Source organism: Gopherus evgoodei, chromosome 7 (assembly GCF_007399415.2).
Source record: "Gopherus evgoodei ecotype Sinaloan lineage chromosome 7, rGopEvg1_v1.p, whole genome shotgun sequence".
NCBI lineage: Eukaryota > Metazoa > Chordata > Testudines > Testudinidae > Gopherus > Gopherus evgoodei.
In genome coordinates this window covers 97,799,856-97,912,124 of record NC_044328.1, presented here as the reverse complement: position 1 = coordinate 97,912,124, position 112,269 = coordinate 97,799,856, and the positions used below count along the sequence as shown (strand labels likewise).

Sequence of the window (112,269 nt, the reverse complement as noted above, 5' to 3'; positions counted from 1 at the left end):
AGGATTACAACACGACACTGGCAGCCCAGCGTGTACTTGGCACCCATGATTGCACACTTAAATGACTGAAAACTCAAGAGTCCACCTGTACTCCCATTCCTGATCCAGCCAGGGCCCTGCCTTGGGCCTGCAACAGAGCCAGCGACCTATATAAAGGAAAGACCCCATACCCCATTCCCTGCCCCCCCAATGAACCAATCACTATCTACCTTGGGGCCATATGGGAATCAGCAGCCCCTAGTAGGAAAAGGCCCCATATCCGATTTCCCCTCTCCCCTCACCCCAAGCCAGCCAGTCCCCCCCCCCCCGCCCAGGGTCTGGATTAGAACCATTGCCCAAGAGTTGAAAGGGCCCAGATCCCCTTCTCTGTGTGCCCCTCCCCTTATGAATAATCAATTGAGCAAAACCCCTCCCCTGAAGAGCAGAGTTATGAAAAGAGCAGTGTGCTAACCTTGTGCTATTTTTTCCCCTCACCTCTAAGAAAGGATCAGGCAAGGGAAGATTGCCCTGTCATATTCATTTCTATTTCTGGCATGCAGTTCAGGGGCCTCAACTCTCAAATCCTTATTGTGTGTGCACACAAAGCTGTGCGCAAGTGTGAGTATTGTGTGTTTGTGCATCCATGAGTGTGTATGTGCATGCATGAGTGTGAGGATGTGTGTGTCAGTGTACACGCACACATTCGTAAGGAGTGTGTGTGAGCTTCCAACACCATATTACTGGGGAGCTGGGTTTTTTTGAACAGATGGTATTGCAATCCTGTCCCCCCTGCACTGAGAAGGGGAGGACGGGAGATCAAGGTCTTTCTTTACTACTGATCCCCCTTTTTATATTCCCCTTTTCCAAGGTTACCAGTATTTTTCTCAGCCAGAACCAAATTCTTCCTTCATAATAATGCAGTATGGCTGAGACTTCACTTCAAAGCATTATGGCAAAAGCTAAGGAGAGGGAGGTGTATATTATATATATGTAAACCAGTATAGCCATCACAGCAAACCTTCCTAGTGGAGATGTAGCTTCTACCAGCAAACGAGTGCTTTGGTGGATTGAGCTGAGGCAAAATAAGGCTCTACCAGCACAGGCGCTCTTTTACCAGTGTCGCTGCTTCTACACTAGGGCTTTTGCCAATATAGCAATGTCACTTAGAAAACAAAAAAATCACCCTTGTCTGAACCATTGCTAGCGTAGCCCGGGCCTCAGTATCAGCCCCACAGGTTCAATGCAGGCACAAGAAGGAAGCAGCTAGGCCCACCATGTCGCTCCACTGAAGCCAGGCATGTCACCTGACCATCACCCATTCACCCAGCCCCACTCTAGCTACTACATACCATTACCTGTCAGGCTCCTAATAGAACCCAGGAGTCCTGAATCTCAGCCCCTCCCTACTCTAACCAACTAGACCCCCCCCTCCCCGAGCCAGGGATCAAAGCCAGGCCCAGGGGACATTTGTAAGCAGCTCTCAGCACCTTGGCATTAGAGTTGCTGAATGACAATATTTCCTCAACCTCCTTCCCAGCTGACACCTCCCCATGTGCCTCCCACAGGTCTTCTCCCAGTCCTTGCACAGAGCTACGCTGCAGCTCCACAGCTGGGCTAGCTGAGCACGCAAAGGCGGGTGAATGATTATGAATGGCACCTGCCATTCATAGCTTGGCACAGACGGGGTGGGGCGGGCAGGCAACCAGAATGTGTGTATGGGAGCAGGGAGAGAGAGGGAGCCGTGCAAATCTCGGTCCCAGCAGGCTAGGCAAGGACTACAACTCCCAGCATGCCCTGCACTGGGCAGGCCCATGCCGGCGCGAGCGAGCGCCTGCGGGGAACATGCCGCAGTGCGCGTGTGGCGCTGCAGCCGCTGGTCGGTAACTTGACCCGTGTCAAGGTCATGGCAGTAAAGTCCTTGATGGGCAGTCACAGGCGGACAGCGGAGCGTGTCACGTGCTTATGTGAGCTACTCACCCCCCCACACCCTATCAGCTAATGTACCCCCTCGCCCCCCTTCACCTCATCAGCTAATGTACCTCCACACTCTCCACCCACGCTACCCCCATCAGCTAATATACCCCCTCATTCCCCCTTCACCCCCCACCCACATACCCCATCAGCTAATGTACCCCCTCATTCCCCCTTCACCCCCCACCCACATACCCCATCAGCTAATGTAGCCCCTCGCCCCCCTTCACCTCATCAGCTAATGTACCTCCACACTCTTCACCCACGCTACCCCCATCAGCTAATGTACCCCCTCATTCCCCCTTCACCCCCCACCCACATACCCCATCAGCTAATATACCCCTTCGCCCCCCTTCACCTCATCAGCTAACGTACCTCCACACTCTCCACCCACGCTACCCCCATCAGCTAATGTACCTCCACACTCTCCACCCACGCTACCCCCATCAGCTAATGTACCCCCTCATTCCCCCTTCACCCCCCACCCACATACCCCATCAGCTAATATACCCCTTCGCCCCTCTTCACCTCATCAGCTAACGTACCTCCACACTCTCCACCCACGCTACCCCCATCAGCTAATGTACCCCCTCATTCCCCCTTCACCCCCCACCCACATACCCCATCAGCTAATATACCCCTTCGCCCCCCTTCACCTCATCAGCTAACGTACCTCCACACTCTCCACCCACGCTACCCCCATCAGCTAATGTACCTCCACACTCTCCACCCACGCTACCCCCATCAGCTAATGTACCCCCTCATTCCCCCTTCACCCCCCACCCACATACCCCATCAGCTAATATACCCCTTCGCCCCTCTTCACCTCATCAGCTAACGTACCTCCACACTCTCCACCCACGCTACCCCCATCAGCTAATGTACCCCCTCATTCCCCCTTCACCCTCCACCCACATACCCCATCAGCTAATGTACCTCCTCACCCCCTTCACCTCATCAGCTAATGTACCTCCACACTCTCCACCCACGCTACCCCATCAGCTAATGTACCCCCTCAGCCCCCTTCACCCCCACCCACATTCCCCATCAGCTAATGTACCCCCTCACTTTCCACCCACACACCCCATCAGCTAATGTACCTCCTCACCCCCACCCTCAAACCCCCTTCACCTCATCAGCTAATGTACCCCCTCACCCTCCACCCCATCAGCTAATGTACCCACCCTCCACACCCATTCACCCCCACATCCCATCAGCTAATCTACCCATCCTCACCCACAACCCCTCATCAGCTAATGTACCCTCCACCGACACTCACCCACAAATCCCATCACCAAATGTAACCCCTCATACTCCCCCACACCCCATCAGCTAATGCACTCACCCCCACCCACACACCACCATCAGCTAATCTACCCATCCCCACACACCCCATTATTTTATCTGTTCCTCAGAAAAACTGAGGAACCATCTCCTGCACCTTACATACTGCAGAGAAGACCAGCTCAGACAAGAAATCATCACATGCTCCCATGAACTGGAAGAAAACAATCAGGAAACCTACCTGGAGATAATGCAGGAAACCAAAAGCATCTGTCTAAAAAAAATTGATGAGAGCCATCCAGCAACACAAACAAAAAGTGAAACCTACTGCAACAACCAACAGACAACCACCTGTAAGCGAAACCATGACACCAGCACCCAGCACATGGACACAACATCGCAATATAATCAACTTATCAAGACTACTTCCACCTGAACTGAAATACAGTATCTGTACTCTCCAAGGGACTGAACTTCTGCCCACCATCGAACCTGATACCGTACTAACTATAAGAATTTTGATGACTCTACCTCAAGGAATTCTTTCACAAAGATTAGATCATCCACAACTATCACATCCCCACCAATAGTCATAAGAAAAAAGAACCATCTGACTGACCATAACCTATCAGACGAAACCACACACTGTATCATTATATCAATTGCTTCAGGAAAACAATCAACAGTGAAATCTTTAACAAACATCACACCCACAACAATCTCTCTGCCACTGAGAGGACAGCTATACAGTCCCTGAAATCCAACCGCCAGATAGTGATCAAACACGCCGATAAATGGGGCATCATCTTGGTCCTCAACTGCGATGACTACGTCAAGAAGACCAGCTGACAACATTCCGATACCATCTAGCATAAATAATTCAAAGAAGACCCCAAACCACATTTCACCCAAGTATTTAAGGAGATCATAAAATTCTTTCCCGAAAACTCATCCCCCACAAACCCTCCCCAAAGACCTTCTACATGTTTCCCAAGATACACAAACAAGGGAACCCAGCCAGACCCATCATAACTGCCATGGCATTCTTTCTTAAGGAATATCAGGACTCATAGAAACCATCCACAAACCACTCACCACACAAAAGGCCTCCTCCAAGAGGCTACCGATTTCCTCCAGAAACTCTTCAGCTTTAACCAGCAACCTCAGAACACCATCCTCACCACCATGGACATCACCTCCCTAGACACCAACATCCCTCACCATGACAGCATCACTGCCTGCCTCACCTACCTACAGGATAATGTACAGTGCTCAGAAATCCACCCCAAACTCATACATTTTATCCTCACCCATAACAATTTACGTTTAACAAACACACACTTAGTCCAAATCATGGGACCAGCCATGTGTACTAGGATGGCTCCTCGATATGCCAACCTCTACATGGGCCACCACAAGGAAGAATTGCTGAAAACAAAAACAAAAATGTGCCATGAACCCAACAAGATACCTGAGGGACATTATATTTTTGGAGCACCCACGGAAAAAAATTAGTGGTGCTTGGCAGCCAAACTCCCCTCTTCCCCACCCTCCTTCCGTCCGGCACCCCATCAATCAACTCCTCCCCCTCCCTCCCAGCGCCGCCTGCACACTGCAGAACAGCTGTTCCATGGGATACAGGAGGCACTGGGAGGGAGGGAGAGGAGTGAGGATGGGGCATGATCTGGGGAGGGGACAGGAAGAGACTGAGCTAGAGAAGAGGGGAGGTAGGAAGAGACCGGGCAGGGGTGGGGCCTTGGGTAAAGGGATGGAGTGGGGGTGGGCTGGGGGCAGAGTTGAGGATCCCCCAGGCAGAGAGGAAGTTGGTGTCTCTGACTTCAACAACCAGTCCCTATCTATGAAACTCTCTAACACTCCCACACCCACATCAGCTTCCTGGACTCTAATTAGCTTCAGCAACAGAACCCTATAAATGACTATGTACAAGAAACCCACAGATCACCACACTCACCTCCACAGATCCAGCAACCACCCCACACCCCAAAAAATCTGTTCTCTACAGCCAGGCACTCAGATGCCAGAGAATATGCTGAGGAGAAAGTCTGGGATACACCCCTTAACAAACTTAAAACCACCTTAACCAAACAAGGACACTCCACCACAGAAGTAGATCACATCATTGAATGGGCCTCCGAATACCCCAAGAGAACCTGCTTCAATACGGGGGGGGGAGGGGGAATCCATCAGCCGCACACCCCTAGCTGTCACTTACCATCCCACACTGGAACCCACATGGGTGATCCTCAAACAATTTCAAGCCATACTCCATCAGGATCACATCCTGGAAAAAAAGTCTTTCCTGAACCCCCTTTCTGGCCTTCAAACAACCCCCAATCTTGCCAAGCTCATGGTCAGAAGCAAACTCCTCACAGACAAGGACTCACCAACTCAAAGCAGCACCAGCCTATACTCTTGAATGAACTCAAAGAGAAAAATGATAAAAGACAAAAACACCCTGTCACCCAGGGGCAAACACTTTTCACCAAATGCTCACTCTGTATCAGACCTCTCCAGACTCATCCTCAAATTAAACCTGCATAACACCTGGGAGCATAAATCCATAGCACCACTAGACACTAAAACCCATGGACTTAGTGGGAGACTGGTTTCATGGCTCCTTACAGGAATCTATAAACACACACCTGCCTGCTAACCCTTAATGGTGCATTTCAAACACCTTTTACATCACAATCTCACCCTGGTGGGCCACTCCATCTCAAATGGCTTCCTGCAATGTGACCCCTTATGCTTATCTGTCCTGGCTTGTATTTAGCTCAGACACTCAGATTTCTTACCCCAGGCCTGAAGGTTACCTCTGTGTAGTTCAAAAGCTTGCACCTCCCACCAACAAAAGTTGGTCTAATGTTAGATATCTTACTTATCTTGCCTGTCTCTATCCTCATACCTATCCATCCATCCCCATACACCTCCCCATTTACTGATCCATCCTTGTATGTAACCATCCCCATACACACCCCTTCATCTCCGGACACAGCAGGCCATCTATTCCTCCCCCGACAGTTCAGCCCCACCCCCCTCCAATCTCTCTATCTACCTGTCTAATCTCTCTCTTTCCCGCTAAACTCTCTGTTGATCTCCCTAATTTCACTCTCTAGCTCCCCAGTCTCATTATTGGTCTAATCCCTCTATCCCCTAATCCCTGCCCCTGGGTGACAGTCACCCCCTGTGCGTGCTGTAAATCCCTATTGCCAGGATTAAGATGGGATTTAAGTGATTCGTAGAGCCTGCCCCAGGATCCATTCCTGCTTGCACCTCCTCATTGGCTTGGTTTCCCAGTGGGCTTTGAGAAAAGGCTTTGTTTTTTTAATGCTGCCAGGGCTCTACTGAATCCCAAGGGTCCTGTGTGTCTGACAGGAGAATCCTGCAGCACCCTGGGTCTCTGGCAGCAGCTCCCATGCTCTGGTCCCAGGATGCTGCCTTGCTTGTAATGGGTGGAATTCCCATTGCAATAGCTGTGGCAATGTGACTCAGACCCCCTCAGAGGGGCAGTCTCTCCCACATATGCCCTCACAGAGGAGTGGTGAGGACAAGGGCTCAGACCTCCACAGGCAGCCAGAGGCCCCAAATGCTGGCTCACACATTGGGGTAGAGGGTCAGATTCCTCCCAGAGGACCAGAACAGCCCCAGACCTCAGCTCCTGTGGGACCAGGGAGAGAAAGTCATACCATTCCAGAGGGGCAGGGTCCCCTAGCCAGATCCCAGTTCACACATGGGGAGCCAGGAGAGAGGGTTAGACTCCCCCTGAGGGGCAGCCCCAGCACACAGCCAGGGTGGTACATAGGTAAGCTCACCTTGAGGGGCACCCCCTCATGCCTGGGCATGGCGTTGCAGGGGTCCTCATCACCAGTGCCCCTGACTCCTTCCCAGGCCCTGGGAGGGCTTTGTCTGGGGCTTCCACTGCCTGGCCTCCAGCCCTGCGGGGTAACAGAAGGGCCAACTCCCGATATCCATCTAACTAACCATTCTAACAACCCACCCTGGGCTTGCTATGTGATCCCTCCCCTTAGCATCTCTTCTGAGCCACAGCTGTCACTCAGTCCCCGGCACTTCTACCGCCAGGCTGCTGATGGCCCCCATGGCTAGCAGACCCTGGTGCAGCCCCGTGGACATAATCCACTGCTCTCAGGGCTGAAATGATCCCTTAAGGTGCACACATCCCTCTTGCCACAGCACAGTGCCAGGCTGCCCCAGCTAGTCCCTCCCAGTTCAGCACAACTACACCCACCGCAGAGTCTGCTGTTGCAGGGCAGGCAGGGAACTGCTGGAATTTGAGTCCACATAATACCACACAACACAAACAATGGCACCTCCTCCGATGCCTTCCTCAGTGCTCCTGAGTGGGGAGCTGGAAGGCCAGGAGGACAGATAGATCACCTACTCCGCCCCCCAGCCCAGAGCATGTCACCTTGCTCCCTCTGCACTGAGCCCCCTCACTTGCATATGATCAAAGGGCCTTCCAGGAAGGCAGCCAGGGCTGATCTGAAGGGCGACAGCTGGAGAACCCACCCCCTATGGCAGTAGCAAGTTAACCCTTGCAATACCCTTCCTGAACCATCAAACTACTGGCTAGTGCCAGCACAGGGGGCAGAGTTAAGGTTCTTTCTGGTTATCAGAGGTTTAAGTTCAGCTGCTCACCATATTGTGGATGGATCCAAGGCACAGTGGGCAACCTTAACTCTGCATTCATTAAGTTTAGGGGCATTTAATATGCCAAGACTTCTCACCCTCTTTGTACCTCTCATCTGCAATGTGGCACCTTCCAGCTGCACAGCGCCCCCTACTGCTGCACAGGGGCATTAGGGCCAGCACTGACCGAGGGGAGAGTGCCCCCTACTGATGCCCTAGCCTGCTCCCTGCAGCACAGCACCCTCTAGCATGGGACCAGCATTAGCACCAACTAATGGGACTGCATCCTTTAACATCCCCCCACCCCCGACTCTGCTAGCGACCCCCTGCACCAGTCTGGGGCACTGGGCCCACATCACTCCCAGCAGAGGCTCCAGCCTTCCAGCCCAGAGAAGCTCCCAAGGCAGGTGCAAAGGCCACATCTCTCCATGCTCATCGCTTTCCCTGGACTCCTGGGGTGTGAGACTGATCCCAGCGAGCCAGGAGATTAACCGATCTGGCTGCGGAGATTAAGGCAGCAGGATTAGTGCACCTGGCAGCACGCGGGGGATAGGGCTTGGCCTGTTCTTGAATCACCTTTAAGAAGATAATGGCCTGAATTTGATTGAGGTAGAAATACAGTTGAGCAACCTGCCCAGGCCTCAAGTGGGACGTGGCAGAGCACGTCCCCCAAAGCTCAACCGGGATACTGGCTCTGGCTCCTAGTGCTTCTGACCACAGGATTTAACTGAAAAGAGCAATCCAGGCCCTACTGCTTACAGTGATAAGGACAGTCCTCAAAATGCCAAGAGAGGGTCAGCTAAAGGCTGAGGTCTGCAGCTCTGAGGACAGCATGAACTGCTCCACCTCATGTAAATGGATTGTTCACACTGGTACCTCCTGGCAACAATTCAAGATGCAATTGGCGGGGGTCACTCTGGCAGCAGTGCAAATACCAGTCACGTGTTCACTCTGGAATCTAATGTGAAATTAAACAGGAGGGGGTTGCTCATGCTGACACCCATGGATTTAAAGGGCAGCTAGGCCTTCAACTGAAACCTAGTGGTGGTATTTTTAAGTGACACCATTAGCCAGTTCACCCGATGAGAGAGGAGGGAAAAAAGAGCGCAGTGGGGAGATGGCAGGTGTGGGGCCTAGTGCATACCACCCACGCCTGGGGCCATGCCCATTTTCATGCCTGCTAGTGAGTAGGCACAGGGGGTAACAAGCAGGCAACTACAGAAGCAGCTAAAGGCCCACAACCATCATTCCTGGTCTACTTGGGCCAATGTGCAGGGTCCTATAACCCAGGGGTTTGCAAACTGGGGGTTGGGACCCCTCAAGGGGTTGCAAGGTTATTATATGGGGGGTGGTCATGAGCTGTCAGCCTCCACCCCCATACCCCACTTTGCCTCCAGCATTATAATGGTGTTCAATTAAAAAAAAAAAGGTGTTTTTAATGGATAAGTGGGGGTCACACTCATGGGTTTGCTGTGTGAAAGGGTCACCAATACAAAAGTTTGAGAAACACTGCTATAGACAATCGCTGTGTTTTGGAGCCCTCGGAGGCAGAGCCCACAGTGGACCTGCTGGGAGAGCCAGAACACTTAGAATTTTCTATGGGGCTCTTTGGCTGCAGCTTGGCAACTGTAGCTTTCAGAGCAAGCATTACCATCTTGTGTCACAAAGGGGGAAACTTCAGCACAGACAAGGGAAACAGTCCTGTGCCCCAGTTCCCTGCTCTAACCTACTAGATCTCACTCCTTTTCCAGCACCAGACAGCCTAAGAGTCTGCTTGCTTCTCAGCTGCTTCACCGTACCCCTTTCAAGCCAGGAAAAGAAGCCAGAGGTCCTACCCCCCATCCCCAGGTTCTATACCCCCTCCCTCTTCCCAGGGCTGGGAGCAGAACCTAGCAGTTCTGACTGGCAGGGTCACCTCACCTCTGCTCTTTGTATAGCGGGCATAAAATTGGAAGCACTGTCCCTACAAGACCTTATTAGTCCATTGTTTCTGTTAATAGCCAGGCTCATTAGAGCTTGATTAGGGACACAGGCTCTACCAAACACAGTTTACTGGCATAGGGAGGGTCCTAGTCTCTTCCAAGTCTCCCACCCCCTGAGGCCAGTTAAAGTTTCCCCGTAAGGAACTGCCCGGGTGATTTCAGATTAGGGCATGATGCTGGGCAGAATGTGGAGGCAGGAGAAAGATAACCCGAGTGCTAGGAATCCAAAACCTCTGGTTATGGGGCCAGAAACCCAATCCAGCAGCAATCCAGAGCAAGCCTTAAAGGCCACAGAGCCTTAAGGCCACTTGCAGCCCCACCTCCTGATCAGGGAGAGGCAGAGGTAGAGGGAAGGACGGACCAACCCCAGCAGTTATCTGAGACTGTTTTTTCTTAATCAGTTACATCTTTTACTTTTGGCTTGACTCAGATTTAGATGTAGAGGCCCTCAGTGAGGACAATCATCTTCTCTTGGCTATCTGCTCCTGGTGTTTTTTCCTTGGCCTCCTTCATTCTCTGGGCCAAAAGCTTAGCATATTCTGCCATTTGCTCCTTGTTGGCAGGTAGAAAACCTTGCTAGTTTGATATTGACAAGAGTCTAAAGAAAGACTAGAGGACTGGAAGCTGGTGCAATTTCTGCAGAAAATCAGGATGGTCTCTAGGATGTGAGGAGGGGTAGATGATTTGTAGTGGGGTAGCACCTAAGAGCTCTACTCGTGCACCAGGTTCCCATTGCACTAGGTGCTGTACAGAGAGACCAAAAGACTTACAGCCTAACACTAAGACAAGAGAATACAGAAAGCCAGGGGAGTACAAGGAAACAATATTGGTCAGCACCCAACGCCGTGATCTCTACACACCAGCAGCTCAGCCCTAGTCAATTTTGTTGTAGGACTATCAGCAAAGAATTTTGAGGAGAGAGGAGGAGAACCAGGTGGTTTTGCAGGTGTTTATGGGGATCTCCTCCCAAGCACAAGGGACAGCATGGGAGAAAGCACTAAAGGGCTCATTTGAAAATGGAACAAGTGGTGGTTGATATCACAGGCTGAGCAGAGGCAGGAACTGACAGCTCACTAGCGAATGAAAGATGGTGCAGGGATAGGCAGTGAAGAGCTTTGATGATGAGGAGCAGCAGCTTGTGTTTGACAGGATGGAGAAGGGGGAGCCAGTAGAGGGATGTAAAAAGGAGCAGGGAAGATCAATTAACAACAGGAACAACTTACTTTGAGATGTGGTGGATTCTCCAACACAGAGAGTTGTTCTGGCAGCCCCAGTCTAGCTCAACTACCAGATACGGGCAGGCAGCAGAACCACTGGGAGGGATTTTGCATAGGAAGATGGACTTGATGATCTGAACAGTCCCTTCAACCCTATGAAATACCAACCAAGCCCTTGAGGGGAAGGTATCCCCATGCTAAAGCAAAGCAGCCTCTGTCCAGCTCTCCCCACAGTTATTTGGATGGCAAAGAGCCCCGGCAAAGGCCAGGACCCCACTGCACTGGGTGCTGTTCACACACAGAAGACAGGCCATGCCCCAAAGAGTTTCCAGTCAATGTGGCCATTGCTTTTATCGTCAGCAATAGCAATTAAGGGTGGTTTGGTGGCTTCTCCCAGACATTAGGGGAGGAAGCACCAAGGTGCTTGTGGGGAAACACAAGAAGCAGGCCCTGGGAGTCAGCACTGTCAGGAGCTGGGGTGGGTGTCAACAGCTCAACAATCAAGTGCGTCACTCCCCGCTGCAAATGTGCCTTTCTTTGCTGGGACTGGAGACTTCTGGGGCCCATTCTCAACTCTGCCATAAGCTTCCTGCGTCGCATTCCAAGAGTCGAATTCCTGGCTGGGTGCAAATTCCCCATCTGTAAAGTAGGGGGAGCCCCTTCCTTTGCCTGCCTTGTCCATTTAGATTAACAGCCCGATCCAAGCTCAGGGGTCCTCAGCAGGGTGGGTACCACCAGACCCCCCGCGTTATCTGTCATGCTAGGTGCTGGACAGACAGGACAAGAGAGTCCCAGCCCCCATGGAGCTGCCATCTAGAGAAAGCAGAAGAGAATGGGAAAAAGGAACGAGCATTATCCGCATTTTACATATAGGAGCTGAGGCCCAGAATAATAAAGCAACTTGGCCAAGGCCCCAAGAGAGGCTGTGGCAGAGCCAGGAAAGGCAAGAGACTCACCCCCAGGACAACTCTCAGGCACACTAACATCTACAAGGCTCAGGTGAGAGTGGTACCAGGGGATTTGCACACTTCATTTCCATTAAAACAAGGGTTCTCAAACTGGAGGTTGGGACCCCTCAGGGGGTCACAAGCTGTCAGCCTGCACCCCAAACCCTGCTTTGCATCCAGCATTTAAATATATTTAACACCATTATAAAAGTGTTTTTAACTTATGGGGGTGGGGTCGCGCTAAAAGGCTAACTATGTGAAAGTGGTCACCAGGACAAAAGTTTGAGAATGACAGCATTAAAATCAACCCACCTTTGGAAGCTAAAGCCCTTTTGGGAGCTTGGATGATACCAGACCTGACATCCAGGAGAATGGGTTGCTCCTCAGACTGCACTAGCTCAAACTCTGTCCTGCAGCACCAAGGGAGAAAGGAACCTTAAACACTCTCTCCAGCTGTCCACCCTCCTTAAGGTCACATCAAGTGACGGGAGACAGCTGGCTCCCAGGGATTACATGCCTCAAACCTGGGGGTCTACAGGAAGCCAGGATCATCCTGCTTTTAACAAAGCTGGGGAGGGGCCACTTCAAGTTCTGAATCCCAATAGGAAGAGTTGTTTTGTTGATCAAATAGCCTGTTTTCTCTGCAGCGCTTTGGCAGCCCTCTGGAGTGGAACTCATCTCCATGGCTGCCTCCAGAACCACCTCTGCTGGCTTCATTTATATTCCAAGCATGGCCGTACTCACGAAAGGGCTCCTTCGCCAAAGCTTCTCACACATCAATAGGTCACAGATCAGGGACAACGGGAAGGGGACATTTCAGCCACACTCAGAGGAACTTCCAGTGCATAGGTAGATTGCACGGTCTTTTTTGTTTCCTGGTCTGCACAGCTCTACTTCACCAGCCTCCCACATTTTGGCAGAAACAAGGGGCTGTGGAAAGGAGTCAATGCTGGCACAGCAGTGGCTTCAGGGTCAAACATGGGGCTGCTCGCAGCACCCCATCATTCAGCCATGTCATGACAATCCCAACCTTCCCCCATGACCATGGGGAATTGAGGTATTGCCTCAGCCCGTCCCAAACTCCACCACTGTTCACTGTCTCTGAAGCAGCTGAACTGCAGGAGCAGACAAGCTGTCACTCTTCCGCACTTAAGCCAAGCTATGTGGAGTTGACAAAGGTCCGCTAGAGCAATAGACTTCAGATTCAGGTAGGCCTACAGGCCCTGACCAATACGGCGCACCTCTACCCCCCATCACACAAGCTGCAGCCCAGGCCCGACTGAAAGAGGGAGAGTTGTCATGCCAGGGACAGTGCACATGTGGTGAGAGTCCCCGGTTCAAGTTTACAGCCGAGACCCAAGCAGGATCACCATTTCCAGTCACAAGAGGAATCTGTAGCTTCCTGAGCCCCCGACAGAAAGGAGACAGGCACAAAGAAGTGTCTTACCCACAGTCACGTAGTGGATTATTGGCAGAGCCAGGAATCAAACCCAGGTGTTCAGAGTCCCAATACTTGGTAGCATGGGCCACACTACCTCTCCCCACAGATCACCTTCCTCTTGTAAAGCAGGAAGAAGGGATGTGTTTGGGCACCTGTCACAGATTGGGTTTTGCTTCAAAAATTTTCCTGTTTCAAGGGTCTTGGAAGCTCAAGGATGATGATCAGCAACTGGTGGATACCCCTTCTGACTGGGATCTGTATGGCTGACAGATTTAGGAGCCAGGACCCCTGGCTCTGTGGGGTCTGGAAAGAGTGCCCTCCCCCCCCCCACAGTCCTTGGAGCTTAGAGCAGGGGACACATGGAGTCAGGACTCCTGTGTTCAATTCCCAGCTCTAGGAGGGGAGGAGGGACTAGGAGTCATTGACAACTGCCTTTTATTTTACCAAAAAAAAAACAACACCCCCACAGTAAGGCCAATAGCTGAATAAGGATTAAAACCAAGTTGAGACTCTGATAACAAGAGCATATAGTTACAGCAGGCTGTGAAGAAACTACACCAGCAGGTTATTTCATAGTGGCCCTGAGACAGCATGCAAGAATAGATGGGCCCAGTGACAAGAGTCTGACAATTACCAAGCTCCTGTATCTTGGCCAATTTCACTAAAGACAGAGCAAGGAACTGGGCACCAATGGGCCAGGTCCCAACCCAACCCTGCCATTCATGCATGTGATCTTGTGGATAGGCATTCCAAACATGGGAGGGGACACAGGGGTGGGGGGGGGGGGAGAGGGGGGGAAACGGGACCTAACTCTTGAGCATTAAAGTGCACTGAGATTAAAGTGCTATCCATGTGATCAGAGCAGGCGACCTAGTTGCTGTTTGGAAACTGCAACCATTGCCAACACCAAATTTCTTTTAAAGGAGTCAAAGATGGAAGGAGAGGCTGATGTTCAGCACCACACAGCAGAGATTCAGCCAATAAATAGATCTGAGCTGATGTCATTTTGTCCAGTCACACTTGACAGGTTTTACACGAGAGGGAATCCATCTCCATTTTACTACACCTCTAAGTCAGCTGTGCCCATAGTACCACTGAAATGCTGTTATCAGAGCTAGATGATCAACTGAAGTATGTATATGCAGCCACTGCATACTTTCCCTGGCCCAAATCCACTAGGGAAACTGGCACCATGCAGGAATATGCTGCTGGTCATACCCAAACAAATGATGTGCAATGCTTGGAGGAACAGCACGCTGCAGTGAAGTGGAAGAAATGCTCCTTAGGGGACTAGTTTGAGAGGTTCAGTCTCTGCTCACATCTGCCAAGGGCATGGGGACTGTGGTAGCAATGACTGGATGAACCACGCCACCCAGTATTGCCATATAAGACTTGTTAGTGTTTTAGCTAGCCCTTGGCTTAAAGGAGTGGGGAGCACTACAGAGCATGAAGTGTTAATTGAGCCAGTGACCCTTTAATGGGTCAATGAGACAGCAGATCACGCAGCTCCCAACCCTGTCCCAGCAACAGGGGTGTCAGAAATATCCTGCAGTTGGATTGCTGCTGTGACACTGACTTCCCAGAGCAGCAAGGACACTGTCTGTAAGGCTGAAGGCCTCAAGAAAAGCTGAGCTTTCAGGAGTGCACACTTTCCATACAAATGTGCAAGGGATCATACCCCCAAACTCTGCCTTTAAGAAATATAGCCCAACTCTTGCAGTGGAGCACAGCACTACTTGTTGGGAGATGGTAATGGGTTCCCCCATTCAAGTCCACAGAGAATTAATTAGGCCTTTATAAAAAACTGCTTTTATTCATTGGAACCTCCCCTCTAATGCAGTTTTATTCATACACAAAAAAGCAGTAAGAAATGGCTGCGGGTGACTGAACAGAAGAGCGTTTTACACATTATCATCAACAGAAATCGCTCCAATTTGGGGGGCAAGGGGATCCCAGACCACAAAACATTCAGATGTTAGAAAGATTCTAGGCACATGGCAAGTGAAAAGCAAATGGACCTTGAGTGTATGCAGTAGCAGGGCCTTCTCAGTGCCTACTGAAACCTCTTAACTACCCAATTAACCACTAACAACTCGCTACTGCCCCCATGGGGCATTACAATACACACAGTTAAGAGGACAATGGACCCCCATCCCTCCAGCATGCTTACCACTATTGTCTGGTATAGTAGCCCCTTGACAGAAACAATCCTCCCCAAGCCAAAGCCCTGACTTGGGGTGTATTACTGCTGGGGTTCACAGGGCCTAAAGACCAGCTATGGTACTTTCCTGCCTCTTTCCTCTGGTATGAAGTCATGTCCAAGGAGATCTCTAAAATCCATTTGCTTGCCCCTTGCCCGCATTCCAACCTACAGGCACTAGCAGTGCTGGAAAGAAAGACTCAGAGAGCATTGCTCTCCTCAGATGGATTTAAAATCAGAGAGAGAGAGAGGGGGGGGGGGAGAAATAAAGTAACAAACAGGTTCACAATATGGAGCCAGCGTTCTGACCACGTTCTTCAAAAGTTCGTCGCTTCACAGAACTGTCCATTCTCCCAACATGGCCACCAGCCAGCTACAGGCAGGTTCCTTCTGAGGGAGTGTCCTCACTGCATTCCCAGAGTCCTCCAATCTCACTGTGGGAGCCCCGGCAGCCCCTGCTTCAGAAGAGAGACTCCGTGCTACGGTGCCTTGAGAGCTAGTGTGGATTCTGCTACCGAAACACCAGTCGGATAGGAATCAGACATGACAAAGCCCCGAGCCTTCATTCTGAATAGAGTAAGGAGGAGGGTGTGAGATGTAATCTCTGGCACGTTCCCAGCAGCCCGGCTTTACGTGCCTCTCCCCTCTGATTCCTGGCTCCATAAGGTGAGATTCAGCATTTTATGAGACAATTGAATAGAAAAAAAATCCATCCTTCAGTTCTGTGGTGGGGGTGGCGGAGGTGCGGGGGGCATGCCGAATGGTGGCAAGGCTGGCACCCCCATCCCCATCATGGTGACGAAATTAGAAGGGTCCATGGGGGGCGGGGGAGGGGCGTACATCATGCCCGCGGAGCCAGGCGGCGGCGGCGGCGGAGGAGGCGGGGCCCCGGGCGGCAGCGGAGGCTGGACCCCTGGAGGCAAAGGGACCATGGAGGGGTTGCCTTGCATCTGCGGGGCCCCCGTAGAAGCCGCCACCGCAGCCCCCTGCTGCTGCCATGGCGGGATGGACCCGGTGCCAGCGCTCGTGGTGGTGGTGGTCGTCGTATCTGGGATTTAAAGAAGAAAAGGGTCACTTGAAAGGATCAGGGGTGAAACTTGGAGTAACTGCAGGTAAGGGAAGTGTCAGCCTCGCTAAAGGGACTGGACTGTCATGGGATGCAGGCTCACCACATGCACAGAGGGCACTACTGGTCCTGGGAGCGTAGGGAGCATTTTCTGGTGTCAGTCAGGGCAAGGGAGTCATATGGAGAACTCTACATGCAGAGAGCTATTTCCATCTTTGCTTTGGCACAGCTGACAGCTAGGCAAGTGGGGTGCAGGAGTGTAGCTCCCAAAAGCAGCAGGAGGAACTAACTGCTATAACAGTGTTTCCTGGCCAATGGGCAGCGGACAGCAGCAATGGGGATGGGGAAATTGTACCACCCCAGCCTCTGCAAACATGCTGCCGTGCTCCCACCTCCCCTACCCCTCCTTCTACACCCATGTAACCATATGGGTGAGTGGGGTAGTGTCCCTTTCTCGCACGCATGCGGGATGGGGATGAAGGTAAGAGAATTGCTCTTACTCACTTTGCTGCCATGGCAAGGGAGTACTGGACGCCATACTGCTGCTGGGAGGTGGCGGCGGAGGCTGCTGCTGCTGCTGCCATGGGGGGAGAGGACCAGAGGGAGGCGGGGGAGGCTGACCACTGGGCGGAGGGGGCGGCGGGGCCATCATACCCATCGGCGGCGGCATCATACCTGCAAGGGAGAGGGGCGGCCGATTAGGGGCTGGGCATCGAGGCGACACTGAATTGTGACTTGGTTATGGGCTTGTGACACAAGACACTCACCTTTTCCTTGATGCAGGCGATAGACCCCAGAGCCCACAGGCGTATTTCCCAGGTACTGATCTTGAGGGAATGAAAGACGGCAGCCTTAGTGCCAGTTAATGAGACTAGGAGATTCTCCCCCTCCTCCCCCAACAAGTCTACTCATTAGCTAATGGTCCTGTCCATGCAGACACTGCAGCACAGTGAAACTGTGGCTCTCCAGCCTCAAGTGGCTCTTTAACGTGTCTTTTGCGGCTCATGATATTAAAACACTGATTTAATTAACAACCAATCAGGATACTTTTACCAATTATCAACTTGCACTAATTTATTAACGTACTTGCTGTGAGTGTGCGCGTGCATGTGTGTGTTAAAACACTACATATTTCTCCTGTCATTCACATTGCTGTGGCTCTTTTGGGTAATGCTGATCATGAACTTGGCCCCTGAATCACTGAGGTCCGAGTATCTGCTGTAGCCTAAACCCTGAGGCTGTAGGATAAACCTTTCTGCTTTGAGATGAAGCATGCTGATTAGTGGAGTGCATCTTAACTATAGAGCACTCCCCCATGGCCAAACCCCAACACCAGTCCCTGCCCACACCAACCCCCATGTATCCGCAATGCCTTGGAATGTACTTACCCATGTGGTGGGGGCCCGGGTGACCTGGAGGATGTGGCCCCTGGTTCATGGGTGGATGATGTGGCTGCATCCAGGGTGGTGGGCCATTGGGATTGTGCTGCATTGGATGGCCACCATGTCCACCCATGTTGGGCATGGGGTGGTGGAAGTTGTGAGGCCCACCTGGACCCCCAGGTCCTCCATGCATCCCATGGTAGGGCCGGTTATCAGAGGGGCCAGAGTTCATCCACGGAGGACGGTTCTACAGTGGGGGAGAAAAAGGAGCTATTCAGACATCCCTTTAAATACAATCAAAGCCATCTTATGTAATTCAGAGAGGAAAGGTGGAACCAGACTGCTAACTATTAACTGTCGTATTACGGGAACTACAGGGCAGGACCAGACTTGGAGGGTCCATCTAGTATCATATCCTGCCTGACAGCAGCCAGAGACTTCAGAGGAAGATGCAAGAAACCACACCCTGCATCAGGCAGATGTGGGATAACTTGCTTGACATTAGGTCTCACCCTGTTCCTTACCAGTTACAGACTGGTGTAAGCTCTGGAGCAGGTGGTGTAACATCCCTGCCAAACCTTGTTAACATTGACTATTGTAACTCTGGATATTCTTGACATCTGTAGAAGTGTCCAATCCTTTTTGAATCTAGCTCACTTTATGGCCTCAATATTATGGCAATGAGTTCCATGGGGCAATTATCTGTAGTGTGGAAAAGTATTTCCGTGTCTCCTTCTGAAATCGACACCTTTCAATTTCAGTGTTCCCTTGTCCTTGTACTGTGAGCCAGGGAGAACAAAAGCTCCTGATCTCCATTCTCTAGGTCATTCATTTATAGATCTATGTTCTCTCAACAATCCCAACGTTTTCATTCTCTCTACATGAGAATTTCCAACCCTCTCAACATAGTTTGGAGCACCCAAAAATAGGACAAAATCCAGAACTGACTGCACAGTTGTTTCTCTCCCTATGAGCCATTAAAAAAAGGGAGACTGATTCCTGTCACTACCACTGGGATGGACACTGCAATGCATAGGGATGGAGAAAAGGGGCTTATTGGAAGGTGTTTCCTTTCAAGCAAATACTAGCAAGTGAAAAGGCCCAATCACTCACGGGAGGAGGTGGGTTGTTTCCTGGTCCCGAGGGTCTGGGCCCACTTGACAGAGGTGTATTGGTGGGGCCAGAGGAAGATCCCACAGATGCTGGGACTGGAGCTTCTCCCAACTCAGCCATCAGGGACAGGTATTCTTTGTCCATGCGGGCTTTGTCCTGAGCAGACTGAGGGTCACCAGGTCTGGAAGCAAAAAGTAACATGCCACTAAGCCAGTGGTTTTCAAGCTTTTGTTTGTGGACACCAAAAAATTTTCAAATGGAGGTGCAGACCCCTTTGGAAATTCAACCTGTGGTCTGCAGACCCCTACCACAGTAGTTTTTAGTCTAACTGAACAGTTGCACGTGCTTGACATGACATTTGATGCAGCATGAGAAAGGGTGTTAAACTGTGGGCTTCTATGGTAATTTCAACAATTTGGGGGTTTGACCTATAGGTGGGGGCATTCATATACTTTTGATTGATTGGAAAACCAGAATGCCTTTTCTAGGATCTAGATTTTTTTATTATTATAGTCACCTTTCACAGAACCCTTAGTCTGTGGACCGGATGTTGAAAACCACTGCTCTAAGCCACACACACCAGATATCAGTGCTATGGGAGGGGAGCAGAGTCCACTGTGAAGGACAGTTGGATCCAAAGCTACATTACTCATCTCCTAGGCTTCATATGGAGTAAGCTGTCAAGCTAAATGAATACAGAAAACTGCTACCATGGATTGGGTGAGTGCCTCCATCTAGCCCACTATCCCACCTCCAGCATCAGCCACTAGCCGCTGCTTCAAAACGTAGGTACCAGAAACCCTACAGTTAAGAAATAACCTATCCCAGGAAAAGTTCCTTCATCTCAATCAGAGGCTGGTTTGGATCCCCATTTCTAATCACCATTAGGTATTGTATAGGATTCATTTCCAAGCCAAGTATTTGCTAACTCCTACCCCTTCCCTGGATATTGTGCTAAGAGGAAGACTGATTTGTCGAGTGCTTCTGTGTTGGATAGCACATAATTTCCTAGGACTAGCAGGATGGTCTGCTGCAATTAGCTGCCAAGGCACCCTTCTGAAAAGCTATAGTATTCCAGCCACAGAGCCCATCTGCTACACAAATGATGAGCAGGCACAGCTGACAGAAGATTGCTTAAACAAGCTGGCTTGGGAGATTATTACCTAGAGAACTTGCAGTCAGAGGCAATGTGTCCAGCTCCTCCGCATTTGGTACACACAGTGGTGTTGGTGATGCTGCGGGTCTCTGCACTCTGCCATGGCCGCAGGATCCTAAGGGATATCAGCATAATTAGATCAGCTTGACACTCAAGCAGCAGTAAACATATGCAGCTGCACAGACTTTGCTACTTCCAGCAGGCAGGTACTTACCTGTTATCATCTTCCCGCAGCGTCCCATTAAGCCGGGCCAGCTCACGCAGCTGCATCTTCCGCAAGTCATTCTGGTCTTCTGGTGTTTCAATGCCTTGCTTCAGAATATTTCGGATCTGGAAAAAACATGTTGCTTAGTGGTATCAAGCTCAAACCCTCAACTGCCTTGGAAAAATTCAGCTCCCAAACTCAGGTCTACACCACTGTTAGAATTCCAGCTTCCCTACAGGCCAGTGATAAAGCCAACCCCCTCATTCCAATTCCTTTACTACGTCCTGCCATATCGCTCCTATGAGTGGAGTGCTGAGATTGAATCTTCCTCCAAAGTGCCCAGACAGGTCTTATTTATTTCACCACCTTGCCTCTTTAAAAGAATAAAGCAAGTATGAAGAGCAAGAGGCTGGCAATGGATTACAATGCAGGAGGCAAGCTTGAGTTGTGTTTCCATGATGTGATATTTTACCACAGCTGAGACTGACTCCCCCAGATGTTTTCGGTTTGACCATCCCTAGCTTTGCATTTATACCTGTTCCACAGCCTTCTTCACATTCTCCATGGTGTTGGCAGTGACCAGAGCATGAAGAGGCTCATCTTCTCCAGGCAGCATCTGGCCATCTTTTCGGCCCACTTTCCCTTCCTTCACTGACCCCTTCCCTCGGATCATGATCTTGGCATTGCATTCCTTCTCAATATTCTTCAGTGTATTACCTCTGTAGAACAAATGGTTGTGTTATTCCCATGCCAACTGGGGGATTTCTCCACTCTCCCCCCCCCCCCCGATGCTACTTCACTCCCAATGTGACTGTGTCACTGCCCCAAGTACTCCTCTTCACGTGAGGTCAGTTTTATCCCAATAAACACCGTTTAGAACTCTTCTAGGGGTATGTCTACACTTAAACTGTTAATGCAGCACAACTGCAGCTGTAGCACTTCAGTATAAACACTACTTATACCAACAGAAGGCAGTCTCCTGTTGGCATAGGTAAGACACATTCCCAAAAGGCGTTAGCTACATCACTGGAAGAATTTTTCCATTGACCCAGTGCTGTCTACAATAAGGGTTAGGTAGGCATAAGCACATCTCTCAGGGGTATTGATTTTTCACACTCCTGAAAGATGGATCTATGCTGATATAAATTCCCAGCACATATCCAGCACTAGGTCAATGCCAAGCATACACTCCTCAAACACAAGGAATATTTCTGCATTCCCAGAGAAGGCATAAACACACTATGTCAGACTCTGGAGGATGTCCTGTCAGAAGATAACATGACAGGTTGTCTGTTTCAGTGCCATGAAGTTGTACATTAAGATATGGGGGCTTGCACGGTGGAGACTAGAACTGGAATAGCTTCCAAGCACCCAGTGGGACGCAAGGCGATAAAGTTACTTGGAGTGTTTTGCCTTTAAAATCCCCACAGTACAGTCAGCCTGGCTCCTGAATAGACATGCTTTGAACCATTTTAAAGGCTGCCAGTTCTGCTCTGGTCTTGATGTCACACCATCTATCTGCTAGAGTCTTGATGTGCTTTTACCAGCACCATCTCTCAAGCATAAGCAAATAAGCCAGCACTGTCAAACTCTTGGACTCCAAATTTGATCAACTCTGAACTGCTCTCATTTCAGAGAGAGTAGCAACAGCTCACCTGGGTCCAATCAGAAGCCCCACAAAGTTAATCTCAGGATATTCATCCTGTGGGATCATCACCTTATCACTCACTCGGGTCGCTGGAGGCCTGAAACAAATCAAAAAGAGATCGAGACCTGCATATAGCTAGTCAACAGACACCTCCATAAGGAACCTGAGCCAACTGAGATCAGAACTCTTTCCCCAGTTCAGAATGCATTGGTAGTCCAGGGAAACAGTGGCTATACACTTTATAGCAGTGGTCTCCAACCTTTTTCAGCCCCAAATCACTTTTTTAATTTAAGGGCAACCCAGGATCTCCCTGCCCCTTCCCCCAAAGCCCCACCTTGCTCACTCCATCTCCCCCGATTGCTTGCTCTCCCCCACCCTTACTCACTTTCACCTGGCTGGGGCAGGGGTTTGGGAGAGGGTGTGGTTTCTGACGGGTTTGCAGTGTGGGAGGGGGCTCCAGGCTAAGCCTAGGGCCAGGGTGCAGGTGGTGAGGGGTGCAAGCTCTGCTCTGGGAGGGGGCTCAGGGCTGTAGGAGGGGGTTCTGGGTGCAGGAGGGTGTTAGGGCTGTGGTTTGGGGTGCTGACTCTGGGAGGGGGCTAGGGTGTGGCCTCCCACCAGGCAGCACTTACCACAGGCAGCTCCTGGTTGGCAGGGCAGCAAGGTGAAGGCAGATTTCTTGCCTGTCCCGGCCCCACGCCACTCATGGAAAGGGCCAACGTGCCCACATGGGGGGCATGGGGCACGTAGCTCCACATGCTGCCCCTCTCTGCCAGCATCACCCCCTCAGCTGCCAGTGAGAGCTGCAGGGGCAGTGCTGGCAGACAGGAGCAGTGCACCAAGACCCCCACCCCACCACCTCCCTCAGGACCATGCTGGCTGCCTTCGGGAGCAACGTGGGGCCAGGACAGAGAGGGAGGAAGCCTAGTGGCAACCTCACTATACCACCGGAGATCACAATCAACTGGTTGATGAACACTGCTTTATAGGCAGATCCCAAAGAGCTATTTACACAGCAGCACTTGTGCAGAGGAAGCTGTGACCATCTGTAATAGGATAATATTCAAAACTTGGATTTTGGGACAGGATGAAATCATCCAGGAATGACAGTGCAAAAGCCTACCCATAAGATCTGGCAGGATCTTCTCACTCCACTTACTTGTAATCAGCTGGTGGCTTGAAGTCTGGGTTGAGGGCCACCATCTCTGTGATGAGGTTATGCCTCTCCTCCTCCAGCTTCTTGCGGGTGCGGAACTCACGGGTATTCAGGCGCTTCCCCTCACTATTGTAAATGGGCTCGGGGGAAGGGGACCTGCAGAAAACACCCATGGTTATTCTTCCTGTGGTCAAACCCAAGTGGCCACTTACAAGTACAGCTTCCCCTGAACCCTAGCATAATTTAGGCAAATCAGAGCTAAATGTGCTATTAAGACCACAGGAAAGGAAGGTGTAAGTTCATTCATGCCTGTCTTATTGCTACATGGATAAGGAGGTTGCAGCAAAACACTGTATGCCACGAGGAGGGGGGAAATAAGGTGCTTTATGGGGGTAGCAAGGCTGTAAACAGCTACAATGACAGCAACTCTGCCATGAGTGTGCTCATGTATTTTAAAGGGGAAGGTGGAGAGAGTTAATTCACACGGAGAACAATCTTTCCAGCTTCACCACGCAATGCAGCCATGAGTTTAGAGAGACTTCTAACGCAGGAGATAATGCAGGTTAAACGTGGACTTTTAACACCATAACAGAGTAACAAAAGAGATTAGTCTTTAATCAAAAGGTGACTAATCCTGCTGGCAACACCCATTAAATCTAGTTCACTGCCCCAGTGTAGAGAGACGGTCATGGCTTCTGTCCTGGCTTTTCCATCATTGTGCTGGCAGCTTCAGGGCCGACTCTAAACCTGTTTTCTGCATTAGGCTTAGAGGTTGGGTCAAACCGCCTTTTCTTGGTTCACAGTCTGGACCTGTAAACCTCTATGGAGAGCCCTGTTTTCTCCACAGGGTTTAGATGACCAGAAAGCAGAATTTTTTTTTTTGTTTGTTTTAACAGCAAAATGTTGTAAAGCTAAAATAAAAGAGTCAGTTTGATTTACCACAGCTGTGTTTGCGGTAAGAAAAAAAAATCACACTCCTAGAAATTTGATTAAATTATGGACCTTTTTTAAAACATGAAGGAAAATTTAGGATTAGCTGCAAGAAGGGAAGAGATTATGTGGATCAGGTTATTAAAAAAATACATCCCAGAAGTAATCAGAAACCTACACCCTTGTTTTAGGTTAAGAGAAACTTTTTCTAACGGGTTAGAGCAAGGATTAAAATCAGTTGATCCCACTGTCTTCTGAGCCTAAAGTGAACCATCAACACAAGGAATAAAAGGTCAGGTTTGATCAGGACTAATCATGTCTAAATTACACCTCCATTTCTAGGATTTGAATAAATGTAACACAGTCCAATAGCAGAGAAAGCAACACAAAAATACAAGATATCACCCTCCCAGCTTGCTTTTACTAAGCATTTTAAACTCATGTTAGCTAGTAGATGGTTTAGAAACACATTTTAAAGAATTCAAGTAACAATGAATTATTAAATGGCTTAACTTTGATATTACATCTTCAGAAATTAATGCTAAGACAGTCATTTCATGCATTTGATTCTGTTGAACTGCTGAGGAGCAATTAAGAGTTAGACTCTTCTGTAACTGAATCAGAAACTCCAATAATTTTTTTAACCCACTAACAAGTTTGATATTTGACAGATCAGACAACTTTGACTTTGGGCTCTTTTGCTGAACTGATCATTAAAAATGTTAAAGACTGTTACAACAATGCCTCACCTTCACAGGAAAAAATAAAGACACCAATAACTCTCCCCTCATCAGTCTGGGTTATTGTTCACATAACAAATGCCAATCTGTCAGTCAAGTTAGGACAATTGCCCCAGCTCAATCTTAAAAACCAAGAGCAAGGGAAAAAGGATAAACTTTACATCTATTCCCTCCTGACAATAAAAGGATAAAAAATCTTTCAAAGTTTACTAGTAACTTGTAATAATGGTTAAAGTTAACAGTCAAAAAGACACTATGCAGTGGCGCCCTGTAATGTAAAAAGTGCAATGGGAGTGCAAAATTTGTGTGCTAAAGAAAACTAGTTATTGCAAGGAAATAAGGCATAATAATTTGACTCCTAGCAAGGCTAAACAAAGATGCAGAAGTGAATGGCGTTAACATTCAAGACACCATCTTACTGATCTAATACACCTTCAGCTGGGTAGAATTCAAGCCAAAGAAGGTTTCACTCCCATTTTAAAAGCAAAACTACTTCAGTTGTGCTAAATGCTATAACACAACAAATTCAGCTGGAAGACTGGGGGGGGAAGAGGGGTTTACTCCCTTCCGGTAAACAAACCAGACTCTGCTGTGCCATGCTAACAACCCAATTACAAAAATAAAGTGGTTAAACGCTGTTACTTTTCAGAATGTCACTGAAGCCCAACATAGTCACAGCTGTCCAAAAACCTACTGCAACATTTTCACTTCAAAAAGAGTAAATGAGGTTGGAATTACCCCACCACCTTGAGTCCCCAGAATTTCCCGATGTTGGCCAATGCTGTACAATAGCTGGCAGCAAAGAAATTGGTTAGAAAACTCATCTGGCTTTTAAAAAAATCATCCTCAACCACCAAGAAGAAAGCTCTGCCATATAAGCTGATCAGAGTATGTTTCCAGGCTGCTCAAACTCAATGATGCAAAAACAAAAAAATAAAATTAAAATAAAATAAAATAGTGCTTAAAAGTTTGCAAGGTGAACCTGTGAGAAAGACCTCTAGATACTGGGCATGTGCACAAGTCAGACCCTGAAAAAGTAGATTAATTGCCTACCTTAATTTCCCTTAAAACAAGTCAGGTTAATTAAACCTACAAGCTTAGAAAATCAGAAACAATGATATACCCTTATTACCCTTTTCCCTGTGGTTTTTGTAGGGCTAGAATTGGTTCCATTCCATCTTCCCTAACAGAAAAACCCCAGCTCTCCTTCACAAAGAGCACTGCAGTCATCTGACTAGAGCAGGATTGTATTGAACTGACACATTATGATGCCACCAAAAAAGTGTATTAAAAAAGGTAAAAGTGTTACTGTCAGCTGGTTAAAACTGTTTCCCAACCTGTCCTCTGGGTTAGGGGGGATGCCCAGGTCTCCTGTGCGCAGTTTACGAGTCAGGTCTTCAATCTGCAGTTGCACTGGAAGAAACCAGGTTAGGAAAGAAAAAAGGATGGAAAAAAGACATTGTTACCAAAAAACATCTCAAATCTTAACATCAAAGCATGAAGAACGGGAGACTTTGCAATGGACGACTGATATTGTGTACAAATCGAAGGAAACCCGCACAATGTTATGTCAGCCAGCTAAGTTCAGCAGGAATCCAGAAAGGCCCACATTGATCTTATTTACATCTAGCTAGCCTTCTTCAAAGAGGATTATTAATTAGAAAGCAAAGTGCTCAACTGAAATGGGGTTAGCAGAAAGAACTGTATGATCTCTGAGACTACAACCAGCAAGTCACTGGAAGCCAAAACTCTTTCTGACCTGCTAAAACTGGTATTAGATCCAGCAGACCTAATGGAAGATGCCTTTGCAAGCAATTCCACTGTCCTACTGGACTTCTTCCTATAGCAGAGTAACAATTTCTGTAAATATCAAAATAATTTTACTGATGATTTCAGAGCCAATTAAAAATGTGACTTGAATTAATGTTGCTGAAGTCAGACATACCAGTTCAGAAAAGGTCACATTTCTTTTTCTAAGGCAAAAGCACATGGGCCATGCACCTGTGCATGTTTTTATTCTTAACAGAACTCCTTAAGGTAAAGCAAAAACAACATACAGAAATTGCATGCAGTGTACCATGCTAACTAACCCATATGATGTACAGACTTCAAAAGTCCTGCTGCGGTTATAGATAATGGACAAGGTAAGTCAAAGATTCAGGGTTGGATTTTCATATGGTAAATTACTAAAATGTACAAGCCGTTTAAGCTTGACTCAGTTCTGGGTGCCTGATGCTGTACAAAAGAAAAAAGATCAGGATCTCTGAACCCTAAGTAATGGGATTTGGTTAATTTCTGGAGAAGCTGAATAGCACATGGTGGAGAGGGGTGCTAATCTGGTCCACACTATTTTTTCCTCAACATCTCTCCCCCATATTTTTAAATAAAAGTGCTGGTGTTATACTTGCTTCTTACCTTAGCATAGACTGAGAATTCTGAGCTGCAGTTATTTTATCCAGTTGGCAGTAGTTTTAAGCTGATTCCAATTTAAGATGTTTGAGATTGCCTCATTGGCACAGAAACCGTGCTTTCCTTGTGTGTGCCCTATGTCTTGCACTTCTAACTCCCTTCAAATGATATTTAGAGCTTCTAAGAAACTGGGACACTCACTGTCCTTACATACCAATCATTTCTCTTCTTCAAACTTTCTTCAAGCAATCCTGGTTCTGCCCATCCCCCAAACCTCACCTCTCCCCTCTTCAACCCCTCATGTCTCCCTCTTCCAAACTTGTATCCCATGTTTTAAGTTATGCACATCTTATAAGCTCTTTGGGGTATGATACATGTCTTAGCTTTGTTGCTGAAATAGCATGTACATACAGGGCTCTACACAAGTAACAAAACTGCAACTTCAGAAAATCCAGTAGAACAGTAGTTGTCCATGCAGCTAACACCTGGCTGTTCCTTTAAATATCAGATATTTGTTTTACGATATTGGATCAAAACTGCTTTCTATTTCTGCCTAGAGAAGATACTCTGGTACAGAAACTGACAGAATCAAGGGCAAAACCCACACTGTCTAGAAATTGACCTAGCAACCTTGACAGTGAACTATTAAAGTAAACCATAACCAGCTCTCAGCACTGCTGTGGGTGAACAAGATGACTAGTTACAAAGCAAGTCAAAATTCTCAGTGGTTATGCAGAAGAAAGAAACCAAGAATTATTTTCAACCCCAGGGAGATGAACTGGATCACACTGTCTTGTGAAGAAGAGCTTGCTTTATGTAAAATGCAAGGACTAGAACTATATGTGACAATGCAGAGTCTCAGATACATTAGGACTTTCTTGCCCTTTTTCACCCTCCTGGCTTATATTTGGTAGCTCATGAAATTTAGCACCACTGTTTGCAATTGAAGGCAAAGTTAATGTTAAACCTTGTATTTGTAAACCATGTCACAAACATTCTTATTCTCATATAGGAATGGTGTAGTCCCAAGGACAAATCTTAACCTTTGAAATTTCCTGTTTTCACAATTAACATTTCAAAACCCTTCATTCCCATAGGTCTAAGCAATATCCCTTTCCCAGAAGTTTGTGTGCATGTGAATACAGAGCTCATTTAGCAGAGCTCTAAACTAGAAGAGATGCTGAAGGTATAGATTTCTTGCCACAAAGAACGGAAGCAACATTTCTCAATTTCCCTCTGAGAGCAAAACCAATATGACCAATACCACCTTGAACACAAAAACTGAACTTCTACAGAGATCATTTTTTAAAAAATTAAGCAGCCCAAAAGGAAGTTAGACTAGGTTTGAGGGGATTTCTGGTGCAAGGCTGTGCTGTGAAAGAGGTACCCGCTTCCCACATAATACATTCAGTTTGAAGAGAGACTCTGAGGCAGTGTTCTCCACTGGAGAGGTAATCCTAGAGGCCTCACTGACTGTAATGAGATTACTAAATAGATGTTGAGAAGAGAGGCTAATATGCTTAGAGAAAGGACCATTTTCACCTTGCCTGCGGAGAACACTACTCTTGTCACAAGCACAACAGGGGAGCTGCAACAGTGCACAACTGAGCAAAAATGTGTGAATTACTGATCTGAAGTTATGGAACAAGGCCACAATAACCTGAAGTCTAGAAAAAAAACAGTTAACTTTCCAAACACTCAGCAACCAGAAATAGTCTCAGGATCACCACTGATAGCAGATCAGATGAAAAAAGGGAAGAACGTGTATTTACCTATATAAGCTCTCTCTTGCTCACGAGTGAGTCCAGGAGGGATAACAGTGGGCATTCCTGGGATGACAGTCTTCTGCTCCATGGCATCTTGGTTCCATCTGCTTCTCTTCCGCTTCTTATTAGGAAAATCTAAGGGCAAGCACCCTTCTTTAGACACACTTTGCAGAAACACCTTCATGCATACAATTTGACTTAATACATACATCTTACATAAGCAATAATTGCTGCAACACTGAGCACACAGAATTCCCTTAAGTCAGAAATACTGTCAAGCCTACCTATTCCTTTCAATAGGAACTCTCTGATTGGGATGAAGAGCACTGCACACAAAAGGCAGTTAGGTCCAGAGGGTAGCACACTGAACCAAAATTATATTCCAGTCTAATCGTGGACCTGCCACGTGACTTTGGGCAAATCACTTCACCTCTCTGTGCCTGTTTCCCCTCTCACCCCTTGTCTATTTAGCTTTTTAGATCCTACTGTCACCATGTTTACACAGCACCTAGCAGAGTGGGAGTACTTCTCTGTTGAGGCCAGAGGGTGCTACCATAATATAGATAATAGCAACACAGGCAGAAAATTATCAGCAAATGTTGCCACATTAAAACTTGTTTATAATCTGCAAATCAGCAAGGGGTACAACCAGCAGTGAGATTGAAATTAAAAAAAAAAAGTGGTATCAACTACAAAGTTATGCCCCTCCATAATGCAAGACAAATGAAAAACAGGTAGATGCTTCAAGATCACCTTTCTAAAGCAAAAGAACTGCTGCTCTCCAATTCAACTAACATTTTCTAGTTACTTCAGCCACCATTTTTAAAGGGAACGCTGCAGTTCTGATCTTCATCAGCAAAGCAACATGGCTGCCTCCCACAGCACGATTTCACATTCAGCCTCTCTGCATACATTACAAGATCCCTTAAGGTAACAGTAAATGTTCTAGGGATATTTACATTGGATGATGTGATTGGAAACTATTAAAACCCCACAGCAGTTTTCCTTGAACAGTAGTGCAGGAAACTGTTACTCCTCCCTTTTTTTAATGATGCTGATCTATGACGTGCGTTCAAATCATACGACAAAATGCATGCTCTTCTGGCTGTGCCTGTGTGAAAGCATTTCCAAAATGTGCTCTTCTAGAAAACATTAGAAGCATAACAGGATTAACTATCCCTAATAATCTAGCTACAGAGGGAGACTAATAAAAACAGGAAGTTAAAGAGACCAGGGCAGCCTTATCCTCCATTTCTTCCCAATCTTACAGAGACCTCCATTTTGGTTGTATGAGTATTTGCTAACTCTTACAGATAACACCAAGCCTTGTCTCTTCCAAGAATACCCATCTCAGGCTGTTCAATGCCTTAGGGACTGCAGTTATTTTGTGTCCAAAGTTCCCCTGACTAGCACATGCCCACATGTTAAGTTATCAACTCCCAGATCTGTTTACATTCCCTTCTTACCCAAAACCCGGTCTCCCGGTCTCTCCAACCAACTAAGAAAATGTTCTCTTCTTCATTCCCTCCCTCAAAAGGGCACAGTCACCACCTCAATCCCATCCTGGCCCCCAGCCCCATTTCCCTACATTTGGCAGGATTCAGATCCTTTTCTCCTACGGTGACTCATTTCCCCCCTTTCCCAATCTACTCTCTACCTACTCCTACTATATACCCCCATCCCACCCAACCCTTTATTTGCCCCCAAATTCTTTTCTCTTCCAGAACACCCAACATCACCTCTTCTTCCCATTCTCAAATCTACCTCACCCCCCTCAAATACACCTACAACATAGTCTCATAGCCACCTCCCACCCCATAAGCCCTTAAACCCCAAACTTACCCCATTACAGTTTGTACCCCACCCCACAATTGCCAAAATTATAACCATCCCTAAATTTCAGCCCCTTCAACTCCCATGGACCATCTCAAGCGCCCCCTCATCCCTTTGCTTTTCGGTGCAACGTCCTCCAAACTTGTCCCCTCAGCCTATGCTACCAACTAATCTCAAAAGGCCCCAAGCCTACCCCTTAGCACTACCCCATCAGTGCATCCCCCACCACTCCAGCCCCTTAACTTCCACATCTCTTCCCTACTGAGCTTAACTCTATATATCCCCATTGCGCGCTACATCCCTGCCTCGACACGACCCATATCACTGACCCCCAACCAACCCAGTTCTCCCTCCCCCTCCATTTCGTTCTGCCCCTCACCGTGATTACTGCCCCCTCCCGGGCCGTTCTCATCCTGCTGCTGTTGTTGCGGCGGCGCCGGCTGCTGCTGCTCGTGGCCCTGCGGGGGCGGCGGCGGGGACGGATACCGGTATTGCCCGTACTGAGGAGGGGGCTGAGGCCCCGCAGCCTGAGGCGGCGGCTGTTGCTGCTGCGGGGGAGGAGGCGGGGGTGGGGGCGGCGGGGGCTGCGGCTGCTGCGGTGGGGGCTGCGGCTGGGGCGGCGGAGGGGGCGGGGGTGGCGGAGGAGGCGGCGGCGGCAGCGCGGCGAAGGGGTAGGCAGCAGCCGCCATGGGGCCTAGCAGCGCGGCTTGAGCCTGGCCCGGGCCTGGGGGCGGTGGCGGGGGCGGCCCTGGAAGGACCAGCCCTGGGGGACCTGGCGGAGGCATCGGGTAGCCCGGCTTCCCCGGCGGTGGGGGTGGATGGAGCTTCCCTAGCGGCGTGGCGTTGGCTCCAGTCGCCGCCATTAGAGTCTCCTCAGCTCGAGGCGTTCGCGTTTCGCGAACCTTCCAGCCTTTACACCTCATAAAGCTGCTCGAAAGCCATTGGCCGCGGAGATGTCAGTCACAGTAGCACGTCCTTCCATTGGCAGACTCTTACGTCCATTGGCCTTCCGCGGCGGCCCATTGGCCTAGCTGCTCCAGTGAAGGAAAGCGATTGGAGGAGAGCAGTCCAGGGTGGAGGCAACGCGCATAGGTCATCTGAGATGTCACTCTGCAGCGAACTGCGGTGGGAATGGTTGAGAGGCAGGACGGGTGAGCAGCATTGAGGAAAGACAAGTTATAATTGGTTGACTGGGAACGTAAGCCGCGGTACTAGGTGTATGGCACGGTGGGCGGGAGCCTATTTGAGTGCCCGTGTTAGTACTGGATGAAGAGACGGAGGGCGGGCACTCGAGGTGGCGAGCCGCATCGGGATTGGTTGGGGGGGGGGTTGCCTTGCCACACGCGCGGTGCGCCTTAGAGATTTTGGAAAGGTCGTTGGAAGACCCCGTACTGTGCGGGGGTGGTTGGCAGTGACGTTAGCGCGGAGGTCAAGTATCGGGGGCAGCCCTGTTAGTCCGGAGCTGTAAAAGCAGCAGAGCCCTGGGACACCTGCTAGACTAACACGTGGTTCAATAGCCGCTTCCTCGGATGCCAGTCACCCAGGCGGGCGCCTGCTCCAATGCGTCTGTTAGTCTGTAAGGTGCCACAAGACTCTCTGCTGCTTTTAATGCGGAGGGTCGCGCTCATTGGGCAGTACGCAGCGCGGGCGGTCATGAGGGGGAATGGGGCCTATCAACTAACGGGGCGTTCGTTCTCTGATTGGTGAGTGACCGGGCAGGAGCGCGGCAGGGTGCTGAGTGCTGACCTGAGCCCCAGTCAGGGCTGGGAGTGGGGCAGACACCCCTCCCCCCACTGCTATGGGCTCATGGGAACCACCGTCTGTCACGCTGCTGGAAGCCCCAGGGGCTCATGGGAACCCCCCTCGCCCGTCACCCTGCTGGGAGCCCATGAGGCTCATGGGAGTTAGGCTGGGGGAAGGCTGCTCGGCTGTGGGGAGTGTGTTAGCTCCCCGCACGCAGCAAGGGCGGGGGGCAGGGGCCACACCTTGCAGGCACTACTGAGCATGCTCAGGCTCAATCACACGCTCCCCTTGCACCTGGCAGGGCCTTCGGAGGAGCAGGTGAGGAGCCAAGATAAATACCACGGTAATAGGACCTGGGGACACCTATGGGAGTCCTTCACCACCACCCCTGCCCGCTGCAGCTAGGGCATAGGAGTCACTGAGCAGTAGGCTAGGGGCTGATCTAGTGCACTGTGCTCGTTTCTGGCTCCCTGCTCAGCAGCTATTTCTCCTTCTCCACAAAACTCCTCTGTTTCCAGCCACTTCCTGCTGTGCGGCTGCTTTTCACTTGCAAGGAGAGCATAGTCCCAGTCCCAAAACAAACATCAGTTCTGGTGTTTTCCTTAGCCCTGCCCAGGTCCCAGTAATATTGGGTGGAGCTCTGTGCCCCAATTCTCACAGAGGGCAGGAGGAGGGTTCAGGCAGGACTGAAGACTAGTCCTTACCAAGAGGGGTGACAGTATTAAAGTTTAGGGAGGAAAACTAGAATAGCAGTGGGGCTGAACAGGCAAAGAGGCCCCAGTGGCTCTCCCCTTGGAGTGACTCAGGCCTTGGCTACACTCACACTTTACAGCGCTGCAACTGGGGTGTGAAAAAACACCCCCGAGCGCTGCAAGATACAGCGCTGTAAAGCGTTAGTGTAATCAGGGCAGCAGCGCTGGAGCACGGCTCCCAGCGCTGCACGCTGCACCCGTAAGGGATGTGGTTTACATGCAGCGCTGGGAGAGCGCTGGGAGAGTGCTGGGGCAGCACTTTGAAATTCCAAATGTAGCCATACCCTCACCCAATTAACACCAAACAAATGAAAGACAGGTTTAATATCAATGTCTCTTTATCTTTTAAATAGCATATTTTTTCAAGTTTGGTTTCTTTTATCCATAAATTCCAGCTTTCAGTTAAAAAACACAGAGAAATTAGCAAAATGGAAAGGGAAGCTTCCACTGCCTGAGTTGTTAGAGTCGTTGGCCCCAGCATCCTGGTCTCTGTCACACTGGCATTTGGGGTTGGCACTGGTTTCCAAGGTAGCAAAAGAACAAGGCTTCCCAGCAGCCAGCCAATGCAACATACTGCCTGCCAGTATGAAAAACACTGCTTCATTTCAAAACAGTCATCCACCCACCCATCTTTTCACACTCAAAATAGCAGTCATGCCTTCCATGTACCCAGCCCCTCCATAGCAGACACACTCAAATCTTTTACCCCAATCAGCCACCCACTCTACCAAGCGATTGGCCTGCTCAGTAACCAAGTCCCTCACCTAGCCACTGTACCTGCCCCATCAACCAAACCAATCCTAATAATCACCACACCCAACCAACAAGCACTCAAACTCTCTCTGCCACCAAGCCACCAGCCAGCTGCTCAAACCAGCCAATCTGGATGCCCAGCTAGCCATCCCACTCATCCCCCATCAGAACACATCAAGCCAAGCAATTGGCCCAACCATTACCAATATAGTCAAACCGGTATCCCAGCCACTGATTAAATTCAATAGGTTTGTCCCACCTCAAGCATTGCTTGTTGCTCACACCTTGAATGACGAGACACAGAATTGCTTTCCCACTCCTTTTGCAGCTGAAGGCGTGTGCCAGATTTCTGGACTTTAAATGCTACATAGGAAACACAATGCACCCACTGGAAAACTGATTGTCTTCATGTTGAAGCTGAAGGAGGACACTTTCACACCCTGTGTCTCCAGAAGACATCTTCTTAGGGTTAAGAACCAGGGGAGGGGGGCAGAAAGCATTCCACAGGCACAGGTATCTGTCAAGACAGACTGCAGAGGTGTCTTTGGACTGGCTGTAGTCAATTATTGCAGACATAAGGGTCGCAGGAGATGCTGGCCCTAAAAGAGGAGAGGAAATCTCTCCATACACTCCTGAAAAGCAGGGGTATCTCAGGAAGACTTTGGACAATAGGACAAGTGGACTGTAGAGTTTATAGAGTAGAACTCATCTGACATGGATTCCCGCAGCAGAAGACAGGCCCCACTCACAGTTCCCCGAGGCTCCCACTACCTGTGCGTCTCCACTGAGCTTCTCAGCTATCAGCAGTTTAGACATCACAGCAGGATTTCCCCATCCACACGGGATATTGGAAAGGCAGTTCCACACACTCAGTAGCTGCTCTCGTGTCCCGTCAGGATGTAGAGGTTGCTGTGAGCCAAGGGATTCTCTGTGGGCGTGCTCTCCAGGATGATATCTCTGGGAGGACGGGAAGAGGCAAGAGCAATGAGTGCTTGTGGAGAGACAAATGCTCACAGCACGTTTTGAGCAGAACAGGAGGACTGGTAACCCAGACCTGATTTGAGAGGTGCCACACCCAAGCACGAAATGCAACTCAGCAAAGCCAGCCCCAGCCATGATTGTACCCCACTGCCCAACCCAGACCCCATTGCAGTCCTACAGCCATGAATGCAACCCACCTACCACACAAAACCAAACCCACCATGCAGCTCCAGCCCTGACCACCATGCAAAACCAACCTCTCCAACCCAACCATGCAAAATCCACTCTTGGTTCAAGTGCTGGGCACATTTCTCTGACCTCACCATTTATAATATAAACTTAGCAGCATGTTATTATATAAACCCCAACCAAACCAAGCATGTTCCAGTCTCTGCACATGCTTCTCCCCTGGCAAAACAATGAGAGAACCACCACCACTATGCCTAGTGCTCTGATACTGCAGTGGTAAGCACAGTATAATATTCTATATAGAATAGAATAACTTCATCCCAGCCATGCAATGCCCACCTTAACCCAGCCATGCAAACCCAGCCCCCAATGTGGCACATCCACCACGCAACCTCTAGCTACTCCAGAATGCAGCCCAAACCCTGACACAGCACCATGCATCCTCAAAACAGGCCTACAAATCCACCCTGTCACGTAACATCCAGCCGGAACAGGGGCACAGGATGGACGCAATAGAGAGTCAGGGTGGTGACTGGCTACTGAAATGACGCAGCCCATGCAAAAGGAAGGAAAAGAAGTTCACAGCTCCTGGTCTCCCAGTCCCCAGGTAATTTTCCCACTGTCCCAGCCTTGCAGCCTGGCAACAAGTTCCTACCAATGGCACAGCCAGACAGGGGTAGCCAGCCGGAGCAGGCAGCCACACCACTTGATCAGAGAGTGGAGGGAGCAGAACAAGAATTCTCTGTTGGTGGTGCAGTCCCTGCTGCAACCCGCCCTGACCACATCCTCACTTTGCGGCCTCACCTGTTGGCCCCTAGCACCCGGAACACCCTGGATTTATCTGTGATTTCTTGGGTCACCTGTCAAGGAGAAGGGTCAGATCAGCACACAGTTCTCCTGGCCCAGCTCCTTGCTGGGTCAGTGCATTTCTATGCTCCTCCCAAACCAGGGTGATGGGAGAGAAGGGGACAGATCCTATACCATGTGGTCTCCATCAGGAGAAATGCCAACTCCATACATCATCTTCAAGTTAATCCCCCTCTTCGGGGAAGATAGGGAGACATGTCCACCCAAGCCCCGACCTGCACTCACCTCATTGCCCTCCAGGCTGCGGCCCTGCATGCCATGTTTCCAGAAGGCCAGCACGCTGTCTTGAAGGCACACTGCAGTGGGAGGGACAGAAAGAAGGGAGTGAGAGCGGGTGGTATGGACAACCCCCACCTTGGGGAAGCTGGCAGATGGAGGACACTGCTACCAGGGCAGGGAGAAGGGTGCTGGAACGGAAGGCTGGACAGCTCCTGAGGTCACCAGGCCAGGCAAGAGTGTGGGCCAGGAGATGAGCAGGCCAGTGGCAGTTCTCTCCTCAAGAGACTTCCCTCCACTCACCAATTGTCTCAATGGGGAAGTTGAAGGTCAGCTCTGGGGCCAGGGCTCTCTTGGGGACCCCACGCAGGTTCACTGTCCTTACGTAGTCTGCAGGGGAGAAAGAGTGAGGCAGTCAGCACCAGCTGTGGCCAAGGCTGAGCCAGTGAGAGGGCTCTGCTGGGGGAGAGACTTACGCTCAAAGCAAACGAGGACTGTGTCTCTGTCCATCTGAGTCATGTGGCAGGCCACACTGTAGGCCACATCTGCAATGACAGCCGGAGAGACACACTGAGACCCTAGCAGAGCTGGTGCCCTCTAGTGGAGAAAGGCCTCATTCCCCCCCTTGGAGCCCAATTCCTCCAAAGGGGAAAGGCCCTGAGTTCCATTCCCCACCCTGGGGCCAGATCGAAGTTGTCACCCCCCGGAGGGGAAAGGCTCTGAGTCCCATTTCCTGCCTTCCCTAAGCCAGCCATTCATCTGCCCGCCTCCCTGGGGCCCATGTGTGCTGATATCCCTTGGAGGGGAAAGGCCCCATGTCCCATTCCCCGCTTGGGCGTCTCTTACCTGCAGAGGGCTCGGTGCTGAGGCTGGAGCTGGTGCTGAGCGAGAGGACGTTAAACTCCAGCTCCTGGCCTGGCCGGTCTCTGTCCACAACACGCACGCACACCTGGGGGTACTCTTCCGTCTCCACCACAAGCAGCTCAAACAGGCTCAGGGGCATGGGCAGGGTCGCAGGAAAGTGCTGGGGTGAGGGAGGGGAGGCTGAGATCTCAGCAGCGATGGGTTCTCCCACGCGGCGAGCTTCCCTAGAGCAGTGCCGTCAGTGAAAGGGACCTGGCAAGTTTTCCCCACCAGAGCAGCCTCCAATCTAGGGCAAGTGTTGCAAGCATCCCTCCAGAGCAGTGCCCTGCAGATTTTAGCTCCATGCAGGCCTACATCAGAGTCAATGAGACTCTTGGGTTCACCAGTGGCTCCAGCACCCCATTTTCCCCCCACATCCCGGATCTACCTTCAGCAGCATGAACTTCTGCAAGGGCTCGTACCACTGCAACAGCACCAGGCTCGAGGGAAGAGCGGCACACAAGAAGGTGTTGCCGGAATAGGGGTTCCGAACTGAAAGGCAACCAAGGCAGGTGAATGGCTTCCCCCAGAGGGAGAGCAATCAGCTGAGGGGCTCCCCTGTCCCCAGGTAGACAGCGATCCGGCCCACAGGAGGCACCCCGGTGGCGTGTCAGGATCACACTCACCCACTCGGCACTTGAGACAGCCCTTGGTATCCGCTATCTTGGAGGAGAGTGCAAACTTCCTGCAGGGCGGAGGAACAGAACAGAAGGAAGGAATGAGCTGCCACCAGAGGACAAATGGGGGCAGGATGAGGGGCTGAGTGGAGAGGAGATTCTACAGCCAGGCATGATGCAAATCCACCCTTAGTTACCCTGACGGGAGAACTGTCAGCCAGTTAACCGATAGAACTCTCCGCTACAAAATAGTGGAGAAACAAAGAACTGGAGGAGGATTGACGGAAGGATGGGGAAGTTTTCAGAGAGAAGATTGCGGCTGCTGGTAGGATTGTAAGATGTATCCATGCACCCATCATGGTAAGACTGACGGTTATTCTGGACTCTTAGGAACACATGAGCCACCAGACTAGATCAGACAGGGGCCCTCTAGCCCACTGTCCCGTCCCTGACAATGGCTTCAGAGGAAGCCCCACATCAGGCCAATTGGGATAATCTGCCCTCACGAAGGTCTCATCCTAATCTCTAACAGGGGTCTTCTTAAACCTTCAAGCAGAAGGATTTAGCTCCCTTGCAAATTCATTGCCATGAGCTAGTCTAAATCTGGTTGTTCTCATTCTCCACTAAGCACCTGTCCCTCTGGGAAACTCACTACACTTTTTGCCTCAGCGCCAGCCAGTGGCAGAGCGTACCACAGGCTAATTGTACACTGCCCGAAGGTCAGGTTTCAGGGCTTGAGTACAAGCAGGAATGTCAGGAAGGAACTTCCCCCACTCAAGGTAGCATTGGAAAATGAGGCATCCAGCAGATGCTGCAAATGAAGACAGGAGACCAGCGTAGATGGACCCATTGGTCTGGTTCAGGATGGCAGGCATGAGATGGGGGATACTAGTCTGGATGGACCCAGGGTGGCAGTGGGGAAGAGGGGTCCATTGATCTAATCCAAGGGGATACTGGGCCCTAAGGGAACATGAGGGACTCTCAGCCTGAAGTGGCCAATTACAGGGCTATGAGGACACCCGGCCCCATCTGGGGATTGATCCTCGCTCCCTCCCAGCTAGGTGGAATTTCAGATGCAGAGCCAGGCACAGCACCTGGGGATGATGCGCTCAGTCAGCCGGTTGGTGGCAATGGAGAGGGGGACCTGCCGCTTCTGCAGCTGCCTCCGCTGCTCAAAGAGGCCCAGGAGGTTGTGAGAGGAGATCTGGGAGGATTTCCCTGCAGAGAGAGAGCTGCATTGGATACTGGGATGGTGGATCCTAATGTGCTATCCTCAGGAAACCGTACCTAGATCTGCTGGTGCCCCTCACCTCCACCCACAGCCCTGGCCAGCCCAGCCCTGACGGTGCCCCTCACCCCCACCGCAACCTGAGCTCCACACCCAGCCCTGCTGGTGCACCTCAGCCACAGCTGCTGGCCATTCCAGCCTGGGCTCCACACCCAGCCCTGCCCCTCACCCCCAGCCACAGCCCTGGCCATATTGGCCTGGGTTCCACACCCAGCCCTACTGGTGGCCCCTCAGTCCTGACCAGCAGTTCTCATAAACTCATAGACTTTAAGGTCAGAAGGGACCATTATGATCATCTAGTCTGACCTCCTGCACAACGCAGGCCACAGACTCTCACCCACCCACTCCTGTATCAAACCCCTAACCTATGTCTGAGCTACTGAAGTCCTCAAATCATGGTATAAAGACTTCAAGGTGCAGAGAATCCTCCAGCACGTGACCAGTGCCCCATGCTGCAGAGGAAGGCAAACCCCCCCCCCAGTGCCTCTGCCAATCTGTCCTGGAGGAAAATTCTTTCCCGACCCCAAATATGGCAATCAGATAAACCCTGAGCATGTGGACAAGACTCACCAGCCAGACACCCAGGAAAGAATTCTCTGTAGTAACTCAGATCCCACCCTATCTAGTGTTCCATCACAGGCCACTGGGCATATTTACTGCTAATAGTCAAAGATCAATTAATTGCCAAAATTAGGCTATCCCATCATACCATCCCCTCCATAAACTTATCAAGCTTAGTCTTGAAGCCAGTTATGTCTTTTGCCTCCACTGCTCCCCTTGGAAGGCTATTCCAGAACTTCACTCCTCTGATGGTTAGAAATCTTCATCTAATTTCAAGTCTAAACTTCCTGATGGCCAGTTTATATCCATTTGCTCTTGTGTCCACATTGGTACTGAGCTTAAATAATTCCTCTCCCTCCCTGGTATTTATCCCTCTGATATATTTATAGAGAGCAATCATATCTCCTCCCAGCCTTCTTTTGGTTAGGCTAAACAAGCCAAGCTCTTTGAGTCTCCTTTCATATGACAGGTTTTCCATTCCTCGGATCATCCTAGAAGCCCTTCTCTGTACGTGTTCCAGTTTGAATTCATCCTACTTAAACATGGGAGACCAGAACCGGACACAAGATTCCAGATGAGGTCTCACCAGTGCCTTGTATAACGGTACTAACACTCCTTATCTCTACTGGAAATACCTCGCCTGATGCATCCCAAGACTGCATTAGCTTTTTTCATAGCCATATCACACTGGCGGCTCATAATCATCCTGTGATCAACTAATACTCTGAGGTCCTTCTCCTCCTGTTATTTCCAAGTGATGCATCCCCAGTTTATAACAAAATTCTTGTTATTAATCCCTAAATGCATGACCTTGCACTTTTCACTATTAAATTTCATCCCATTTCTGTTACTCCAGTTTACAAGATCATCCAGATCTTCCTGTAGGATATCCCAGTCCCTCTCTGCAATACCTCCCAGCTTCCTGTCATCCGCAAACTTTATTAGCATACTCCCACCTTTTGTGCCAAGGTCAGTAATAAAAAGATTAAATAAGAATGGTCCCAAAACCAGTCCCTGAGGAACTCCACTAGTAACCTCCTTCCAGCCTGACAGTTCACCTTTCAGTACGACCCATTGTAGTCTCCCCTTTAACCAGTTCCTTATCCACCTTTCAATTTTCATGTTAATCCCCATCTTTTCCAATTTAACTAATAATTCTCCATGTGGAACCATATTAAATGCCTTACTGAAATCCAGGTAAATTAGATCCACTGCCATCCCAGCCTGGATTGCCTCAGCCCTTTCCACCCCCCGGCTGATGCCCCTTGATAACTCGTATGACATTCTGTGCATCTCACATTAGCTGTAGCCAAAGGAATCTACAGTTTCCAGACTGGGAGAAAGCCCAGATCCGGTGCTGCTCCTAGTCACTCACCTGCTAAGGAGAGCAGCACGTTGTTCATACAGTACAGCCAGGAGCACCTGTGGGGCAGGAGCTGAGGAGGACAGACAGACACGTCACCGGTTAGCTCTTCAGTCAACTTAATCAGGAAACTCCATGCAGCACTGCCATTATCACTGCCCATATTGCCCATCATTTAGTTCGTTAATTACTAACCGCTCCACACAGCGGGGGCTTGCTGGGAGAGACCAGGGCTGGAGTACCCAGGAGCTCCTCCCACAGCCAGCGCTCCTGCCTCACTCCCCACATCGCCCCTTGCTGGGAGAGATCAAGGCTGGCGTAGCCTGGAGCTCCCCCCACAGCCAGTGCTCCTGTCCCACTCCCTACAGTGTCCCCTCTCTGGGATAGGTCAGGAGCTCCCAGAGCATTAAGCTGTACCTCTATCTCACCTTCTCCATGGTGTCCTCATGGAGTTCATGCAGGTTGAGTGTGTATATCCCCTCCTCAGCACCTACCAGCAGGTACTGATCTGAAACAAGGCCAGCCAGAGTTAGGTTTGGCGGAGCCGAATTCCCAGCACCCACTTAGAAGCCAGCAGTGTGCCTGCTCCCCTCCTACCCACATGCCCCTCTTCAGCCCAACAGCTGGGAGCTCAGAGGTGGTACCCAGGGGCTGGAGAGGGGGAAATCAAGTCCCCAGATCGGCTCAGCTATGACAAAGGCTGGAGGGTGCAGCAAGGGTGGTGGGAAACAGGAGGGCATAGGGTGAAACTGAACCAGTGCATTGGTGAATTGAATGTGGGAGGAGAATCAGTGTTCTCCCCACAGCCCCGAATGGAGCAGTCGGGGGGAGATGGGTTAATACAGATATTGTGGGGGGCAGAGAGTTGTGTCGGAGGCAGCCGGGGGGCCTACCTCGTGTCTCCGAGTGGATCCATGTCACAGCTGAGTTGATCTTTAGAGGGCAGCCATTAAAGACTTTGGAAAAGCAAGCACCCATCTATGAAGGAAAGACCAGAGGAGAGGCTGGGCCTGAGTAGCTGGGAGCTCCCCACATTGCCAGCACTCCCGCCCTGCTCCCTTCAGCACACCCTGCTGGGAGAGACCAGGCCTGGAGTAGCCAAGAGCAACCCCAACAGGCAGCGCTCCCTGCACGGAGATGCTGAGGAATGGCACTTACATGGACCTTGGGGGTGGGGGGCAGCCCATGGCAGCTGGATCTCTGAAAGAGAGAGAAAGTCAGTCAACACCACACACCACCAAAAGAAGTATGCCGAGCTTTCCCCCCCATCTGAGAGGCAACAAGAGCACTGGGGCACCAGCCAACACCCAGACATCAAGCTGGAACCCAGGATTCCTAACTCCCATTCCCCTGCTCTAACCACTGCATCCCACTCCTCTCCCAGAGCAAAAGAGAGAACCCAGGAGTCCTGCTGCATTGTTGCCTATGCACCATGACCGCCAGGCCTCCCCATAATCTCTTACCCGACTTTTTCTACCCAGCCCTGCTCCCCCAGTGGTTCACACCTACCTCTGTCTCCTCCCTCCTCTTCATGGTGGCCCATTCGGTGGAAAGCAGGGAGGCTCCAGGCTCTGGGGAGCCGGTGTGCAGGGGGGGTTGGATGTCACCTGACTCTGGGCTGCCTGGAGGTGGGGGACACACACAGCACCCGCCAATCAGAGACAGCTGTGCCCTGGCTGCCCCACCTTCCCACCCATGTGCCCCATCCATTCACAGTTCTCAGCCCCACTGGAGATCCCTACTCCTTGCCTGGATTAGACTGTGGTGCTTAAACAGCCTTGTTATCCCCTGCAACCGTCATGGCAGGGGATCCTCTGGGCACCTCCACGGAGTGTCACACACACACTGGCCCCAGTCCCCCATCACTCTGCCCGCCGATCTAAGGTCATGGTGTGAGGGAAGCAGAATCCCCAATAGCCTGTTCAGCCCCTGGCCTCTCTGCCAGTAAGGAGATCAGTGTGATGGGAGGCCCCATCCTGCTAGGAACCAATGGGCTGAGATCCAGCCAACTCATCTCACTTTCATTCACTACAGACCTGGGGCCTGAACGCAGCTGACGCCCCATAGAGAGGAAAGGCCCTGTGTCCCACTCCCAACCTCAGAGCCAGCCAGTCCCCCACACTGGAGCTGGCATCCCCTAGAGGGAAAGGCCCCGTATCCCATTCCCTGCCCCTCTAAGCCAGCCAGTCCCCCCATCTTGTGTCAAACCCCGGTACCTGCTGGGGCCTGTCTCCTCATGGTCTCTGAGCCACCCCCAGGCTCCGTGCCCCCCAGCTCCCAATTCATCAGGTCCCATAGTGACCCTCTCTTGATTGTTCCCGTCTCGTTCTCAGGGATGCAGTGGGAGTCCACAGGCTGATCCTCTGGGGTGGGGACCTGGGCAGAGAGACAGTCACAGAATGGGAGGGGACTTGTGCCAGGGCAGGCAGCTGCCTGGGGAGATGTGTGTAGAAGAACTTACCCATCCAGACGCTGGGCGAATGGTCAAACTCCTGTAAGGGAAAGACAGAGAGAAGGGTCAGGGGTGGGGCTCAGAGAAGGCAGCTCCTTATGTGAGCTAAAATGGGGGCTCTGGGATGGGGGACTCCCTGCCCTGGGGAGTCTCCAAAGTGACATCAGGGATCTCCAACATTCATCCCTGCCATGTTCCAGACCCGGGATTGAGGAGGGGGAAATACAAAGCAGCTGCAGAGAGCAGGGTCAGCAGAGTTCACACCATTGCCCCTGTCCCCAAAAACAGCCTGCGTGTCAACCCCCGCCACACATGCACCAGGTGCGTCTCCGTGAGGGGGAGTGGCAAGGATGCTTGTGAAACTCATTGTGTGGGGGCAGGGGCTCTGCATTACTGCCCCCCCCAATTACCCTATCTCTACAGATTGGTGGGAGGTGAAGGCCCCCCCCCACAGCCCTTGCCTGCCCCAACTCCACCCTGAGTCTCAGCTTTACCTTTCCTCCAATGCCTCCTCCACAGACTGCAGAAGACTCCTAAAGACAAGGAGAGGGGGTAGGGATACGGGTCACACGTTACCTGCCCCTCAACCCACTAGACCCCACTCCCCTCCCAGGAGTGGGATAGAACCCAGGAGTCCAGGCTCCTAACTTCCCCTGCTGTAACCCACTAGAGCCCAGTGCTCAACACTGGAAGCCCAGGATCACAGCCACCCCCATCCTTAGAGCTGACTAAAGTGCCTATTTACCTGCACTTGGAGCCATCAACCCCCCTGATCCCAGATTATCCAGTAGGAGGCACTGCTCAGTTCCCCATACCCTCCACCCCATGATGTGACACTTCCAGGCAGGACAGGGGAGGCTGAACTTTGAACTCAAGACTCCCTTGGTTCCCCCCTGCCCGAAAGACACTTACTCTTCAGCTCCTAGCAACGTCCAATCATCCTCCTCTTCCCTCTGGGGAAGGACAAGACTTGTTACCCATATGGAGTTACCTGCTCCCCACAATGTCCCCTCCGGGGCAAGTCCGGGGCTGGAGTAGCTGGGAGCTCCCCCCCACAGCCAGCTCCTGTCCTGCTCCCCACAGCACCCCCTGTTGGGAGAGACCAGGGCTGCAGTAGCCGGGAGCTCCCTCCGCAGCCAGAGCTCCTGCCCTGCTCCCTACAGCATCCCTGCTGGGAGAGGCAAAGAATTCATGGTGTTTCCACTCACCAGACCACAATATGGTTCTGTTTCTTTTCTCAGTGGGGGCCCAAATTTAACTTGATTGACTGAAAATCAAATTATACAAATTGGTTCATTTGCTGATTGAGACACACTCTATTCCCCCTCCTCCCTCCTCCACCTCCCTCCCAGCTCCAGAGCAGCTAAGACTAGCAGGAGGCATCAGCTGTAATTCAGGGGTGAGGCAAACAGCCCTGCTGCTAACCACTCCTGCTTTTGGAAGATCCTGTGAACCCAGGCATCCAGGCCAAATCCCAGCTCTGGGAGGTTCCATTCTTTTTGCCCGTCATTCCAGTTGGATTCAGGATTCATCTTCTCTTCCCTAAGCTGTTGTGTAGCCTTGCTGTGTGACTGTTCAACTGCCCCTGCACTCCACCCCAGAGGCAGCTGCATCTCAGCACCATGTGATGGATCCCTGAATAAACAGCATGCAGTGGGGAGTGGTGTCTGTGCTAGGGTGCCTGGATCTGGGTACACCAGGCCAGGGGCAGCAAGGGTGACTTACACTGGATTTCAGAGAGAGTCCGTTCTGCCTGGCCATGTGCCCCACAGGAGTGGATTTTGTCTGGGAAGATGTCGTAAACCTTATAGGAAACAAGGGGGAGGGGAAGGGGGCAAGGAGATTTGGGAGGCACACATACAGACAGGATGGGGGAGGGGGCAGGGAGATGAGGAACAGTTACTTATAGTCCATTTCAAGTCCCACTTCACCATGGCCCCTCTTCCCAGCCAGTTCACAGAACCGGGTTCAGCTGGTTTCGTGGTGTGGGGCTGGATTGTAACAGTGTAACAGTGGAGGGGGCCGGTCGGGGTAAGAGTCAGCTCGGCAGCCCCCAGAATTCGAACACACACAGTCCTATGCATCCCCAGAGCAGGGCAGCATCATTGGGAGCTGCATGGTGCACAGGACTGCCTGGTTGCTGGTCAAATTCCACCCCAGGACAGGGCCATTTCTATCAACACAAACAGCCCCCCCCCCCATCATCTTGGGGCAACAGGCTTCAGCTTCAGGGTGGGGAGCTGGGCACTGGGACAGGGTAGTCATCGGAGCCAGGCTGCCCCTGCCACTGGCCGTTTGTCATGGTAACCGGGCCTAGCGACTGAGCTGAGCCGACTATGGGGCGGTGGGTCAGTGCCCAGGGAGTCGGCAGGGGCACAATGGGTGGGCCTGAAGTCTCCCCCAGGGCAGGTACCTCAAAGTCTCCATCGTCCAGGGATGGGGCAGCCAGGTCAGGGCTGTTGACCTTGTCGAGTAGCTCGATGGCCAGGGTGCGGGCAAGGGGCTGGCTGGTGAACAGGTGCTGGGGGCACAGGGGTCATGGTGCTGAAACTGGGAGACAAATGGTCCCCCCAGACAGCCCCCCACTGTCCAATGCAGCATGCCCCATTTTCCCACCCCCAAACCCTCCCCAGACCACACACTGCCCCCATCTCTCCCATGCCCCAATTTCTCCCCCCCGACACTTCACAGCCCCACTGCCCCCATCTCCTCCACCCTCAAGCCTACACCCTGCACTGTCCCCACCTGCCCCCCCCCTCACCACGTCCCAACCCTGCCACACTGAACACATATTTCCCTGACACACACTCTGCCCCCTACTTCAGTACAGTCCCCCCAGCTTCTCCCACACCACCCCCAGTGGCTCCCACACTCCTCACTCCAGTTACCTTCCTGCTCAGCCACCACCCCCTTCAGCCAGTTCACCTGTAACAGCTTTTCCGCTGTGGGTCGCTTTTTGGGGTTCTTGGTCAGGGCCAGTTTGAGGAACTGGTGGAATTCTGGGGACCTGGGGTCAGGGAAGATAGGGATAATCATTAAATTCCCCTAGGTCCCTCAGGAGACCCCCCCCCAGCCCTGCCAAGCCCCCCAAATTCTCCATCACTTTTAAAATAGAATCCTCACCCTCTAAACCCAGCATTCCTGTTCCACTCCCAATAGCACCCCCTGCTGGGAGAGGCTGGGGCTGGAGTAGCTGGGAGCTCCCCAATAGCCAGCTCCTGCCCTGTTCCCTGCAGCGGCTGCTGCTGGGAGAGGCCAGCAGCAAAACTCACCAATGAGCTTTGTCTTTCAGTTTAGGGGGTTGGAAGCTGCTCTTGGACATGAGCATCAGGGCCCTGCAGAGAGAGAGAGAGAGAGATCAGAGGGCAGGGGAACCAGACAGACAGAACCAGCATGTGGATGGTTGGGAGGGAGACAGACAGAGCCAGGAGGGGGGTTCGATCCCAGATCTTCCCTCACATCCAACTCTGCCTCCAGCAGCTCGACCCAATTCTCCTCCCCCTCATTGCACTCACGTCACCACCTCCCCCATGCCAAGGGGGCGCTCTGCTCTTTGGCCTCTTACCTCATGGGGTGAAGATCGAAGAGTGGGGGCTGCAGCTCAGCCAGCTCGATGGCCGTGATGCCGATGGCCCAGATGTCACAAAGCTGGTTGTAGCCGCCCTTCTTCTCCACTGCGGCCACCTCAGGGGCCATCCTAGATGGGAGAGGGGTCGCAGACCAATCAGACAACACTGGGCCATACGAATGGGACTCTGGCATCCAGCTTCCCAGCCCTCAAGGGGACCCAGGTATCCAGCTATATCCATGACCCCCCCAACACACACACACACCTGCCAAGCCACCCCTGGGACCCACGAATCAGGCTCAGCTCACCAGACTCATCACAAGCCATTCCCAGCCTCCCAGCCCAATTCCCCAGCTGCTGGGCTCCCCAAAGCACCCCCCTCAGGCTCCACACCTTGCTCCATCCCTCACTCCAAACATCAAGATGCTGCCTCCCTCTGCCCCACCAAACCCCCTCCCGCCAGACACCACCCAGACTCCAAGACAGCCCCAGATGGGGTGTCTGAACGGTGAGATAGGCTGGGGTGGCCAGTTCACTCCACTACCCCAACCATGTTCCCCTGGTGCGTAGTGTGGACGAGGGTGGGGGTGTGAGGTACCAGTAGGGGGTCCCAATGAAGGACTTCCGCTTCGCCACTGATGCTGTCAGTTCAGCTGAGACTCCGAAATCCGCTGCAAGATGGGTGGAAGGGAGAAGCGGGGAATGACAGGAACCCTTGTTAGGGGGCACTATGGGGAAGGGACCCCATATGCGTATTGTGGGTCTGTACAGCACCTGTCATGATGGGTCATTAGTCACCACCATGGATGGAAGACAGGTAGGCGCACACAGCTCCACTGGTGCCCCTCAGTTCTGACCCACAGTTTCCTACTATCCCAGCCCTGGGCTCTCCCCACCCCTCATTGGAGCCCCTCAATCCTAACCCACAGTCACTCGCTATCCTACCCCTGGACTTTCTCCCTGACCCCCAACTCTGCCAGTGCCCCTCTGTCCTGACACACACACCCCTCTGGTGTCCCAGCCCTGGGCTCCCCTCAACCCACACAGGGATCCAGGTTTTCTATGGGGAAGGAGGAAGAGCAAGTAAACTCACCCAGTTTTCACATCTCCAAAGAGGTGAGTAGGATATTGGCTCCCTGCACCAAAAAGGGGAAAGTCAGTGAAGGAAGAACCACTGCTCCACTGGAGTGACCTCCCCTGCTAAAGCAGCCTGCTCTGGAGATGAACCCAAGGGACTGGTGAAGGAGGGAGGGGAACATCACTCTCTGATCCTTCCCTTCCCCAAGCCCAATGGGATTCTCCCACTACCTTTGTTAACCCTGGGAACAACATGCGGCAGGATGTTACCACAGTGAAGGGCCAGTGTGGGTGGCGAATAGAGTCAGCTGCCTGGGTCCTATTGGTGTATCTTGGGAAAGGGGATTAATAAGCAAAGGTGATCCCCAGCATAGGCTCATGGGTCTGATCTGGGGGGCATAAGGGAAAATCTGGGGCTGGATGGGCTCATGGGTCTGATCCAGGAGGGTAAGGAGGGATCTGGGGCTAGATGGGCCCATGGGTCTGATCCGGGAGGACCTGAGGCTGGATGGGCCCATGAGTCTGATCTTGGGGGGTAAGAGGGGGATCTGGGGCTGGATGGACCCCTGAGTCTGATCTGGGGAGGTAAGAGGGGGATCTGGGGCTAGATGGGCCCATGGGTCTGATCCGGGAGGATCTGAGGCTGGATGGGCCCATGAGTCTGATCTCGAGGGGTAAGAGGGGGATCTGGGGCTGGATGGATCCCTGAGTCTGATCTGGGGAGGTAAGAGGGGGATCTGGGACTGGATGGGCCCATGGGTCTGATCTGGGAGGATCTGAGGCTGGATGGGCCCATGAGTCTGATCTCGAGGGGTAAGAGGGGGATCTGGGGCTGGATGGATCCCTGAGTCTGATCTGGGGAGGTAAGAGGGGGATCTGGGACTGGATGGGCCCATGAGTCTGATCTCGAGGGGTAAGAGGGGGATCTGGGGCTGGATGGATCCCTGAGTCTGATCTGGGGAGGTAAGAGGGGGATCTGGGACTGGATGGGCCCATGAGTCTGATCTCGAGGGGTAAGAGGGGGATCTGGGGCTGGATGGCCCAGGGGTCTGATCTGGCAGAATAGTGGAGGATCTGGTGCTGGATGGGTCCAGGGGGTCTCACCTTTATGTCCCGGTGCATCTTGCCTTTGGCATGTAGGTGGCTCAGGCCCTGGAGGGGGAAGAATGACCTTCTGAGTGCCCTCCTGTCCACGCATGTTGCCACGCACCCCCCAGCCTGACCTCCCAGACCCTGAGGAGGATGCTGGTCCACTCAGGGAGGGGGCATCAGCCACCTGTGCTCCCCCTGCCCCTCCATGGTGACGAGACAGCTCTTCCTGCCGCCAGGGACATAGGAAGCTGCAGGGCAATCAACGGGAAACAAGGACTTCCTGCCTGGCCCAGGCCCCATCAGACACAGCCCCAGGCAGAGAACCCAGGTGTCCAGGCTCCCAGCCCACCTCCCCATCATCCTCAAACCCCACTCCCATCCCAGAGCTGGGGACAGGCACTCATCCCCAATCTTATGTGCCCCCAAATGGGGAGTGCCCAACAGAGGCTTTGAAGCCTCCAATCTGACCCCTGGCACCCTGTTTACTCACCTGCAGCGTTTCTCTGCACACGTAGGCAATCTGCTTCTCAGAGAGGGGGCCTGTGGCTGGAAGAGATGTACAGACGTAGACAGATACACACCTGGGGGGGTCACTATTCTCCTGCCACAATCCAACCACTCCCCAAATACACCCCCCATAATCTCTTCCAATGCCCAGCTACAAATACCCCAATTAACCCACTCCCACAGCCCCCGAATATCCCCCCCACACAATCCTTCTCCATGTTGTAACACTGCCCCCCACTTCCTCCTATCCACCCCAACCCCCACATGACCGGGAACCAGAGGCATTTTGCAAACAGGAAGGGACACTGACCAGAAAGTGAAACAGATGCCTCTTTTTACAACATCCTGATGAGAGAACATTCTGTCCCCCAATGTCAGAGCACATGGGAACCAGGATTCCAGCTCCAGGAGCAAAGTGGGATCTTCAGGGTTAGAACAGTGGGGCTAGGAGTCAGGAGTGGTCCTGGTTTTCTGTCCCTGGAAGAGGACTGGGGAAAAGAACCCAGGAATCCTGATTCCCAGCCGCCACCCTCCCTCCCTGCTTCTAGTTACACCAGGGCAGGGACTCACTGTGGTAGATTTCCTGCAGGGATCCTCCTCCACAGAACTCCATGCAGATCCAGAGACGGTCATTCCTGAGGAAGCAAGGGAGGAGATGTCAGCAGAGCGCTGAGATGCAGCCATCTCTGGGGTGGAGCTGTTGATACCAAGTTTTGCACAGGAAGTGAAGGAAACTCATGTAAAATCTGGAGTGGGGGGAGGATGTTGAATGGAGTTATCTGAGGTGATCTGTTCCTAAAGCTGCACTGACTGTGAAGGGAGAGCGCCCCCACCCAGCTCCCTGCAGCACAGCACCCCTGGTGTGTCTCACCTGAGGTAGCTGCCGAAATACGCCACCACGTTGGGGTGCCCGCAGTCCCTGAGCGTTGTGATCTCCTGCTGGATGGAGCTGATGTCATCCCCTGGGAATGAGAGGAGTTGGGGGAACGTCAGGGAGGGGGCCAGGGGCATCATCCCAATGGAGCTGTGTCAGGGACATAGCCAGCTCCACAAGACCTAGCCCCTGCAAACTGGCCGCAGTACTCCCCATTCACCCACAGAACCCTCTGCCACAGGGGGCCCAGGCAGCATCAGGGGCTAAAGAGGCTAAGGGAGGGGTCACAGATTGTTCCTTATGGACCAAAGGTAAGCACTGCAATGGGGGTGGGGGGAGCACTGGGGGACCGATACTGGGGGCAATTTGGGGGTGCACCAGGGTGAGTCTCAGGGCCAATTTGGGGACAAACTGGAGCAATTTCGGGGTCATTTAGAGACACACTAGACCAGTGATTCTAGGTGAGTCCTGGCGGTGATGTGGAGACCACTGGAGCAGTGATTCTGGGGGTGTGGGGGGTTGGATTTTTACCTGGGTCCAGTTTGATGATCTTTATGGCAGCCAGCTCTGCTGTCTGGGTGTCCCGGGCCTAGGAACAGGGAAGGGGCCATCACTCGCAGGGGTCTCAGCAATAGCTGTCTATGCGCCTATTGGGGGGTGGGGGAAGGGGCTCCGGATCCAGCTCATCTCAGATCAGTGCCCCCCACTCTCCTCTGGGCTGCAGCGGGAGGGTTGTCTCCCAGATGTAGCCATTACACACACACTCACCCTAGGCTGGTATTCCACCATTACCAGCCCAGACCCTCCTCCCCCAACACACCCTGCTGTGCCTGGAAGGCTCAGTTCTCAGGGCCCAGTGCTGCCCCCAGCCTCCTAGCACAGAAAGATTCCCCACTCCCCAAATGGTCCTGGGTCAAGATACACCCCCCAAGGAGCTCACCCGAACCCCATTTCTGAGCCTGAGGCTCAGGAGCCTGGGATCCACTTTGCTCCCCGCCCTGAACCCCAGAATTTTGGATCCCCCACAGCCCAGGCCCCACCTCTCCTCCAACCAACCTGAGGGCCCGTCTCTCCCAGCTCAGTACTCCACCTTCCCCCTGAGGAGAGGGTACCTCTCCTCACCCACCTCACCCTCCGATCTGGAGACTCTGTTGTCCTCCCTCCCCCCCCCATTCTCCCCCTCCTCCCAATCTCAGGGTCTCTCCCCTGTTCACACTCGTGGTTTCTAACACCAAAACAGCCTTGCTCCGGGTTTCCGGTGCCGATTCCCCCCGCTGCCCCACCCAGCACTTCCTGCCTCCAACTCTACCCCATCAGGGGCCTAGCTGCAGATGGTGGGCGGGTGGGGAGAGACAGATACCTCCCCATCCCAGCTGAGCTCTCCAACACCCAGGCCTGCGGCAGGTAGGGCATGTTGCAAAGTGCCCTTGTGCTGATGCCCAGACAGACAGACAGGATGTGAACTCCCTGTACCAGCAGCCCAGGGCTGGGGTGGGGGCAGGGGGCTCTGATGTCCCCTCCCCAGGACACAGGCATGACAGGGCCAGGTGCCACCCAGCCCACAGACACAAGTTAAGCCACGCCACTGCACAGATGCCATCTGACGTTAAGCAATTTCCTTTTCACCCTCCCCATGTCTCCGGCTTGTTCTATAGCTCTGAGCCCTGCACTTGCCTGAAGTGTGTGGGGGAGGGAGAGAAGAATTAATGATTTCAGCTTTATAAAGAGCATTGAAAAGGGAAACGCTCTAACCACTAGACCCTACCCTGCTTCCAGAGCTGGGATAGAACCCAGGAGTTCTGACATCCACCCCCTGTCCCACCCCCACCGCTAAACCACTAGACCCCACAGGCAGCCAGAGAGAGAACCCAGGTGTCCTGACTTCCAGTAACACCCCCCGCCTCCTAATCTCAGGGACCTGTAGGGTATAATACACCCCTAAGATCTACCTGTCTATGCCCTGCACAGCCCCCCTGACCGAGATCAGGCCAGGCACTGCACAGACAGTGAGCACCAGTTCCTGCCACAAAGAGCTCACAATTTAATTAGACACAGGATGGGAAGGGAAACAGAGGCACCAAGAGCGGAATTGACATGCCTAAGTTAAGTTACAAAGTCAGGAATAAAACCCAGGAGTCCTGGCCCCCACCCCTTCTAACCCAGTGACTCTCAACCTTTCCAGCCTGCTGTACCCCTTTCAGGAGTCTGATTACTCTAGTGTACCCCAAGTTTCACTTCACCAAAAAACTACTTGCTTATAAAATAAGACCTAAAAATACAAAAGTGTCACAGCACAGTTACTGAGAAACTGCTGACTTTCACATTTTTACCATATCATTATAAAATAAATCCAATGGAATATAAATATTGTACTTACATTTCAGTGGATAGTATACAGAGCAGTATAAACAATTCATTGTCTGTATGAATTGTTTAGTTTGTACTGACTTCGCTAGTGCTTTTTATGTAGCCTGTTGTAAAACTAGGCAGATATCTAGATGAGTTGATGTACCCCCTGGAAGACCTCAGCGTACCCTTAGGGGTACACGTACCCTGGGTTGAGAACTATTGGTCTAAACTGCTGGACCCCAACCCCCTACCAGAGCTGGGGATAGAACCCAGGAGTCCTGGCTCCCAGCCATATGCACCACAATGCGATGAACTCACCAGCGCTTGGCCTCTATGGGCCCAGCCTGGGCATCTCTCTCTCAAAGCTCTGCTCCCACCTGGCTCACCAACCTGTGCTGGGGCAGCCATCGCAGGGGGAGTCTGCTCCTTCCAGCCTCACACTGCTCCCTGGGGCCACCCTCCCAGCCCCTCCATCGCAGGTGGGAGTCTGCACCCAGGCTGTGTAGGAGGCTGAGCAAGATGTTGGGACCTTGTGGTTCTCAAAACTAGAGAGCACAAGGGGGCGCAGGCTTCACAGTGACTAGGCCCAGCTCCTTGCCTCCCTCTAGCCCCACACTGCTCCCTGGGGCCACCCTCCCAGCCCCTCCATCGCAGGGACTCCCTGCAGCTTCCCCTCCCTCACGCCAGGGGTTCTGTGCCCACATGCCAGGTACCCAGTGCCCCCTGCATGTCAGGGGCTCTGTACCTCCCCTTCCCCCCAGTACTAGGTTCCACATTCTCCCCCTTTCCCATTCCAGGGACTCTGTGTCCCCATTTCCTCCATCAAAGAAAAACAATTTCCAAGTCTGAGCATGAAACGGCTGCCTCTTGGCCCTGCTCATTCACTCCTGACTCTGGCAGATCTCAGTCCTGGAGCTAACCTCATGGGCCAAGCTCTGGGGGGAGGAGGGGTGTTATGAGTGGCCCAGCAGGCAAGGGGCACAGAGCCTGTCTACCCCACACAACCCCGGCTGCATGACACCTTTGAGTCGGCACAATGGTGGCACAGAAACAGCTGGCAGCACGGGGGTTCTGGCCGCCCTAGTGCCTGGGAAGGGCGAGCATTAGATCACCCCCAAATGGCCTGAAATTGGTTCAGATCTGGCCAGCCACAGCCATGGTGCCTCGGGTGCTGGGGACAAAGGAAGCCTCGGGAATGAACCCTAATTAGCTGATGCAAATGCCAGCTCATCCTTCGCAATGCTCAGTGTTGCGGAGCTATTCCCCAAGCGTAGGTAGGGCTAAGCCTGCACCACCGGCAGGGATAGAACCACTCCCCTCCCAGAGTCTGGGGTAGAACCCAAGAGTCCTGGCTCCCAGCCCCTCTGCTCAACCCAGGACAGGTCACCCCATGCACTGGACCCCTCTCGAGGGGGCCTTCCCTGTCTTCTCAGTTCCCCTTCCATCCCTTCACACCTTCCTGGTCTGGCAATGAAGTGCCAGTTGCAGAGGTTTGAGTTTCTGACAGTGCCCCAGGGACCCCTCAAGGGGCTCCCCCACACATTTCTGCCCGGGCACAATGCCTTGCCACCCGCACCCCATGCCTGTAACCTTCCTCCACATACACCATGCACCCCTCAGACCTGAACATCAGCCCCTTCCTCAGAATACCCTGTGCACTTCCCCCATCCACCCCCAGGGCAATCCCCCACCACTTGCCCCAAAGACAGGCCTCACCCAGGGCACCCCACAGGAACCCCACTGCAGGCATCTGGGTCATGCCCCCCATGCATCGAGCTAGTCTTGCCAGCCACTGCTATCCTGCTCTACCGCCCAGGACAAAAATCCTGCCAGGCGCCCCCAGATTTCCCTGTGTACCCATCCCTGCCCTTAGCACAACCTCACATAACCCTGCCCCCCATGCACCCCCAGCTTCCCTGCCCCCATATATCCCCTAGCTCCCCCTGAATCTCCCAGGGATCCTCTGACCCCAATTCCCTAGGAGCCCCCCAAATACTCCAAGATCCTTCAGCCACCCTAGTCTCCCCTGATTCCTAGGCTGGCCAGGCCCACCCCTGAGCACCTCCGCCTGGGCCCTCCTTTCCCCCATTCATACACCTCACTGTATCCCAGCTCCTAAACCCCCAGACTACTCCTCATCCCCAGGCCACAAGATTCACCCCCCTGCCCTGCAGCACCCACCCTCCAGTGTCCCCAAGACCCATTGACTCACATACCTCCCAAAGGCCAGGAAATCACCTAGCTCCCTGCAACCCCCAGTCCAGCTTCACAGGCCCCAGTGTTCCCTCTTATCTTCCTGGTCCACCATGCACCCCACCTCATCTTTCCAGCCCCACATACCTGCTCTTTTGCTCCATGAGACCACTGCTCCAGCTCCCCATGGCCCAGGACCCCCTCTGTGCTCTGCCATGCCCCCACCCCAGTTCCCCTCAGCCATTGGCTCCCTGCCATGCCCCCCAATTCTCCCTCGGCTTCCCACTATGCCCCCCACACCCACCCCAGCTCCCCAAAACCCTCTATGCTCTCTGCCATGCCCCTACCCCCACCCCAGCTCCCAAGCCCTAGGGTCCCCTCTATACACGGCACGCGCCTCCGCCTCAAGCCCCTCCCCTCCGGCCCGTACACCCCCCTGCGCTCCCCCCCATCCGGCCTGGGAGCCCCGCGCCCCCCGCGAACCACCCCCCCCCCCGGCCCGGGCGCCCGACACCCCTCACCTTGTAGACATCGCCGTAGGTGCCCGCCCCGATGCGCTGGATCAGCTCGTAGCGGAGCCGGGGGTCCAGCAAGGAGACGTCCCGCAAGAGGCTCATGGTCCCCGGGGAGCAGCAGGGAACGGCGCGGCGCGGCCCGGCCGGCCAGGGAACCAGCGGGGAGGGAAGCGGAGCCAGCCCTGCCCCCCTGGGGCGGGGAGAACGAAGGGGGTCACACCCCCAAACAGGTGGAGGGACAGGCCCTGCTGATGGGACGGGTGAGGGGATGGCGGGGGTCACATCCCCTAAAGAGAGAGGGGAGAGAAAAAATCAGCCTTGCTGGTGGGGAGAGCAGCCAGGGCAAGGGCACAGGGTTACACGCGCTGCTCCTGCTAGAGACCCCTCCCCCAAAACAGGAGCCTGCAAAGAGCACGCCACCCCCCATGGCATTAGGCCAGCTTGGGGAGAAGGGCCTAGTAGGGGGTGAGGGCTGGGAGCCAGGACTCCTGGGTTCTGTCTCAGCTCTGGGAGGGAGTGGGGTGAGGGGCAGGGAGTCCAGACTCCTGGGTTCTGTACCCAATCTCAGAAGCCCATTTGCACAGGGCTAGCCCGAGGCCACGCACCAGCACTAGTCTTGTGGCACCATAACCCACCTATACATGGCAGGAAAATACATCCCTGCTCTGAGCTGAGCAGGCATCTCCCAACCCCCTTTCCCACCTAGGGCCAGCACCAAATTATCCTTCTCTGCTGCAAACATCACTGATCACTTGTGACAGCCTGAACCGAGGGCCCTGCCACAAAGCCCTGCGCAGGGCTGGCTCAGGAACCCCCTCCCCTTTGGCACTGCAGGGAGCCCCACCGCAGGCTAGAACTAGACACAGGCGTAGGCAGCAAGTTATTTAGGCCCCTGGTGCTCATGCTCCACTCAATATTCAGGAATGTGGGCCCACTATTTGGACATGCTTTGAGGGGCCTCACACTTCAGGGGGACATGGGTCCAGGGCAGCCTGAGGGGATAACAGGGCCTGGCCCCAGCGAGCAGCCGTCCCCACCTCACCCCCTTCACCCAAGACCCACACCACCCCCCATTCCACCCCTTCCCCCAAGCCTTTGCCCCATCTCCTTCCAGCTTTCGCCCCCTCCTTCAAGCAATGCCAGGAGCTAGCAGGGGGGCACAGGTTGAGGCCAGGTCACTTGCTGCTGCTGGCACCAGAATGCTCTGGACCCACATCTCCCTGAAGTGTAGGGCCTGGGGCAGTAGCCCCAATCTGTCCTATGGATGGGGCTTTGCTTGACCCATTCTGGGCACCACCAACAATTATACAAAAACTGGTGCCCATGGACACAGGCCACACCGCCAGCCAAGCCCTGAGCAAAGGCAGCAGGGAAACTAGCTTGTCTGGGCCGAGGTCTATGAGATTGGCAGGGAGTGTATTGCAGTCCTATTCCCTACAGTGCCCCTGCTGGGAGAGGCCAGGGATGGAGTAGCTGGGAGCTCCCCCCAACTTAGCTCCTGCCCTGCTCCCAAGGAGGAACCAGCACCGGCAAGAAAGAAACCAGCCACTAGGAGCAGACTATTTTAAAACCAACTTTTTTATTAACTCTTCATGCTACTAAAAAATACACATTTAGTAACGTGTCGTCCCCCCCCCCCGCCCTTTGTGGGAACTCTCAGGCTGTTTATCGCAGTCCTGCCAAAGCTGTCCCACCCCAGCACCTCCACCCGCCTTCTAACTGTACAAAGCCCTGGCTGCTCTGACCCCAGCTCTGTCCCCATGGCCCTTCAATGCAAACCCCATGTCAGCCACTAGAGGGAGACAGTGGGGCCCAGCAGGACATGCTGCTTAGAAGTCCCTTGGCTTCCCCATTTAGCGCAGCCTCAGGAGCTCTCTGCCTAAGCTGCACCGGGAAGGCAGTGCTCACTACAAATGTATTTGCTACGGCCCTGCTGGGGCTTGTTTAGCGGGATCTGTCACAGCCCAGCGGAAAGCCCACTAAGTTCCCAGTGGTTGGTCATACCTCATTATTCCCCTGTGCCTGGTGGCATGCTCAGATCCCCCCCCCCCACCCCGCAACCCCTGCTGTCTGCACCTACCCCTCCAGCAGATCCAGCGCTCTCAAGGGAAAGGCCTCAGTTGAGAACAGAAGGGGGGGGGGACATGTCCGGAGAGGAGGAAGTTTACATTACAAACTCCAGGGGAGGAAGAGGTACAAAGCCCCGCATCCGCCACGCTGAACAGTTGTGGCTCTACCCAGGGCTTTGTGCAGGGCCGGAAGATGCCTTGGAAGCTCAGGACACAGCAGCTGGACTCTGGAAAGATCAAATAGAGCTGCTAACCCACCCACCCCCAGCCTAAAGAGAAAGAGCTCCGCTCCCCCACATGGCTGACTGGGAGGCACAGAATGGGATGTGGCTTCCTTCTCCTCTAGATGGTGTGGGCACAAACCTGGCCCCTGGGCAGGGCATGGGCTGGCTCAGGTGGGTCTGTATTTTGGAGAGACCTCACCCAGAAACAGCCTACAGTGTGTCAGAGGGGACAGGGCCATAGCTCCTCAACAGAAGGGGTCCAAGATAGAGAGAACCTCCACCCAAATTCCTGCAGCTCTCCCGGATATGTGGAGAACACACAGAACTCATCACCCTGAACCCAGAGCTCAGGGGGCTCAGGCCATGACAGCTTCTGTACTCTTGGGGGGGGGGATATTAGAGCTGGGGCGCCGGCGCTCGGAGGCCTTCTTGGGCAGGGGGGGAGGGGGGAGCTCCTCAGGCTTGGACTCGCGGCGGGGTCTGCAGCGGTGCCCCTCGCAGGGGTCCTCGCTGCCCTGCTCATCAAACCCACAGAGCCCCCTCCATCATGCCATGGGGAGTCCAGGAAAGCTACAGCAGGGGTGAGGCAGCCCCTGCATCTGGGAGCGACAGGGCCAGGGCACTTCCCCATGCCCTATTTAAAGGGCCCTATGAAGCTGAGCCTGGCAGAGCTTGGCAGGGGACAGCACTGCACCCCAGCACCCCCCACAGGGCTCAGAGGGACTTGCGGGGGCGCTTGAGGAAGGCCAGGGTATAGTCTCTCGGGGCTGACACCTTCTGCTTCTTCATCTGCACCTGGGACTGGGCCGTGAGCTGCAGCTTGATGGCGCTTGAGTTGATCTTGGCGGCCACCAGCAGCTCCTTCATGCCCTTCATCTTCTCGCTCTGGAAGGTGAGGACAGGCCCTTCAGGAGGGGCAGCTGGGGGGATCCCTGGGGCGGGGGGCCCCCCCTCCTCCTTCTCTGCTGCAGAGGGCTTGTCTGGCCGCGGGCCTGAGCTGGGGCGCCGACGCTCGGAGATCTTCTGGGCAGAGGGGGCTCCTCAGGCTGGACTCGCTGCGGGGTCCGCGCGGTGCCCCTCGCAGGGGTCCTCGCTGCCCTGTTCATCGTCCTCATTGGCCTCCGCCTCCCGCGCCACGATCGTCACCTTCTGGCGCACCTGGGGGAGGGAAGAAGTCAAGGGAGGGGCCAGCACCCCACAGTCACTGCAACCCCCCCCAGAGTCCCAGCCCCCAAATCCAGCAGGGACCCCCCCAAATCCCAACCCTAAACCCCATGCCCTGCTGACAACTCGCCCTGAACCCCTAAATCCAGCAGGGACCCCCCCAGCCCCACACGCTCAAACCCCAGCCCTGAGCCCCCCAGCACTGAGCCCCTTGTCCCCCAAAACTCCAACCCTAAGCCCCCAAATACAACAGGCACCCCCCATCCCCACATGCTCAAACCCCAACCTTGATCCCCTTTTCCCCCAAAACTCCAACCCTTGAGCCCCAAATCCAGCAGGGACCCCCCAAGTCCCCCAAACTCAGCACAAAGCTCTCCATCCCCCCCAATACCACCTGAGCCCCCCAGCTCAGATGATTCACCACCCAATACATGCTGCTTCCCAGATGCACCTCTGCCACGGCCCCCTCTCACCTGCCCATCAAAGCGTCCCAGCGACTGCACCAGGAAGGTGGCCCAGCCCACGTGCAGCACAGGCGTGGGGCTGCCCTCCTCCCACTTGCAGATGCCATCATAGAAGCGCAGCAGGTGGGCAAAGCACTCAGGGTCCTGCAAGGCCGAGCCCCCAGCCTGCACCGGGGACCCCTGAACGGGGAGAGAGGGGTTAGTGCCTTCCAGGGGCCCAACACGCCAGGAGCTAAACAGCCCCTCCAGCCTGGTGCCCTCCTCTCCCCCACACATCAGCCCCATGGCCTCTCCAGCCTGATACTCCCTCCCCCGATCAGCTCCAGAGCCCCTCCCAGGGCCACCCGGGGGGGGGGGGCGGGGCAAGTGGGGCAATTTGCCCCAGGCCCCGCAGGGGCCCCCACGAGAGTCTTTCGGGGCCCCTGGAGCGGGGTCCTTCACTCGCTCTGGGGGCCCCGGAAAACTCCCACGGGGCCCGGGCCCCCGGAAACTCCCACGGGGCCCGGGCCCCCGGAGCTTCTTCCGCCACCAAAGACCCCAGGCCCCCTTAATCCTCTGGGCGGCCCTGTCCCCTCCAGCCTGGTGTGTTCCCCCACCTCCCCAAATCAGCTCCAGAGCCCTTCCAGGCTGGTGTCTTCCCCCGCCTCCCCGTTCAGCTCCAGAGCCCTTCCAGGCTGGTGTCTTCCCCCGCCCTCCCCGTTCAGCTCCAGAGCCCTTCCAGCCTGATGTTCTCCCCCGCCCCAGATCAGCTCCAAAGCCCCTCCAGCCTGGTGTCCCTCTTCCGCCCCCGCCCCCCCCAAATCCCAGAGGCCCATCCAACTCAGTACCCCACTCACCTCTCCTCTCTCCCCAGCACCTTTCTCCTCCAGTGGCTCTGCCAGGTTGGCCACCTCCTTGAGCAGGTTGGGAACCACATCGTTGGCCACATCAAAGAATTCCTTATAGATCTCCTCATCCTCCCGGCAGTAGTTATAGCTGGGGGAGGACAGGAACAAGGGAGGCTGTGAGCAGCTGGGGCCCGCGCCCCAGACTGGGGAGAGGTCCTATGTCCCATTCCCCACTGCCATCCAGCCCCTAGACCTGGGGCCAGCCCCTGTGTCCCATTCCCCCAAATTCCAGGCTTGGGGCCAGATCAGAGCCAGCGCCCCTTAAAGGGGAAGGCACTGTGTCCTTCCAGACATGAATCACTCCAGTCTCCTTTTCAGGCAAGCAGTTCCATGGGCTGGTGGCCAGCCAGGCCCTAACGAAGGGAAAGGTTTGGGGCCATAGGGCGGGCCCCTGGGGCACTCACTCCTGGATGACAGTGGCCGTGTCAGCCCAGGCCTCCAGCGCCTCCTTGACATTCTTGTTCCGACAGTGGTAGCCAGCCAGGTACATGTAGGGGTAGATGTGCTCATTGTTGTAGTACTTCCTGGCTGAGCTGATGCCCTGGCGGGGGCGGGGGGGTAGAGAAACAGAATAAAAGGACATTCTCAAACTTCTCAGGAACATTTATCTTTTACAAATTACATTCCAACCACAAACCCCCTGCAATCCCCGCCCTGGGCTTCCCCCAGCTCTGCTGGTGCCCCCCAGTCCCAACCCGCAGTCCCCTGCGATCCCAGCCCCGGGCTCCCCGCAGTCCCGACCCGCAGTCCCCTGCGATCCCAGCCCCGGGCTCCCCCCAGTCCCGACCCCCAGTCTCCAGCAATCCCAGCCCCGGGCTCCCCCCAGCTCTGCCAGTGCCCTTCAGTCCTGACCCACCACCCCCGTGATCCCAGCTTGTACCCCTTCACCTTATGGTAGATGGAGAGGGGGTCTGGTCTGCCTGGTGTCGGCTCCAGCTCCTCCAGGTCGGCCAGGTTGCCCAGTGCCATCGGGTACCTGCCAGGGCAGCAGAGCAGACAGGCAGCTGGAATGGGGCGAGGGACCCTGTATCCTGACTTCTGTCCTCAACAGGCGGCACTGGGACAGCACTGCAATGCCTGGCACTTAGGGGCGGGGCACCCCAAGGCAGCAGATGGTAAAAGACCCATTGATTTCAATGGGTGCTGGGAAAGACCCACCCACTGGCTCCTGCCAGTGCCATCTCCTGTTGCACCGCATGCTCTGCACCACGACTCCTTGGCGCGCACATCCCAGCGGCCAGCAGAACATGTTCACGGGCCAGCCCCACAGGCAGGAGAAGAGCCGACCTAGCCCAGAGCTGGGCTCTGCTAGAGAACATCTCCATTCCCACCAACCCTGCCTAGCCCTGGAGCTCCACATGCTCTACAAAGGGAGCCAAGGTGGCCAGCCCTAGGCTGGGAGGGATTCTGCCACGCACAGACCAGTGAAAATACACTTCCGTCGCTAAAAGCCAATGTTCACAGCTAGGCAAAGTCAGCAGAGCATGGCCGATGCGGCTGGCTGAAGGACGTCTCCTTGGTGGACTTGGACAGGGGACGGGGACAGTTTGTGCTACCGGTTACAAAGCTGCAAACTTCTGCCATCTCAACCGCTCCCATCACTAAACAACGGGCTGACCCCGAGAACGTCCCCCAGAAGTGAACATTTAAAATAAAAACAAACAGGAAAAACGCTTACAAATAAACATCAGTGTTAGCTGTCAAAACTATACAAAATAAAAACCTGCGTCTGCCAGGCTTAATGAGCCCCACCCTGCAGATGGAGAAACTAATGATCAGAGGTGAAAACTCAAGTCCATGGGGTGCCCCCACTGCCCTCCAGAACTGGGATAGAACCCAGGAGTCTGGGCTCCCAGCTCTCCCCAGCTCTAACCACTAGACCTCCCTCCCCAAGCTGTGGTTTCAAAAGTCCAGCTGTACTGACCTCTCCAGGTGCCCCATGTCGTAGAGAACCCACAGGAGCCGCTGCAAGGAAAGGGAAGGGTGGGTTACTGAGGACACAGAGCCATGGGAGTGGGGTGGGGGATGAGACCCGAGTCCCCTGTGGATAAGATCCCAATGGAAGTGAGGGCCATGCGTGGCGGAGGGACAAACAGTTGGATGAACATGGAACAGTGTGCGGTGCGCACAGCACTGGAGGGACGTGGGGTAGAGGAGACTAGAACAACTTGGAGGGGGCCATGCGGGGAGGGAGGGAGTAGATGGGCTTGTGGATAGGGCAGGCATGGGGGTGTGCCCAGGGGGAAGGGGACTGGACGCGCACACATGGAGAGGGGGCATGTCCCACCTGCTGCAGCTGCAGCAGCTCCAGGCTGTCAGTGTGCAGGTCAATGGAGGGGTTGATGGCGCACACCATGAAGGCCACCTCCATGTGCCGGTCACAGCGCAGATATGAGCCCTTCAGGTACAGCCAGCTCTGCGGAGGACAGCGGCAGGTGAGTGAGGGAGCTGGGCCAGGCTACCCTGAGCCCAGAGCAGGGGGATAGGGCTGAGAGCCAGGACTCCTGGGTTCTATCCCCAGCTCTGCCTCTGATGCTGGGCAAGTCCCTTCCCCTCTTGGTGCCTCTATTCTGACTGTGAGCTCTTCAGGGCAAGGACCATCTCATTGGGTCTGAGCAGCCCCAGCCCCGATCTCAGCTGGGGTCTAAGCAACACCTGGTCCAATGCGGGGGAGCTGATTTCAGCCGGGGTCTCAGTGGCACCTCGTCCGATGGGGGCCAGTGACTGAATGCACCCTTGTATTCACATCCTGCACACAACTGTAATAATATATTTGTACCAAATATGTCCTGTGAGGTATCATTTGAAAAGTAACAACTCCCTACTCAGTAATATCCTGGTAGGATGTGTGGAGCAGCCCTATATGGGGGGTAACAAACATAAGCAGACATTACGACTGAAATGTGTTTACCAGACATGGCAGAGGGGCGGAAGGGACTGTTCCTCAAAGGACAAGCTGGCACCTCTAGCCAGGTATCACCAGAGTTAATTGCATTTTAGCAAACAGCATGGAACCGCTTTCATCCCGAGACCCCATGGTTCCATCCTCACCGCAGGAAAGAACTTGATCTAGGGGTAATCTCAGGACAGCGCATGTCAAAGGGGACAGGACTAGGAAAATGAGGGGCAAACACACTGGGGGGGAGGGGACTCTCACTCTCTTTCTCTTGCCTGAGAAGACAAAGGAAACAGCCTTTGTAAGGGGTTCTGACCAGAGAACTGGGGCTGTCCTGCTTCTGGGAGCACATGCTAAGGATTTTACCTTGAACCAAGTCCAGTTTGTTGCATTTAGTTGCTAGAATGCGCTTTATCGGGATTCCCCTTGTAACTGTTTCTGATTTTACACCACATACTTGTTCTCACTCACGTCCTCTCTGTAATTCAACTGGTTTTATTCTTTTTAAAACAAGTCCAATCCTGTGCTGTGTTTCAACTGAACTGTCCGGGTAACTCCAGTTAAAATAGCAAACTGCTGCATATTGACCTCTAATATCTGAACCACCCAGGGATGGACTGGACAGTGCAGAAAATTCAGGACCGGGAGCATGCTGGGGTTGCCCTGCGGGTGGTAATTAAGGCTGCTGGAAGCCAGAGCATGGCTGGTGTTTGCTGACAGGCTGCTGGGGTCAGAGCTGCTGGACCAGGACTGTGGCTATCCACAGACACTCAGGGTGGGACCTGCATGCTGCTATGCTGTTTGTAGGAAGCCCAGGTGGGAGCTACAGCAGCAAAACATTGTGCAGCACCCAGGGGAGGTGGTGACACACCCCTCCCTGGTCTGCATTGCACCCCAGAATGTGACAGAGCCCCCCAGATCTTGCTCATGGTCTGAACAGCACCTGGCCCCATGGGTGGGGCCCTGATCTCAGTCTGGCAGATACCTCAGTGACAGCAATTCATGTGGATCAGTTATTAATTACAAACTGCACCATCTACTAAGATTAAAGCTCAGGGGATCTTGCACAGCAGCTTTTTGATCCAAGCAGGCAGCCCCAGCCCTGCACAGACCCCAAGCCCCATTCCACCCCCCCCCTGCCCTACCTCCTGCTAACAGAGTATGTCTCACCGCAACCCCCCAACGCTAATGGCCTCCCCTCACTTACCCGCTCAGCCACACCGGCATTCACGGTCTGCCCACGCCGGTCCTCATTGCCTTTGCCGTGCCAGGTCACCTCAGCCGTCTGCTCACCATCCCGACCAAACACCACCCAGGCATGGTCCTCAGAGAGCGCCAGGTGTACATCCGGCAGCCCCAGCACCTGGCAGGCCCCCACCACAGCAAAGGCCACCCCTGAGCTGTCCAGCTTAGTGCCTGCAAGGAACACATGGCACTAGGGGGTGCTGTGCTGCTGGGAGCAGCGTGGGGCTCATTAGGGGGCACTCTCCCCTTGCAGCCAGCGCTGACCCCTGCACCAGTGTGGTGCGAGGGGTGCTATGCTGCAAAGAGCAGGGTGGAGCTCAGTCGGGGGTGCTCTGCTCTCAGTCAGTCCCAACTCCAATGAGCCATCACTAGGGGGTGCTGAGCTGCAGGGAGTAGGCAAGAGGAAAAACAGAGCTGAGTATTTTCAGGCTGCCCCAGTGCAGCGCCCCACACTGGGCCAGGGACGTACTGTCTCCATCCCCATGCTAGTGGGCCCCTACCTGTGATGAAGCTGAAGAGGGACTGGATGTGGGCCCGGTCTTTGAAGTAGGAGCGGCTGAGGCTGTTCCAGATGACATCCGACACCTTCTTGACCAGCTCGCGGGAGGAGAAGCCCTCGGGCCGGGGGTAGAGGGACAGGTCAACAGCGCCACGGATCTGGGCGGTGAAGCGGGCGTACAGCGCAGCCACGATGGACAGCTCAGCCACAGGGAAGTAGGTGAGGCTGTCGGGCTCCGGTCCCGGGCATGGCTCGAAGCTGATGCCCGGCACGTTGGTGGGTATGACGCGGTTCACAGCCAGGAAATGCTCCACAAAACCCAGCACCAGCGACAGCAGCACCAGATCGGGCTGCTCCTGCTGCAGCTCGGCCATGAATAGCCGCACCACGTCCTCCACCGAGCGCAGCGGGAACAGGGCCTTCTGCCATGGCTTCAGCCCCATGGCGGGCACGCAAGGCAGCTGGGGAGAGGAGAGGAGAGGAGAGAGCATCAGGGGTGGCTGAGGGGAGGGCCAGGGCCTCCCCAGAGCCAGGTCAGCCCGCCGGAGCTGGGGCTGTGTCTCTGCCTCTCTCCCCACCTGTCCCCTTCAGGGGTGAGAGACGGGGTGGGGGTCCCTGAAGGGGACCCTGAAGGGGACCCTCATCTGTCTCTCTCTCGCCCCCCCCCCCCGTGAACAGCTATTAGGGGCTTTGTCCTACACAGACAACTATCCCTCCCCACCCGAACAGGAGGTGTCCCTATTTTCCACACTTGCTCTCTGGTCGCCCTCCCCCAGGCCCCTTTTACCAGAGGCGGCAGTCCCTCCGCCCCCCTCCAGCTTCACTCCCTCAGCACAGGCAAAATAGCAGCCATGCTAGGCCCGCAAGGCGCTATGGGAGCCGCAGGGCGCGATGGGAATTGTAGTGTGCTTGGTCAGCCAATCACACCATGTCCACCAAGGCATGCTGGGAGTTGTGGCTTATAATTAGCCCCAGTGCCTTATGGGAAATGTAGTCTGATGCCTGAGGAGGGCAGCCATTGTGTCCCACAGCACAATGGGAGTAGTGGTCCCGTTAACTAGCTGCCCACGGCCTCCTGGGAAATGAAGTTTGGTGCCCCAGGGGAAGGGCCCACCTGCCATTGTACATGCTGGGAGATGTAGTTTTTCTGGCAGTACATGCACAGACTTAGTTGGTATGGGTACTTCCACCTTTTCATGTTCTCTGTATATATAAATATCTCCTGTCTGTGTGTTCCATTCTATGCATCTGAAGAAGTGAGCTGTAGCCCAGGAAAGCTTATGCTGAAATACATTTTTGTCTCTAAGGTGCCACAAGTACTGCTGCTGTTTATTCAGAGACATGTACTTCCTCAAGGAATTATGGGCACTGTAGTCACACGGCCTACTCCAGCCGTAGGTGTTCCAGGGCTGTCTGCATCCAGCGCCCGGCTGGGCCTTTACTTTTTTTTAAACCTTGAGGCCATTTGAGCCCTCCAAGGGATAGTGGGAATTTTAATGATGTCATTGACCCTCCCCTGCAGTCCTGGCTCAACAGCGGACCGTAGTGCTGTAAGCTTCCTCGCAGCAGTGCCCGAGCCAGCCTTGCATGGCAGGAGTTACAGTCTAGGGGAGCATGGCTGATGACATCATGGGTGTACTGCATGATGTCAGAGCTGTGTCCAGGCTTTCTACAGGGGGGCCATTCGGAGGGCAGAGTTGGGTGGGGTTGCAAGGATGCAGGCTGCCCTGCCTCCTTTGTCACAGCACCCACTGTTGAGGGGCAGCAGCTGCAGAGTCTGCCCTCCCCCACCCATGCAGACAGCACAGCATATAAACACCTAGTCCAGGATCCACTCCCACAATTTAATTAATTGATTAGCTTCCTTCTCATTATTTACAGGGTTGTTGGCTTTTGTATACCTGGTTCCTACAGAAATGAGTGCAAATAATGCAGCCCTAAAATAATGCTAATAAAAAAATCTTGCAGAGGGAGGAAAACCCAATAAAATGCCCCATTTTTAGCAATTAAAAAATATTACGTTCCCCCTCAAACAGGATGTGAACCCTTAGCGACAGAGTCTCTCTCTTGTGTCAGCTGGCAGTGCCCCCGGTGGGTGACAGGGGGCTATCGGCGACGCTGGGGGATGCACATGCCCCCATGGTGGCGGGATCGGACAAAGCCTGGCTTGCAGGCACAGCGGTACGAGCCATTGGTATTGATGCAGCGCTCATTCTTGCACAGCAGGCCTCGCTGGTTCAGCTCCCGGCACTCGTCGATGTCTGTGGGTGGGGAGAGGGAGGGAAAGGGTTAATGGAGTGGCTGTGCTCTAGAGCCTGAGTATGGTTCTTCAACCTGCATCCCCCAACAGACCAGGCACAGATAGACAGCTAGCAGCACTGTTTGTGACAGGTGAAGAGGGAAGAGAACCCAGGAGTCCTGGCTCCCAAGCCCACTCCTGCTCTAATCCACTAGACCAGACTCCCGTCCCAGGATAGTACTCAGGAGCCCTGGTGGTGTGGAGAGCACATCTCTTTGCAGTGCATGTAACTCGCAGGGGGCTTGGCACTCTTACCCAGGCAGCGGATGCGGGTGGCGTCTAGTTGGAAGCCTGCAGGGCACTCGCAAACTGCACCGTGGTAAGTCCGGACGCAGCGGCCGTTCAGGCAGTGACATTCATCTGAATCCTCCTCTGAGGTATCATCCTCTGAGAAGGGGGTGAGGTACAAAGGTGGGGGGGGGGACACAGATGAGACCACAGGAATGGCAGGGAGCCCATTTCCATGCAGCTGAAACTGTGGGAGGGGGCATGTGATCCCTTGTCTGGCGCAGAGATGCAGCTGACTCTGGGGTGGGGCACAGGGGGCTGTTCATACAGGAACCCTCTGGCCTGCAATGAGATGCAGCAACCTCTGGGATGGGCATGGGGGCTGTATATAGAAGGATCACTAACCTTTGCGAGACTTGCCCAGGAACAAGGGGCTGAGGTCCCAGAAGGAGTTGCTCTCGCTCTGAGATGGCTGACACTGCTGCCCTGCAAGAGACCACAACAACCAGCCTGGGACACATAGCAGTGTATCATATCCCATCAGAGCCAGAGCCCCCTGAGGGGAAAGACCTGAACCCCACTCCCTGCCCCCCTGAGCCAGCCAGTCCCCTCCACTGTGGGGCGAGACAGGAGCCAGCAACCTCCAGAGGGGAAAGGACCCACATCCCACTCTCCATCCCCTGAGCCAGCCAGAGCCCCCAGAGGGGAAAGGCCCCGTACGCCACTCCTCATCCCCTGAGACAGCCAGTCCCCCCACCCTGGGACCAGACTGAAGGCAGCAGCCCCAGAGGGCAGGCTGGTCATGAGTGCTACCTGGACTGCGGGGGGGGCATGCGCGGCACTGGAAGCCCCAGCCTTTGCCGTAGCGGCAGCAGCACTCCTCATAGGTCAGGTGGTAGCCGTTGAGCGGGGAGGCACACATGCTGTCCTCCCCCCGGTGTTGCCAGCAGATGTCGCGCCGATCAGCCGCCCGGTCTGCCAGGGCAGAGAGAAAGTGGGGGAGCCCACAGCACCATCCCAGCCAGCACCCGCAGGAGACACTCCCAGAAGGCCTGGCATGCTGGAGGGGCCCTTGTGCATACCACCACACTCACTGCACACCCAAGCAGGTGCACACTCACACATGGGCACCAGCAACTACAGGGGCACACTCACAATCTTCGTAATCACCATGGTCACAATCAGTGAGGTGCTCACACTTACCCTGCCTCACAATCAGGGACACACAGTCACCCCTGCTCACACTGTGACACACTCACACTCACTCATTCACACTCGCCCCCCTGCTCGCTCAGAGTCAGGTTCACAATCCCAAACACCCCCCCCCCGGGCCTGTGCAGTAGCACTCAGCCCTGCGTACCCCTCACCTGCCTGAATGTCGGGGAGTTGGCATTCCTTGCCACTGGGATCCAGCATCCAGGGCAGGCTGCACTCACAGTAGAATGAGCCCAGCGTGTTGATGCAACGCCCATGCCGGCAGGCTCCAGGGTCCCGACACTCATCCACATCTGCAGGACCAGGGTACAGTCACAGGGCAGCAGGGGCTTGACAAGGTTGCCATGTTATTGGGGACTAGCAGGAATCGCTATGGCACCACCAGACTGACCAGGGTCGCTATGGCACCAGGGGCCAGCCAGGGTCACCAAGGTAACACTGTACCTGACGAGGTCGCTATGGCATCAAGGGCCAGCCGAGGTCATCACGGAAACTCTGCACCTGATGGGGTTGCCATGGCATCAGGGGCCAGGAGGAATCACCATAGGCGCTAATGCAGAGGTGGGAAAACTGCAGCCCGTGGGCTACATCCAGCCCGTGGAACCATCCATCTTCGTCCCCGAGCTCCTGCCTCTGGAGGCTAGCCCCTGGCCCCTCCCCTGCTGTTTCCCCTCTCCCACAGCCTCAGTTTGCTCACTCTGCCATCGGTGCAGTGCTCTGGGTGGCGAGGCTGTGAGCTCCTGGGGCAGCGCAGCTGCAGAGCCTGGCCTGACCCGGTGCTCTGAGCTGCACGGTGGCGACGGCCCAGCTGTAGCGCTGCCAGCCACCAGTGCTCCAGGCAGCACCACAAGGGGGCATGGAGGAGGGGGGGTTGGATAGAGGGCAGGGGAGTTCGGGTTGGTGGTCAGGGGCGGGGGTGTGGATAGGGGTTGGGGTGGTCGGGGGAAACAGGGGGGTTGAATGGGTGCAGTGGTCCCAGGGGAGCAGTCAGGAAGAAGGGAGGCAGTTGGATGGGGCAGCAGGGGGCAGTCAGGGGCAGGGGTCCAGGGGCAGTCAGGGGACAGAGAGAAGGAGTGGTTGGATGGGGCAAGGGTCCCAAGGGGACCATCAGGAATGAGAGGAGGGGTTGGATGGGGCGGCGGGAATCCTGGGGTGGTCAGGGTACAGGGAGCGGGGATGTGTGGATGAGGCAGGAGTCCTGGGGGGCTGTCAGGGAACAAGTGGGTTGGATGGGGCAGGAGTCCAGGGAGGAGGGCAGATAGGAGGTGGGGGCCGGCCCACAACCCCCTCCCCTAACCGTCCCTCCATACATCTTATGAAACCCAATGCGGCCCTCAGGCCCAAAAGTTTGCCCACCCCTGCTCTAATATCACAGGCTCAGTGGATTGTCATGGCACCAAGGACCCCAAATTGGTCATCATGACACCAAGGGCCAGCAGGGGGCATCTTTGCTCGCAAATCTGCACACCACCAATGTGCCCCCCACCTGGGGAGGAAGGAAGCTCTGTCCCCAGCATCCCACCTGCAAAGGGGCCAGGAGGAGGTAGGGCTGTGATGGGGCTGCCCACCTGGACAGGGCCAAGGCTCAGACCCAGTGAGCTCATGTCATGTGTGAAGGGGACTCACCGATCTCGCTGGGTGCTAGGCACTTCTTGTGGGTGGGGTCATAGACGGCAGGGGCAGGGCAAGTGCACACATAGGCCCCCCGCGTGTTCTCACACAGCCCGTTCACGCAGTTCGACTCGTCCAGGCACTCATCCACATCTGGGGGCAAAGGGCATGGCTCAGAGCTCAGCCCCTCCTGGCCACCTGGCTGCACCCCAATCACAGTCAGCGACCCCTAGAGGGGAAGGCCTGGGTCCCATTCCCCCACCCCAAGCCAGCCAATCCCTCTGCCAAGGCCAGATCACAGCAGCGCCCCCTAGAGGAGACTGGTCCATGTCCCATTCCCCACTCACCCCCGAGCCAGCCAGTCCCCCCACCAAGGCCAGATCACAGCAGCGCCCACTAGAGGGGACCGGTCCCATGTCCCATTCCCCACTCACCTCCCTGAGCCAGCCAGACCCCCCCACCAAGGCCAGATCACAGCAGCGCCCCCTAGAAGGGCATCCCTGTCTGCCCCTCCACATCCTCCATCTCTAGACCAGGGTATCTGCCCGCCCGAGCTGATGCCACTCGCCCTCCTCACCCACACACTCGAGCAGGTTGCCATCGTAGTAGAAGCCTTGCTTGCAGTAGCACTCGTAGCCCGGCTGCGTGTTCACGCACTTCCCCTCCTTGCAGATCTCCTCCCTGAACAGGCTGCACTCGTCAATGTCTGCAAGGAGCCCAAGGGTGGGGAAGGAGGGCTGTTTATACAGGGATCCCTCACCCAGGGCTGAGATGCAGCTGCCTCTGGGGTGTGGTGCAGGGGCTGTTTATACAGGGATCCCTCGCCCAGCGCTGAGATACAGCCAACTCTAGGGTGGGATATGGGGGCTGTTTATACAGGGATCCCTCGCCCAGCGCTGAGATACAGCAAACTCTAGGGTGGGATATGGGGGCTGTAATGGGCAGGTAGCAGGGTTGGAATCTCTGTGACTCGTGGGGGGAGGGTGCAGGGGAAGGTGTAACCTTGGCTCCTGATCCCCCAGCTGTCGAGTGCAGGCGCCAAGCAGATCAGGGCGCGGGCCCTGGCACTCACCCCGGTGGGCAGGGATGCCATAGTTCAGGATGTTGTCATCCAGGATGAATCCTTTCCCGTCAGGGCAGAGGGAGTGGAACTCAGCTGCAGGGGAGGGGGGTGACATGCACATTGGGGAAGAGGGATTAATGTCTAGACCAGGTATTCCTTCTCCCTGCCCCATGGATCAGACCTTTGGCCCATCCAGCCTGGTATCCCCCCTCCCTGCCTCCACATCAGACCAATGGGCCCATCCTGCCCTGTATCCCCCCACTCCCTCCATGGGTAATGCCTTCCTGAATCCCTGACCCCCAACATACACAGCTGGATTCTAGTAGTTGCCTTGGGGCCTGGGGGTTGGATGTTCACAGTCACACCATGTCCAGTAGCAGGTAGTTCCATGGTTCATTAGTGGCAGTGGGAATGGGGGAGGGTGGCATGGAGGAGGGGGTAGAGTGTGTCCCACCTGAGTTGGGCACAGGACAGGGGTAGATCTCACAGTGGTCACCCCAGCCAGCCCCCAGTGAGCAGCAGCACTCCTGGCGGGTGATGTTGGTGGCCAGGACGCTGTCACAGAAGACGGTGTCATCGAAGTTCAGGTAACATTCCTTCTTGTGGTCGGGGGGCTCCAGGTCTGGGGGGCAGAGGGTAAATCAATCCCACAGTGCCCCACCCTGCCGCCAGATCAGAGCCAGTGCCACCCAGAGGGGAAGCCCCCCCGTCCCACTCTCACCCTCACAGCTATGTTGATCCTCAGATGGGGTGTATCCCTCATCGCACATGCACATGTAGGAGCCGTCCATGTTCTCACATGTCCCATGGGGCAGGCACAAACTGGGGTCCAGTGCACACTCGTTGATATCTAGCAAGAGACCCGTGGGAGACAGAGGCAGGGGGTGTGCAATGGCATGCTTGCTGCACAACCACACCTGTGCACACTCACAGATACTCATCCATGCCACAAACCTGTGCCCCGTGTGTGTCACCCTACAGTACACAAACTCACACTCATGGACACTCACACTCAGCTATACACACATAGGCTTGTACTCATTCCTTTTCCAATATGCCACGCTCACTAAGGCACACATGCATGGGCCCTTGCACTGCTTTGTGCAGCTCCACACATTCTGTCCCACACACACACCCTAGTGTTTGCTCTTACTCGTGGCAGGCCCAGTTTGCAGCATATCTGGCTCACACTTGGGCACGAGGCATTCCTGAAGCCTAGTGATTCAGGTGCCTTCATACCCGGCCATGCCCAGACTTTCCTACCTCCCCCTGTGTGCGATGTCCTTGTGTTGCCACACACAGCTGCTCACACTCGGTGCAACACACTTTCCTCACTGTCACACTCCCATGTGTGGAACACCAGACTCCTGGCATGCTGTGCCTGCACATACCTGGATGCTCACACTTGTCTGTGCCACACCCCCATCTCACCTTGGCACTTCCTGCCGTTCACCAGCTTGTACCCGGTGCGGCACAGGCAGCGGTAGGAGCCCACGGAATTGACACACTCGCCATTGATGCAGGCGGCCGGGAAGTCACATTCGTTAATGTCTGCAACATGGAGAGCTGCAGGGTGAGGGGGCTACTCCCAGCCCCCACCCCAAGTGGCCGTCCATCCTGGTCCCCTCACCCAGCATCCCTCAGGACATGGCCATCCAATCTGGCCCCCTCACCCACCCCACCCCTCCAGACATAGCTACCCAGCCTGGCCCCCCTTACCCAGCCCCACCCCAGACGTGGCCACCCAGTCCCCTCACCCAGCCCCTCCCCAACAAGGCCAGCCAGCCCAGCCCCCCCCAACCCCCTTGACCCAGTCCCCTCACCCAGCCCCACCCTGGACCTCTCACCCAGCCCCCCCTACATGGTCACCCAGCCTGGCCCCATCACCCAGACCCCCTGACATGGCCACACAGCCTAGCCCAGCCCCCTTACCCAGCCCCCCCCAGACATGGCCACCCAGCCCCCTCCCAATCCCCCCCAGACATGGCCACCCAGCCCCCTCCCAACCTCCACTTCCAACATGGTTACCCAGCCCAGACCCCCACACATAGCCACCCAGCCTGGCCCCTTCACCCAGCTCCCCTGACATGGCCACCCAGCTTGATTCCCTCACCCAGCTCCCCTGACATGGCTACCCAGCCTGGTCCCCTCATCCAGCCTCCCAACATGGCCACCCAGCCCAGGCCCTTCCCCCAAGCCCCCCTCCCCTGCAACATGGCCACCCAGCCTGGCCCCCTCACCCAGCTCCCCTGACATGGCCATCCAGCCCAGGCCCCTCCCCCAAGACCCCCCTCCCCGCAACATGGCCACCAGCCTGACCCTCTCACAGCTCCCATATCCACAAACCCCTCCACCCAGCCCCTTCACACAGCTGCTCTACTCCCACAGGCAGCCCCACCGACCCGCTGACCCCCCCACAGAGCCGCACTGCCCACAGGCAGCTCCCTGGCCCAGATCCCTCACCCTGAGTCCTATATGCCCCCTAACCATCAGCTCAGCCTTCCACCCCATGGCCCAGCCCCTCACCTTCGCAGCGTGGCCTGTCCTTCACTAAGTGGAAGCCGGCTGGACACTGGCACTTAAAGGAGCCCAGGGTGTTGACACAGACCCCGTTGGGGCAAAGCCCCCCATCCTCACACTCATTCACATCTGTAGGGAGAGAGAGTGCAGGGCTGGGAGTCAGAATCCTGGCTTCTGTCCTCTGATCTGGGAGGGCAGAGGGTGCAGTGGTTAGAGCAGGGGGCCCCTGGGAGGAGAGGGGGTGCAGTGGTTAGAGCAGGGGGGCCCTGGGAGGGCAGGGGGTGCAGTGGTTAGAGCAGGGGGGCCCTGGGAGGGCAGGGGATCTAGTTACCCAAGCAGCTCCGGGCATTGGGCGCAGGTGCAAATCCCTCCCCACAGGTGCAGCGGAAGGAGCCAGGCAGGTTCTCACACCAGCCATGTTTGCACGGGGTCTCCTCGGAGCACTCATCCACATCTGGGAAGACACAGATGCTGAACCCCAACCTTGCCCCCCACGCAACTTTTGACCTGCAACCCAGTCCCCTGCAGCCAAGTTTGGTCTGGACTGAATGTCCCTCGGCCCACTGGGGGCTGCACAGGGCACCTCTCACCATGGGGGCATGACAGTCACACCCCAGATACTGCACCAACCCCAGCATGACAGTCACACCCCAGATACTGCACCAACCCCAGCACTAGGAGGAGAAGGGTTTACTGAGTTGGAGTCGGGGGCTGGGAGCCAGGACTCTTGGTTCTGTCCCCAGCTCTGGGAGTAGGGTGGAACCTACTGGGTTAGAGCGGGGCCAGGACTCCTGGGTTCTGTGGCCAGCGCTTACCATAACAAATCCCATGCTGGCCCCGGAAGCCCGGAGGGCAGGGGCTGCATTTGTAGGTGCCTGGCCGGTTCTCACACTTCCCGTCGGGGCAGGTGCCTGTGTCTAGGCACTCATCAATGTCTGTGGGGAGAGAAAAGGTGAAGGGTGAGAGGCCTTTGGGGGAGCCCCACAAGGGGCAGAGCACAGGGCAGGGCCCTTGAGGACTCAGCAAGCCCTCTGGCAAGCAGGGAGTTGGTTTGTTATTGTAGAGTCTCTGACAACTCTACTTGACAGGTTGTTGTGAGAAGGGTTGCTCAGGAGCGCTGTCTTCTTGTTCTGAGGTCTCGTGCAAGCTCTGGGCCTACACATTGGTTTGCTATTGTAGAGTTTCTCGGGGCACTGGTTTGTTATCGTAGGGTCTCTCTCAGTAACTCTGGGGCTGTGTGCACCTGTTTGTTCTTGTTGGGTCTTTGGAAATTTCTGGCTTTCACTACTGCTCAGGCTGCACACATCCACTTGTTATGATAGGATCTCTCAGGGCCGCTGGTTTGTTATTGTAGGGTCTCTGTCTCCCAGGCTGTTGGGGCTCTCTCCTCCCTCTCCAGCAATGCCCAGCCAGCCCTTACCTTCGCAGAGGGGCTGGCGGGAAGGTTTGAGACGGTAGCCGGGGTGGCATTCACACTTGTAGTGCCCAGGGTAGTTGACACAGGCTCCCCCGTCCCCACAGGTGTGGGGCTTGGAGCATTCATCGATGTCTGTCGGAGAGGTGGGTGTGAACAGGGTAGAGGAAGGGGGACAGGACTTTACCGATCACCCCTTCCCCCACCCTCAACTCCCTATCCATCCCTCATGCCTCCTTCCCATCCCCCATGCCTACTTCCCCCAGCCCCCCTTCCCATCCTCCAGCTCCCCTTTCCCCCAGCCCATCCCTCCACCCCTTTCCAATCCCCCAGAGCCCCCCTTCCTCCATGCCCCGTTTCCCCCAGCTCCCAGCAGCCCACCCTCCAGCCCCTGCCTCTGGGGTGCTCACCCACGCAGGAGCGCACGCCCTTGTGCACCTTCAGCTGGTACCCCCGGTTGCAGTGGCAGTTGTAGGAGCCGCCCGTGTTCATGCAGACACCCTTGCCGATGCCACACGGCTCCGCCTCACACTCGTTCACGTCTGTGGCAGGCGGGGGGCGGGAGGGAGAAAGAATGACTGACCCCTGCCATGCCGGGACGCCGGCCTGTCACAGCCCTGGCCACATGCGTATTTCAGGGGCCGGGGTCACAGGCTTGCATGTGTAGTTGTGCATGTGTTGCAGGCCTAACCACCAGGCCCAGTGTGCACAAGAACAGTGGGTGTCTCAGACTTCCACAGGCCGACTTGCGGGTGTGTCACACACCTGTTGTGCAGCTGTGCGGTCGTGTCACACACCTGTTGTGCAGCTGTGCGGTCGTGTCGCACACCTGTTGTGCAGCTGTGCGGTCGTGTCGCACACCTGTTGTGCAGACACACGAGTGTCGCAGCCTTGTATACAGGCTAGTGGGGGGTATCACAGACCTGTATATGTAGGCATACCCGGGGGTCACGCCATCATATCGATGCTTGTGATCCTCCAGGGCGCTGACACCTCCGTGAATGCAACGGGGTGGGCGTGACGTGCCCCCCACACCGCCAGCCATGCACATGCCTGGCCCTGTGCATGTGTCACACGTCCACAAAGGAGGGCAAGGCAGCATGTTACCTGTGCAGAACCTGCGCTGGGCATGCCAGCGGTAGCCCGGGTAGCAGATGCAGGTGTAGCCGGACAAATTCATGACACACTCTCCATGGCCACAGATATTGCGGTTCAGCTTGCACTCATCCGTCTCTGCAGGGACAGACAGACACAGCCCGCGGGGGGATCAAGACGAATGGCTCAGACATAGCAGCCAGAATATCTTTTTCTCATAGATCCCCAGAAGAGCCAGGAGTTCCCACCCCTACGGCGGCTGCGATAGCAGCTTGCAGGGACCACACTGCATCGGACCCGGGTGCTCAGGAGACATCATCAGCCTGGAAAGGACTTGGGGGACCCCCAGAGAACGTGCACATTGCTGGGGAACATTTGGGGTTCACCCCCGATAATTAAGGGAAGGCCCAGCAGAGAAGTTTGGTCCATGAATGTAAAATTTCTCCCAAAGGGGAGAGGGGGGAGGTTGCTGGCATGCAGCCCCCCACCTCTGCCATGAGGCTCTCACCTGTCACTTGCGTGGGTGCGATCTCCACGGCGCTACGCGTGTATTGATCCGGCAGCACCTCCTGCACCATGGCAGTCGTGGGACGGGCCACCACCTCTGCGACCCAATGGAGACAGAACAGGGTTAGCAGTGCTGCGAGCTTCCCCGCAGCAGTGGCCAGCCGGGGGCTGCAGCGCTGCGAGCTTCCCCGCAGCAGTGGCCAGCCGGGGGCTCCAGCGCTGCGAGCTTCCCCGCAGCAGTGGCCAGCCGGGGGCTCCAGCGCTGCGAGCTTCCCCGCAGCAGTGGCCAGCCGGGGGCTCCAGCGCTGCGAGCTTCCCCGCAGCAGTGGCCTTTCTTCCATCACTCACCAGGGTAGCGGGCGCCCAGGGTGGCTGCACTGGCATAGAACTGGTCCACTGACTGCTCCTCTGAGTTGGTCCGATATGCCGGCAGCTGGAGGGGGAGTGGTTAAACGGTGGGGGCACCTGCTCCTCTCCACTACCCAGCTGGGTGCCCTATTCCTCCCTCCGCTTCGCTTCATTCCTCCCCCTCTCTCGTTCTTTCATTCATTCCTCTCCTCCCGCCTTCTCACCCACCACCCTCCAGCACCTCATTTCCCACTCCCTCCATCCTCCCCTCACACCCACATCACCCCTCTGCTCATCCGCTGCTCCTCTGCTGCTCTGGAGGCCCTACTCACCATGGCCGTGGTGACAGCTGCAAGAGACAAACACAGGGCCAGGGGTCAGATCCTGCCATGCTAGGCTGAGAATGTGGGGTTCACCTCCTGAGAGCAGGGGGGTTTGTCTGAGAGCAGGGTCTCCCAGCTCTGGGATTCTAGGGGTCTTAGATAACAGGGTGTACCCCTGAAAAATGGGGTTTGCCCTTAGAGAATTTGGGTTAACAGCTCTGACAACATGGGCTTTGCCCCCTGACATTTGGGGGTTTGCCAAAAAAGAAGGGAGTAACAGCTCTGAGAAAGTGGGGTTCACCCTTAGTGAATTTGGGGTGCTCCAGAGAACATGGAGTTCACCATGGGAGAATGTGGGGGACACCTCTGTGAGAACATGGGGTTCACTGTTGGGTAATGTGGGCTTGTCCCTCGGATAACGTAGGGACCTCCAAATTATTTGTCTGTGAACCCCACATTCTCAGAGAGGGTTCACAATGGGAGAATTTGGGGTACAGCCCCTGGGAATACTGGGGCTCATCATGGGTCAGGTACAGCCTGTGAGAATACTGGGGTTCACCACGGGGAAATGTGGGGTACAACCCCTGCTATTACTGGGGTTCACTAGGGGAAAATTTGTCATGGAGAGCAGAGTGCCAGTGGCACCTCCCTGCCCAGTCCAGCCTCCTCCCTGGAGTCTCTGACCTTCGGACTCCTGAGAGTCCCCCTCGAGGGGCGGCAGGCTGGGCAGCTCATGCTGTTGCTGCAGGTCCGTGGTGCCGTCGGGGTGGATGTGCAGGGTGAAGTCACTCTCCCCCTGGATGGTCAGGGTCTGGTGGGATGTCAGGATGTGGTAGCCCTTCCCCGCTGGGCAAATCTCCTTGAAGGCAGCTGCCAGATGGAAGAGGAAACAGGTTAACACTGGTGCTGCAAGCTTCCCTGTGGCAGTGACCCCCGGTGGTGACTCCAGCACTGCGAGCTTCCCTGTGGCAGTGCCCCAGCCAGGGACTCCAGCGCTGCGAGCTTCCCTGTGGCAGTGCCCCCAGCCAGGGACTCCAGCGCTGCGAGCTTCCCTGTGGCAGTGCCCCCAGCCAGGGACTCCAGCGCTGCGAGCTTCCCACCAGCAGTCCTGTGGCAGATACTCCATTCCCGCCCAGTTTGTGGTTCCTTACCTGCGCCATCAGCCGGGCAGCGCTCGCAGCGGGATCCCCAGGCCTTGCCAACGCTGCAACAGCACATCTGGCGGGTCAGCTTAGTGGGCAGTGGGTGCTGACACTGGAGCTCCGAGCTCACCAGCCGAAAACACAGGCTCTTCTCCCCTGACTTCTCTGCTGCAACCCCGGGCGAGACGGGGTCAGTGCTGCTCCAAGCCCCTCCCCTCATCCCCCTACCCCCAGCAGGGCACCCCAGAGAGACACTGAGCCCCCATCATCCCCCCAGGAGATAGGGTCAATGCAGCTCCAAGCCCCCTGCCCAACCCTCCCAGTCCCCCTGACCCCCCCAGCCTACCCCCAGTCCCCCTACATACGGACACACTGGCTGCGGGATGGGCCCAGCATGTGGCCAGGTTTGCATGCGCAGCGAAAGCTGCCCTGGGTGTTGAGACACTCGCCATTCTGGCACACGCCCTGCATGACACACTCGTTAATGTCTGCATGGAGAGAGAGAGGGGTCAGCAACACAATGACACACAACACAATGCACACACAACACAACACGTATACATCCCACAGGGCACACTTGTTAATGTCTTCACAGGGAGAGAGAGGGTCAGCAACACTAGGACACACAACACAACACACATACCCCACAGTGCACACTCGTTAATGTCAGACCTCAGAGTTATATTTCATGTTTCTAGTTTCAGATACAAGAGTGATACTAGCAGTAAATATGCCCAATGGCCTATGATGGGATGTTAGATGGGGTGGGATCTGAGTTACTACAGAGAATTCTTTCCTGGGTGTCTGGCTGGTGAGTCTTGCCCACATGCTCAGGGTTTAGCTGATTGCAGTATTTGGGGTCAGGAAGGAATTTTCCTCCAGGGCAGATTGGCAGAAGCCCTGGGGGTTTTTAACCTTCCTCTGCAGTGTGGGGCACCGGTCACTTGCTGGAGGATTCTCTGCACCTTGAAGTCTTTAAACCATGATTTGAGGACTTCAATGGCTCAGACACAGATTTGATACAGGAGTGGGTGGGTGAGATTCTGTGGCCTGCATTGTGCAGGAGGTCAGACTAGGTGATCATAATGGTCCCTTCTGACCTTAAAGTCTATGATTCTATGTCTGCACAGGGAGAGAGAGGGGTCAGTAACACAAGAGCATGCAACATAACAACACAACGCACGCTCCTCACAGAGCACACTCATTAAAGTGTGTTTGGGGAGAGATGGGTCAACAGCACAGCACAGCCCCACACACGACACTTTCCCACAGACACAACACACACACAGAAGCAGGTCTTCAGTCCCCACACCCAGAGAGCGCCCGCCGGGTACCCTGGCAGTGGGTGCTGTTCAGTCTCTTGTATCCCTGTGGGCAATCACCGCCATGCTCCCCTCGGATCGGGCCTGTCTTCTGCACCCCTGAGTCTGCAACACACAACAAACCCCCAAGGGGGAATCAGTGGGAGCGAGGACACAGTGTGGTGTACAGGTGAGGGCAGGACTCTCTGGGTCTAGCCCCGGCTCTAGGAAGGGAGCGCGGCCTAGTGAGTTAGACCAAGGAGAGACTGGCACTCAGGACTCCTGGGTTCTATCCCAGCTCTGCCACTGACCTCAGGCAAGTCCCATTCCCACTCGGTGCCATTCCTTCCCCTCTTATTCATTTGTCTAGACATTGAGCCTGACAGGGCAGACACTGTCTCTTGTATCTGTGCAGAGCCTGGGGCAGGGCCCTGATCTCAGGCAGGGGGGAGGGGACTAGAGACTGCACGGCACCTGGCGAGACACGACCCAATCGCCAGCCGGGGGGTGGGGGGGCTATGGGGATCTGCATCACTATTGCAATAGTAGAGACACAGACACCGCCCAGCATGGGTGCCAGACGCTTGCACAGACGGCGGTTTGGACGCACTGCCTCTTGGCCCAGGGTCTCTGGCTCCTCGCCCCCCGCAGCAGCGGCCTTGCTGGAGGTGGTGCTGGGAGAAGCAGTGATCAGCTAGCCAGCATTGCGCTGGTCTCACTACCACAGCCAGGCCAGCAGGCGCAGGGGGCGGGGACATGGGATGATGTTCATTCCAGCAGGCATGTGTGCAGCCAGGCTGCTCCTGATCTGTCCAAGCTGGGGAACATGGGGTGGGGGGGGAAGATGGAAAGAAAGACTGAGAAGAAAGAGAAAGAGGTGCTGGGGGACGCTGGGGATGAGGGGAGTTGTCCCAGTGAAATTCAAATGGCAACAGAATCCAAGGGATCATGGGAATTTATTAACCTGAGGGACTCACCACCACTGGCCTGTGCAGAGGGCAGGGCTGGGAAAAGTGTGACGCATTGTCACAACTCACGCAGGCAACAGAGACAGAGGGAACAGGAACAGCCCCCCACCCCTGAGTCACAGCTGGCTACTGACTGATGGGTAAGGAGAAACAGCCCCCAGGGGAAAGTTAGCTCAGAATGGCTGGCTGAGAACTCCCCCTGTGCTCCTGCCTCACTCCCCATACTGCCCCCTGCTGGGAGAGGCCAGGGCTGGAGTAGCCAGGAGCTCCCCCGCAGCCAGCTCCTGCCTTACTCCCTGCAGTGCCCCCTGCTGGCAGAGGCTGGGGTGGCAGCACCTGTGCACTCCCTCAGGTAACAAACGGTTCCATTCTCCTACCCCACATGCTCCTCTCACCCCCAGGGGGCAGGCAGCACTTCCCACAGGGATGGGTGGGTGACGGCTGCAGACGGGAAGAGCCGAAGCGTAATGAAAGGGAGCGGGGGGGCCTGCCCAGCCTGAGAACAGGCAGCCAGGCCATGAAGCACATTCTTGGCTACCTCTAACACAAACACCCTGCGGCTCACAGATCCCTGGGAGCTGGAAAACCCATTGAGTGGGAGCGCCAGGAAGGGGGGTAGGTGGGGGGGATGGGGGGAGAATGGAGGGTTGGAACCTGTCACCTGATCCATCCCCTCCTATCTTAGCCAGCTGCGCATAGGGCACTGTGCCCCGCATCTGCTGCCATGGTGCCCTGGAAGCTCTGGGAGGGACTGGTGGGCACTGCCCAGCCAGCTCCCAAAGCGAGATGCTGGAATGTGGCAGCCCAGCTGGCCACAGCCTGGCTATGTAAGGCCCCATCCAGGCTTCCCGTAAACCCTGTGCCAGGCTGGGAGAGGTTGGTGCCAGGCCAGGGGGAGAAGTGGGAGCACCAGCCAAACACCAGACCTCACAGACCCTCAGTGGGTCCATCCGCACTCCCCCGCAATGGGCAGCCCCTCTTGGCTAGCAGAAGGGCTGCAGGGTCACTGGCTGGGGGAGCTCCTGGCTACTCCAGCCTGGCCTCTCCCAGCAGCGGGCACTGGGGGCGGGGACAGGAGCACTAGCAGAGGGCGGGCCAGGAGGCTTGTGAGGCTGTATGGAGAAGGGGGCCGCAGGCATTACTTACACTGCAGGTGGGGGCATTTGTGGCACTTGTTCTGCCCCCAGGAGGTGCCAATGCTCCCGCAGCAATCCTCCTGCTTGGTCAGGCCTGGCAAGGGGTTGCTCCCACACTGAGAAACGGTGCCCCCCATCGCCGGAGAGAGAAACGACAGGCAAGTGAGACCACAACCGCCACCTCCCCCTGCAGCACAGTACCCCCTGCTGACCCCTCCCTGCTCCCTGCAGCACAGTGCCCCCTGCTGACCCCTCCCTGCAGCACAGCAACCCTACTGACCCCTCCCCGCTCCCTGTTACCACAGCACCCCCTGCTGACTCCTGCCCCCCTCCCTTCAGCACAGCGCCTCCTGGGGAGCAGGCAACTCACAGATTGCTTGGGCAGGGTCTCCTGGAAGCAGCGTCCCAGGGGTTTGTGCGTGTGGGGCCGGGCATGGGGTGTAGGGGGTTTCTGGCCCATGGAGCTCTGGGCCGGGTGCTGGATGAGGTGGTGTTGGGCGCCTGGCCCGGTGCCCTCGGTGCTGATGCTGTCGATGCGGTGGACCTGCACGGAGGCATCAGGCGGGTGGTGGACGCGCACATTCAGCAGAGGGGGGTGGACCTGTACTGGAGTGGGGCCCGAGTGGGTGTCAGCACATGGGCCCTCCCCTGACACTGACCCCCACCTCCCAGGGCAACAACACCTGGCACTTCTCCTAAATGAGAGATGCCCCCGCCCGCCATTAACCCTCTGCCCCATCACCCCTCTGCCAAATCATTCACCCCCAACAACCCCTGTCCACCATCACCCCCACCCACTCACTCATCTCTTGCCCCCATCACTCCCCTGCCCAATCATTCACCCCCAATAACCCCTGTCCCCCATCACCCTCACCCAGTCACCCCTCCCCTGCCCCATCACCCCCTCACTCCAAGTTACCCTGTCACCCCATTTGCCCTATCACTCCCTCCCTTGCCCTCCATCCCCATCACACTCCCCAGCCACACCCTCACATCCTCTCCCAGCAGCAGTTACCTTCGGATGAGTGGTGCCCAGGCCCCAGGGGCACCATGAAGGTGGAGTGGCTGACAGTGGCTTTGGGGCTGTGGCCGGCTGGTGGCTCCCCGGCACCATGCGCATCGGAGATCACTTGCACGGCGTAGATGGCGTGTTTGCTGGAGCCCGTCTCACCAGCCGGGCCCTCGAGGGGCCCCGGTGCTGCCGGCTGCAGCAGCTGCTGCCCCCCCTGGGCCTGGGCCTGACGGCTCGCTGGCACCTGGCAGAAGCGCCCCGTAAACTCAGGGGGGCAGAGGCAGTGGTTACGGGATGTGCACTGCCCGCCATTCATACAAGGCAGCGGGCACACCACTGGGGGGAGAGAGAGGGAGATTAGACCAGGGACCCCCACGCTACCCCCACTGCCGCACCACCTGTGTCCACCCTGCAGCTGCCTGGCCCCACCCACCCGCAGCCACTCCCTGCCCACACCCCATCCATCCCCTGCTCCCACCCATCCCTTGCTCCCTACCCCAACCCCATCCACCTCCTGCTCCCTGCTCCCTACCCACCCACCCCCTGCTCCCTGCCCCCACCCTGCCCCATCCAACCCCTGCTCCAGGGCACACGGGGGGGAACCGGCGGGCAAGCCAGGGCACATCCAGGGGGGAGCCTGTGGGCAATCCAGGGCAGATGCGATGGGTGAGCTGGCAGGCATGCCAGGGCACACATGGGGTTGAGCTGGCAGGCAAGCCAGGGCACACATGGTGGGGGCAGCCAGCAGGCAAGACAGGGCACGCATGGTGGGGGGGGAGCCAACAGGCAAGCCAGGGTACACGTGGTATGGGAGGAGCCAGCAGGCAAGCCAGGGTACACACAAGGTGAGGGGGAAGCTGGCCAGAGCACAAGAGGCAAGAACTCTTCCCTGTGTGAGTCTGTGATCTCACCCAGGCCTCCAGGGATTAATGTAACACCAATGTGTTAACATCCCTGTTAGTATTGGGACAGCACCTGGAGGCCCTCGACCAAGATCAGGGCCCAGTGCGCTGTACGTACACACACACACACACACACACACACACACACACACACACACACGAGATCAGGGCCCAGTGTGCTGGGTGTTGTATACAAACACGCACACACACACACCTGAGATCAGGGCCCGGTGTGCTGGGCGCTGTACACACATACACACACAAAAAAGATCAGGAACCATTGTGCCAGACACTGCACAGACCCATGGTGAGAGACAGGCCTTACAGTCTAAATAGACACAGGATGTGGGGGGACACAGACCTGGAGGGCGGAGGGGCTCACCCAAGGTCACACAGGGTGTCTGTGGCAGAGGCAGGAAAAGAAGCCAGGTCTCCTGGCCCCAGGGCCTTAACCACAAGCCCTTCCTTCCCCACATCCGTCCCCACAAACCCACACTGGGTGAAATACCCAGCTGAAGCTATCCAGGCGGGAAGTGACATCCCTCAGGTCACAGACTGAATCAGAGCTGGGGACAGAGCTCCGGTGCCCTTATGCCCAACCCCCTGCTCTAGCCACTAGACCCCACTCTCCTCCCAGAGCCAGCAGTCCCAGCAAACACCACCATCCCTGCTCTGACTCCCAGGCTGAGGCTGGCGTTCCAGCTGTTTTGGTTTATTTCCCTGGGTGGGGAGTTTGCCGGGCAGCTAAACAGCCGTGGCTCAGGGGAGGAAGTGGTGCTTATATACCCGGTTCCCAGGCCCAGCCAGCTGCCCTGCCTCAAGCCCGGGTGACTCAGTGTTGGAGCAGGGATTATCCAAACACTCAGGACAATAACAAAAGGACAGCGAATGGCTCCGGCGGCAGCTCCATCATCGGAAAGGCCGACACACAACGCACTGAGGGCTAGAGATGTGACCACCTCTGAGGTGGGGCGTGAAGGGCTGTTGATCAGCCGCACACCATGGTAGGACAGGAAGTGAAGGAGAATCATGGTGTCCAGTTGAAAAAGTGCACTGGGGTGGGAGAGGGATTTCAGGGACAGAGAAAGTTGTGGGTCGGGACTGAGGGATTGTGTGGCAGAGCTCAGGGCTGGGATGACAGGGGGCTGCGAGTCGGCACTGGTGGGCGAAGGGGGGGGTCACCTGGCGCCTGCTTCAGCCCCCTCACTTCCAGCAGTGACTCAATTTCATTCCCTCCTAAGTGCAAAGTCAATAAAGGCCGCGGTTTCTGGAGCCTGAGACATTTTTAGTCTTTTTGTGTCACTGAGATAAAACTTGGGGGGGGGGGGGGGAAGAGGGCACATGCTGGGATGCGATTGAGTGAGTGGGGCAGGGGAAGCTGGAGGGAGCAGGGTGTGTGTGGCTGGAGCACACGGTGGGAGGGGGGCTGGATGGAGGATGGGGTGAGGTGCATGGATGGAGTGCGGGGTGCATGGGGGTGAATGAGAGCAGGCAGGGAAGGGAGGGGTGTTGGGGGAAGGATGGAGCACGGTGGGGATGAGTGTGCAGGGGAGGGACACGTGGGGTGGGCCAGCTGGGAGGCAGCAGGAGGGTCTCCCCAGGGGTCTGTGACTGGGTGACTGGAGGCGTTGAGGTCTGGGTCAGACCCACAGTGAGGAGGGAGAACTGGTTCAGCAAGGATCAAAGAGTCCCCCCCCACCAAAAATCCTCTCCTCCCCTAAACCCTCCATCCCTCCCACTCCCCGACCCAAGGCTGGGTGCAGGTGCTGGGCCCGCACTAGGCCAGGAGGGGATTTTCTGGGCTGAATCCAGCCCAGCTCTGGATTCAGTTAGCCTCAGAGGTCATTCCACCCCCAACACCAGCTGTCCCCCAGCAGGAGGATGAAGGGGCAGCAGGGATCTTTCCTCCATCTGGGGGGGGGGGGGCGTGGGCTGGCATGGTGCCTGGCAGGAGGAGCACCAGCATCGGCTGAGGAATGTTACAAACCAGGGAATTCGCAGCCAGAGCTGGCCCAGGCTGCTGTGAGTGCAAAGGAGTGTGCATGTGAGAGCACATGTCCGAGCGTGTGCCAGTGGGTGTGTGTGTGAGAGTGTGGGGGGGAACCTGCATGAGTGTGCATGGGCAAGCGAGATTGCACACACATGCGTGTTAGATTGTGTGAGTGGGTGTATGCATGTGCATTTAATTGTGTTTGTATGTGCACATACGTGCGTTAGACTGGGTGTGTTTGCTTGTGCATATAGTAGATTGTGTGGCGTGTGCATGAGATTGCATGTGTGCAAGTGTTAGATTGGATGTGTGTGTGTTAGATTCCTTGCCTGTGTGTGCGTTGGATTCCATGTGTGTGCGTGTGACGCATGTGTGTGTTAGACTGGAGGCCGGTTGCCGGAGGTGCAGGCGTCGGACGGGCCCCAGGGGACGGAGCTGGGATGGAGCCATTCGCTGAGGCGAGATTTTCCTCCAGCTCTGAACTGCTGCTGGAAGAACTGCCAGGGGAGAGGGGAGAGTGCACGCATGGCTAAGTGAATGCCAAGCGCACAAGCCTCTGAGTGCCAGTTAGTGCACTGGCAAGTGCCCACAGGAGGAAATGCGCCTACTTGACATGATGGTGGCACAACATGCGAGATTTGTGAGTGCGCAAACGTGTGCGCAGACAAGGGGCCCGGCCATGCATCGTGTGTGGGTGAGGGATTGGGGGCCTCTAATGGTGTCGGCATGTCAGGGTCACACGCATGTGAAAAGAAGCATGTGACAGGTGGAACAGAGCCGTGTGAGCAGCTCCATGTCCAAAGTGCCCCAGGGTGAGTGTGCAAAAGCCTGCGTGCAACTGATGCTGGTGAGACAGGTGTGAGCCACACAGGTGAGTGCAGCCACACAAGCAGAGCCTGCATGCTGACGCAGAGCGGAAATCAGGGAGATGTGTTCCAATAGCCTCTCATCCCCTGTGCCCCTGATCTTCCCTCCAGTACCTCCCTCCACCCTAGAGGGGCTCTCCAGTGCGCCTCCTCCCCCAGACAGCTCCCCCATCCCCAGTGCAGCTCAACCCCCTCCCTGGACAACCAAAGCCCCCAATGCCCCTTTTCACATAACTGCCAACCCCTGCTGTCCCTCCTCCATGCCCCGGCCTGTGCCCCGTGCAGTGCTCACCCACGCGGAAGCCTGAGCCGGTCAGGGTGTCAGCCGAGTGCCCGTTCTCGCCGATCAGGGTCATGTTGCTGCCCTGCTTGCAGGTGTCCCGGCACTGGCCCTTGAGGCAGGTCCGCTTGCAGACCAGCGGGGCGAAGACCACCTTGAAGCGCTCCCGCGCTACGGCTGCCCGCTCCGAGGCCGCGGGCGCTGCAGGCCGTGCCCCGGGGGCACAGAGCCAGGGCAAGAGGAGCACCCAGACTGCCAGCCCCCAGCGCATCTTTACATCGTCCCCCAGTCCCGCCCTAGCACCAGCCGCCTGGCAGGCGGTCAGAGGGGACGAGGGAGCCCCTGCAGCCAAGAGCCAGCAGGAGACAGCTCAGCCGCCCAGGGACCACCTCCACACTCCTTCCCGCAGCTCCTTCTTCCCCTTGCCGCTGGCCCGGGCACAGGGAAACAAAGAGGGCGAGGATGGAGGGAAGGGGAAAGGATCGGCGAGGAAGGAAGGAACGAAACCCTCGCTCCCCTCCCCGAGCCCACTTGGCCACCCCGCCCTCTCTCCAGTGCCTTTTCTCCTTCCTTCGCCGCCCCGCCCCCGACAGACAGCGAGGGCAGGAAAGACGGACAGACACGCTCTGCCCCGCTCCGGAGGCCCCCCCCCGGCGGCACCCCCGCCTCCGGCCGGCGCCTGGGCTCCCGGCGCCGCTGCGGACGAAGCGGAGAAGGGGAGAGGCGCAGGGCCGGGATGGCGGAGCGAGGGAGCGAGACGGGGCGGCTGGCCGGCCGGCTGTTTGTGCCGCGCTCAGCCAATCCCCGGCCGGGGGCAGGAATCTGGGCCGGGGGCCAAGAGCCAGGGCTGGCTCCGGGCAGCAGGGCGGTTCCGAGGGGCTGCCCCCCCCCCCGAGCCCTGCCCAGGACACGGCCACAAGGGGGCGGGATGGACGGAGGGGGGCAGCACGCCAATCGGAGGGTCATGGGCTGGGGTGGGGGGGATAGATAAGGTGCATAGGGAGAGATAGATAGGGTGCAGGGCAGATTAACTTTTTGTGGGCCCAGCACCCAACATAGTTGCGGGCCCTCGTGGGGTAAGGTGCAGGGGCGGGCTGGGGGCAATGAGGCACAGCACGGTGGGGGCAGCACAGCAGGAGGGCTCTGATTACAAACCTGCAGCTGCCAGAGGCACACTGGCCTGCTCAGCCCTGTGCTACCAGCATGGCGCTTCCCCTTGAGGGTGGGCCTGCACCACAGCACCCCACTGCCTAGCGCCCCCCTCCTCCAGAGACCTCCACCACAGATCTCTATGCTCAGCTCCCACCCCTTCCAGAGACCTCCCCTGCTGGCCTCCCAGCAGAACTGCACAGCACCCTGCACACCACGTCGCTCACCCAGCACCCTCTGCCCATCAACCTCCCCACTGCCCAGCACCTTCCTCACAGTCCCACCCTCACAGCTGCACAGCACCCCATGTTCCTGAGGGGATTCTGCACCAAACATTTAAAAATTCTGTGCACAATATTTTAAAATTCTGCAAATTTTATTTGTCATTAAATAAATGTGGAAGCTCCAACATGGCAGTGAGGAGCACAGGCCACTAGTTGCATGGAGGTGGGAGGTTCCCCTGCAGCCTCCCCCAACCCCACCCTGGGACAGGGACTTGGCAGTGAGGCTGCACCCAACCCTGACAGTGCAAGGGCCAGGCCTGCCCCAGAAACACCCTGGGGCTCTGACCCCCTGTGCCAGGCGCAACAGGTGTGGGTGAGTAGGCTCGGCCCAGCAGCAGGATCCAAGTGCAGAGGGACCTAGTGTGGGGAGATCCAGGTGGGGGTAAGAGTTCTCTGTGGGGCAGTCTGGGTGCGGGCAGCTCAGTGGGAGATCTGGATGCACAGAAGCTCATTGGAGGGTTCCAGGTGCAGGGGCAATGGGACTCTGCGGGGGATCCAGGTGAAGGTGTTTGGGGTTCAGCAGGAGGGGTGTCTAGGTGCAGGGGATCTGTGGGATTCATTTGGGTGAGGGTCCAGGTGCAGGTGGTTGGGGCTCAGTGGGGTGGTATGGATGCAGGGGAGGTGGGGCTTGTCAGGGTGAGGGTTCGATGGGCCTGCTTAACAGGGGACCCCCAGCTTCAGCCAAGGGGATGCCGTATGCTGGGCTCCAGCTTCCCCCACTTCCACGATCCCCTTCTCTTCCCCATCCCATGCCCCTTCCCCACTGCTCCATCTCCTCCTCATCCCACCCCCTTCCTTCTCCCCTGCCCCTGCTTCCCCTATCTTTTTCTTCCCCATCTCATGCCCCTTTTGCACTGCCCCATTTCCTCCCCACCCCATTCCCTTAATCCCTACTGCCTCTTTCCCCCAGCCCCCGCTTCCCCTGCCCCCTTCTCTTCCCTATCTCATGCCCCTTCCCCACCGCTCCATCTCCTCCCCAGGCTTGGGGGGGCAGAGGAGAACCGCCCTCTGGCGAAGCAGGCTGGGACCAGGTCGCTCCAGTTCCTGCCGCCCAGTGATTGCAGGGCAGGCCTGACCCCGCACTCATGGGGTGGCAGGAAGTGGAGCGACCTGGCCTCAGACCATCTCGCTTTGCTCCCTTGGTTCCCAGCCTTGGGACTTTGGGGGCAGGGGGTACCGCCCCCCAGCAGTCACCGGCAGGACAGCTGGGAGCTGGTGGAGCAAAGCAAGCTGGGGCCGGGTTGCTCCACTTCCCTCCACCCGGTGAGTACAGGGCGGCCCGGCCCCTGCTGCAGTTCCCCAGGACGTGTAGTTCAGGGGACAGGATTTGGGGGGGAAAGGGGTGGAGTTTAGGGGGAGTGGGGGCAGGGCTGGGACAGAGCAGGGGTGGGAAGAGGCGGAGCAGGGGTGTGGCAGCTGGCCGGGATAGTGGGCTGGCTGGGGCCCCTTCTGACTCTGGGCCCGGCACCATGGTAAACCTGGTACTGAGGGTGTATACGGGGATAGATAGATAGAGTGAGGGTATCAGGATAGATCGGGGTGGGCAAACTTTTTGGCCTGAGGACCACATCAGGGAATAGAAATTGTATAGCCGGCCATGAATGCTCATAGAATTGGGGTTGGGGTGGGGGGGCAGGCTCTGGCTGGGGGATCAGGCTCTGGGGTGGAGATGGGGATGAGGAGTTTGGGGTGTAGGAGGGTGCTCTGGGCTGGGTTCAGAGGGCGGGAGGGGAAACAGAGCTCGGGCAGGAGGTTGGGGTGTGGGAAGGGGTGCAGACTCCAGGGTGGGGCTGGGGATGAGAGATTTGGGGTGCAGAAGGGTGCTCCAGGCTGGAATCGAGGGGTTTGGTGAGCGGGAGGAGGATCAGGGCTGGGGCAGGGGGTTGGGGCATGGAGAGAAGCTCAGGGATGCAGGCTCTGAGTGGCACTTACCTCAAGAGGCTCCCAGAAGCAGTGGTGTGGCCCCCAATCCTGCGCCTCGGCTGGAGAGCCGGAGCAGGGCCATGCTACATGGTGGGGCCCCCGACCCAGCACCCCCGCTGGAGTGCCAGAGCGGAGCAAGCCCCAGACCCCATTCCCCAGCGGGAGCTCGCAGGCTGGCTTAAAACAGCTAACAGGAGGTAGTTTGCCCACCCCTGAGATAGATAGATAGAGGGGGTGTTTGGAGATAGATAGAGGGGCTGTTTGTAGATAGATAGATAAGATAGATAGGACGGACTGGAAGGGACCTCAGAGGTCATCTAGTCCAGTCCCCTGCACTCATGGCAGGACTAAATATTATCTAGACCATTCCTGACAGGTGTTTCCACAACCTCCCTAGGCAATTTATTCCAGTGCTTAACCACCCTGACAGTTAGGAAGATTTTCCTAATGTCCAGCCTAAACCTCTCTTGCTGCAATGTAAACCCATTGCTTCTTGTCCTATCCTCCAGAGGTTAACAACAATTTTTCTCCCTCCTTGTAACAACCTTTAAAATTTAAACTTTAAAATTAACTTTAAAATTGTTATCATGTCCCCTCTCAGTCTTCTCTTTTCCAGACTAAACAAACCCAGTTTTTTAATCTTCCCTCATAGGTCATGTTTTCTAGACCATTAATCATTTTTGTTGCTCTTCTCAGGACTTTCTCCTACTTGTCCTCATCTTTCCTGAAATGTGGTGCCCAGAACTGGACAGAATACTCTAGTTGAGGCCTAATCAGCGCAGAGTAGAGCAGAATTACATCTTGTGTCTTGCTTACAACACTCCTGCTAATAGATCCCAGAATGATGTTGGCTTTTTTTGCAACGGTGTCACACTATTGACTCATATTTAGCTTGTGGTCCACTATTACCCCCAGATCTCTTTCCACAGCACTTTACCAGGCATTCGTTTCCCATTTTGTATGTGTGCAACTTATTGTTCCTTCCTAAGTGGAGTACTTTGCATTTGTCTTTATTGAATTTCATCCTATTTACTTCAGACTATTTCTCCAGCTTGTCCAGATCATTTTGAATTATAATCCTATCCTCCAAAGCATTTGCAACCCCTCCCAGATTGGTATCATCCACACATTTTATAAGTGTACTCTCTATGCCATTATCTAAATCATTGATGAAGATATTGAACAGAACCAGACCCAGAACTGTTCCCTGGAGGACCCCACTTGTTATGCCCTCCCAATTGACTGTGAACGACTGATAACTACTCTCTGGGAACGGTTTTCCAACCAGTTATGCATCCACTTTACAGTAGCTCCATCTAGGTTACATTTCCTTAGTTTGTTTATAAGGTCATGTGAGACTATTAAAAGCTTTACTAAAGTCAAGATATACCTCATCCACAAGGCTTGTTACCCTGTCAAAGAAAGCTGTCAGGCTGGTTTGACCCGATTTGTTCTTGACAAATCCATGCTGTTATCTATCACCTTATTATCTTCTGGATCAGTGGTTTTCACACTTTTTTTCTGGGGACCCAGTTGAAGAAAATTGTTGATGCACGCAACTCAATGGAGCTGGGGATGAGAGGTTTAGGGTGAGAGAGGGGGCTCTGGGCTGGGGCGGGGGTTGGGGTACGGAAGTGGGTCTGGACTGAGGATGAGGGGTTTGGGGTGCAGGAGGGGCTCTGAGTTTGGGGGGCTCAGGGCTGGTGCAGAATGTTGGGGTTCAGAAGGGGATCAGGGCTCTGGGCTGGGGTTGAGGGGCTTGGGGTGCAGGAGGGGCTCCAGGTTTGGGGGGGCTCAGGGCTGGGGTGCAGGAGGGGTCAGGGCTCTGGGCTAGGGCCAGGGATGAGGGGTTTGGGGTGCAGGAAAGGGTTCCAGGTTTGAGGGGGGGCTCAGGGCTGGGGCAGGGGATTGAGGTACGAGCACAGACTTACCTCTGGTGGCTCCCAGTCAGCGGCGCAGCCATGGTGCACCGCAGACCATGGTGTGCCCTGGAAGCAGCCAGCAGCAGGTCTGGCTCCTAGGTGGAGACACACAAGCAGCTCTGCCTCCCCCTCACACCCCAGTTCCCATTGACTGGGAAGCCAGTGCTTGGGGTGGGGGCAGCACGTGGAGCCCCGTGGCTCCCCTGCCTACAAGCCGGACCACTGCTGGCCGCTTCCCAGGCACAGCATGGTGTTGGAAAAGGCAACTTGCCTGCCTTAGCTGGGCAGCATCGCTGATGGGACTTTTAACATCCCGGTTGGCAATGCTGACCAGAGCAAGGCAACCCAGTGCCTTACATGGCGCAACCCAGTACTGTGTCATGACCCCATGGATTGAAAAACTCTTTTCTAGATGTTTGCAAATTGATTGCTTAATTATTTGTTCCATTATCATTCTGAGTACAGAAGTTAAGATGACTGGTCTGTAACTCCCCGGGTTGTCCTTATTTCTATAGATGGGGAGTATATTTGCCCTTTTCCAGTCTTCTAGAATCTCTCCCATCTTCCATGACTTTTCAGAGATAATTGCTAATGGTTCATATATCTCCTCAGCCAGCTCCTTGAGTATTCTAGGATGCAGTTCATCAGGCCCTGGTGACTTGAAGACAGCTGACTTGTCTAAGTAATTTTTAACTTGTTCTTTCCCTATTTTAGCCTCTGTTCAGACAGACAGACAGATAGATAGATGATAGCCAGCCAGCCTGCCCAGGGAGGGCTATGGCTAACAAGATCCGGTGGCCAGAAGTTGAAGATAGACAAAATCATACTGGAAATAAGGTCCCCATTGATCCCAGGGAGGGTCACTAGCCAGTGGGACACCATACTGATGGTGCTGGATTCTCCATCACTGACCGTTTTAAAATTTCACAGGGATGTTTCTCTAACAGAGCTGCCCTGGTAGAAGGAACCCATGCAGGGATATCCTATGGCACATGCTATGCAGGAGGTCAGACTAGTTGAACACAGTGGTCCCTCACAGTCTAAATAAATCGGGGGCTCTATGTAGTTCTCGGCTTGACAGGGGCCTGATCTGAGGGGGCGTCTGTGTGGCACCCAGGTCAATGGGGGCCCTGCTCTCAGTGCGGGTCTGTGCACCCCTGGCTCCCATCCCGGGGGTGGGGGGCATGTATTGGTTCTACAGTAGTACACATAATAGCAGCACAACCAATCTCTTGCAATCAGAAGTGGTTCCCCCTCTCTACCCATGCTCCAATCTTCCAAATGCCCCCCTGAGGCAGAAACTCTTTAAACCAGGGCTGGGCCCCTGCACAGGTCATGGGGGGGGGGGCTTCTCCCATCAGAAGTGTGTGTATGTGGGGAGGGGGAGGTACCCCCTACACCTGCATGTGTCAGGGGTGAGCTGAGAATGTGTGTCCATCCCCTCTTTGGGGAGAATGATCCCTGCTCCGTGTGTGTCTCTCTTGCCCCCTGCTGGACACAGTCCCAGCTGCTCCCCCGCAAGTGGCTAGCAGCTCTGGGAGATTCCAACTTTGGCTGGAGGCTGCAGCTGCTGACGCTCTGGGAAGTTCCAGCCCCACTGATGCTCGGGGTGGGTGGGCGGAATCCCCTCACCCAGGGAAGATCACTGTGTAAAAGGGCCATGCTGGCACACGTGTGCAGCAGTCACTTGTGCCCCACTTCCCCCCGTGTGCCAGGGGCGTGCGGCACCAGCAGCACTGCCGGCAACCTGCACGTGTAAATGTGAGGTGTGTACGCACACAAGCGTGGGCACACAGAGTACCTGGGTCAGTGCTGAGCCCCCAGTGATGTTCAAAGCCACACGTGGCACCTCCATGGGCCAGGGACATTCTCATGCATGGGCGTGCAAATGGGGCTGAGCCACTCTGGTGTCCTGATCTTCCCTGGGGCTGGAGTTGTGGTCAGCCTGAATAGAGCCAGGAGCAAAAAGTGGCACCTGCAAGTCATGCATGCCCATGCATGGGCACCAGAGCCACGTGCCCTGGATAGCACCATGCGGCCAGGGCCTCCGTGAGAGCGAGGCAGTCAGTGTAAAGCAGCAGTGATTGGCACTGCGGCAGGCAGGCATGCGAGGGGCATGCACACAGCGAAGTCCTTTCTGCACCCAGAGGTCTTTGCATACTCACATTTGCTCCCTCCCATGCTAGGCTCATGCCCATACCGGGCAGGTGTGCAAAGGCGGCCAAGCCTCTCAAGGGCCTGCCCTGGGCCCAGTGCACCCTGTGGGGCCATTCTCCTACTGGTGCTCTGAGACCATAACCCGGGGAGGGAGGGTGCAGCGAGCTGCGGCGGTGGGGTGGAGGGGAGATGGAACCAAAGCAGGGGCAAGAATGGAAGCAGCAGGCAGCAGATGGAGGCAGCTGGGAGTTTATTTGGTCTCAATCCACAGGCAGCCCCAGATTCAGCTGCTCCCCAGCCTGGGGTCTTGGTGCAGTTACAGGGGACATTGACATGGCCTGCCCCCTCCAGCCCCAGGGCAGGAACTCACAGCAGGAGGAAGGGACAGAGTAAACGGGGACCCCACAGATGGGGGAGGGAAGCAGCAGACTCCCACGCTGGACGTACAGGTGAAGGTACAGCTGCTCCCAAGCACACCTGTTTCCAGCCCATGCATGGGCGAGCGTGCCCAGCTTCACGTATAGGTACAGCCCCACCCAGGCCAGCCCTCACACATGCTCCCACGCCTCCAGCTTCGCACGCGCCCACAGATACCAGCACAAAGGCACTGGGGCAGCTGCACACACATGCACCCCAGGATGCTTTGCACACTCGCCTGAGTACACAGAACTCCCAGCCTTGCACGCACACCAACACTTGCACACAAAGGCACACACTCACCTGCAGCCAGTCCGTGCTCGGGAATGTAGCAAGGGGAGGGGGTGATGCCGTATCGACCCCTCCCAGTGTCCCTCCCCCAGGGATATCCCCAAGACACCCCCTGCTATCAGCAAAAGGGGCTGCTACCTTGTGGGAGGGGTGTCTGGTCCCCAACCCAGACACCAGAACCCCACGCTGGGAACAGAGGGCCCACTATTAGTGTTCAAGAAACAGATGGGCTGAGCCAGTGCCCCTCACTCCTTCTATCCCAGCCCTGGGCTCCCCCAGATCTGCCAGTGCCCCTCACTCCCAAACAGTGATCACTACCTATGCAGTGGTTCTGAGGACCAGGGTGAGAGTTTGGCAGAGACCTGACAACCTCATGCCATGTGTAACATGGCACCAGGCTCAGAGGGTGTCCAAGCCACTGTTAGTCTCTTCTTTAAGGTGGGGGGAGGTTACCCCCCCCCAGTTACCCCACAGGAGCTCCCCAGAAGTCTCCCACCTTTCCAGTGTATAATGAAAACTCCCCCCTGCTCCCCTCACTCCCCAAACATCCAACACAGAGACCACCCCAACCTGAGCCTTGTATCTGGTACAATGATCCATGCAAGATGGGATTTCCTGTGCCCAGAACTTGAGGAGGGCAGGACTTCCAGTGTGCAATTGTCCGAAGAGGGCAGGACTTCCTCCATGCAAAGTCTGAGGAGGGTGGGACTTTCAGTATCACCCACTTTCATTTTAGGACTTCCTGTGTGCAACTGTCCAAAGAGGCCAGGACTTCCTGTATCGCCCATTTCACTTTGGGACTCTGCTGTCCTCCTGCGGGGATCTGACCACCCACCATGGCAGTGGGTGGGTCTCTTTGGTCTGCTCCAGAGGGGCAGGAAAGCCAGAGGAGTGGCGTGGAGGGGGCGAGGGGTAAGGACTGAGCTGGCCATGGTCCAGGCGGCAGGAGAGACCGGTCAATCTGGGTGCTGAGGCAAAAGGGTCGAAGGTCTCCGAGTCAAAAGGTCCCAGTGAGGGGTGGAAGAAGGGGTCGGAGGTCATGAAGGGGTTGCTGGAGTCGGGGGTCCCTGCCCGACACCGGCGCAGCTCTGGCTGGGGGGACTGGGCTGGGGAGGCACGTGGCCCAGCTGACACAAAACTCCAGGGGTCGATGCGGCTGCGCACAGGGGAAGGGCGGGGCCGGGAGATGAGGTTGGTGTGTGGGGAGGGGCGTGGTGAGTGGGGGCTGCAGGGGGATGAGGGCGATGGGAGGGCCCCACCTATGGTGAGAGAGAACAGGGGATGTTAGAACAACACGTGAGTGGGCACCTACTGACCAAACCCAAACCCCATCCTCCAAGCTGAACCAGCCCGTCCCCTGCCCTGGGGCTGGGTCAGAGCTGGCACCCTCTAGAGGGGAAAGGCCCCGTTCCCCATCCCCCTGCTCAACTCATCCCCCATCTGGAGCTGGGTTGCAGCCAGCACCCCTGAGTGGGAAAAGTCTCTGCATCTTTGTCACTCCCCACTTACCCCAATTCTCCGCCCTGCTGCCAGAACTCCACTCCTCCTCACATTGTGGGCTCTTTGGTGACCTCTGACCCCACAAGGGGGTCAGGGACCCTCTATCGCCGCCTGGGAGCAGATGGATGAGCAGCTCCGTGGACCCTGGTGTCTGGGCCGGCCCCTCCTGGCCCTGCTCCGTGGACCCTGGCGTTCGGGCCGGCCCCTCCTGGCCCTGCTCCGTGGAGCCTGACGTCCGGGCCGGCCCCTCCTGGCCCTCCTCCGTGGACCCTGGCGTCCGGGCCGGCCCACCCTGGTCCTCCTCCATGGACCCTGGCGTCCGGGCCGGCCCACCCTGGTCCACCTCCACCAGCAGGGCAGGGCAGTGTGTGTCCTTTGGGGAGAAGCGGATGAGCTCAGGAGAAGGTGGGGGGGTGGGCACGGGTGGGGGCTCCCCCTTCTCCTCCCGTCGGGCCTGTGACAGGTCCCGGCCCAGCCCAAGGGAGGCCAGCAGCGCTGTGCCCCTCAGCAGTGCTCTCTGGATGAGTTTGGGGGTGCTGATACGCTCCGGAGCCGGTGCCCGCTGCTCCTCGGACTCCTGGGTCCCGTTGGGGCCTAGAGAAGGGACATCACCTGCAAGGAAGGGACAGAGCCATAAGCAACAACGCCCATGCTGGGAATCCCCTGCCCAACGTAGTGCAGGGAACAGGACACACAGCCAGCCTGTCCCATTTCCCCCAGCAAATTCCCCTCCATCCTTTCACCCTCCCACAGATCCCTCGCATCCATTCCTCCCTCCTCCTCCGCCCCCATCCATCTTCACACACACTCAGCTCTTCAAACTGTGAGCTCTTTGGGCCAGGGACCGTCTCTCTCTGTGTTGGTGCAGTGCCGGGCCCAAGGGGGGCTCCTGATCACAGCCAGGCGGGTCTGTGTGGTGCCGAGCCCAACGGGGGCCCCTGATCACAGCCGCAGGGTCTGTGCGGTGCTGGGCCCGAAGGGGCCCCTGATCGCAGCCAGGGGGGTCTGTGCAGTGCCGGGCCCGAGGGGGGCCCTGATCATAGCCGGGGGGCGGGGGCGGTCGGTGCAGTGTCGCGCCCGAGGGGAGCCCTGATCACAGCCGGGGGTGGGGGGGGTGTCTGTGCAGTGCCGGGCCCAAGGGGGGCCCTGATCACAGCCGGGGCAGGTAGTTCTGTGCGGTGCCGAGCTCGAGGGGGCCCCTGATCACAGTCAGGGGGGTCTGTGCGGTGCCGGGCCTGAGGGGGGCCCTGATCATAGCCCAGGGGGGCCCTGATCACAGCCAGGGGGGGGATCTGTGTGGTGCCGGGCCCAACGGGGGCCCCTGATCACAGCTGCGGGATCTGTGCGGTGCCGTGCCCGAGGGGGCCCCTGATCACAGCTGCGGGGTCTGTGCGGTGCCATGCCCGAGGGGGCCCCTGATCACAGCCAGGGGGGTCTGTGCGGTGCCGGGCCTGAGGGGGGCCCTCATCGCAGCCAAGGGGGGTCTGTGCAGTGCTGGGCCCGAGGGGGCCCCTGATCGCAGCCAAGGGGAGGTCTGTGCGGTGCCGGGCCCGAGGGGGCCCCTGATCACAGCTGCAGGGTCTGTGCGGTGCCGGGCCCGAGGGGGCCCCTGATCGCAGCCAAGGGGGGTCTGTGCGGTGCTGGGCCTGAGGGGGCCCCTGATCGCAGCCAAGGGGGGGGCTGTGTGGTGCCGGGCCCGAGGGGGGCCATGATCACAGCCGGGGGGCAGGGGGGTCTGTGCAGTGCCAGGCCCGAGGGGGGCCGTGATCTCAGCACAGGGAGCATGTGCTTCCCAGCCCTGACCTCCTCAGTTGAGGGTAGCATGTGGTGCTCAGCACGTCAGCAGGAGCTTCTCTTGTGCATGCAGTGATGCTCTCTGGGTGCTGAATTCCCCAGGCCTTACGCTGGGGAGTCTGGGCCTGACACCAGAGCCAGCCCGTGTCCCCTCCCCCATGGGGACTCACCATTCAGGGCAGGCTGGGGTGGGGCCGGCTCCACAGGATTGGGCTCCTCTGGCCCAATGTACCAGGTCGTCTCCTCCGGCCGTGACCTCCTTCTGCAGGGGATGAGAGGTGGGGGTTAGAATCCTGAGAGGGACAGGGAGGGGGGACAGCCAGGAGGAGCAGCTAGAGAAGGGACAACGGAGACCCAGGAATCCTGACTCACAACCCCCCTGCTCTAACCCACTAGACCCCACTCCCCTCCTCAAGCTGGGAAAGAACCCAGGAGCCCTGGCTCACATATCAGTACCTGTCTCTTATTAATATTATAGTATCAGAGGGGTAGCCGTGTTAGTCTGGATCTGTAAAAGCAGCAAAGATGCATCTGACGAAGTGGGTATTCACCCACGAAAGCTCATGCTCCAAAACGTCTGTTAGTCTATAAGATGCCACAGGATTATTTGCTGCTATTAATATTATAGTTAGTCATCATGGGGGGCAGCCAGGATTTCTCTCCCCAACCCCAAACACCAGGGTGAGGGGCTTAGGGAGGGGAAAGGAAAGGTGTATGGGGGAGAGGAAGCAGCATCCCTACCTGCCATTTTGGGTGCTGCCCTCCCAGAGCTTGGGGGATCCGGGACCCCAGTTCTTGCCAGGGCGGCGGTCCCCATTCCAGGCCTCATCTGTGCGGCGTGGTGCCTGTCTGCCCCAGCTCTGGCTGCTCTCGGCAGGCTCCACTGCATGGGAAAAAATACATGGTTCAGTGGGGGATGATGTCATGCTGCGCCCCCCTACTCAGGACGGAGAGCACTGGTCAGAAAGAAAGGACATCGTGGGTGAATATTTTGTGATGTCAGTATGTCTCCCGTGATATCATTTCTTTCTGATCAATCAGAGAAGCACAAGTAATATCACATATAATCGTCTGTGATGTCATTTCCTGCTGACCAGGGAGACCCAAGAGATGATGTCACGAGGGCCGGCTTTAGGACGTGCGGGGCCCGATTCGAAAGAGCTGCCGCTGAAAAGCCGCCGAAGACAGCAGCAGTGATTGAGCTGCTGCTGAAGACAGAGGCAGCAATTCGGTGCCAACCCAATCATTTGCTGCTGTTTCCAGTGGCACTTCGGCAGAGAGTCCTTCCTCGGCAGCAGTTGTCTTCCGGGGCTTACCTTGTGGGGCCTCTCTTCCGGACACTGCGGGGCCCTCTGAGGCATGGGGCCCGATTCACAGGAATCAGGGGAAACGGCCTAAAGCCGGCCCTGGATGTCACATACTCTGATAAAATTTAATTCTCTCTGATCAAATTGTGTAATGATGTCATAAGCTGTGATGTCATTTTGTCAGCTAATCAGCACAAAGCACAGACCACAATGGAAAAGCAAATCCTTCCATCCTCCCCCACCAACTTCTTCCCCCAGTATCATTTACTCAGGTCCAGTCAGAGCTAGTCACAGGAAGTGCTAACACAAGCAACTTTCTGTGATGTCATTTTCCTTCATCCAGTCAACACCATGTTGAGTTATCAAACCCAACAACAGGTGATGTCACTTCACTCCATCCAATCAGCATAAAGATGGATATGCTAAAGACACAGCAGATATGTAATTTAATTCTGGCCAATAAGTGCTGAGAGGAGGGGTATGTGTGTATGGGGAGAGGGGGGAATATAAAGCAACCCATGGATCATTATACCCTGTGCAACTGACCCCTGGGGGCGGCTCCTATTGTACAAAATTATATTGTGGCCAAATAGTTATCACATCATAGTTAAGGATAAGATTTTATCAAGGAAATTTTTAGTAAAAGTCACAGACAGGTCACGGGCAATACACAAAAATTCACGATTTTTACTAAAAATAACCCTGACAAAATGGGGAGGTCCAGCACCCACCGCTGCCGCAACTCACAGTGGCTGGGAGCTCCAGGACTGGTGGGTGGGAACTCCAGAGGCCACCTGTGGTGGCTGGGAGCTCCGGGGGCCACCCATGGTGACTCACATCTGTGGAGACCCCTGCTGTAGCTCAGAGCTCTGGCAATCTAGAGCTCTGGGCATGCACCTGGGAGCTGCAAGGCCCCCCCATCGCCCATGGAAGCTGGGAGCTGTGGTGGGGGGTCTCCTGCCACAGCTTGGAGTTTCAGGGCCCTGGCAGCTGAGAGCTCTGGCGCCCCTGCTGGCTGACAGCTCCAGTCCCGTGACCCTGGGGCTGAAGCAGAAAATGTCACAGAGGTCTCTGGAAGTCACAGATTCCGGGACATAATCATAGCCTTAATCATAGTTTGTGCTTGTCCGACTGACCAGAAGGAAATGACATCATGGGTGAATACTTATGATGTCATCACCTGTGCCTCTCTGATTGGCCAGAAGGTGATGACAGCACAGCTCTCCCTCCCCAACCAGATACTCCATCATTTGGGGTGTAAGTTCAGGGGAGCACCAAGCCACTATTCCCTAGGGTGGGGGGCATGGTGCAAGCACAGAGCCTTAATCCAGCTCCTGGTCCCTTACAGCTGCCGTGTCTCACTCACGCTGGATGGCTCTTAAGCGTGGGAAGGTCGGGGAGCCCCCAGCCCCCACCTCGAAGACGTTCTTCCTCTTGTCCAGCCCGGGGGAGGCCTGCACCGTGATGCGGTGTTTGAAATCTAGGGGGCAGGGAGAACGAGATCGGTGAGAATAGCCCTCTGCCCCTCCCCTGGAGTTACCACCTCCAAAAGATCACTGTCCCCCACTGTACTGGGGTCAGGGCTGGATTCTGATCTCAGCTCCCCAGGTCAATCCGGAGTCCTCCCGACTGTACTGGGTTTAGGGTCAGATTCTGATCTCAGCTCCCCAGAAGGTTTCCACCCTGGCATCTGCCCAGACACTCCAGATTTACACCGGGTGTCTCCGTTAGCAGCATTACCTGCACCTGCCCCTGCTGGGAAAGGAGAGTAACTAAGGTAATTAGCTTTGAGTAACCACAGTCTGGAGCCCTCCATACTCCCAGCCAAAGCCCAGAGTGGGGCATGGCCTGGGCACGTGGCCATGGAGGGGAGCAGGGTGGCACAGGGAGAAATGGGGATTCAGAGCACGGGATGGGGGAGCAGCCCTCCTGCTATGAGCCCTGGATTGCCCTAGCCCTCAGCCTGCTAGTGCCCCCAATCCCAACCCGTAGCCCCCTGCCATCCCAGCCCTGGGGTCCCTCCAGCTCTCCTGGTGCGTCCCAACCCACAGCGCCCAGGCCTGTACCGAGGGGCATGCTGATCCTCTCGCTGTCCCGCCCCTTGAGTTTGTTCCTCTTGAAAGTGCCCTTCCTGCGCTTCACATTGGGGGGCTCCTTGTTCATCTGCTGGATGAGCAGTGTGAGCTCCCGCTCAAACACCTCCAGCTCCCACTGGGCCAGCTGATGCTCCCGCTGCCGCAGGAACTCCTCATGGGACTTCTGCTCCAGTGCCGCCCGCTGCAGCTCCTCCTCCCGGCTCAGCAGCTCCTGCCGTGGAGTGAGGATGTGGTCACCGAGCCGCTGGGGGGAGGGCATGGGGCTCACACTTTGCTGGCAGCACTGACTGCAGTGCCCCTGGGCACCATTAGGGGGCGTGAGGGGGCAGGGAGGGAGGCTCAGAGGGAAATGGGAATGCCAGGCTGTGGGGAACAGTCAGGGGGCTCAGTAAGGAGTAGGAGCCAAGGCTGTGGGGTCTGAGTTGGAAGGGGGGGGAATTGAGAGGGGGCTGGCCTTTGGGGGATGGGGGGGGGCCTGGCTGCAGGGGCACAGTGGGGAGTGGGGACCAGGCTGTAGGGGCTGAGTGGGGGGTGGACTTTAGGGACTCAGTAGGGAGTGGGGGGGCAGGGCTGCAGGGACTGAGTGGGGGTGCTGGGTTTGGGGGGCTCAGTAAGGAGTGGGGGAGCTGCACTGTAGGTGCTGAGTGGAAAAAGGGGTTGAGGAGGGGACTGAGCTGCAGGGGCTGGGGGGGGCTGGGCTGCAGAGGTTCAGTGGGGAGTGCGGGGCCTGAGTAGGGAGTGGGGGACTGGGGTGTGGGGGTTGAGGGGACGCCAGGCCATGGGGGCTCAGTAGGGAGCAGGAGGCTGGGCTGAAGGGGGCATGGGGGAGCTGTACCTTTTCCTTGGCTCGGAGCTCATCAAACATGCCCTGGATCTCCAGCTTCCAGTCATCCTGCATGGAGTGGAAGGAGTCCTGGGGCATCTCCTCCAGCACCTGGGCCTCCAGTGCCGTCAGCTGGGCCAGGATGGAGTTGAAGCTGGGCCGCCCATGGGGGTCCTGGTCCCAACACTCTGGGGGCGGGGGGGGAAGAACAGGACATGTCAGGATCTGTCTCATCCAGCAGGGGTAGGGCAAACTCTGCCTCACTCAGACTGCCCAGCCACCCAGGATCTGGCCCTGGTGAGACACAGGTCCTGCTGTCTCTCTATTCACTAGGCCCCACACCCCTCCCACAGCTGGGATAGAACAGGGGTCCTGTCTCCCTCCCTGCCTTACCTGCCATGAGCTGGGCAAAGGGCTGGGGGCAGGTGGAGGGGATAGGCAGCGTCAGCTTGTTGACGGCAACACCATAGGCCACAGCCAGCCCGTCAATGCCGCGGTATGGGACCTCCCCAGTCAGCAGCTCCCACAGCAGCACACCATAGCTGGGAGGGGAGAGAGCGTTAGTGGTGGGGAGGGGAGACCATCCCCAGCATCCCTCATCCCCGTGGTAACCCAAGGGGGGGCAGGAAAGAGGAAAATGGACATTAGACCCCCTCCCCGCACAGTGCTAGGATGGAACCCAGGCATCCTGGCTGGCCTGTGAGTGCTCACCTCCAGACGTCGCTGCCCTTGGAGAAGGTGGAGGCCTTGATGACCTCGGGTGCCATCCAGGCGTAGGTGCCTGCTGCGCTCATTTTGGTGGTGCGGTGCCACTCTCGCGCCAGCCCGAAGTCTGTGATCTTCAGCGTCTTCCCGTTCATGTCCTCCTCTTCAATGCGCTGGGACAGCAGGACTTGGGGGGTGAAGGAGACAGGGGTCAGTGCCCCTGCAGGGGAAAGATGCCATGTCCCACATATCGGAGCCCACACCCCCTAAAGGGGACAGGCCCCAAGGCCTCCCAGCCATGGCTGATGTGCTGTTTGCAGCACATTTCCTGTGACTTTTTTCTGGGGATCCTGTTGTTGTAGGAAGACAGTCTGAGACACAAGCTCTTATATTAGAAGCCTGGTATCACTTCCCCTTTCCCAGGGCTCATGGACTAGTTCATGCTGAGGCAGGTGCCAGTGGGGACGAATCACTGGCAGCTGCTCCTTGGCAAAGCTGGATCAAGAGCATTTCATAGCTGGGGAAACTGAGGCAGGAAGGAGGGACTTGGGAAAGCTCTGCACAGAGTCTCAGTAGCAAAGCCGGGACAGAACTCACGAGCCCCAACTCCCAACCCCCCCACTCTAACCATTAGCCCGCACTCGCCTCCCAGAATTGGACAGAGAACCCAGGAGTCCTGACATCCAGCTCTGTCCAGCTGGGCTCTGTAGCCCCATGACCCGTAGGCGAAAGAGAAACATTCCCTGAGACTGTGCTGCACTAAGGGGCCCATTGTGCACGGCTGGCTGGAGAATTAGTGCTTTGTCTTCTGTCTCCGCCAGTCCCCCCCCACCAATGCTGCAGCCACACCCCCAGTGCTGCCCCCACCAGCTCCCCCCAAAGCTGCAGCCACACCCCCAGTGCTGCCCCCACCAACTCCCCCCAATGCTGCAGCCACACCCCCAGTGCTGCCCCCACCAGCTCCCCCCAATGCTGCAGCCACACCCCCCAGTGCTGCCCCCACCAGCTCCCCACAAAGCTGCAGCCACACCCCCAACACCCCAGTGCTGCCCCCACCAGCTCCCCACAAAGCTGCAGCCACACCCCCAGCACTACCCCACCAGCTCCCCGCCACACACCCCTAGCGCTGCCCTCTGCCATTTGCCCTCATCACTGCCCCCTGCCTCTCCCCAACGGCCCAGCTCTGCCCCCTAGTTCGACAGCCACACTCCAGTGCTGCAGCACATCCCCAGCACTACCCCCCGGCACTGCAGCCACACCCCGAGCGCTGTCCCCACCAGTACCCCCCTAGTGCCATAGCCACACCCCCAGCACTGCCCCTGCCAGCCCCCCCCAACACTATAGCCGCACCCCCAGCACTGCCCCTGCCAGCCTCCCCAACACTATAGCCACACCCCCAGCGCTGCCCCCACCAGCTACCCCCCAGCACTGCAGCCACACCCCCAGCCCTGCTCCCGCCAGCTTCCACCCTCCCCGGTGCTGCAGCCACACCCCCAGCACTGCCCCTGCCAGCTCCCCCCTAGTGCTACAGCCACCCCCCCCCAGCACTGCAGCCACACCCCCAGTGCTGCCCCTGTCAGTTCCCCCAGCACTGCAGCCACTCCCCAGTGCTGCTCCCGCCAGCCCCCCCCCCACAGGTACAGCCACACCCCAGCACTGTCCCTGCCAGTCCCCCACAGAGGTACAGCCACACCCCAGCACTGCCCCTTCCAGCCTTCCCCCCAGCCACACCCCCAGCGCTACAGTCATTCCCCCAGCACTGCCCCTGCCAGCTCCCCCCAGCCACACCCCCAGCACTGCCCCGCCAGCTCCCCCCCAGCACTGCAGCCACACCCCCAGTGCTGCTCTCACCAGTCCCCCCAGCGCTGCAGCCACATCCCCAGCACTGCCCCTGCCAGTCCCCCCCAGAGCTACAGCCACACCCCTAGCACAGCCCCTGCCAGTCCCCCCCAGAGCTGCAGCCACACCCCCAGCACAGCCCCTGCCAGTACCCCCCAGCGCTGCAGCCACACCCCCACCACTGCCCCTGCCAGCCTCCCCAATGCTGCAGCACACTCCCACCACTCCCCCTGCCAGCTCCCCCCAGCCACACCTCTAGTGCTGCCCCCACCAGCTCCACCCCCCAGTGCTGCAGCCACTGCCTCTCTCCCTCCCTTCTCCCCAGTACAGCATCCACCATTTGGACCCTCCAGGAGGGAGGAGGAAGAGCAAGATAGGGGTCCCTTTCCCAGGCACCAGAGCAGAGCTGGAATCCCCCAGCCCTGGGTCCCTCCCCTTTTCAACTCTGCCATCCCCTCTCCTGGGTCCTCTGCACTTACACTCCCTCCTTGTCTGCTGTTTTCTCTCTTCTCCCCCACCATTGCCAGCTGAGAGGGGCAGGAAACCAGGGCAGGAAGCTGCCGGAAGGAAGCTGAGAAGGGGAGCCCTGGGCCAGGCCAGGCGCTCCCACAGCTGGGGCCGGGGGAACAGCTGGACAACAGCTCCAACTGCCCCGTCAGCAGCCCCCTTACTCCCTCCCCCACCCTGGGGGCCCCCAGATCACAGACCCCACTGTCCCATCCCACACCCCGTCTGCTTTCCAGACCACAGCCCCCAATGCTCACCACAGCCCTCCATTCAATGCCCCTCCCCCAGCCTGGATCCCCCAATAACCAGTCTCTCACCACAGTCCACCAATAGCCCCCACCTCACAGCCACCCCAATAACTCCTCCCCTCCCCCACAGCCTCCAATTTTTATTCCCTCTTCCTCATGCTGTGACCCTCCCCACATTGGATCCTGCATGCTGCAGTGCTCTAGGTCCCCACCACAGCCCCCCAATACTCTTCTCCCCCACCTAGTCTCTCTTCCCCATACTGTGGCCTTCCCTTCCCAGTCCCTCTCAGCCACCCCAATACCAGACCCCTGCCCAAGCAGTGTCCTCCCTCCTCCAGTGTCCCTCAGGGCCCATACTGCCCCCTGGGCAGGCCAGGCCCCCGTTAAAGGGAGTTCCTCACTGTGTGGGGGCAGGATAGGCAGCCCTGCCCTCCTCCAAACACAGCCCCACCTACAGGCACTTCCAGTGGAGCCAGTTCCAGAGCTAGTTGGGCAGACAGGAACCAATCTAATTTAGAAAGACAGGAAACGGGCCTCTGACCTTGGGTAAGTCCCTTTCCTTCCCCAGTGCCTCAGTTTCCTTTCCCACCCTTTAGTCAATTCAAATTGTGCGCTCTTAGGGGCAGAGATTCTCTCTCTCTAAGTGTGTGCAGTGCCCGGCCCAACAGGACCTTGATCTTGGTTGGGGGTCTGTGCAGCGTCTGGCCCACAGGGCCCCTGATCTCAGTTGGGGTGGGAGTCAGGGTCTGTGTGGAGTCCAGCCCCATGGGCCCTGATCTCAGTTGGGGGGCTCGTGATCTGTATAGCAACCAGCCCCGAGGGTCCCAATCTCAGCCTGTGCCCCAATGCTGCCCTCTCCCAGTCCCTGAGGAAGGCCACCCCTGCCTTGGGGGTTGGCTGCAGCCCTGGAAAGGGGAGAGAACACTGAGGAGTCAGCCTGGGAGGGGCCATTTGTACAGAGCCAGCTGTGAGCCTGTGCCTCCACCAGGCACCAAGCACAAGGGGCAGCTGGTATGTGTCCCTGTACCCTCCCACCAGCGGGTCTAGTCCCCCTCAGTCTCACCACCCTGTGACCCTTTCTAGCCCCAGCCTGCCTGCCCCAGCTCCTCCCAGTGCTGCAGAAGCGCTGATCCAGGCACCACACAAGCCACAGCCCCTGCCTGCCCACCCCTGCAGCAGGGCATGCTGGGAACTCAATGTGGCTAGGCCAAGGCAGTGCCAGCCAATCAGCTCCTTAGGAGCCAGTGGGATCCTAACAGGGAAGGGGTCAACCAGGGTGAAAGTCATGCCCCAACCTTCCACTTAAACAGTTCATTATTTATTAGGTTAGGAACAGGGATAGAACCCGGAGTACTGGCTTCTAACCCACCCCTGCTCTTACCACTAGACCCCAATCCCCTCCCATAGCTGGGGATAGACTCTCAGCCTCCCGCTGCTCTAACCATTCATCTCCACTCTTCCTAATCAAGCCAGTCTGGCCCCAGGCTCCCTCACTGTCAAGCCTCTAAAGGGGACGTCTACACTGTCTACAGTGCGCAGCACCGAGTCTGAGCCTGGCTCTGTTGACCTGGCTCAGGCTGAGGGGCTGTACAATTGCAGTGTAGACCTTCGGGCTCGGGCTGGAGCCCAGGCTCTGAGACCCTGGCGAGCCCAGAGTCAGCTAAGCCGGACCAGCTGTGGCGTATGCAGTGTCTTTTATCGCAGTGTGGACATGCCCTAACACTCCTGGTATCTCATTCAATCCAGTGGAACCCCCTGAGCCAGCAAGTCCCCCTGACCCTGGGGCTAGATCGGAGCCAGTGCCCCTGGGAGTGCCAAAGCCTAAATCCCATTCCCCGCCCCCTGCATTTTATGTACATGTTAAAATCTAAGGTCCCACAACTGTCATCACTTCCTGCTGCCCAGGGTCAATGAGGTCAGAACTCAGATGCACCAGCTGAGCTGTGTGAGAGGTGCAGGGAGGGGGGCAGGGCTGGGATAGTAGGAGGCTGCAGGTCGGGATTGAGGTACACCAGTGGACCTGGGGGGATCCTGTGCGGGCTGCAGGTTGAGGCAGATTAGGGGTCTGTGGGGCCCTGGGCCAAAGCAAGTGGGGGCCCCTCCACCCCCCTTATGCCTGCAGTCTCCCCACCCCTTCCTGGTGCTCCTGCCAGGGAAATGGGGTTGGGGTGCGGGGGCTTTCCCTGCCCTCCTTCCAAAGCGCTCTTGCTGGGGAGCGAGGTTGGAATGCAGGGGCTTTCCCTGGCAGAAGCGCCAGGCAGGCAGAGTTAGTCAGGGCACAGGGTGCCCATTTTCTAGGGGCCACCCAATTGACCAGGGCCCCTGGGCACAGGCCCCGTTGGCCAAATGGCTATTCTGCCACGGCCTGCAGGTTGGATTTGAGGGACACCAATGGAGCTGGACGGATCGCATGGGGCAGAGTGACACTCACTGTTGTTGGACTTGAGGTCACGGTGGATGACAGGTACGATGGCCCCGCAGTGCAGGTACTGCATGCCCCTGGCAATCTGCACCGCCCAGTCCACCAGCACATGGGGAGGGATCCTGCGCCCAGCCAGGGCACGGCTGAGTGGGCCCCCAGCAGCGTACTCCATCACCAGGCACAGGTTGGGCTCCTGCAGGCAGACGGCCTTGAGGGTAATGATGTTGGGGTGGTGCAGCATGGCAAAGAGCCGGGCCTCCTGGCGCACACTCTCTGCTGTGGCACTGATGTCCTCATCCGGGTCCTGGCGCGCCGCCTTCACCGCCACCAGCTCGCCCTTCCAGCTGCCACGGTACACCTTGCCGAAGCCCCCCACTCCAATCACCTCCTCCAGCCGCAGCTCCCGGAAGTCAGCGTGAACTGGAGCCTCGCCATAGCCAACTGGCTGCAAGGAGACGTAGCTGGAGGGGAAGATGCCCACCTGGCTCCGCACTCGCCTGCCCACCAGCCTCATCACCAGACACGGTGGAATCCCATGACAGCACCTCCACGCGGTCCCCCTGGCGCAGGCTGAGCTCGTCGCTGCTTGCCGCCTCGTAGTCAAAGAGCGCCGTCCACACTGGGTTGGTGTAGGCCGCCCCACCACTCCTCTCCGGCGCCCATGCACCCTTCCGCAGCAGGTTCTTCAGTGGCTCCATCCTGGGTCAGAGGCTGGGGGCAGCCTCTAGTGAGACTCTGCCCAAATGTGGCCCTTCACGGCATGGGCATATTCCCAGAGAGGTGCTGCAAGGCCAGCCTGGGGGTCCAGCTCACAGGGGTCTCACAGGAGCAGGATGGTTATAGGGCTGGGAAACCTGCACACTTACAGGAGTCCCCTTCCATCTGGGAACTAGGATTGGCACTTACAGTTTAATCCCCCCCTTGCTAGGGCAGGATCATCCCAGTTACAATCTATTTCGCCTGTCAGGGGCCATGATCATCCCTGGCAGTCTATTCCCCCTTCCCTCTCTGGGGGGGGGGGGGGCGCAGACTTGTTCTCTCCGGTCTATTCCCCCTCACAAGGGGTGGGATCACCCCCTACAGCCTGCTCCCCTCAACAGGGACCAGGTTCACCCCCTACAGCCCACCTCCCCACAGGGACCAGGATAATCCCCTACAGACTGCCCCCCTCCACAGGGGCTAGGATAGCCCCCTACACCCTGCCCCTTCCACAGGGACCAGGATCACCCTCTACAGCCCACCCCCGCGAGGGGCTAGGATCACCTCCTACCACCTGTTCCCCACCACAGGGACCAGGATAACCCTTACAGTCTGTCCCCGTCCACAGGGGCTAGGATAGCCCCCTACACCCTGCCCCTTCCACAGGGACCAGGATCATCGTCTACAGCCTGCCCCCCACCCCCAGGGGCTAGGATCACCCCCTTAACGCCTGTTCCCCCGCACAGGGACCAGGATAACCCCTAGAGTCTGCCCCCCTTCAAAGGGGCTAGGATAGCCCCCTACACTCTGCCCTCCCACAGGGACCAGGATCAACCCCTACAGCCTATCCCCCCAGGGCCACAGAAGTGCCCCTCTGCCTGAAGGGTCCTCCACTCCGATCTAGCTACGGCCCCGGCAATCTCCAAGCACCCAGAGGCCCCGGCTTCCCGCGCCCTGCCTTGCCCTGCCCAGACCCCGATCCCTCCAGCTTGCCCGGCCCGAGCTCTGTCCCAAGCCGCGGTAGAGCGAGGAGGAAATGCCTCGGCTGGAGAAGTTCCCCGGCTGGAAGACGCCGCTCCTGGGGGCGTCTCTCGGGCAGGGTCCTGGCCGATCCAGGCGTGGGAAATGCCTCTGCCCCTCGGTCGCTGGCCACCCCAGGCACCCACAGGAAGCCAGCGGGCTCCGGGCGCAAAGATCGATCGTCCGCGGCGACGGCCCGGTCTATCCGCCTCTCCCGGGGTGTGCTCCGGCTCCCCCAGCACAGCGCCCGCTGGCCTGGCCCGTCCCCCCGCCCCGCACAGGCTCTGGGGTGGAGTCTGGGACCAGGAAGGCGGAGAGGGTCACATTGTTACCGGGACAAAGGAAAAGGAACAAGAGCGGAGACACAGTTCAGGAGTCCGACTAGAGTAGGGGGAGGGGCTCGGAGCCAGGACTCCTGGGTTCTCTTCCGATCTCTGGGAGCGGCAGCGGAGTGAGTTAGGCTGGGAGAGCTGTGAGCCAATACACCTGGGTTCTAGCCCCAGCTCTGAGAGGAAGTAGGGTCTAGAGGTTAAAACGGGGGGCTGGGAGACAATGCCTGGGCTCCTCAGTCATTCCTCTCCTGGCTCTGCTCATTCATGAGTTGTTCCGAATTTGCTTTTCTGGGTTGTAGCAAAAGTGAGCTCCCCTGCGGAGCTGCCCAGCCAGGAACTCCCCCACAGCAGTGCCCAGGTGGGGGCTCTGGCACTGCCAGCTCCCCCCCGGTAGTGCCCGCTGCCCAGCCTGGAACTCCCGAGATGTGAGCTTTCTCATAGCAGTAGCCAAAATGGGCTTCAATGCAGTAAGCTTCCCCAGAGGCAGTTCCCAGCCAGGAACTGTTGTGTGGGTACTCACTACCAGATGCATAAACCCATCCCCACTAAAGTCAGCAGTTCCCTTGGGAATGGCTTAGTCCCATGACCATTTTCTAAAGGATTTGGGGAAATATTCTTGGTTTCCTGACTGCTGGGCCATAGTAAGCTTTCTGGGGCAAGAACTGCCTCAGATTGTTAGTGTGTATTATGATTGTGCTGGGCAGACTGACAGATATCACAGCCCCTCTCCAACTGGATGCTGCACAGACCCTGACTGAAATCAGGGCCATGTTGTGCCAGGCACTGTATAAACCTTAACCAAGATCGGAGCCCCCCATTACATTGGGCACTGTATTGACCTTGACCCCATGGTGACAGCACTTGACTGGGACTCAGGACTCCTGGTTCTATTTTCTATTCTGACATTGGTCTGCTGTGGGACCCTAGCTGAGTCCTTTCCCTCACACTATTTAGACTATAAAAGCAACAAAGAGTCCTGTGGCACCTTACAGACTAACAGACGTTTTGGAGCATGAGCTTTTGTGGGTGAATACCCACTTCGTGCATCCGATGAAGTGGGTATTCACCCACGAAAGGTCATGCTCCAAAAAGTCTGTTAGTCTATAAGGTGCCACAGGACTCTGTTGCTTTTACAGATCCAGACTAACACAGCTACCCCTCTGATACTTTACACTATTTAGACTGTGAGCTCTTTGGATCAGGGACTGTCACTCAC

At 56.1% G+C, this 112,269-nt stretch overlaps 5 protein-coding genes across 14 annotated transcripts; all 5 read right to left on the bottom strand.

The window, feature by feature from the left end:
* Positions 1–15,275: 15,275 nt before the first annotated feature.
* SF1 (splicing factor 1) lies at positions 15,276–31,663 on the bottom strand. 7 transcript variants are annotated; one of them, XM_030568260.1, is made up of 13 exons: positions 31,470–31,663; positions 29,264–29,392; positions 26,420–26,495; positions 23,416–23,568; positions 22,267–22,356; positions 21,147–21,330; positions 20,621–20,736; positions 20,414–20,521; positions 19,251–19,431; positions 18,144–18,384; positions 17,523–17,582; positions 17,260–17,430; positions 15,276–16,737 (listed from the first exon to the last, which is right to left on the bottom strand). In XM_030568260.1, the coding sequence occupies exons 2-13, from the start codon at positions 29,343–29,345 to the stop codon at positions 16,406–16,408; spliced, it is 1,794 nt and encodes a 597-aa protein (XP_030424120.1). In that variant the 5' UTR covers positions 29,346–29,392; positions 31,470–31,663; the 3' UTR covers positions 15,276–16,405. The 7 variants fall into 7 exon arrangements, with proteins under 7 accessions (XP_030424120.1, XP_030424116.1, XP_030424118.1 ...); XM_030568254.1 differs by having other exon boundaries at positions 16,408–16,737; positions 17,256–17,430; positions 31,470–31,553; XM_030568255.1 differs by having other exon boundaries at positions 16,408–16,737; positions 17,523–17,577; positions 31,470–31,553.
* A 3,544-nt stretch (positions 31,664–35,207) lies between these two features.
* On the bottom strand, positions 35,208–56,093 carry MAP4K2 (mitogen-activated protein kinase kinase kinase kinase 2). Its single transcript, XM_030570233.1, is given in 32 exon segments — positions 35,208–35,295; positions 36,313–36,368; positions 36,601–36,671; positions 36,895–36,981; positions 37,068–37,136; positions 37,438–37,615; positions 37,883–37,986; positions 38,121–38,179; positions 39,206–39,329; positions 41,336–41,396; positions 41,752–41,831; positions 42,217–42,301; positions 42,482–42,523; positions 42,833–42,945; positions 43,540–43,699; positions 43,785–43,815; positions 44,270–44,308; positions 44,688–44,728; positions 44,984–45,042; positions 45,501–45,579; positions 46,189–46,296; positions 46,701–46,782; positions 47,048–47,110; positions 47,341–47,472; positions 47,942–48,014; positions 48,437–48,479; positions 49,525–49,572; positions 50,003–50,058; positions 50,590–50,654; positions 50,891–50,981; positions 51,425–51,482; positions 55,957–56,093. Coding segments are annotated over 32 exon segments (2,541 nt in total). The 5' UTR covers positions 56,053–56,093.
* Positions 56,094–58,621: 2,528 nt separating this feature from the next.
* MEN1 (menin 1) lies at positions 58,622–66,175 on the bottom strand. Its single transcript, XM_030569489.1, has 9 exons — positions 65,400–66,175; positions 64,862–65,070; positions 63,046–63,174; positions 62,683–62,723; positions 61,647–61,734; positions 61,163–61,299; positions 60,708–60,846; positions 59,881–60,051; positions 58,622–59,401 (listed from the first exon to the last, which is right to left on the bottom strand). The coding sequence occupies exons 1-9, from the start codon at positions 65,887–65,889 to the stop codon at positions 59,285–59,287; spliced, it is 1,521 nt and encodes a 506-aa protein (XP_030425349.1). The 5' UTR covers positions 65,890–66,175; the 3' UTR covers positions 58,622–59,284.
* Positions 66,176–67,228: 1,053 nt separating this feature from the next.
* LTBP3 (latent transforming growth factor beta binding protein 3) lies at positions 67,229–88,177 on the bottom strand. Of its 4 annotated transcripts, none has more exons than XM_030570634.1 (28): positions 87,631–88,177; positions 83,584–83,916; positions 82,939–83,174; positions 82,579–82,684; positions 80,498–80,590; positions 79,529–79,651; positions 79,173–79,328; positions 78,706–78,891; positions 78,031–78,047; positions 77,699–77,783; positions 77,352–77,447; positions 76,856–76,981; positions 76,159–76,290; positions 75,755–75,883; positions 75,150–75,269; positions 74,666–74,788; positions 74,341–74,463; positions 73,246–73,365; positions 72,536–72,664; positions 72,269–72,436; positions 71,824–71,907; positions 71,329–71,457; positions 70,767–70,904; positions 69,293–69,433; positions 68,739–68,900; positions 68,331–68,411; positions 67,953–68,084; positions 67,229–67,659 (listed from the first exon to the last, which is right to left on the bottom strand). In XM_030570634.1, the coding sequence occupies exons 1-28, from the start codon at positions 87,887–87,889 to the stop codon at positions 67,505–67,507; spliced, it is 3,882 nt and encodes a 1,293-aa protein (XP_030426494.1). In that variant the 5' UTR covers positions 87,890–88,177; the 3' UTR covers positions 67,229–67,504. The 4 variants fall into 4 exon arrangements, with proteins under 4 accessions (XP_030426494.1, XP_030426493.1, XP_030426495.1 ...); XM_030570633.1 differs by having other exon boundaries at positions 79,173–79,331; positions 87,631–88,176; XM_030570635.1 differs by lacking the exon at positions 74,666–74,788 and having other exon boundaries at positions 79,173–79,331.
* Positions 88,178–95,286: 7,109 nt separating this feature from the next.
* MAP3K11 (mitogen-activated protein kinase kinase kinase 11) lies at positions 95,287–111,163 on the bottom strand. Its single transcript, XM_030569845.1, is given in 11 exon segments — positions 95,287–97,020; positions 97,271–97,873; positions 99,226–99,317; positions 99,797–99,938; positions 101,729–101,842; positions 102,429–102,669; positions 103,294–103,469; positions 103,675–103,823; positions 103,993–104,173; positions 109,012–109,499; positions 109,501–111,163. Coding segments are annotated over 11 exon segments (2,856 nt in total). The 5' UTR covers positions 109,701–111,163; the 3' UTR covers positions 95,287–96,550.
* Between the last annotated feature and the right edge of the window lie 1,106 nt (positions 111,164–112,269).

Excerpts from the sequence above, each read along its gene's own strand:
- SF1 (XM_030568260.1), bottom strand. The coding sequence starts at position 29,345 with ATGGAGCAGAAGACTGTCATCCCAGGAATGCCCACTGTTATCCCTCCT. Across the intron at positions 20,737-21,146 it reads TGAAGAAGGCTGTGGAACAG|ATCCGAAATATTCTGAAGCA; the intron begins GTATAAATGCAA and ends TGTTTTTTCCAG. Across the intron at positions 16,738-17,259 it reads TCCCTTGCCATGGCAGCAAA|ATACGACGACCACCACCACC; the intron begins GTGAGTAAGAGC and ends TTTAAATCCCAG.
- MEN1 (XM_030569489.1), bottom strand. The coding sequence starts at position 65,889 with ATGCTCTCTCCTCTCCTCTCCTCTCCCCAGCTGCCTTGCGTGCCCGCC. Across the intron at positions 61,735-62,682 it reads GACATGGGGCACCTGGAGAG|GTACCCGATGGCACTGGGCA; the intron begins GTCAGTACAGCT and ends CTGCCCTGGCAG. Across the intron at positions 60,847-61,162 it reads ACGGCCACTGTCATCCAGGA|CTATAACTACTGCCGGGAGG; the intron begins GTGAGTGCCCCA and ends GTCCTCCCCCAG.
- LTBP3 (XM_030570633.1), bottom strand. The coding sequence starts at position 87,889 with ATGCGCTGGGGGCTGGCAGTCTGGGTGCTCCTCTTGCCCTGGCTCTGT. Across the intron at positions 74,464-74,665 it reads CAATGCCCGGAGCTGCTTGG|ATGTGAATGAGTGTGAGGAT; the intron begins GTAACTAGATCC and ends CTCTCCCTACAG. Across the intron at positions 68,085-68,330 it reads CCTGGGCAAGTCTCGCAAAG|AGGATGATACCTCAGAGGAG; the intron begins GTTAGTGATCCT and ends CCCCCTTCTCAG.